Source organism: Dama dama, chromosome 9 (assembly GCF_033118175.1).
Source record: "Dama dama isolate Ldn47 chromosome 9, ASM3311817v1, whole genome shotgun sequence".
Classification (NCBI taxonomy): domain Eukaryota; kingdom Metazoa; phylum Chordata; class Mammalia; order Artiodactyla; family Cervidae; genus Dama; species Dama dama.
In genome coordinates, this window is record NC_083689.1 from 9411607 (window position 1) to 9543321 (window position 131715).

Sequence of the window (131715 nt, forward strand, 5' to 3'; positions counted from 1 at the left end):
TACCACCGTTAAGGCAGAAAGTGAAGAGGAACTAAAATGCCTCTTGATGAAAGTGCAAGAGGAGAGTGAAAAAGTTGGCTTAAAGCTCAACATTCAGAAAACTAAGATCATGGCATCTGATCCCATCACTTCATGGGAAATAGGTGCGGAAACAGTGGAAACAGTGTCAGACTAATTTTTTGGGCTCCAAAATCACTGCAGGTGGTGACTGTGGCCATGAAATTAAAAGACGCTTACTCCTTGGAAGGAAAGTTATGACCAACCTAGACAGCATATTAAAAAGCAGAGACATTACTTTGCCAACAAAGGTCCATCTGGTCAAGGCTATGGTTTTTCCAGTGGTTATGTATGGATGGGAGAGTTGGACTGTGAAGAAAGCTGAGCGCTGAAGAATTGATGCTTTTGAACTGTGGTGTTGGAGAAGACTCTTGAGAGTCCCTTGGACTGCAAGGAGATCCAACCAGTCCATCCTAAAGGAGATCAGTCCTGGGTGTTCATTAGATGGACTGATGCTGAAGCTGAAACTCCAATACTTTGGCCACTTCATGCGAAGAGCTGACTCATTGGAAAAGACCCTGATGCTGGGAGGGATTGGGGGCAGGAGGAGAAGGGGACGACAGGATGAGATGGCTGGATGACATCACCGACTCAATGGGCATGAGTTTGAGTAAACTCTGGGAGTTGGTGATGGACAGGGAGGCCTGGCGTGCTGCGATTCATGGGGTCGCAAAGAGTTGGACACGACTCAGCGACTGAACAGAACTGAACTGAAGGTTGAAAGAGCTGAGCAAACTGTAGTAACCATAGTCTGCCACAAGGGGTCACCCAAGCAGAGTTTTCAAGGATGAAAACGAGTTTATCAATTGCGCAAAAGGAGAAAGACTGCACATAGAAAGATCTAGAAAAGTCAGGAAGAGGTGAATGACCATGCAATTTTCTGCCAGCACCGTGTTGACATTGGAGCACATCATGTGCCCCAGTTTCTGTTGTTTACATCAAAGCGGCCTTTACCCTTGCCAAACACAGCTTGGCTAGTCACGCTGATCCCTCTATCCCAGTTGGCATATCACTGTTGCCTGCTACTAATGTCCTAAACACTTCCCAGACCTCACCAGCACCCCTGGGATCATCCCCAAGCCCATGATAGAGAGGAAAATAAACAATGCCCTGACCTGGATGGGACCTCTTTGAGACACAAGCTCTTATGTTGTCTCCCTAAGGTCCACAGCTGGACTGACCCTCAGGTGCCCACTTTGTCACCTGCTCATTGGCATCCACTGCAGGAACCCTTCCATCCCTGTCTCAGGTCTCCATCCCCAGTGGGGATGTCCTAGGGTCACCCCTTGAGTACTCTATATATCCTTGAGTCCTCATCTCAGGGTCAGCTTCTGAGGGAGGGAAGATCCCAGAGACATGAAAGTCAGCTGTGTGTCCAGGGCTATCTGCTGCTTCGATCTTTATCCGGTTTCACATTTGATCACTCTACACAGTAACCCTGATTGGTAGAGATGATCACAGACAGTCCCCAACTTGTGATGGTTTGACTTCAGATTTTTCAACTTCATGAAGAAATCAAACTTTGAATTTTGACCTTTTCCTGGACTAGTGATGTGTGGTAAGATGCTCTCTGTGATTCTGGGCAGCTGGCAATGAGCCTCAGCTCCCAGTCAGTCATGTGGTTACAGCGGTAAACAACTGATACATTGACTTTTTTTTTTTTTTTAACTTTCAGTACAGTATTCAATACATTATATAAGGTATTCAACACTATTATCCAATAGGCTTGTGTTTGATGATTTTGCTCAACTGTAGGTTTATGTGAGTGTTCTGAGCACATTTAAGATAGGCTAGGCTAAACTAAGCTACGATGTTTAGTAGGCTAAATGTATTAAATGTATTTTCAATTTATGATATTTTCAACTTACAATGGGTTTATTGGGACATAACCCCATCACAGGGCTTCCCTGGTGGCTCAGAGGTAAAGAACCCACCTACAATGAAGGAGACCTGGGTTCAATCCCTGGATTGGGAAGACCCCCTGGAGAAGGAAATGGCAACCCACTCCAATATTCTTGCCTGGGAAATCCCGTGGACAGAGAAGCCTGGTGGGCTACAGCCCATGGGGTAACAGAAGAGTCGGAGAGTCGGACACGACTCAGCAACTAAACAACAACCACCCTATCACAAATGAAGGGAAATCTGTATTCTTGTTTTTAGCAAGAAGAAAGAGGGAGGAACAAGCCTCAACCACTCAGTCCCTTCATAACAAAACTGACCCCCAGACCGTCTCCCCTCACTCGGTCCTGGAGAGGAGATTCTAGTGCCCTGCCCAGTGGGATGTGGCTGGGCAGTTCTCATCCTCTTCTGCCCAGGTCTCTGAGACCTGATGCAGGGGAATCTTTTATTGAGAAGCTGAGCATCAGGGGCCTCCTGAGCCAGCTCTGAGAGGCATCGGGTCTTCTCAGCTGGAAGAGCTTGGCTCTGGGCTCTTGGGAATTCCCTGGTAGTCCAGTGGTTAGGACCTGACGCTTTCACTGCCGGGGTCTGGGTTCAAATCCTGATTCAGAAACTAAGATTCCACAAGTCATGCGACGCTGCCAAACAAAGAAAGGAAAAATCTCTCAGGCCAGTGCTGACAGTAAGGAGGCCTGGAAAAGGGTAGCACTGGAGGAGGACACCTCTGTCTCATTTATAAACCTGAGTCAAGGCATGTGTGGAAGCCAAAACACAGAAAGGAACAGTCGATGGTCACCCAGCTGGATCACTCTTGGAAATTCAGGCTGCAAACATGCTCACTTGTGAAAGTACATGCATGGTCACCTAGGTGATGTGAATTATTCAAATAAATGTCAATGTTCAAAGGAATCATAGCTAATACTTGATGCAGTGGGTTGAGAATTGGCCCTAAAAAGATACGTTCTAACATATCTTAGATAACAGAGGTAAGTTCTAGTCCCCATATCTGTGAATATGACCTTATTTGAAATGCATTCTTTGCAGATTTAATCAAGATCTCAAGATGAAATTATCCTGGATTTAGGGTGGGTAGGCTTCCCAGGTGGCACTAGTGGTAAAGAACCCACCTGCCAATGCAGGAGACATAAGAGACACAGGTTGGATTCCCTGGGTCGGGAAGATCCCCTGGAGGAGGACATGGCAACCCACTCCAGTATTCTTGCCTGGAGAATCCCATGGACAGAGGAGCCTGGTGGGCTACAGTCCATAGGGTGGCAAAGAGTCAGACATGACTGAAGCAACTTAGCGTGCACAACGCGCAGTAAGAGAAAGGAGGGTCCTCATAAGAAAAGAAGAGGAAAGAGAAAAGCTATGTGATGACAGAGGCAGAGATTAGAGTGACATGTTTATAACCAAGAACTACAAGCATTGCTGGATTGCGGGGGGAGAAGCTTGGGATGAATTGTCCCTCAGCTCCTTTAGAAGAAACCAATCCTGCCCACATCTTTTGAGTTCAGACTTCTGGATCAAGTTCTGTGGTTTAAAGCCACCCAGTTTGATTGCTCTGTTACAGCAGCCCAAGGGAATGAATACATTTGCCAATTTGTCTTATTTACCAACTGTCACCCCTCCCAAGCCTTGGGAGGGCCAGGAGTCTTGTCTAGTTTATTCACTTTGTGTTTCCCAGAGCAGGCCCATAGTAGGTGCTCAATAAATATTGCATATCTGTATATATCAAGCAGACACTGTTCTATGTGCTTTCCCATGGCTTTACCTCATTTCCTCCTCACTGCAACCTTCTACAGCACTTATTACGTCCATTTTAAAGGGAGGTGAACTGAGGCTCTGAGGGACAACGCCAGGATTCCAACCTACCAAAAGATGGTGACTGTAGTCATGAATTAAAAGGCACTTACTCCTTGGAAGAAAAGCTCTGACGAACCCAGAGAGCGTATTAAAGAACAGAGCCTTCACTTTGCCGACATAAGCCCATATAGTCTAAGCTATGGTTTTTCCAGTAGTTATGTACAGATGTGAGGATTAAACCATAAAGATGGCTGAGCGCTGGAAGAATTGATGCTTTTGAACTGTGGTGCTGGAGAAGACTACTTAGAGCCCCTTGGACAGCAAAGAGATCAAAGCAGTCAATCCTCAACTCTGAGTATTCATTTGAAGGACTGATACTGAAGCTTCAGCTTCAATACTCTGGCCACCTGATGCGAGAAGCCGACTCACTGGAAAAGACCCTGATGCTGGGAAAGACTGAAGGCAGGAGAAGGGGAAGGACAGAGGACGAGATCGTTGAATGGCATCACCGACTCGATGGACGTGAGTTTGACTAAACTCCAGGAGACAGAGAAGGGCGGGGACGCCTGGTGTGCTGCAGTCCATGTGGGTCGCAAAGCGTCCGACTCACTGAGCGACTGAACAACAACAATAATGAGAATCAGAAAAGAGGCGGGAAGGCAGACATTAAGCACATTCCAATAATAACCGAAGAGCCTCCATTTCTCAAGGAAATTGGAAGTAATAACCGACTTTGCCCACAGCGTGGAGCCGAGGAGATCCTCGATCGTCTGACCTGCGCGAGCGCCTTTACCCACAAGGCCTCCTGCTCTGACACATATTGTTCCGCCCCCTTTTGCAGCACTCACGGCGGCACTTTACGACTCTGGTCCTCATTTCACTGGTGAGCACAAGGCCCGGCCCGCCCCCCGGGCTTAGTAGGCCCCGCCTTCCTCTGGGTGGATTGGTTGTCCTTCCCACGAGCCCCGCTCTGACTGGCTCGCGTCGCTGCCACTCTATTTCAGCTTAGTGGCGCGCAGCGGCGGCTACCGGCGGGAACGTGAGCGGCGGCGGCGGTGGCGGAAGTGGCCGGGGAGGCCGGTCCCTGCCGACACCATGGTGAGGCGACGGGGGAACCGGCCGCCAAAGGCCTTTGGGGCGGGTGCTGGGGCAGGGGCGATGCAGAGCGAGTGTGTCATCCGGGCCTCGACTCCTGCCGCCCGGTCGGAGCGGGGGAAACAGACCGGAGAATACAGGGGTTTCTCTCAAGACACCCGGCACGTCGGTCTCAGGGGAATAGAGGATTGGACGAACGTGTAATCATAGTATAGCAACCTAGCCGCAGTCTTCTCATTTTCCGGATGGGAAAAATGAAGCCGGAGAGGAAGGGGACCCCCCCCCCCCCCGCCCCGGAACCCCAGTGAATGAAACAGAATGACTTCTCAGTGAGGGAAGTGGCTCCGAGTGCATTCGACCCAGTCTGACCTCGTAAAATGTAAAGCTAGAGCGCCGGGAAGTAGAGCCCCGTTGTGCGTTCTGAAATTAAGCCAACTTGGGGAATTTCAGAGCTTGTAAGGTCCTTAGAGGGCTTCCCTCGTGGCTCCGTGGAAAAGAACCCACCTGTCAGTGTAGGAGACGCGCGTTCCATCCCGGGGTCAGGAAGATCCCCTGGAGAAGGAAATGGCAGTATCTTCCCAGAGAAATCCCGTGAACAGGTGGGTCTGGCGGGATACAGTCCATGGGATCGCAAGAGTCGGACCGATTTAGCTACTGAACAACAACAAGCCCCTTAGGATGCTAGCCGCACAATCTCCTGTGCCTCTCCTTTTCAGGCTGAAAAACACCCAGAGATGGGTTTGCTTTTCCCAGAGTCACACAGCATGCAGTTTAGAGAGAGGGGGGGCATTTTGAGCCAAAATGGGCTAACTATCCTCCCAATTCACAGAAGGAAAAACTGAGACCCTGACAGGAAACCTCTCCAAAGGCATGCTATTCACAAGTTGTGGACAAGTTACAGATCTAAACCAGAGAGTGCATGTACCCCCCAGTGTATGAGAGGGAAACTGTGGCCCCACAATGGAATTGAGAGCTGAGGGCTTCGTGAGAGAGTACCTGGCCTGTCAGCACCCAGGTTGCTCTGAGGTGGTCGCTGCACATTTCTCCGAGCCTACCATGAGGGCTCATTAAATTTCTCCTGGTCAGTGTAAGGCTGGAGAGAAGGGAGCAGGTTCCTCTCTGCTCAAGGGTAGAGTTGGTCTCAGGGAATGAGCAAAACTGCAAAAGTCCATGTGTTAAGCTCTTTGGAGACAGGATTTTTGCTTTTTATTCTCATGGGAGTCCCAGAGCCTAGAGTAGTGCCTGCATGAAGGACAGACTCGTCCAGCCTGTTCCTGCCTTCTGGGGAGTGTTGAGGCCGTGGACAAGGCTTCTTCCCTATGGTCCCTGCTGGGCGGGAAGCAGAGGTCTGGGTGAAGGAGTGGGTGGTCTGCAACAACTTCCTGAATTGGGAGCCTCAGGGTACTGTTAGGTCTAGGCCTGAGGACCAGGCCCCAGGCATTCTGAGAAAGGCCTTTCTTTCCTCAACCTTTTTCCCTGACTCCAGAGGACCCTGTCTCCCCCAGAACTGAGTGTTCAGCCCTCTCCTGTCTCCCTGGCACCTTCACGCATCTTCCATCCCCCACCCGTGGTGCCGTCCCTTCCCCTCGGCTTTCAGGTTCACCAGGATCCTCCCCTGCCCCTCACCTCTGTCTTCAGCACAGTTTGGGGATGTAGAAGGTGGCAAGCTGTGACCGTGGCTCCAGGCCGTACGCTGTCCCAGCCCCACCTCTCCCTTACCTAAGCCTCTCCTTTCTTCATCTGCGGGGCGGAGCAGGAATCCCCCCCGCCCCACGTGCCTCCGGGGGCCGGTGTGCGCTGTATTTGTTCAGCAAATATTTACTGAGACCTTCTCGTGTGCCTGACCGGGTGTTCAGTGCTGGACAAAGTCCACACCCTCCGAATTTTCCAGTCTAGCAGGAGGCTTGGCGTTTCCAGTCTAGCCAGGGAGACATAATAAATAAACAAGTTAATTAGAGACTGGCTATGTCCTGTAATAGAAGCAGCAGAGGGTGACCCAGGTGGAAACCTCCTTTCTTCCCTTGACAGGGTTATAATGAGGGCCTGGCTGAGGGAACAATCACCAGCTGGGGGCAGGGCACCCCAGGCAGAGGGAACCTCGGAACAAAGGTTGCCAGCAGCACCAGACGTGGTGTGTGAGGCGCAGGGTGAGCCGGTTTGCTGGAGTTGCATCAGGTCTGGCCCTGTGGGCTGCCTAGGGAGCGGGTGCACAGGGGAGGGCTGTGAGCAGGTGCTGGTCCCATCTGTCGCAGCCATCCTCCGAGGGCATACTGCCAGGAACAGCTGCGGAGGCTCTGGGTCCTGCAGGTCTGCGCTGCTGGTAGCTGGGACAAGGTGGCAGCCTGAGAGGGACCAGCTTAGAGGCGCTGTGTGCCATAAAAGGACATCTGTGGGTTCCCTGCTGACAGGCATCAGCCTACTCTCCCCAGCTTTACCAGGACCTTGCTCTGTGGCCCTGGGCAGGTTCCTCCTGCTCTAGCCGTTGGTGTCGCATGTAGAGGCTCCGTGATTGGACTGCTCTGATCCTCCCACCACCTCTCAGAGTCCATCTTCATTCTCGCCTTCCAGGGCTAACCTGGCGATCTGGGAGGAGGACCTAGGTGTGCCCTGGTCCAGATTCCCATTGTGGACACAAGAGAACAGGCTTGCCCAGGAAGAGTGTGAGGCTTCTCTGCTGTAAATACCACCTGGGTGTGTGGCTGCTGCATGCGTGTCTGAGCTTCCGGCTCACTGCACTCGGGCAGCCTTACACAGATGCATTCCAGAGCAGAGGGCAGGTTGGCCACCCACCGCCCTTCTGGGAACAACCATCTCCTTTCCACGTGGCCCCTTCTTCCTCCTTATCTTGCCCTTCCAGGAAGCCTGTGCAGGAAGTGGGCTTGGGCCTAGCTTCCTGCCGCCTCTGGACCTCCCCCGGGTGGCTTGTAGGGAAGGCCCGTGGGATGTGGAATTCCCCTCCCTCTAAGCCCTTCCACAGGGAGCCTTCCTCTGGAGACTGAGGGGCATTTGTGGCCTCCTGACAGAGAGGCTCACAGCCCCCACCACCTGGAGAAACAGCTACCCCCTATTAGATAGAGCCTGAGGGTAGGCTGGGACTCCCCAGCAAAGAGCTCCTAGAGGTCAGACCAACTTAGAGTTCCCCAGTTACTGGGGCATGATACGGTTTTCCCGGAGGCAATTTCCTGTCTGGTGGGGCCCTAGTTCTAGAACTTTCACCTGCCTGTGCTGTATAGACTGCCATTGGACCCTGAACCCAAGCACTGCCCCTTGAGTCACCCTTCTGGAGGCCCAGAGACAGGTCCCAGAGTAAGGCTCAAGCTTTTGTGTTCCAAAAATGAACACTGATTTTTCACCCCCCAGTTAACACTATATGGTTTTTTTTTTTTTTTTTAATGAAAAAGAAATTCAGTAATGAAACAGAACAATCTTGAAAGTTCACCTTATCGGGGTGAGTTTTTAAATCCCATCGTTTATCTGCTGTCCCTTGCAGTAACCACAGACTTTTTCTGAAATGTTTCTTCCTCTCGCCTGGTAAATTCCGCTCAAATACCCAGCTCAGATGTGCCCTCCTTAGATCAAGAGGCCAGTTGAGCCTGATGGATCACTCTGCCAGCGGACAGTCAGGGCGGCCCCCCAAGGTGTGGGCCCAGCATGAGCTGGCTTCTGACAGATAGCGTTGAGCCAGGCTCCATCTTTCACTGGGTCTCTGGTGCTGGGCAAGTTCCTCAGTCTCTAAGCTCATCATCCCCATCTGTAAAGTGGGTGTGACCGTCTACCATACTGAAAATGAAAGGCTTAGCTAGAGCTGCATGTGTTAACCTGGACGTATCTCTGAAACAGCAGAGCAAAACACGCAAGCAGCAGCAAGACCCGTGTGCCCTGATTCTGTTGATAAACCTGGAGGGCTACACCTGGTCCTGTCAGGTGTGACTACGTACAGCATGAGCTACAGAGAAATGCCCAGAAGGATCAGCCCCAACACCAGAGGGCAGCTGCTGCTGAGATTGTCAGGGGAGAGATCAAACCATTTTATTGAAGGACTTCAGGGGAGGGTCAAAAGGCTGGGAGGACAAAGATCTAACGTCCTTCTCCTGGCTGGGATCTCCCCAGCTGCAGAATTACTGAAATGAGGATTTTTCTAGACTTCTGTGCTAAACTGGGAGGCGGGTATGTGACCTGGGGTTGGGCAGAGTTCAGAGACTGTGTTTCGGTTGAGGGATATGCCAGCCCTGCCTAGAGGCCAGGGCTCCATGTTGCTGATGAGCCAGACAAGTCATGCGCTTTTGTTTGCCTTTCAGCTTCCCTTGTCGCTGCTGAAAACGGCTCAGAATCACCCAATGGTGAGTATGTGCCTCTCTGAAGCGGTGCCTTTCAGCAGGGTCCAGCCTCAGCACAGGAACACGGACACTGGGTAAAGGGTGAGGTGCTTCCAGCCAAGCCCGCCTCCTGCCTGTCCACGGAGCAGCAGCTTGTCCGCTTCTCCCTCCCACACGTCAGGGCCTGTGTCATTTCTGCTCCTGTTCCAAGTCGTACATACTTATTAAAAGTGTCAAATACTAGAGATTCAGAGGAAGTGGAAGCCCCTCTTCATTAATCTTCCCAACAATTTATTCTTCGGCATTTACACATTTTGGCTTTTAACGTGTGTATAAGCATGAATGAATTTTTAAAATGTGGGTGGGTTCATCTGCTTTTGTTCTTTTGTGATAGAGTGTGATATCTGTCAATATAGTCTGTTGTCTTTCCTTTTTTTAATTCAGATATTATTCACACAACCATACAGTTCAGCCTTTTCAGGGTGGACAGTTAAGGGACGTTCAGCACATTCCCAGGGGTGTGCAAGCACCACCTCTGTGTTGTTGCAGAGTAATCCTATCACCCTAAAAAGTGGCCCAGTCCCCAGTAGCAGCCACCCCCCCCAGGCCCCTCCCCCAGCACCTGGCAGCCACTCCTCTGCTTTCTGTCTCTGTGGACTTGCCTGTTCTGGACATTTCCCATAAATGGGATCACACAACATGTGGCCTTTCATGTCTGGCTTCTCTCACTCAGCATGATGTTTTCAGGGTTTGTCCACATTATAACGTGTGTCAGAGCTCCATTCCTTATGGCCAGGTGATATTCCATTGTGTAGATATATCACACTTTATCCATTTGTCCTGGTGGCTTCCCTGATAGTTCAGATGGTAAAGAATCTGCCTGCAGTGTAGGAGACCAGAGTTTGATCCCTGGGTCGGGAAGATCCTCTGGAGAAGGGAATGGCAGTCCACTCCAGTATACTTGCCTGGAGACTTCTGTGGACAGAGGAGCCTTGCAGGCTATAGTTCATGGGGTCACAGAGTCGGACATGACTGAGCAACTAACCCACATCCATTTGTTCCCTGATGACAAACATTTAGGTTGTTTCTGCTTTTTGGCTGCTGAAAATTTGAGCTGCCGGGAACATTCATGTACATGTTTTTCCGTGGATATATGCCTTCATTTCTCTTGGGCAGATAGCTAAGTTGGCTTATTTTATTTTATTTTTTTTTTAATTTTTTCAAACTTGAAAGTGATGACTTTCTAAATCGTGTTTTAAACCTTAAAGTGGTTGCCAAGGGAAACAGGCAGAGTAGCTGTAAAATGTCTGCAGCACCATGGAAGGCAGAGGGGAGCAAGTGATGACTGGTGGTCATCCGGGGACTCAACTGAGTTGTCCTACAGGCTTACCAGGGTCTCACCCTCGCTCATGTCACTTGTCACCCACCAGCAGGAACTTGAGCAGGAAGCCACGGGCATGGACTGGGCTGCTGCTGGTTCTCATCATGCCAGCACCCGGCATCATGCCATGACGCCAGTGCTCAGGCCCGGCCCACAGAACAGTGCAGAGGTGGTGTCTGGGCAGCCCAGTGCCGCTCAGCCCCAAGAGTTGATTATTTAGAAAAATTCTTATTTTATATTGGAATATAGTTGATCCACAACATTTTGTTAGTTTCAGGTGTACAACAAAGTGATTCAGTTATGTATACACAGGTATCTGTTCTTTTTAAAAATCTTTTCCCATTTAGGTTGTTACATAATATTGAGCAAAGAATTCCCTGTGCTGTAGAGTAGATCCTTGCTCAATTTTTGTTTGTTTGTTTTTGGAGTGCACTTGCTTCACAGTGCTCTGTTAGTTTCTGCTGTACAATGAAATGAACCAGCTATATGCACACTTGCATCTCCTCCCTCTTGGCCCTCCGTTCCAGCCCACCCGCTCCCCGTCCGTCTGGGTCGTCACAGAGCGCTGAGCTGAGCCCCCTGTGCTGGACTTCAGGGTCCTGGTTACCCATTTTAAACATAGTTGTGTGCACACGTCACTTCCAAACTCCCTAACTCCCTCCTCGCCCCCATCCACTCTGGTAACCATAAGTTTGTTCTCTGAGTTGACATTTATTTAAAACAGGCTTGTCCTAACAAAAGCATGTCTTCTGAATGAGGTGCTTTTCCCGAAACACATCAAGACAGTCAAGTAATTCCTGCAATGAAAGACTAGACCACCATAGATCACACGTGTGGCATCAGTGGGCACCTGGCCACCCTGTTACCCTAACCTTACTCATTCTTTTAAAGATGTGTGGGTGTTGTTCATTTCTTCCACCACAGGAAAACGGTTCCATCATAGAAAGTGTACAGTGCAAGCAAAGTGTACTGAGAAAGCAGAGCGCATCTCCTGTAAGAAGGGCCGCTGGGGGCCTGGGTACCGTGCGCTGTGCCCACTGGGTCCCAAGAGGAGCCAAGGACAGGTCTGAGCAAGGCCCGATGGTGGCGACCTGCTCCTTGGGGTAGGTCTGCACCTTCCCCGGGGCCTATGACTGATGTGGGACCCGTTTCTCTCCAGTTGGTGGAGCTTAAAAACGGGGAGACATACAACGGGCACCTGGTAAGCTGTGACAACTGGATGAACATCAACTTGCGTGAGGTGATCTGCACGTCCAGGGTGAGTACCCTGTGCCCTCAGCCTGTACCCCCTGTCTGGGGGCCTTCGGGTGGGGCTGGCCAGGTGGGCATCTTGAGTGGAGGCTGTGTGGCCAGGGTCGCACACTGGGACCTGGGATGATTTTCCAGGGCCTTAGCGTTCGCACTTCCAAGTCCGGTCCAAGCCCTCTTCCGGGACATTTGGGAGGAGTGGAACGGTCCACACCTCAGCCTCTACTGCAGGTCATCCTGTCAGGGCGGGGCCCGAGGGACTGGGCTGGATGTGGAGCTGGGCAGAGGGACAAGGCTCCAAGTCTGGTGCCCTGGACTTGGCACCTGTGGATGCTGCCCCGCAGGTACTGAGCCGCTCCTCCTCCCCCCAGCCCCAGCGCCACTCCTGACCAGGAAGGACTTGGGCCTAGGGGTGCCTCTGGCTATAAACCCGTTCTCTACAGGGAGGGGGTGGCCTCCGGGGCAGACTCCCTCCCCCTGCCTGCGCTGCGTTCTGCTAGTCAGTGCTTCCTTTCCCCTTGATTCCCGTCTCCACCACCTGCCCAAGGTAGCCCCCCATGTTATGGGGAAGAAGCTGCTGGGAGGCCTGGGCCGTCTTGAGCCAAGGATAGGGTACCCTCAGGGCTCGCCCCGCCAGCATTCAGCAGAGCACAAGAGAGCCACTCTCGGCCTGTGGGACCTTTCCTGCCCCAGAAGGCAGACGGGGGAGGGGGGACCACCCCCCTTCCCCTCACCTGCTCAGCTCTGTGACTAAGTTCTTGGGACCGAACTCCAGGTGGCAGGTGGCTGAGGATTCCCACTGTGGATTTCCATGGCACCATGGTGCACAGCTGGGCACATGTCCTTCTGCACACGGCCAGCAGGTTTCTGTCCACTTTGAGGATGTCGAGCCAATCACTGGGTCTTGGGGCAAGGTCAGTCCCGCCTCCGTGGCCAAGCCGGGACACATGGCTCCCCCTGCAGGGTTCCCCTCAGGGCCCAGTGGTTGGGAGGAGAAATTGGGTGTGAGGAGCCATCTTATGCAGGCTGTCAGGCCTCCTCCCCTGTAAACAGGTGACGGCAGTCCATCCTCCCCTCGGGCAGCCGGATGCAGAGGCCCCAGGGGCTGAGTGCACACAAGAGAGCAAGCGTCTGGAGGCACGCTGCCCCCATGGAACGCACATAAGCCTGGTTCCTCCAGGGAGTGCGCTGGGCTGGGCCTGCCCTTGGCTGGGGAAAAGCCTCACACTGAATGGCCGCCCCGGTCCCAGCCCTGAGCTTCCACAGAATCATCGTTCTGTCTGGCTGTACTCTGCATCCCCACGGACTTGGCTACTCGCCTCCCCTTGCTGGGAAAGGAATGCTCTGAGGCCTCTTGGGGCTCCTGTATGGGTCGGGGCTCTTATGTGTGTTCCTGGGAAGAGTTGGCCCTCAGACATTCTACTGTCCCTGCCGAGCACCTCCACTGGGCTGGGCTGAGTGGCTTAGGCACCACTGATGTCATGCAGGAGGACCGGGGCCTTCAAGGAGGCTAGAGGCGAGGCCTGTTGAGGGCTGCAGTTAGCCAGACACGAAAAGGTGGGAACAGCGTGTGCAAAATGCTGGAGGCCAGAATCCCACTCTGTGTGTTCCAGAATGTTCCATCTGGAAGGCACGTCGAGTGCCGAGAGGGGGCAGCCAGAGTGGGGCTGGATCTCAGGCCCTCTGGAGCCACACCGAGAGATTTGGACCTCGTCCTGAGCCAGCGGGGCCCTGATTGGGATCTAAGCAGGGAGATGTCTTGGTCTGATTTCTAGGGGTATGGGGGGAGGGGTTGGCTTGGGGCAGCAGGGGTGGGGCGGGAGAAGCAATCTGATGGATGAGGTCCCGGGCTCCTGCCCAAGGGCAGCAGGAGGGTGGGGCGAGGCCTTGTGCTGGTCACAGGGTGTATGGGGGCCGGGGGGAGACAGCATCCTGAAAACTTGAAGGTCGGCGTTGCTCCAGAGTCTACAGCTGTACCAGCCCCCTTGTCTCTCTAGCTTCCATTAGCTCCCCTGTAAACTGGCATCACCGGGTGCTGCCCCGGCCGTTCCCAAACCTGCCTCCCTCTCCCCCTCCTGGCCCTCTTCACCCACCACACACGGTCTGTGTCCTGCTCACCTGCATCCCATGCCCAGCTCAGACCCTGCCACGAGACACTTGTGTGAATGAATGAGTCACGGTGCGTGGAGCGGATTCCAGGAGAGTTCGGAAGACTGGGAGCAGAAGGGGGAGGAGCTGGGCTGTGGCAGTACCTGGCATGTGAGGCAGCCTCACCCCTCTCCAGGCTTTGGACGGCCTCCCCCACCAGAGGACAGGCTGAGGACAGGGTGCTCACGAGGCCCTGCCCCGCCTGCCCTCATGCGTGAAGGGCTGCCAAGGGTCTGGAGAGAGCCTGCTGGAGGCGGCCCCTCCCGTGTCCTGTGCAGAAAGAAGAACCTCATACCCCACGGGGGCGACGCCAGGTGCAGGGAGCCTGAGAGGATGGATGCTGCCCGGCTATCTATACGTCCCTCCCCATGGCCCTGACACGTACCACCTCTCTGGCAGGACGGGGACAAATTCTGGCGGATGCCCGAGTGCTACATCCGCGGCAGCACCATCAAGTACCTGCGCATCCCCGACGAGATCATCGACATGGTCAAGGAGGAGGTGGTGGCCAAGGGCCGTGGCCGCGGTGGCCTGCAGCAGCAGAAGCAGCAGAAGGGCCGCGGGATGGGGGGCGCCGGGCGAGGTAGGCCCTTCTGTCCCCCTTCTTCTCCCCTGGCAGGCGGCCGGGGCCTCCCCGCTGGGGGGTGACCGCCGCACACGGCATCTGGCCTGGCCCGGTGTTGACATTCTCCACTGGTGTTGTCATCTTGCCGAGGGCCTGGCTCTGAGCCCCTCCTCCATGGCACTGGGGGGCCGTGACTCATGGGGCTCTTCTGTGGAAGAGCTGACACTGCTGCTTGCCGCCTGCATGCCCCGTGTCCCCAGCTCCAGGAGCCCAGCTGAGTGCTGGCGGTCAGTGCTAGCCGTGCCCATCGCCACAGCATGGACCCTCCTCCCCGCAGTGGCTCTCCGCCCGGCAGACTAACCCAGTGCCCACACAGACCTGGGGCTTGAGCCCTGCTTGTTTCTACGAAGGTGCTGTGGGCACCTCGCAAGCCTTGGTTTGCCCCCTGCGGAGAAGATCCCTGTGGTGCCCAGGCTGGGACCCTTCCTGCTGTGACTCCTTTAGACAAAACCGAGGTCACGCCTTTTGGGTAGATCACCCTGCACCACCCTGAAATCATAAATCTAGCATAAAATTAAATGTGCCGTCAGCTAGAGCCAGAGGCTAGCTGTGGGCCCCACCCTTCCCCGCCTCCCCCACCCGACTTCTGTCCTTGGAGGGACCTGACTTTGTCTCTGCCACCTGGAGAGCCTTGTATGCCAGATCCCGGGAACCCACCTTGGGGGCTTACAGGCAGAGCCAGGAAGGACATTGGAGCCTGCCCTGAGCTGAGGCTCCAGTGACAGTCAGAAAGGAGCCAGAGAGAGGAGGGCCCCCCAGGTGGAGAAGAACCCAGGATGGGGGTGAGCAGGGCCCCAGGGGCCCCAGGGCTAGGCTCTCCAGCCAGGGTGCCACCACTGTCCAGTAAACTGCCTGAAGGAGCAGGGAGGACAGGGAAAGCGGCTTGCTTGCACAGGGGCCCCTGCATGACCAGGCTCCGCTTGGCCAAGCTGGGTCTTGCTCCGTTAGAGATGAGGCTAGGCAGACCCTGTCAGCACTGGCTCTGTACCCTGCGTGTGTGTGGAGGAAGGGGCCCTGGAAGGCCAGGCTGGCTCTCTGCGGCTTCCTGGGCAGGGGCTGCACCCGCCCTTGTGCTGTTCACCTTCCCCAGCAGCAGTGCTGTGTGCTCCGCGTACAAGGTCTTTCGGAAACAGCCCCACCTCTGGCTGCAGAGGTCAGAGCTCAGGAGGCTCCCCCGCCCCTTCTCTGGGCTGGACACAGAAAGCCCACCCCACCCCATTGTTTCTCTCCTGGGCCAGATGTGGGTGGTGCCACAGCAAGGCAGGCTGGGGTGCCCCGGTGCAGCCCCAGCCACACAGCTGAGCATCGTTGCTCCACCCCTGGGCTGAGTCCAGGCCTCCTCCTCGCTTGTACTCCCTGCTCCTCCCGGAAACCCTTCTGACTTTGTCCTGATGACCACCCACCCCCAACCTTGGCCCTCAGCCCTCTCTTCCAGGAAGCATCCCCCCCGCCCCCCAGCAAGCCCCAGTGTGACTTGGTGTCAGCCTCTGTCCTCCCTGGCATCCTTCACACCCCTGGGGAGCCTGGTCTGATAGCCCTGGTCACACAGAACATTGTGGAGCAGCACCCCCGCCCAGCCCTGGTCAGACGCTCCACCTCAGGTTTTCAGCCTGCTCTTCCCACTGAAGGTACAGTCCCTGCCCCCACTTTACAGAGATGGAAGCTGAGGCTCAGAGGGGTTCAACGACTTGGCTATAGTCTGAAGGTTCCAGTTCCTGGTCCCTGCCCACAGTGCCCCTCCCAGCCCAGCTCTGCTGAAGCTCCCCCCTGTCTCACAGGTGTGTTCGGTGGCCGGGGCCGAGGTGGGATCCCCGGGACTGGCAGAGGTCAACCAGAAAAGAAGCCAGGCAGACAGGCGGGCAAGCAGTGAGCCGCCCCTCCACTCCTGAGACTGAGCTGCCACTCCGAGCATCCGCTCCCACCCCGAGGCTGCATTCCTGCTCTCCAGTTTATGACTGTTCAGAACAAAAAGAAGACGCAGGGGTCGGGGAGGACCCTGCCTGTCATCTTGTGATCCTCCTGTTTTTCTGTTAGCCAGCAGTTCTATGGTTGGAAATGTTATTCTGTGCTTCTGGTTTTGTGAAGCCGCAGCCAACTGGATTCCTGGAAGATTCTGTGTTTAACGCATCTTTAAAGCCCTTACTCTTGTTTTAAGGGCAGGCATTTTCCAAACAGGTTTATTTTGCATTCTGTGTGGTAAACAGACGGGAGGTTTTTATTTTCAGCTGTTTGCACTGAGATAGATAGCCTGGAGGGTCTCCTGAAACACGGACCCTGAAACTGCCTTTTCAAAATGAATCCAGGCAAGTGTATGACTCGGAAGCTGTTCTGGGGGATGATGCTGGGCCCTGTTCCGTCCCTTCTCTCTGTCTTACAAAAATAAAAACAAATACAACCACAAACTGCGAAATCCGTAATTCCTTTGAACCACTGGGCACATCCAGTAGTGGTGTCCTCAGGAAATCACAGCCCCCACGCAAGAAGTTTCCTTTTGCACCCGTGGCCTCTCAACAAGGGGAAGCGTTTCAATGGGACACTGGTTCCCATGACCCTCAGCAGCCTCTTACAAAAGGTGGAAGGCAAGATGGGGGTCTGGGCAGCACCTTCCCCTCTTTGTGGGGAGGTGGGGGAGGGAAGTCCTAGGCGGGAGCCAGTGGGACACCCACACTGCCTGTCCTCACCCTCCGTCCCTGTGTTGCAAGCCCTGTTCACACCAGAGCTCCCTGAGAAGCTGTGACAGGGAGCTGCCTCCAGGAACACACGAGGAAGGTTTTCATGAACCTTTCACCTCCTCTTAGAGTCAGGGCTCTTGCCTGTCCACGGCTCGGCGAGTTGCCTGAGATGCTGAGCCAGCACTTGTGCAAAACGCTTCCGGTGATGTGGTCCTTTGACCGATACTTCTGGACAGCCTGGTGTTTAAGAGGCTGGTTCCTATGGATGTGAAGTCTACTTGGCCTGGGGTTCTACTTGTCACCCATACCGTGTTGAGACCGGTTCTGAAGGGTGATTGGAAGAAAAGATGGTGGTGCCTGTAGAACTCCACTTAGGTCTGCAAAGTACTGGCCCAGCTATCTCAAAGATTCTCTTAGGATTTCTCAGTCTGATCCTATCTGGAGAGTGCTGTTCCCTGCCAGTAACTCACCATTGCTTCTCTCCTTTTGCCACCCCTCCAGGGACCTACTTCTGCCTGAGTCCGTTTTGGCATAGGTTGGGACAGGGGTGCGTCTGAGTGCGACCTGGGCCTGGGGAACCCACCTCCCTCAGACGTGGGCGGTGCCAGGCCAGGCTGGTAGGAAGACACAAAAGGAATGGTGGGGAGGGAGGGCCTGGGTTCACAACTCCCCTCCCCCATAGCCCTGGACACAGAATCCCATCATGGCCTTTGGGGGCCTTGGTCTGGAGTCTGGGTTTCCCACTTGCCAGGGGCGTGATGTCTCTGGTGAGGCTTTGATGAGAGCCGGGCGCTCCGCCTCGGGTATCCTGCAAGGCTGTGAACGAGAAGCCCTTTAGAAGCCCCGCCCCTTCCTGCTGTTCGCGGTTTGGTTTTTCTTCCCTAGCTCTGGACCAAGAACACGTTCAGACGTTCCCAAGGGCCCCTTCGCCGCTCAAGGTCTTGGGTCTCCGACGCGCCCCGTCTGCACACAGGGGCGCATCCCCGGCGGCGTGCGTAATCGCGGCTTCCTGCCCGCGCCGCCAGCCGCCCCTGACCTTTCCAGCCGGGCAGCCTGGGCTCACGGCCCAGTTCTCTCCGAGCCCGCTGGTGACGTGAGCCGCCTCCCCGGCACTGGCCGCTTAGGTGCCAAGGGGCTTCCGGAAGGCTCCGTCTTCCTGAGTTGGATGTCAGGACAGCCCGGTTTTCCAGTTCTTCTTCCTGGTTGGTTTCAAGAAACCAGCCTCAACGCCCTGAACAAGAAGAGAAACCAAAAGTGCCGGCCTGGTTCCCACAAGTCAGCCTCCTTTCTGCCCTCCTGATGGTCTGTCTCCGGGGGCTGGCGCCCCCATCAGCTGACTGCTGCATGACCTGCAGCCTGTGGGCTACCCTAAGAGTAGGTGGTGAAGTGTAGGTGTTTCCCGTGGGCCGACCTTCTCCCTTTGGAGTTTGTTCCAGCTGTCAGGCCAGGAAGGCCCACACACCCAGGTGTGACTCAGCTTGGGGCCAGCCTGGATTGCCCTGTTGCTTCAACCTGGGCCCATGAGTCCATTTCAGGGAGCTGGAGCCAGTGGGCAGCTGTAAGCAGCAGCCCCCCAAGGTAGTGGTGGGCAGGAGGGCGACTCTAGCCTTCCTGTGTCAATCCTGCCTGCACACCCCTCAGCACTGATTCCTCCTCCCCTGGGCCTCACCTGCTGCTCCATCAGCACCTCCCCTGGAAGCCCTGCCCCAGCGGGCTGCCTCCCACTTCCTCCAGGCCGGCCTGATGGCAGGTGTCCTCCCCACCCATCCAGCTGGGCCCTGGGGTCTGCACGTCCTGGCCCATGTGTCCCTACCCGCCCATCACTGTCTCCGTGTCCTCTGGCCGCCCTCCGCGGACAAGGCTGCTTGGTCTGTGGGAGGTACGGGAGGTGGTCTGATGTCCACTTAGACGGTCTCAACGGCGGCAGCTGTTCACCATAACGGGAAGAGAGGCCTGGCTGGGGGTGGAGGAACTGGGGCCACAACCGCATCCCAGGCACTGGAGACTAAGCTGTGAATTAAACAGAGTCCCCCACCACAGGGACCCTTACCTTCCAGGAGGGTGAGTGGCAACAGACAGGCCAAATGCATAAATTCCAAGAAAATGAGGGTGGGGAAGAGAGGTGGTCAGGGCAGCCCAGGGGTGACATTTGAGAAAAGGGCTCCAGGCAGAGGAGTCATACCCCTGGGGGAAGAGTGTTCCCGAGGGAACTCTTTGCATAGGGAGGCAGCCTGTGCAAAGGTCCTGTGCCAGGCGGTGACAGGAGCAGACTGAGAGGGCAGGAAGTGGGGCAGGTGCAGGCTCTGAGTGACAGAGGAAGCCACAGAGGGTTCCAGACAGACTGAGGCAAGCGTGGAAGCCAAGAGACCAGGGGAAGCAGTGCTGGGGTGGGGGTGGGGTCAGCCCACGGGAGAGGCCACAGAGGTGGCGGAGGAAGGGCCCAGACTAGGTTGTTCTGCAAGCTCAGGACGCTGGGGTGGGAGCTTTCTGAAGACTAGAAGGGGGACATGGTCAAATCAGTTTCTGAAGGACATGAAGCCTCTGGTCAGGACTTTTCTGGAAGTCTAGTGCTTAAGACTGCCTTCCAATGCATGGGGTGCAGGTTTGATCCCTGGTCAGGGAGCTAAGATTCCACATGCCTCTGGGCCACAAAACCAAAACATAAAACAGAAACAAGACTGTTCAAATTCAATAAAGACTTTAAAAATGGTCCATGTCAAAAAAGTCTTAAAAAAAAAAAAAAAAAAGAAGCCTCTGGCCTCGGGAAGAGAGCAGGGAGCAGTAAACACAAAGCCCCTGAGACTGGGGCCTGCTCAGGGAGGGAAGCGAGGACGGACAGACCCCGGGGCTTGGTCCCAGGAACGGCCGAGCAGGGCCCAGGCAGCGCCCATGTGCAAACACAGAGAGCGTGAGCCAGCCACCCCAGGACACACGCTGGGAGGTGTAACCCCACTGGGCCTCAGACATACAGCCAGTGCTCCATACTTGCTTTTATTTATTTATTTATTTTTCCATACTTGCTTTTAAAAAAAAATTTTCTTTTTCATACTGGGAATTAACTCGTGCCCCCTGCAGTGGAAGCGCAGAGTCTTAACCGCTGGACCTCTGGGGAAGTCTCTCATTCCTACTTGAAAACACAGGAGAAGCGCCTCACTGAGCACCTGCGGAATGTCTGAAACCTCACCTGGGACCCTCTTTATCTCCATAAGCTGTGGGGGGCAGCGTGACTGACTGGCCAGGGGGGACCCGGGCGCTGGTGCCACGCCACAGGGAGGGGCCAGGCTACTGTCCTCTGTGCCCCGGAGGCCGACACCAGATGCCTGGCCCCAGGTCCGAAAGCTGTCACCTTACAGGCCCTGGGTCCTGCCCTGAGACCCCCCTCCTGGTCTGGGCCCAGCCACCCAGGGATGACTCACCCCCACTCCGCCCCCGCTGGAACCAGGCACCAAAATAGTCACCCAGCTCACTCTTGGGAGTGGCCGTGGAAATATTTCAGGGCTGCATTCAGTGCCTAAAAATACTTGGGGAATACAGGCATGCATCTCTCCTCCCTCAGTCCCTTCTCTGTTCCTTGGAAAACCATCCCTATAAGCACCCCCGGGGCCCATCCCTCCATGCTACACACCTCCAGCAGGTTATGCCTCTCTGGCCAGCAGGACTGTGGGAGGTCCCCAAGTGCCCACATCCCTGTCAAGTGTGGTGAGGTGGGCTTGCTTCCTCCCTGTTGCCATGGAGAGACTCCACAAGGTTCTCCAGAACTCTCTAGAAGGGCAAAGCCTTTTCCACAACCCTTAGACGTCTCGATTCCTGGAGAGGGAGGCCAGGGCGCAGCAACATTGATCAGGGAGATCTTCATTACTCAGCAGTTTTCCTTCAAAATTAGAAAATGGATCTTGCTGTTTGTGTTCATGAGGCTGCTGGAAGCAGGCTCCTAGGACAGGGCCTCCAGCTGGATCCAATCCTGTTGCCTCCCCTGCCCACTTGTTTTGGGACCCCACATAGGTTATTGGTCCTTCTCCCTCCCCCAGGGAGCAGGCTGTCCCCCTCCAATGCACCCAAATATCTTTGATATCATCCTAACCACTCAGTCTCCCGGGCATACCCCATCCTAACCACCAAGCCCCCTGACCTTTCTTGTGGCCCCAGGAAGGTGAGGGGAATGATTCGAGTTGGAATGTGGCTTGGCCCACTGGGATCTAATCCGCTTCTCTATCCCCTGAAGCCTCCAGCTAGAGGGAACAGCAGGTGCAAAGGCCCTGGGGAAGGCGCATGCTGGGTGTCTTCGAGACACAGCAAGTTGAGCATTATTGCCTAAAGTCCACACTTGATGACTCAGAAGGTAAAGAGTCTCCCTGCAATGCAAGAGACCTGGGTTCAATCCCTTGAATTGGGAAGATCCCCTGGAGAAGGAAATGGCAACCCACTCCAGTATGCTTGCCTGGGACATCCCATGGACAGAGGAGCTTGGCGGGCTATAGTCCACGAGGTTGCAAAAAGTCGGACACGACCAAGCAGCTAACACAGAGACAGTTTTTACCTAAAATGCTTTAAAAACAATTGAAGTAACATTCAGTAACATAAAATCAACCTCTTTAAAGTGAGCAATTCAGGGACTTCCCTGGACTCTGGGCTCCCAGTGCAGGGGGCCAGGGTTCCATCCCTGGTCAGGGGGACTAGATCCCACTTGCCTCAACCAAAGATCCTGCATGGCACATCTAAGACTTGGCACAGCCAAATTAAAAACAACAACAAAAAGGGAGCAATTCAGCGGTCTTTAGTACATTCACGATGTTGTGTAACCACCACCTGTACCAAGTTCCAGAACATCACCCCAGAAAGAAGCCTCACACCCACTTCCTCCTCCTCAGCCCCTGACAACCACTAATCTGCTTGCCATGTTTATGAACTGACCTGTTCTGGACATTTCACATAAACGGAACCACATCCTATGTGGCCTTTGGCATCTGGCTTCTTTCACTCAGCATAGGATTTTTAAGGTTCACACATGTTGCCATGTGTATCAGTGCTTCATTCCTCTCTTTGGCTGAATAACATGTCATATGACTGGATACATTGTGTTTATCCTTCATGAGCTCCTGGACTGTTGGTTGAGTGTTTACTCTGTGTTTACACCGAAGGAACAACAGGCCATCTCTTAGGTCTATATACTCTGAAGATGGGGGGAGAGAGAGATAATCAGGAAACCAAGAATTAAACAAGACGGATACCGGGTGAAGACCCTAAGGGTCCAGGCAGAGAGAGCAGCATGTGCAAAGGCCCCGAGGTGGGAATGAGCTGATGTACTGGAGGAAGGGCACAAAGGCTGGTGTGGCTAGAGCAGGATAAGTAAAGAGGGAGGTGGGCACAGCTGTGAAGCCTGAGGGGTGTGGGGAAGGGGCTGGGCTGGACTTTGAGATGGACAGACAGAGAGAGAGACTGACAGAAGGGAGAAAAGAGGGCCTCAGCATCTTGAGGCCTGGGCCCAAGTGGCCAAGGGTCTTCACCAGCATCCTCTCAGCCCAAACCCTTCACTGATACTCTGACTGCATGATCAAGAGCTAACTGCCCAGTGCTGAGAGAACAGTGTGGTCACACAGGAAGTGGTCCATGAACGTTAGGTGGATGAATGAACAGAGGGATGGATGGATAGGTGGGTGGATGGATGGATGGCCAGACAGATGGACAGGATGACAGGTGGATGGAGGGAGGAAGAGCTGGTACCCAGTCACTGCAGTGAGAACATGATCTCCCACCTGCTAGTAGGTGATTGGATGGGGGTTGTGGAGGAGCTTAACCAGCTGCCAGAGGGCCTCACCCACCCTTCTCTAGTCTCAGAAGATGAGTGGAGTGGAGGCTGAAGGGTGGGGGTTGGGCAGGGTGCCTTGCGTGCAGAGGCGGCTGCCGGGTACCAGATGCCGCTACCTGCCTCTGCCTCTGAGTCAGCATCACCATGGCAACGCGGGCCCTGCCGGATGCTCCTCGGGGCACATCCCCCATCACTGCAGCCACCGTCACTGCCACCTCCTCACAGAGGGCTGGAGCAGAGGGGCAGCTATTTTTAACCAGGTTGCGGGCAGAGCTCAAAGACCCCGATGCCCACCTTCTCCCATCTGTCAGCCTGTCTCTTAAGCCACCCCCTCCGTGCAGAGCTTGCAGCCAAACATGGGGTGAGGGGGCTAAGTGAGGGGCCCAGTGGGGTTGGGGAGCCAGCCGAGGGAAAGTCTTCAGGCTCAGCTAGATAGGGGGGCTGCAGAGTGTTTTGTGGGCACTAGTGAGGGAACATCATGGGCAAAGGTTAGGTGGCTGGATGGCAGCAGTGGGCAGAGAGTTAGGGGGTAACAGGGAGATGGGCTGAGCAGGGAGCCACAGGGCATGTGAAGAGGCCAGGGGGGCACTACAGAGAGCAGAAGATGGACCCCTGTGACCCTGGGCTGCCTCTATACCCAGTGTCTCCCCTGCATCCTCTGGAACATGGGCACTGGTGGGGAAACGGAGGCAGCGAGGGTAGTCACAGGCTCTACCTGAGCTGGCAAGGACTCCACCTACCCCCACCTCAGCAGCTGACAACATGGATGCCCCTGTGATTCACCCCTGCCCTTACCTCCCCCCATCTCCCGTTTGCTCACCCCACTCCAGCCTCTTCCTTGATTGTCTTCCAACACATCCTATATCCCTACTTCAGGGCCTTTGCACTTGCTAACCCAGCGTTTAGGAACATCCTTCCCTGGTGCCTCCTTGCAGAGGTCATGGGCCCTCTGTATTCCCTACTCCCCTCCTCCTGGTGAGATTTCTTCACAGCTCTTGCCAGATACTATATTACCTATGTTTTCAGATATTCCCACCCCAAGAATGCGGGCCCCTCTCAGAGTGTCGGTCTATCCAACGATGGCAGTAGCCAGTGTGCTGAGGGAAGGGGAAGCCAGGCAGTGAAATGCCAGTGTCTGGGTCCTCTCCACCTGACCCAAAGTTGCAGGGCCAGGCTGGGGACTTGGGAGCGAGAGCTACAGCTCCCTGGGTGGTTCAGGCCACAAAGCACTGTCAGAGGTCACTGAGCAGGGGGTGAGCCAGGCTGCGGTCAGAAGCCAGTATCAGGGATCTTGCCCTGTGAGCCTCCAGGGTAGCTGAGACCTCCAGCTCGCAAGGTGGCCTCCTGAATCCCTTGTCACCACACATATTGAGCACTGCTAGGGCCACCATGTCCTCACTAGCTCCAACTGGGCTGCCCTCTGACACTCACTTCAGATAGTATCTTCCTTGTACAGATTTATAATGTCAACTTCTCATCATGCCAAGACTGAAGACTGGTTCCAATCCCCAGCCCAAGAACCATGCATCCCAGTGAAAACTGGCTTGATTTTCTAACAATCAAGTGTCTCTTGCTGTGTCTTCTGCCTTCTATAACTGGTCTGTCTTCCCACCTCCTTTCTCTCTGGTCTCTGTCTCCACCAGACTTTGCCTCCTTCCCTCTCCTCCTGTCTTCCTCCATCTCTGCCTTTCTCATTTTGTTTATTTCACAGTCACTGTAATTCCTTTCCCCCTCCCAACTATTTGTCAGCTCCAGCCCTCCTGTTAGGAGGCCATGAAGAGTCTGCCTTGTCCAGAATCTTGGGGCCAGCCCCTAAGCCTTTACTGATCCATTCATCAGTTTTTCCTGGTGGCTCAGTGATAAAGAACCCGCCTGCCAATGCAAGAGACTCGGGTTCCATCCCGGGGTGGGAAAGAGCCCCTAGAGAAGGAAAGGGCAACTCACTCTAGCATTCTTGCCTGGGAAATCCCATGGACAGAGGAGCCTGGGGTCGCAAGAGTCAGACGTGACTTGGCGACTAAACAACAACAACCCATTCATCAGATGGGCTTGTCCTGGGGCCCGAAGTTCTGGACGGAAGGGAGTTTGGCAGCAGACATTCTCCCTCCTTCCCGGGCAGTAACAGCGCTCCAGGGCCCGGCATGGAAGGGGTTAAGGCGTGCGGTCCTCCCTTCCCCAGCCCTGCATTTAATTAGCGGCCCCGCGGGGAGGCAAAGCCTGCCCGGGGGTGGCGGGGCGACGGGAAGGAGGAGGGGAGGAGGGGGGAGAAGTGGAAGGGAGGAAGAGGACGGAGGGAGAGGGACCAGAGAGGGCTGGAGGTAAGGAGGGGGGCCGGGAGCCAGTGGGGGATTCGAATCTCGCCTGGCTAGAGTCCCCAGCTCGTACCTCTGGGCTCTCGGTTCCTCTCCCCGCCCCTTGGGGTGGGAATCCCCTCCCAACCCCCTCCCTAAGGCCGAGCGGGCACTCGCAGTAAATGTCAGCTCTCTCCCATTGTCGGGTGGAGAAAACTGAGGACCACGTTGAAGTGGCGACTACGTACGGCAACGCTCGGGGCCGCCCAGCGAGTGTTTAGGCGCTTTTGTCCGCGTGCTGGAGAACGAAACTAAAATACCAGTCCGTGCCAGCCCGGCCACCCCGGGTGGGGGGCCGGAGGGGGGAGTCCCGGTCTGGATGAGGGTGACCAGGGGGACAGGGGCGGCCTGGGGCCGAGGGGCGGGCGCCTGGAGCCCAGAGACCCGCGGCGCTTCCAGGCAGGCCACGCCCCTTCTCGTGCCTCAGTTGCCCCGTCCTTTTGCACGGCGTGGGGGAAACTGCGGGGGCAGGCCTCCCCCCCCACAACCACACCCACCGCCTCCCGAGCGGCGGGGGCGCGGGCCGGGCGGCCGGAGCGCCCGCGTCTACGCCGCTCCTCCTGGCCTTGACGTCGGTTCTGACGCCACCCACCCCCACGCCACACAGTCCGGTCGCCGCGTGGGGTTAACTCTTGCGCTGCCGCCCGCTGCGCCGACCCCCCCCCCCCACCCCCCAACCCCGCCGTAACCTTTCTCTCCCCGATCCCCGCCAGAGGCGGGGCCAGGCTGCGGGGACCGACGTGAGATAGGTTTTGGGCAGCGCAGCCGCGAGGCGAGCCGAAGAGGCCCCATCGGGATCAGGTCTTTGCCTGCGCCGCGGAATGCGCCTCCCTCCTCCCTCTAAGTCCGTGTTTACTGCGACTTCGCTCCCTCCGGCCCGGCCCAGACCCTTCCAAGGCTGGGCGTGTCCTTGTCCGGCTGGGTTTTCCCGCCCCGGGCCGGGGGTGGGGGTGGGGAATGGATAGGGTGGGGGGCTCGTCAGGCCCGGGACGGGGACCTCTCACCCAGCAATTCACTATTTCAAGGTCGAGCTTCTTACCCCCGTATTTAACATGAGAACCGTCAAAGCCTAGAGAACTTATGTTACCGGGGTTGGGTAGGGGGGTGGCGGGGCGTGCAACCCTAGCCTAGTCCCAGCTCTGGCAGCCCTCCTTGGCCCCCACCCCTGTGTGTGTGCGGGGATGGGGGGCCCTCTATTCCTGTTGCGGGGGAGGGAACCCTGCAGGCCCCGCCCTGCCCCAGGGGAAGTGAGAATGGGGGGCCCTCCCCCCCGCATCCTCACCACTTCCTCCCTGGGAGAGGCGGCGGCGGCGGCGGTGGCGGGGCCTGGGGGGAGGGGTAGGAGGAGACGGGCGAGGGGGTTCGGAAGAACGTCCTCAGGTTCAGAGGAAGAGTCGTCCTGCCCCCTCGCCCATTAAGGGCAGGACTGGCGTTAATACATACCCCATATGTAGGCCCTCGCCCCCAATCTGCTCCTTCCTTGGGGCCTCTTCCTAAGCGATGCGGACTCCGCCTGCTCCTCCCCACTCTGGGGGCCCCCACCGCCTCCTCCCTGCTGCCTCACCCCCGTTCGATCTACTCCCCTACAGGGGCCAGGATCTTGTAGAGCTGCCGACGTGGTGCCTTACCCCAAGGGCCCGCAGCCCCAGGTCCAGCCTCATCTCCCCGAGATGCCCAGCTCCCCGAGATTCACCTGGATTCCAGTCTTCCTCCAAAGTCTGGGCCTATGCTTTGCTCAGAGCCTCGATTTATTTATGTGAAAAACGGACAGGCGTCCCTCTTCGGGCGCTTCTGTGGGGCTTTTAAAGAACAATGTCAGGAGTGGGTTTCCCATCTTGGCCTCCTGGAAGCATCTGCTCATTACTTCACTAAGTTATACACTTATCCATTTAATTATTTGTTACTGTATCCATTGATTCCCAACTTCCCTGGTGGCTCAGATGGTAAAGAAGCCGCCTGGCATGCGGGAGACCTGGGTTCGACCCCTGGGTTGGGAAGATCCCCAGGGGCAGGGAATGGCTACCCACTCCAGTATTCTTGCCTGGAGAATTCCAAGGACGGGAGCCTGGTGGGCTACAGTCCATGGGGTCACAGAGTCAGACACGACTGACATCCCCCCACCCCCACCCAGGTAGTATGGGAAGGATGTCAGGGTCCCACAGTATTGTGGGTGGGGCAGCCCCAAGGTCTTTAGGCAGAAATGAGAGCTTAACCAATTTGAAGCTTCCTCAGAGAGACCCCTGGTGACGCACACCCAAGAGGCTTCTGCCTGCCACTGCCATCTGTCTCCCCTGCCCCCCAAACAGCTCAGTACCTCCAAGGACCTTGGGAGGATTCTGGCTGATGCAGGCAATCCCCACACATATTGTAGTAGGTGCTTATCACCCAGGCTGGACACATTATTGAGCTCCTACTGTGTGCTGACCCCCATCTTGGAGACTGGAGTGCTCTGTGGGTCCCTGCGGCCCTTCCTGCCCTGTGAACACACATGCCTGTCCTCTTGGTTTGGGGCTTCCCAGCCTTTAACATTTTTTGGATACTGGAAATTTGGGGTCCGGAATCGACCCAGAGTGTCCCCGAGGAGGGAATGCCTGAGTTTTGCTCTCATTTCTTCGTTTTTCAGTTTCCTTCTATTTATGGCAAGAGAAACTGGTTTTCCATTCCTGGTGGTGACTCGAAGCTTCCCTTTTGAAATTTATTTACCGAAGTAAAAGCTGAAAAGGGGTCGACTTAAAGGAAAAATAAATGGTGACACTGACCTAAGGTGGGCTTCTCTGTTATGGGGGTGGTTTCCCATCCGCCCTGAGATTCCAGTCAGCTTAGAGGTGGTAAGGGAAGGCCCTAAACCCTCCCCCAGCACACAGGCCTTGGCATACAGCAGGTGTTCAGTAGAGGGTGGTAGATGAGTGATGATGCTTCAACTTGGCCAAAATCAAAAATCAACTTCTGAGGTTGGTCTTGTGACATCTGACCCTTAAATCTGTTTCTCCAGTGTCCACCTGTGAGTACACTGGACCTGGCCTGTGTATACAGCAAGTGTACGCATCTAGGCCTGTACTATATGCTTAGTTTTGTCCAACTCTTAGTGACCCCATGGACTGTAGCCCGCCAGACTCCTCTGTCCATGGAATTTTCCAGGCAAGAATACTGGAGCATGTTGCCATTTCCTACTCCAGGGGGATCTTCCCCACCCAGGGATCTAACCGGAATCTCTTTCTGTCTCCTGCATTGGCAGGTGGATTCTTTACACTTGAGCCACCTGGGAACCTGGGCATGGGTATTCAGCAAATGTACAGACAATGTGCACTGGGTGAATGCAGGAGGCCTTCCTGTCCTGGGAGGGTGGGGGTCAGCGTGGCCTAAGTTATTTTCCTCTTGTCCCGTAGTCCTTCTGTGCTCACTTGGTATGGTCAATCAATCAACATATATTGGACTTATTGGCTCTTCTGGGAGCCTAGGAATGTCACAGTCTCGGGGAACAGTCAACAGGGTCGCCGGTCATAAAGCAGGCTCTGCCCGGTGTCATTCTGGTGCTGAAGGGGGCTGGCGGCGCATCAGTTTCCTCTCCTGTAAAATGGTCTTGTGAGACTGGAAAGAGCCAGAGGGCTGGAGCTGGGCCCTCACCGGGAGACCGGACAAACACCTGCACTGGAGGAGGGAGGTGACTGCTGTTCCCGCTCCAGGCGAGGGCGGAAGCGGGGCAGGAGGGGAGGGGCCGGCGCCTGCGCCAGTAACCCGATCCTCTGGAATGCGCCGGGGCCAGACGCGCCCCCAGCCCGAGCCCGGCGCCCTTCCCCCGGCCGATCCGCGGGTTCTGTCACTGGGGACGATCTCCGCAAGCTCCATCCCACCAGCCCTTGGGTCCTAAGCGCCGGGGACTCTGTAGGCTGGAGCCCCACCCGCCCCGCGGGGTCCCGAGCGCCCGGGCACTGTCCTTGGCGAGACCCTCTGCCCCAGGACCCCTTCGCTTCATTACTTTCGGCTTCCTCCTTAACTCTCTTTGGGGCTTTGTGTTTTATTAAGTAGATTTTAGGTCTCGATCTTCAAATAAAAACTAAACATTAAATCGAATTGTAGGTTCCTTTAAACAAGAGAACAATCTCTTTGCGCTGGGGAGAGGCCAGAGCCGGGAGATTTGAAAACGGGCGAGTGGGCCGTTATGATCAGCCAGCCTCCCTTTGGAAGCCTAGGGTGGGGATGGGGCTTCAACTTTGGCTTTGTGACCCAGGGCAGGTCACACATCCTCTCTGGACCCCGCTGGGGGTGGGTGGGATAATTCCCAAGACTTAAGACGCTTCAGGGAGAATAAACGGGAAAATGAAGAGTCCCAACCTAGCCCTTTTACCGTCTAGTCCCTCAATTCCATATGCCACTTCTGCCCTTGAGAGAGGCGCTCAGCGGTGTCCGAATCTTAGCGACCCCATGGGCTGCAGCATGCCAGGCTTCCCTATCCTTTACCACTTCCCAAACTTCAAATAGCACCTGGGTTTCAGTGGAACCACTTTCCCCGCCACCCTTACCTTCTCTCCCTCTGGCTTCCCCTGGCTCAGTGAATCCGGCCTCACTTCCCTCTCTACCCTGCACAGATGTGGCCAGCAGGTTTCTGCCCCTGGACCTTTGCACTTGCTGCTTTCCCTGGGACACTGCCCTCAAATGAATTATCTCATGATTTGCTCCAGCTCCTCCTGAATTCAGCATCATCTCCTAGGGTGACCCCTCCCATAGTACTCAACTCTAAAACCACTTCCCCTGCATCCTGCAGGAAGGAGGTACCATTTATTCTCCTTGAAGCTGTGCTTGTCAGGTTCCTACCTCAGACTGTGTGCCTGAGTGGTTGCTGGTGTTTGTGTCATTCATGTGTCCCCCCCATCTCTAGGCTCACAGTAAGTGCTCAGTCAATGTATGTGGAATGAATGAATGGGAGATAGCCCATGCTCACTGCCTGGGACTGGTTGATGGATTTCAGGCCCCCTTAGACCTGCCTGAGGAGCCCCCAGTCTGGGAAGACTAAGCTGGAAACAGCTGTGCCCCAGCTCTGGGGGGGTCAACCCCTGGCCCAAATGGAGGATCAGGACTGGGGTGTCCCAGAGGGAAAAAGGAGAGGATGAGGAAGGACATTGGGTCACAAGAAATGGCAAGTCACAGCACAGGAACCTAATGGGGTAGGTATTGGAGAATAGGGATAGCAGAGGCTGCCAAGGGCAGCCAAGACAGGTCTGCCCCATCTAGCCCCAAGGACCCTTCTGGGGTAGAGTAAATTAGACACAGAGAGTGGGCAGGGCTCAGTCAGATGGAAGGGTCTAGGGAAATCCCTGTAGGCATGGTAATGGAAGACTTCTTGGAGGAGGGGACACTGGAGGTGGGTTTTGAAGGATGAGTAGGAGTTTGCCAAGAGGCTAAGGAAGGGCAGTTCAGGCTGAGGGTACTCCAAAGAACTGCAGTTAAGTTTGGCCAAATGATAATAAAATGATTACAGAAAACATTTATTGAGCTCTTACTATTTGTTCAAATACTTCCAATAGAAGTCACAATACTCATGAAGTAGGTGGGATTATTTGCTCCATTTTCATAAGCAGTAAATACAATCAGAGAGGTAATACGCCTTGGGCTTCCTTTGCCTCCATTTTCCAAAGCCTGTCTGCTGGTCACCCTTTCAACTCAGGCTAGCCCTGCCCGCAGCTCACCAGACCATTCTTACCTATCAAAGTCAAGGCCCAAGGTCAGGGGGGAGCCTCCTAAGGCTGCCCACTCACCCTCCTGCCTTGGGGAGAAGCATGACCCCACCTCCTTCAATCTAGCCCCACTGCATAGTCCAGAGAAGGGTCCTAGGGCAGGGCGGGTTACAGGCTAGGGGCTGCATCCCCTTCATTTAGGGGTCCCTTTGGCCAGACTGGGACCCGAGAGGACACGACTGGGGGATACAGAAACCCACATGCCTGGAAACACATATACATACACACGCATACATACACATGGGTACACATGCAAGAAGGATTCACACAAGCACAAACACCCACTCCTGTGTGTGAACACACCTGGGTACACTGACCCATACATGAACACATACAGGCACATGTCAGACATTTGTGGGTACACAGACACACAGCCATACCCCCACCTCTCCACCAGCCAGGCCAGGCCTCTTGCTCATGGTGACAGCCTCCCTCAAGGCCTTCTTGCTCCACAGCCCAGTTAGGGGCACGGCCTGGTGAGGAAGGGAAACAGAAGACCAGGTGTTCATGTCCACAGGCCAGTCAGACAAACTGAGGCCAGAAAGTGCCACAGCAACCCACCGGTCCTCTCCTTTAACACTGGCTAAATGACAACCCACTCCAGTATTCTTGCCTGGAAAATCCCATGGATGGAGAAGCCTGGTAGGCTACAGGCCATGAGGTCCCAAAGAGTCGGACACGACTGAGCGATTTCACTTTCACTATTGGATGCTAGGCCCCAGGCAGGAAGCTGGAGACCCAGCAGGCCCAAGATAGCCTGCCCTGCTGGGACTTATGGTCCGCCCTAGCATTGTGGATGGTTCCAGGTATAATGGAAACAAGGTGAGTGGGAGGGGCCTCTCTGAGGACCAGCCGTAGGCACTGGGGGAAGGGAGCCAGCTCCTGTTAAGGCCCAGAGGACAGCAAGGAGTTGGGAAGACAAAGCTCAGACAGGGTGAGAGGGTGTCACTGGAAAGAAGAAAGGAATGTATGGGCCCTCCACCAACTGGTGGACTGGGCGCCATCCAGTGTGTGATGAGAGCCATGGAGGGGTTCTGTGCAGGGTTCCTAGGTCGGACCCAGATGTCGCAAGATCTCTTGGGAGTGTGGTGAAGGGCCCCTCCCACCTCCCTCATATTCCCATCCCCAGCCAGTCTTTATGGAGGCCCATTAAGCCTGACCTGACAATCTTAGTAGTAATTAACAGGTAATAATTACCAACTGGGATTCCTGACTTAACAGCCCAGTCCCGGAGCCATCAGACGCAGAGGTAAAAATGTAAGCCGCTGCCCAGGGGCACGGACGCCCGAATTCTACTGGATGGATAAGAGCTCAGGCTTGGTCACGCTCTGGCCTCGAGGGCAGGTCACTCCACCTCGCAGAACCTCCATTTCCCCTCTGTAAAGTCAGGAAGTCGGACTCCCGCGATTTAGACCCCACCCTATGAAAAGTAGCAGGAGCAAAGCATTTCCAACAACTTCTGGCTGGAGCCCCCTCTTCCCTCCCCAGTCTTTCTGGGGCAAACACACCGGCGTGGGGGTGAGCTGGAAACAGACCTGGCCCACACCACCGGCGAGCCGCCGGGCACAGCTCCCTTAGGCCCGCACAATGCCCAGTCTGAGGCGCGATAAAGGAGAAACAGCATAGTGAAGCGGGAGGCGCCAGGGAGTTATTTATCCATCCAGAGCCCCATCCCCCTCCGGCCCCCGGAGGCCGGCACCGCCCCCGTCCCGCCCGGGGCCCCACGCGCGGACGCGGGGCGGGGCCTCTGGGAGGGCGGGCGCCGGGTGGCCGGGCCCATCACGCCACCCGGGACGTGCCTTGGCGGGAGGCGGCGTTGGGGGCATTGGTCGTACACAGCACTCCTGGGGCGGAGTGACCAGGCCCGGTGCTCGGCCCGCCCCCATGACGTCAACCCACAAGGCAGCGCGCTGTTGTGTCGTTTACCGCGCGTCACCCGGACAACGGCAGTCGGTGGGGGATGAGGGGGGTGTTATTGACTTGGCCCCACCCCATCATGCAAATGAGAGACGTCACTCGTGCCCAATGGCGAGCGGGGACGGTGAGCTCATCGCGCCCGGCCGAGGCTATAAGGGGGCGCACGGGTTGCGCGGCGCAGGAGCCGCCGCCAGCGGAGGGCCGGGCGCAGCGGCCGCGGCCGGGGCGGGCGCAGGGCCGAGCGGACGGGGGGGGCGCGGGCCCCCGGGCGGCCGCGGCCACTCCCCCCCCGGGCCGGCGCGGCGGGGGAGGCGGAGGATGGAAACACCCTTCTACGGCGATGAGGCGCTGAGCGGCCTGGGCGGCGGCGGCAGTAGCAGTGGCGGCGGTGGCAGCTTCGCGTCCCCGGGTCGTCTGTTCCCCGGGGCGCCCCCGACGGCGGCGGCCGGCAGCATGATGAAGAAGGACGCGCTGACGCTGAGCTTAAGTGAACAGGTGGCGGCAGCGCTTAAGCCCGCGGCCGCACCGCCCCCGGGCCCCTTGCGCACCGACGGCGCCCCGGGCACGGCGCCCCCCGACGGTCTGCTTGCCTCGCCCGACTTGGGGCTGCTCAAGCTCGCCTCGCCCGAGCTCGAGCGCCTCATCATCCAGTCCAACGGGCTGGTTACCACCACGCCGACGAGCACGCAGTTCCTCTATCCCAAGGTGGCGGCCAGCGAGGAGCAGGAGTTCGCCGAGGGCTTCGTCAAGGCCCTAGAGGACTTACACAAGCAAAACCAGCTGGGCGCGGGCGCGGCCTCCGCTGCAGCCGCCGCCGGGGGACCTTCGGGCACGGCTGCGGGCGCCGCGCCTCCCAGCGAGTTGGCCCCAGCGGCGGCCACGCCCGAGGCGCCCGTCTACGCGAACCTGAGCAGCTACGCGGGCGGCACCGGGAGTGCTGGGGGTGCTGCGACGGTCGCCTTCACCGCGGAGCCCGTGCCCTTCCCACCGCCGCCACCCCCAGGCACGTTGGGGCCGCCGCGCCTGGCCGCGCTCAAGGATGAACCGCAGACGGTGCCCGACGTGCCGAGCTTCGGCGAGAGCCCGCCGCTGTCGCCCATCGACATGGACACGCAAGAGCGCATTAAGGCAGAGCGCAAGCGTCTGCGCAACCGCATCGCTGCCTCCAAGTGCCGCAAGCGCAAGCTGGAGCGCATCTCGCGCCTCGAGGAGAAAGTGAAGACGCTCAAGAGCCAGAACACGGAGCTGGCGTCCACGGCGAGCCTGCTGCGCGAGCAGGTGGCGCAGCTCAAGCAGAAGGTCCTCAGCCACGTCAACAGCGGCTGCCAGCTGCTGCCCCAGCACCAGGTGCCCGCGTACTGAGCCCGCGCACGGGGCGCATGCGCGGCCCCTTCCCAGAGAGGCGGGCTCGCGTGGGGGGGGGGGGGGCGTGGGCGCCCCGGACTCGGAGAGGGCGCGGCCCCGGGGACCCCCCCCCCCCCAGGATGCCAGGACTCGAAGAGGGCGCCTCAGACTCGACAAGCTGGACCCCCTGCTCCCGGGGGGGTGAGCGCATGACCTCCCCTGCTCCGCTCTTGCGCTGCCTTTCTCCCGGGCGCGCGGTCACCCGGTGTTGCACAAACCCGCGCGTCCTGGCCGCCCCTTTGTACACACCGCCGCCGAAGGAGGCTCCGAGGGGGCGCAGCCTCAAGCCCTGCGCTTCCTTTTTCTTTTACCTCCCCCCCCTTTTTTTTTTGACTTTGGAAGAGAGAAGAACAGAGTGTTCGATTCTGCCCTATTTATGTTTCTACTCGGGAACAAACGTTGGTTGTGTGTGTGTGTGTTCTCCTGTGTTGGTTTTTTAAGGAAATGGGAAGAAGAAAAAAAAAAAAAAACCCTCTCTCCTCCCCTTTCCTCGCTCTCGCTTCCCCTCCCCTTCCATCCCTCCGACACCCCCTCCTCCCGCCCTTTTTCCTCTATTTGTTTTTTTGTTTTGTTTTGCTACGAGTCCACATTCCTGTTTGTAATCCTTGGTTCGCCCGGTGTTCTGTTTTCAGTAAAGTCTCGTTAACGCCAGCTCGGCTCTTCGCCTCCTTCTTCTCTTGCAGGGGCCTGACGGGGTGGGCGGGGCCTGGCCGGGTCCCATCCCCTCCTGCCTCCTTCACCTCCTCCCTCCGCCCCTGCTCGGAGGAGGCCGGACTCGGCGTCCGGGAAGAGCTTGTGCATCTGGCGCTCAGCGAGCGCCATCTAGGCGCCCCTGGGCGCCGGGCCGACTCTGGTCGGCTTGGGTGGGGGACGTTGGGGTTTGCAACCTGCCTTTGGAAATAGCCAGCCTACGGGTGTCCTCTTTGCGTAGGAGGGGCTGCGAGAGGGAAGCGGGGGGCAACTCCAGCCCGAGACTGAGTGAAAGGCAGAAACTTGAACTTGCCGGGCTGCTGTCTGCTTGTCTCTAAGATGGGCAGAGCAATCGTAAACTTGTCCCAAGAAGTTGTGAGGATTAAGAGAGTTTGTTTACAGAGCAGGTCTTGGCTTACAGGTGGTGCTCAATCTAAGCTTGTGTTATTTGTTGTATGGGAAACCTGAATTTCAGGACCAGAAAAAAGGCTGTCTTTCCAGGCCTGGGGTGTGGGTAGGTTCTGTGGGACCTCCCTGTTAGAGCACTAACTTGAAATCCAGGATTTTTCAAGTACTTTCTGAAACACCCCTCCCTCAACATCCTATCCTCCCGTTTTGAAGAAACTAAGCTTCAGAGAGGTTGAGTAGGACTGGCTTGAGGTCTCAGCCTTTTTAGGAGCCTGTGCCGGGATGTATGGGCCTTGGACCTCTCACCTTCAGAGCCTTGACTTCCAGGTTCCCCTCTTCCCCTGCCTCCTCTGGCCTTTCCTATTGTGGGGGCAAAAGAACCCAGACCTTGGGCTTCTGCCTCACTTGGGGCCCCCAGGGACTTGAGCTTTGGTGGCCAAGGACACAGGGCAAGTGAGTTTTGAACTCCAATTGTGTACCCAACCCTGGTAGGGAAGGTGGGCAGTCATGCCTGTTTTACAGATGAGGAAACAGGTACAGAGAAGGAAGGCCTTGTACCCACAGCCCCCCTTGGCCCTCAAAAGAGAGGGGCCTCCACCTACGAGTTCATTTCTCCTCCAGGTCACCCTGGCTGCCCACTTTTCAAGGCTTCGAGAGCTGCTTTGGGGTTTGTTTTTTAACCATGTGACCTCTCCTTGGTACCACCTTCAGGCAGACGTTTCAGGAGAGGGGCCTGGAGTGAGAAGAGGGCTGATAACTGAGCTTGGGGTGTCCACACAGAGGAGACCAAGAAGAACCATGCTTGGGGGGCAGAGCTTCACTCTTCAGGAGACTTGGGCCCCAGCCTAAATGCCAGGGTGCCACTGCAAGCCTCAGCCGCGTTCCCTCCCTGCTTCACGTCCTGTGCTGTGAAAAAGGATGTGTTTCCTGTGTCCAGGTAACAACATGTCTCAGGTCAGAAGTTGGAAGTGCTCAGGAGACAAACAGTAGAGAAAGAGGAGTCAGGCGAGGTGTGCCCTGTGCAGCCCCAAATCTAGAGAGAAGGGGGGACCCCAGGGAGGTTACAAGATCTGCGCATGCCCCTGAGATGCTTTTACTCACAGCACTTCTGACATCAGATGCATGTTTGTTTTATTCTTCCCCATACCAAGCAGTTCTCCAACTGGGTATCCTACAATTCTCTACTGGAGTTAGAAGAGACCGCACAGGTGAAGGGTTCAAGACTGCCCCACTTCAGATACCAATCAGTCCTAGATTACTGCCTATACGCCTTTATTTTTTAATTAAAACTTATTTATTTATGTTTGGCCTCGCCAAGCATGCTAACCAGGATTTGAACCTGTGCCCCCTGCCGTGGAAGTGCAGCATCCTAACCACCGGAGCGCTAAGAGGTTCTCTGCCCTTTATACTTCTTTTTTTTTTTTTTTCCCTTTATACTTCTTAACGACTGATTATAAACCCGAGAGTTTCCACTACCCATTCCTCAGGTTCAGTAATTTGCTAAAACAGCTCACAGACTCACTATTTCCAGTTGATTATAAAGAAAACAACTCGGGGACAAGCACAAGGAAGAGACTCGCAGGGCAAGGTATGGGAGAAGGGCAGGGAGCTTCCCTGCCCTCTCTAGGTACCTCATCTTCTGAGCATCCCATGTGTTCACCAATGGGATGAAATCACTGGCATTTGGGGATTAACTCAAAATCCAGCCATCTCCCCTCCCAGGAGAGGAAATTTACAATCACCTAGCCACGCCTTCCCTGGAGTAGGAAATGGCAACCCATTCCAGTATTCTTGCCTGAAGAGTCCCACGGACAGAGGAGCCAGTGGGCTAAGGTCCATGAGGTTGCAAAGAGTAGGACACTAAGTGACTTCGCGCAGCACAATCATACCTTGGTCTTTTTGGAGACCAGCCCCCATTCTGAAGCTATTTAAGTGCCTTGGGCCACTGCTTTTCTTATTAGCATACAAAAAACACATCACTCCGGAGTTCACCAAAGTTTTAGAAGCTGTGTGCTAAAAACCAAGGACAAAGATCAGATATATCTTGGAACTTATCTGGTGGTCCAGTGGATAAAGGCTCCACGCTCACAGGGCTGGGAACCTAGGTTGGTTTCCTGGTCAGGGAGCTAGATTCCACATGTGAGAACTAAAAGTTTGCATGCTGCAACTAAGACCCCGCACAGCTTGCTAAATGGCAGCATGGGGGCATTTTACCGCCCTTGAAGGAGCCTTGGGGCTTGGTGGAAGGCCAATCTTTTCACTGGAATGTGCCATGAAGGGCTTTTTGGAAACCACAGATCTGACACCTACTTGATACTTTTCTAAAAAAAAAAAAAGGCTTTGACTGCACTTGGCCCTGGGCAGGTGTCTCTTTCCAGGCTCCACCTCCCACCCAAACTGTTGCCTTTCCTTCTGGCCTCAGGGCCTTTGCACAGCTGCGTAGCCTGATATACCTCTTCCCTTAGCCACACAGCTCATCTCCACCTTACAGCCTCTGCTGCAGGTGCCCTTATGGGTCTCCATCGGTGCTCTGTGCTGCTTCTATTATTGCCCTGATCACCCTGGATTTTTGTTTGGCTCTCTTAGGGCCTAGATAGGAGCTATCCTGGTGACTGCTGAAACAAAAGAGCTAAGTTTTGTCTAATTGCCATGTCCCTGGTTTTGCCCAGAACCACACCCACAGTGTGGAAAACACAGGGTCTTTGCAGAGGAAGGCTGAGCTTCCCTGATGGCCTCTTGCTTGGATGTCCCCCCCCAGCCCTGCAGGCTCCCCAGGGAGGCCAGCCAGAGGCCTGTGGGCCAGGCTGTGTGGCTTTGGCAGGACTTTGCTGAGCTGAGGCCAAAGTGTATGTCAGCCGGGACCCAGCCAGCAATGATTCACACCAGGCCTTGGCCCAGCCCCAGGAGGTGACTGGGGACGGTGGCCTCACTTTCCCTTCCAGGACTGTGGCTCAGGGTCAGTGCCCACTTCTGCCAAGCAGTGGTAAGTTCCCAAGGGGCCCTGGATCTGGCGCTACCCTAAGGAGCCCCCATCCTCAACAGCGGGAGCCCAGCGCCTATGCTCCTCTGCTTTAAACCCTCTCATGGCTTCCCTGCACCATCTCAACAAAATCAAAGCTGCTATCCTCCTCTCTGAAGCCCCCCCTATATAGTCACCCTCCCTACCCTCCTCTCCCTCCCTCAAGGGCTTTAGCCTCCTCCCTGTTCTCCCTGGGTTTCCCAGGTGGCTCAGACAGTAAAGGATTCCTGCAGTGCGGGAGACCTGGGTTTGACCCTTGAGTCAGGAAGATCCCCTGGAGTAGGAAATGGCAACCCACTCCAGTATTCTTGCATGGAGAATTTCATGGATAGAGGAGCCTGGAGGGCTACAGTCCAGGGGTGTGGCAGAGTCTAACAAAACCGAGCACTGACGCTTTCACCATGTTCCCTGAATGTGACCAGCTTGCTGTCACCTCGGGGCCTTTGCATGTGCCCTGCCATCCATCTGGATGCCGTTCTCACAGCAGGCCAGTCAACTCATTCTCTCTCTCCGTGGGGTTCAGCCCATCCTACCCCCTCTTTGGTTTGTGAAATGAAATATTTCCTTTTGAATCCAGTGGGCAAGAAATGTCACAGCCGTCAGCAATTTCTGGCTTCTAAATGTAAATGAGGGCTCCCCAAAGGGAACAAGATCCCTGCGATCCAGCAGCTGCCCCCCATGGTGATTGCTGAGGAGCTGGGTGGTGGGAGGTTGGGGGGGAATGCAAGAAGCAGCCATTCACCACACCTGCCACCCCTTACGGTGAACAAGGAAACAGGACTTGGCCCCAGATGGCTGAGGTGCATAGGAAAGAAATTATTGCAGTGAGCCCAGAGGCTTACATCTCTTACATAGTGCACTAAATTCTTTAACTTGATACCTGATTTTTCTTACCTCACAATCATCTTTGATGTTCTGACTACTTGCTCCCTTTGTTGCAAACTTGTATATAGCCTGACACCCCCTCCTGCCTCCTTGGAGCAGTTTTCTCAGTGCTACTGAGAAGCTGGCTCCCGGGGGCTCGGTGTCCTTAACATTCCTACCAAATAGAACAATTCTCTGTTTACAGGTTGTGACTATATTTTAGTGGACAGGTTCCTTCCTAACAGTTTCACACCCCTAAATTATTTAAGTTGTTTGTGTCCCCAGCACAAAGGTCCCAGCACAGAGTGGGTGTTCAGCAAATGCCCAAGGGATGAGAGAGGCTGAGGCCATCTCCGGACACATGAAGGGGAGAATTTGGGGTCCCTTCTGTGCTCAGAGCCCTAACTTTTCTATTTGGGATGGGCAGGCAAGATGTAGCAACCACCATACCCTTCAGCCCTGACCTGGGTCCCGCCCCTCCCCCATCCCACTGAGTCAGCCTTCTAGAACCCCCTCCCATCAGGAACTGGTGGGGATTGGCCGGAATCTGGCTGAGTCACAAAGCCACCCACCAGCACCCCAAGGCTGGCCATTCGGGCTGGTGGGTCCAGCTTCAAGGGCAGGTGAGTGAGGCTGGTGGTGGGCTGGGTAAGGGTGGGTACGTGGAGACCTGGTCATTCTTCCAGGGCCCCCAGGGCCTTCAGGGTCCTCCTGGGCCTTCCAGGCTGCTCTGAGAGGTGGGACAGCCCCACAGCCCCTCACAGCAAAGGTGCAAGGGGCCCCCAAAGCCCTGATGGTGAGTTTGTCTGCCTCGGGGACCCAGCCTGGAGAGCCTATCACATTTTCTTAGGAACCTGGGAAGGTGGTCTTTGCTCATGTGACATTAAATGGAGACCCAGAGGAGTTTACTCAAAATTGCCCAACTGGCCACTCAGCTCATGTGTCTGCGGCTCTTACTCCTTCTTCTCATTTCCTGACATCCTGTTTCTGTCCCCCTGTCCTTCCTCTGTCTCTCATTCTGATTGAGTTTATGGAACAGGCAGAATCATGTGGTTGAGGAAACCTCAGAACCTGAGATGGGCCAATTCAGATCCTGAAGTTGCTGTCTCCAAGTTCTGAATGCTGGGCCACATTCATCCATCCATCTGTCGATCCATCCATGTATCCATCCTTCCATTCATTCTTCCATTTATCCATAAACCTCTCTGTTTAAAAAAATATTTATTTGGCTGTGCTGGGTCTTAATAACTCGAGACCTTTGATCTTCCTTGTGGCATGCAGGATCTTTAGATGAGGCATGCACACTCATAGTTGGGGCATGTGAGATCTAGTTTCCCAAACAGGGATCAATCCCTGGGCCCTCTGCATTGGGAGCACAGAGTCTCAGTCACTGGACCACCAGGGAAGTGTCCCCATAAATACATCTTGGGCACCTACTATATGTTCTGTCCTAGGCACTGGGACTCAGAAGCAGGCAAAGGGTCCTACCTGGTGGTCGGCTCACAGTCTAATGGGGGAGGCAAATAAGAAACAATATAAAGAAGTGAGACATGGTATGTCGGCTTCTCTGGACCTCAGTTTCCTCCTCTGTGACATGAGACAGTGACTGTGCAGACCCTCGGGAATCAGCCTCAGGCCAGTTTGCTGTTACGAGTCAGTTCCCACTGATGCCCATTGTGCCTGGGCCTGGCCCATGTTGGGGCCAGATATTCAGATCATCGCACACGTGAAGTCAAAATGTCTAATGCGAAAGGAGGTGGTGCTTGGGTCTTTGAAAACAAATTGATTGTGATCATCTTTGTCTTAAGGTATTTAGTCCATTACCATATCAGTAATTAATATGATTGAATTTAAATATACCATTTTACTAGTTTTCTTTCTGTGGTCTCTGAATTTTATCCCTCTATCCCCTGCTTCTGCCTTTTTTTCTAAAAAAAATTATTATTTGAATCATTTTTATAATTCTATTTTAAATTCTACTGCCTTTTTTTTTTTTCCCCTTTTTAGGGGCTGCTCAAGGAATTGTAATCTTTAACAAACATCCTTAAGTCATACTGAATTAGAGTTACTATTGTTCTACTTCATCTAAAATGTAAAAATCTTCCAACTGTATAGGTCCTTTTACCCTCAACATTGTTGTTTATTCTCTATTTTTCATGTGAAATCCAGCTACATAGATTATAGATGCCACAAGACCTTTGCTTGTACTTAATCTTTGCTTATACTGCCATATGTGTTTTTTTAAAAGATGAAAATAATAGTCTTTCCTATTTATGTGGGTATCTATCATCCCTTATGTATTCTTCATTTCTCCCCAGATATGTCTCCCTCAAATATAATTCTCCTTCAACTTGAAGAAGTTTCTTAGCATTTCTTATAATGCAGATGTACAGGCGACAAATTCTTTTAGTTTTACCTGAAAATGTCTTTAACTTTATTCCCAAAGGACATTTTCCCTAGGTATAGAATTATCAGTTGGCAGTATTTTGCTATTGTTGTTCGTTCAGCTCTTTAATTATGTGCATGTCAATTCTCAATCTATTACCTCTCGCCACCAAATGTACCTTTCACTTTGTACCTTATCTGTAATAAACAAAGGAGTTCCTTTATTGTCTCAAGTGAGGTAATATTAATCTTTCTTAGTAGAGGTTGCTGGTAGGACGTTGCAGGGTGGGTCAGTAGTAGAAGTGTGAAGATTCCTGGTGAATCTGCCTCACTCCTGAGATTTTGCTGGCTTGGCCTGGTGAAGACCTTTCTGTAGCCTTCTTGTCATCAGAGCCCCCATGGTACCCCACACACTCTGCAGACCTTCTGCCTCCACCAGCAACTGGATTCCCGATATGTGTTCACATCCCCAGTTACTGATCACCTGTTCCCCCATCTGCACTTCTGGGGGAGGGTGCTTTTGCTTGCTTGGAAACTCCAGACCTTTTTCAGTCTGGCCAAACCAGTTGGTATCTCTGCTGTCTGGTGAGTCATACCACATCTTCTCCAAGGAAGTCTGAATTTCTTCCCAATTTGCCCTTCTTTGGAGATATAGCTCAACCCTAGGAAACCACATTAGAGTTTCTTTTTACCTTATAGTTACTGTTTCATTTGTCATAAACTGTACTTTACATTAAACTTCCTTCATTTAATCTATGGTTGGTTTTGATCTCCTGATTGGGCCCAGACTTGCTTCAAAGTGGCTCCACTGTCTTCCGGCTTCCATAGTTTCAGATGAGAAGTTGGCTGAATCATGGCTCCACTAAATGTTATCTGTTTTTCTGTGACAGAATTCAAGATCTGATCTTGGCTCTTCAGGATGTTGACTGTGTTGAGCCCAGGTGTGTTTCTTTGTGCTTATCTTGTTTAGGGTTTTCTGAGCTTTTTAAACCTATACATTTTTTGTCAACAAATTTTTGGCCACTATTTCTTTACATATTTTTATACCCTCCTCCTTTTTTCTGGGACCCCAGTTACATTTATTTGATATTGTCCCATAGGTCCCTAAGGCTTGCTGTATGGCCCATTCTTTACCCCTTCTGTGTTCTTCAAATTGGATAATTTCTGTCTATTTTCAAACTCACTGACTCTTCTGTCATCTGCACTCTGCGTTTTAGCCCATCCAGATACTTTCTGAATTCCAGATATTTTATATTTTTAATCTTAGGATTCCCACCTGGTTATTTTCTAATATCTTCATTTTTCTGTTTATCTACTGAGATCCTCCACCTCTATTCCTTATGAGCATGTTTTCCTATTAAGTATAATTATAATAACTACTCTAAAACCCTTGTCTGATAATTACAAGAACTGGGCCCCTTGGGGTCATACTCCACTGATAAACTTTCTCATGAGAATGTTTCATTTTTTTTAGTTTATTCAAATTTCTTGTCATTTTGGATTATATCCTAGACATTGCAAATGTTAAGTTGCAGACACTCTGGGTACTGTCATAGTCTTCCAAAAGTATGGGTATTTTTGTTTTAGCAGGATGGTAACTTGGACTCTTTATCACATGCATTGCAAACTTTTTTCCTGGTCTCTTGTACTTTGGCCTTATTTATGGCATCATTAGTCATACACTTTTTTTTTCTTTATGATGTCAAACATGTTTATCTTTTTCAAAGCTTTTGGGTTTCCTGTTTAGTTTCATAAGAGCTCACTGACTTATACACACATAATAATAAATGTTCTTATAATTTTTTAATCCATCTGAATTTTTTAGAATATGGTATGAGGTAGAGGTCCAAGCATATGTTCTTGCAGATAGATTGCCTTGTACCATTTATTTAAACACAGAATTTCCCTCTCTTGAATTGAAATACATTATATCATTGGTATTTTGGTACATTGGTATTAATTTCTGGTTTCATTTTTCTGTCCCACTGGTTTATTTTTCTAGTCATGTATGTGAACCATAGTGTGATTATGATGGCTTTTAAGTCTATACATCTGGCTAGTCAAATTCTCTTATTACTGTTATTTTTTATGATCTTTTTGGCTTCTCTCACTTACTCTTCCATCTGAACACTGAAATTATTCCATTTCCAAAAAACTCCACATTGAGATTCTAATTGGACATGAATTATAGTCTGTGAATTGTGACATTGTGTAAGAATTGTTATAAGAATTCTTTCTTCCTCCTAACGTGGTGGTACATCAGGTGCTAGGGTGCCTGTAGTTTGTAACTTGCATTTTTCATTTAATGTATGCTCTGATTTTTGCTTGTCTCATTACATAGTCCTCAAAATCACTTAAGAGTATTTTGGCCTCTATTTGGTGATGCAGAGAAAAAAGCCTCCAAGAGATCTTTTGTCCATTTTCCTAGCCTTCACATAACTCCTTTGGCTTTTGTGTAATATTTGTTCCTGTGAATTGTATAGTTTTGGACATCACTATGAATTTTTTTTCTCATTTCCATTTGTAGCTCGTTTTTTTGTATGCAGTCATGTGCCTTAGGAATGATGGGATATATATATATATATATATATATATATATATATATATACACATATACGTGTTCTGTATGTGTATACATATATGCTTTTAAAAAATAGAATCTCTTGGGTCTTCCAAGTTGACAATTCCTGCTAAGCTCTCTTTTCAAACATTTACACTGCTTGTTCAAGTCCTTGTTATCTTGCTTTTGCTGTAATTACCAAAAATAGTGATACCCACAGCAAGGGTGGGCAGCATCTCTCTCCTTCCTTTACTAAAAATGACTTCAGAATTTCAGTTTTAAAATGGCATTTGTTATGGTTTTGTGGTTAGACTTACCATTTTTATGTACTATCTTATCTATTTTTAAAAATATTTATTATAAATAGCTGTGGATTTGGGAAAATGCTTTGGGGGCACTATTTGGAAAACCATATGACTATCTTTTAAATTCCTAGATGTGATGAATTACCTTGTGAATTTAAAGATACTAAACTATTGTTACATCTTTAGAATAAATCCTACTTGGGTATAGTATTATTCTTCTGATAACTGGTCTTTTTTTTAGAGTATTTGCATCATATCTGTTGGTGAGAGCTAGATTTTGGTAATGTTTTTCTTTTTTCTTCTTTTTTAAAAAGGAAATTACAAAGTTTTTCTTTTCCTTTTTCTATGGGAACTGGTGGCTCAGACAGTAAAGCAAATAGCTGCAATGCGGAAGACCCTGGTTCAGTCCCTGAGTTGGGAAGATCCCCTGGAGAAGGAAATGGCAACCCACTCCAGTACTCTTGCCTATAAAATTCCATGGATAGAGGAGCCTGGTGGGCCACAGTCCATGGGGTTGCAAAGAGTTGGTCACGACGGAGCGACTTAACTCTCTTTCGTTCTTTTTTTATGAGTTGGTTTGTTTTTGAGTTTTCTTTTTTAAAAAAGTTTCCCCCAAGTTTTATTGAAATATAACTGACATACAGCACTGTGTAAATTTAAGGTGTATGGCATAATGACTTGCATACCTCATGAAATAATGATCACAAGAAGTTTAGTGAACATTGGGACTTCCCTGGTGGTCCAGCAGTTAAGTCTCTGAGCTCCCAAGGCAGGGGATGCTGACTTGATCTCTGGTTATAGTTCAGTTGGTAAAGAATATGCCTGCAATGCAGGAGACCCCGGTTCGATTCATGGGTTGAGAAGATATGCTGGAGAAGGGAAATGCTACCCACTCCAGTATCCTGGCCTGGAGAATTCCATGGACTGTATAGAACACGGTGTTGCAAAGATTTGGACACGACTGAGTGACTTTCACTTTCACTTGGAGAATTAATCCCACGTGCTGCAAGTCATGGCCTTAAATAAATAAATAAGTATATAAAAGAAAAAAATGTTTAGTGAACATCCATCATCTCATATAGATACAAAATAAAAGAAAAAGAAAATTATTTTCCCTTGTGATGATAACTCAGAATCCATCATGTTGTACATTACATCCCTAATATTTATTTATCTTATAGCTGGAAGTATGTACCTTTTGACTGTCTTCATCCACTTCCCCCTCTCCCTACCCCACTCCCTCTGATCTCTCTTCCTATGAGTTTATTTGTTTTGTTTTGTTTTTGGCTGTACCACAAGGCATGTGGGATTTTAGTTTCCCGACAAGGGATTGAACCCGAGATCCCTGCAGTGGAAGTGTGGAGTCTTAACCACTGGACCACCAGAGAAGTGCATGTTTGTTTGTTTTTGAAGTGTAATTGACACACAGTGTTAAGTTAGTTACTGGTTTACAACTTAGTGATCTGATGTTTCTATGCATTAAACAATAAACACCATGTGGTAACACTGTTTTAAAATATTCCATCATTCTTTCTATGTTTGAGTGAAGGAGTGAAGGAGGCCAGGTTCCCACATCATATCCTTCTGCCACCTTGACTAAGAGGCCAAATTCTAATTTTTTAAGTGAAATTTTGCTTATTAAAGTACCCCCTGAGCCTACTCCTTACACACACACACACACACACACACACACACACACACACAATCACTTGTCAATTTAATGTTTATCCTTTCAGATTTTTTTATGCCTATTTCAGTGTGTGTGTGTGTTGTGTGTGTTTTATATGGGCTATTTTTTTAAAGTCAAGTCCTGGGACCTCCCCAGTGGTCCAGTGGTTAAGAATCCACCTTCCAATGCAGGGGATGTGGGTCTGGTCCTGATCGGGAAACTGAGATCCCATATGCCATGGGGGCGGCTAAGGCTGCACACCGCAGCTACTTAGCCCACATGCCGTAAGGAGAGAACAGCCTGCCTGCCACTACTAAGACCTGATGCAGCCAAACACATGAATAAAAGAAAAAAAAAGTCAAGTCCTATGGTGCTTGTTGTTTGTGACTTGCATTTTTCATTTAAGGTATGCTCTCATTATTTGCTTATCTCCTTACGTATTCCTCATCATCAATTAGGAGTATTTTGGCCTCTCTATGAAGGTGATGCAAAGAGAAAAGCCAGGCCATATTTTCACAATCCAAAGAAACCTACGTGACTGGCCTCCCAAGCCCCCTCATGTCCCCTCTCAGTCACCTCATTTCTGTATTTTATTTTTTGGCTGTGATGGGTCTTCCTTGCTACACACTGGCTTTCTCTAGTTGCCGTGAGCAGGGGCTACTCTTTGTTGTGATGCGAGGACTCACTGGGGCAGCTCCTCTTGTGGAGCACAGGCTCTAAGTGTGTGGGCTTCAGTAGTTGCAGCACATGGGCCCCGTAGTTGCGGCACACAGGCTTAGCTGCACCTTGGCATGTGGGATCTTCCTGGACCAGGGATCAAACCAGTGCCCCTTACCTTTCAAGGTGGATTTGTAACCACTGGATCACCAGGGGAGGCCCTGTCCAGACTTTTAATAGCAGAGTTTAATTTCTTCTCTTCTCTTTTGTATGTCCTATAACTGGAGTAACCAATTTGTCTTCTTTTATGTTCAGTTTCTTTCACTCAAAACAATGTATGTGAGATTCCTCTATACTGTTGACCGCATTCTCACTGACATGTCAAATAGGATCCATTGATTTATAAATAGGTCAATATTTTTAATTCTACTCATTTATATTAATATATTGATAGATGTGCAGTTGACTTACTCATTATTCTGTTGATGGACATTTGGATGGTTTCTGGTTTGGGGTGAGTATAGACACTTGAACCTCCTAAGTATATTCATCTGAGTGGAACTGATGAGTTGTCTTCAAGATATGGATCCAAGTGGTTGTAACCTGTTCACCTTTTAAATTTTACCTATTCTTGTGGACATGGACACCATTTCTTTTTTTTAAACCCTTTCTTTTCTTTTTAAAAAATATTATTTGGCTGTGCCATATTTTAGTTGCAGAATGCAGGATCTTCAGTCTTCACTGAGTCATGAGAAATTTTAGTTGTGGCTTGTGGGATCTAGTTCCCTGATCAGAGATTGAACCTGGGCCTCCTGCATTTAAGCCACCTCCTGCTGATAAGCATTGTTGTTTTCGGTTTTGACTCTCATAAACAATACAATGATGAACATCCTTGAGCACCCTTCTTTATGCACTTGTTAACTGACCCCCTAGCAATCACCTTTTTGGTTATTTCCAGTTTTTGTTTTTAGGTACAAAATAACACTAGATACATGTCAAATCTATAACCAAATGGACCTATAAGATAACACAGGGAACTATGCTCAATATCTTGTAATAACCTATAATGAAAGAGAATGTAAAAAAGGAATATATATGTGCCTTCCTTCGTGGTCCAGTGGCTAAGACTCCAAGCTCCCAGTGCAGAGGATCTGGGTTGAATCCCTAGTCAGGGAACTAGATCCCATATGCCCCAGCTAAAGTTCCCACGTGCCGCAGATAAGACCTGGTGCAGCTAAATAAATAAAATAGCACAAATAAATATTTTAAAAAGTAATATAGATGTGTATATATAACTGAATCACTTTGCTATATACCTGGAACTAATACAACATTGTAAATCAACTATATTTCAATAAAAAAATTTTTTTAAAGGAATAAACTTCCTTGCACATTCATTTTTTGGACTTAAAATTCTTTGTTTTTGGTGTTTCATTGTTAATCCAAAGACGTGAACATGGGGGATATTCACTGACAGTTATAGCCAAAAATGCCAATTTTTTAAAAAGGATTTATTTATTTATCTGGATGCACTAAGACTTAGTTGTGGCATGTGGGGTCTAGTCCCCTGGCCAGGGACCGAACCCAGGTCCCCTCCACTGGACATGAGAATTAGTCACTACATTAGCTACTAAACCACCAGGGAAGTCACACAAAATGCCAATTTTCCCCCATGCCCCCCAGGTTCCAAAATGCCAATTTTTGATGGTGGCTTTACCCTACTCTTTGACCTGATGGGTATTTCTCTAGTTTTACCTCTGAATAAGTGAACTTTGCAATAAAAAAAAGGTTTTGTTTTTTAAATAGAATTTAGGTTTTTTTTTTGTTTGTTTGTTTTAACATGTCTTCACTTTGGTCTTAGGGACAGAGTCAGCCCAGGGCAGTGTTGCTGCATGTTGCGTGGGATGAAGGGCTGAAGGCTGCTGCTTCTTGCAAGCTGGCTTCCGAGATTGCACCTTCTTCTCCTGCTCCTCCTCCAACTCTATGATCTTCCAAGGTATGAAGTCTGTGGTTCCAGCCAGAAGGGGGGACTCCTATAAAGTAAGTGTCTCATGCTCCAGGGCTGCCTGAGTGAATACTCTGCACTGGGGTACTTCTGAAATCTAGTCACCTCTTCATTTTTTCCTCTACCCATCCTTCCATCTGTCATTGATCTATCCATCACCTATGTTATCCCCCATCTATTCACTGATCCATCCAGTCATTCATCAATCCACCTCCTTTTCATTGATCTCTTTACCAATTCCTTTACCTTTCTTCATTCACTCACTCATTTATCTACACATATTTCATCTATTCACCTTCCCACTCAACTATCCTCCCTCCCTCCATCTATCCAATTATCCTGCTACGCACACATACATCCATTTATCTGTTTACCCTCTCATCCATCCATTCATGTATCCATTTCCTTATTTACTGATCTGTTTGCCAATTCATTCATCAACTTCATTTACTCACCCATTTTCAACCCAAACTCTTTTATGCGTTCCTCTAATCCATCCAATATTCATTCGTCCACTAATTTATCCATTCAGGAGTTAGTCATCCATCTATCAGTCTTCTATCAGTCTGCTCACCTACTCATTTATAGCCAAGCTAGCCACTCAGAACATCTACCTTTTCACAGCTGGGAACCCAGGCCCTGTGACTGAGATCAGGCCACAGAAATGAGTCGGGCTCGGTTCCACCATCTAAGAATTCAGAATACCATCAGTCAGTGGGAAAAAGCAAATAACACCAAGCATACAGACACAGGCAGGATATTTCCAAAACAGTACGATCAGTGCTGTCCTTATAGTGTATTCCAGATACAGAGGAAAGTTGTGGAGCAGGTGGGTGGTCAGGCATTCAGGTGAGAACGTGCCCTGGGTGCTGACGTCGGAGTAGCCGCAGGATGATGTGGCCTGGGGACGAAAGGCCACCCGGGCATGTGACTGGGAAGGAGTCCCTGCCAAGGAGAGGAGGAAGATGGCAAGATGCCAGGAACCAGAACATGTAGTTTCTGGGGGGTGAGTACCCGCCCCAGCCAGGAGGCCTCCTGCCTGCACCACACTGCTCCCTGACCACCTCCCTGCTGCCCCCCCACAGGCAGAGCTGACCCGCCTAGGAACCAAGACAATGCAGCAAGCAACACAGCTACAGGTGTTCCCCAGCGGGCAGAGCTCCTATCAGTCCATCCCCAACTTCCAAGATAGAGTGGGGACACCGTGTTCACAGCTACAGATGTTGCCCAGTGGGCAGAGCTCCCACCAGCCCGATCCCAGTCTCCAAGACAAACAGGGAACGCTGCGTCCACAGCCCCAGCGTGAACCACCCTCCTCCAAGGAGACCCTTCTGGAACAGCCTGACAAGGACAAGATGATGGCTCGTCGTATCCCTCGCCTCCGGGCTGTGGTGGAGAGCCAGGCCTTCAGGAACGTCCTGGTGGATGAAATGGACATGATGCTGTCCCGTGCAGCCACCCTCATTCAAGCCAATTGGAGGGGGTACCGCCTCCGGCAGAAGCTCATCTCCCAGATGATGGCAGCCAAGGCCATCCAGGAGGCCTGGCGACGCTTCAACACCAGGCGCCTCCTCCGGTCTGGCAAGACGATGGAGAAAAAAGCGAAGGTGGAGGAGGGGGACATCCCTTACCACCCGCCCCAGCAGGTGCGGTTCCAGCATCCCGAAGAGGGCAAGTCCCTGCTGGCCCAGCCCACCATGGTGAGCAAGGAGACCCAGTTCCCTTCCTCCGACAGCCTGGCCACCTATACCCACCAACTGGCCCTGCTGCAGTCCCAGGGCATGTCACCGCCTGGGACGTGCTCTGTCGGAGGCCCCAGCGTCACCTTCCTGCCGCACCAGACAGTTGCCATCAAACTTCCGTGTCCCGTGAGTCTCGAGGCCAAGTGCCGCCCATGCCTGATGACAAGAACCGTTAGAAGCACCTGCCTTGTCCAAGTGGAAGGGGACACAGTGAAGACCAAGCAAATAACTGCCAGAGCCAATAAGGCGGGAGCCATGGGGCCACCATCTGGAAGGTGCGCCCAGGCAGTTCAAGGACAATTCAAGACCCAAACCCAGGCCCCCATGGAAGCAGAGGTCCTCAAGATGCTACCCCAGACAGGCCCAGTGCCTGTGATAACCAAGACCCTCTCCCAGCCAGGGCCCACTTTGACCATGACCAGGACTCCCTTCCAGATGTACCCGGCGGCCACGATAACCAAGACTTCGCCCCAGGCTTGCCCAGTGCCCATGGTAACAATAGCCAAGACCCCACCCCAGATGTACCTGGCAGCTGCAATGACCAAGATCCCCCCGCAGACGTGCCCAGCAGCCCCCATGACCAAGACTGCGGCCCAGATGTCCCCAGCGGCCACCATGAACAAGACTGCCCTCCAGTCGTGCCTGGCAGCCATGATGAACAAGACCCTACCCCAGCCATGCCCAATACCAGCGGTCACAATAACCAAGGCCCCACCCCAGGTGTACCCCCCAGCCCCAGTGGCCAAGATCCCACCTCAGACGTGCCCGCCAGCCACAGCGACCAAGACCCCACTCCAGTCATGCCTGGCGGCCATGATGAGTAAGATCCAACCTCAGCCGTGCCCAGGGCCCATGATAACCATCACCAAAACCCCACCCCAGCCCTGCCCAGTGACCCAAGGGACCAGGACGCCAGCCCCCATGCGACCAACAGCCTCCATGACCAACACTCCACCCCAGACGAGACCGCCAGCCGCTTTGACGAAGGTCCCACCCCAGCTCTGCCTGCTGGCCTCGATGATCAAGTCTCCAACTCAGACACGGCCTGCAGCCACAGCAACCAAAGTCTCGCCCCAGGTGTGTGCAGGGCCCTTGCTGACCAAGATCCCACCCCAGACGCGCCCAGCAGCCATGGGGACCAAGGCCCCAGTGCAGACGTGTCAGTTGGCCACAGTGACCAAGACCCCATCTCATCAGATGCTCCAAGGAGCCTCGGTGGCCAAAACGGCTCCTCCCCAGACGCGCCTGGCGGCCATGATCAACAAGACTCCCGCTCAGTTACGCTCAGTGGCCACCATCCTCAGAACCCTGTGCCTGCCCCCTTCAGCAGCTGGAAACCTCAAGGCTCCGTTTTCAGCAGCGGCGACAGCTGGGATTTCCGACACCTCATCCCACACGTGTCTAAGTGGACCAAAGGCCAGGGCCACGGTGAACGTGAGACAGGCGACAGGGGTTGTCAAGGTCTCGTCCCGCTCCCACTTGACAGAGGGGAAAGTGAAATGCTTTCCCCCATCGCATCCGGGGGCTGGGGCTCCTAAGCCTGCAGCCAGGCCTCCTTTGGAAGGCGAGAAAATCAAGGCCTTCTCCCAGAAGCAAGTGAAAACGGAAACCATGTCTGACACCAGTATGGCCATGGAAATGCCCGGGGATCTGACCTGGGCAAAAGTGGCCAACGACAGGAACAAGCGGGCACAGTTGAGGACGGACGTCTTGAAGGTTCAATCCCAGCTGTATGGGCCTGCTAGAACAGCTGGGCCGCCGCTGAGCACATGTCTGCCTCAAGCGCAGCTGGCCCCTTGTTCAACCACAGTCTTGCCCCAGGCCCAGCTGCTGGCCGAGCTGACTAAGGCCCTGCCCCAGGAGCATGTGTCTGCCAAGCTGACCAAGGCCCGGGGCCCCGGACACCCAGCGGCCCAAGCCCCCGCAGCCGTGGCCCAGCCACACCTGAGTGAGTGTCTGTCCAAGATGCCGTCCCAGGCACACCTGCCCGCCAAGCTGGTGAAGGCGCAGTCCCAGGCACAGCTGACCACAGCAGTGATCAAGGTACAGTCCCAAGGGCATCTCCCCACCGGATTGACGAAGACGCAGTCCCAGGCCCAGCTGGTCACAGACACAGCTAAGAGCCTCTACGCGGCCCACCAGGCTGCTGAACTCAGCAGCAAGACACAGTCGCAGCCACTCCTGGCAGGCTTCAAGGCTTCCACCCAGCCCTGCCAGCACATCGGCGCTCTGCCCCGAGCCAAGCCAGAAGACAGACTGACCCAGCTCCCATCCCACAGCTACGTGCAAGGCAAGGCCACTCTGGGCCTGCGCCAGGGGGCCTCTGAGACCCAGAACATGCTGGTGCCTCTGCTGGCCTCTGCTGGCCACACCACGTGCAACGCTGAATCCTGGGGGGACAGTGGGGCTGCCCGGGCCCAGGCGTCAACCACCGGCGCACCCCCGCCCAGCCAGGAGGAGCTAGCGGCCTCCCAACTCGCCTCCCTGTGTGCTGAGCTGGCCGCCGTGCTGGGCTCCCAGGAGGACCTCCGCGCCCTGCTGGCCAAAGCCCTCTCCCAGGGGGAAGTGAGGGCGGCCCTGAACCAGGCTCTGTCCAAAGAAGTCTTGGGAGCCACGATGGCTAAGGCCTTGCCCCAGGGCATCCTGGGCACGGTGCTGGTGAAGGCGCTCTCCTGGGGCGAGCTGGGCACCAGCCTATCCCGCGCACTGTCCCGGGGTGAGCTCACTAAGGCCATTCAGAGCAGACTGGCGGATGTGCTTAGCAAGGCCCTGACAGAGGAGGAGCGCGCCACCTTGAGCCAGGCCCTGTGTCAGGGTGAGCTGGGTGCAGTCCTCGGCCAATCTCTCTCTCAGGCGGCCCTGAGGTCTGGAGTCGGCCTCCCCAAGGCTGCCTCAAAAACGGTGGGAAGCGGGATGACTGTGATGCCGGCCCCGGTGGAGGTGGACTGCAGGGGGAGCCTGTCGGCCGCGTGGGGGCCCACCTTGGGCCCCATGAGACTACAGCCCAGCAAGGTTAGGGTTCCTTGGGGTGGGGCCTGGGAGGGTTTTGTCACAGGCTGGCCCTTGGGGCTCTTGGAAGAGAGGGGGGATGGGGCCATGCTCGGGGGGTCACCCTGCTCATCGGTGGTCTCTGTAGGTGACTCCTTGATTGCTAGGGTGATCACCATTCACCAGTATCCCCCTATTTCTGCCCCGGGTCCCACTCTGTCATGGGAGACGGGACCCAGCAGAAGCCTCTTACATCTGTACCTGACCCCTAAGGTCTGTGAGCAAAGAGTGTGCCTACACCCCAGGGCGAGGGAATTGGCATCAGCTCTCGGCCCCATGGTGAGTGATGTGGACCCCAACTTGCCCAACATGCCCCACCAGCAGCCATCCTCCAGTCTGTGGCAACCACTCCTTGCCAATGGCGTGGGCCCGAGCACCAGCCGGCCGTCACTGGCCACTGGCAGCTCAACCACAAGCGCCCACAGTCCACACGAGGTCAGCAGGGTGGCCCCACATGCAAGGGCATCTCTAGGGGAGGGTAGGTTATCCCCGGGCCAGCTTCCCAGCACCGCCGGTCGTGGGAGGGGCACCCACTCCCATAGCTGTGCCGCCAGCTATGGGGGGCCTGTTTGCTGGTGTCAGCCCTCGGGGATCAGCAGGGTACCCCCCTGTGTGGGCCAACCCCAAGGGGCCAAAGTTCCGAAACAGCTACCTGTGGTCCCCAAGGAGACCATGCAGAGAACCCAGTCCCCGAATCATAAACGAGCCTTCAAGGGCCCTAGGCAGATGACCAAAGAGGCGACCCCAATTCAACCACAGGCCGCCGCGGTGAGCAAAGCACAACCGCATGCCTCCAAGGCCTGCGTCCTAACCCCAGGTCCCTGGCCCAGCCCCATGGCTCCTGGTCGTTGCTGGGCACCCAAGCAACGGGATCAGGTGGATCGCAGTCTGTTCAAAGCCTCCCCAGGCAATAAGCTGACACCCACCCTTTCCCGAACAGCCATCCCCGGGAAGGAGAAGAATCAAACACCGGGTAGCCTTTCCAGGGCACATGGCCCACAGGAGCGGATAACTGGCCGTATACTTAGTGAACTGCTGGCCAATATGCCACAAGGCCCAGACAATGACCTGTCCAGAAGCTTCTCCCAGGGCTCCACAGACTACGGCCTAGATATGAGCAATTCCCAGAGCTCACTGCGCAGCTGCAGCTCACTCAGCCTTTCCACCACCTCTATGGCCAGCGTGGCCGCTGTTGGCGTGGTGGGGGAGGAGCCCTGGGAAGCCAGCCTGGACAGGGACTTTCATCTAGATGCTCTCCTCTCCGCAGAGGCCTTGGAGAGGTCCCAGGGGCCCAGGAATGTGGAAGAGACTGAGGGAGCAGGTCACAGGCACCTGGCCCCAAGCCTCCATGACCAGTCTTCTGCAGACTCAGAACGGATCCCCATTCTCCATCATAGCTCAGTGGCCAGTCGCATGACGTTGAGTGTCCACTGGGACTCAGAGGATGAGGAAGACATATCCTCAGATCAGAGTTCCATGAATCTGAAGGAGAGTTTGTCCCAGGCACCCTTTGGGACTGGGTTGACCAGAAGTTTGTCATTGAGTAATGTGTTCCCTACTGTCTATCAGGAGCCATCTGTGGCTGGTAGGCTGACCTCATGCCTATCTCAGCCTACAGTAGCCAGTAAGGTGGCCCCAAATCCAGGCCAGCTTTCTATGGCTAGTAGAATGACCAGCAGCCTATCTGAGCCATCGGTGGCCAATAAGCTGACTCCCAGCTTAGGCCAGATGTCCAGGACCAAGAGGGTGTCCCTCAGCCTAGGCCAGCCACTGATGGTTGGTGGGGTGGGTCCCAGCTTTTCACAGCCATTGATGGCCTGCAGACTGGCCCTGAGCCTAGCCCAGCCACCTGTGACCAGTGGGGTGACCCCCACACTTGCCCAGCCACCTGTGGCCAGTGGGGTGGCCTCCAGCCTCACCCAGCCACCTGTGACCAGTGGGGTGGCCCCCAGCCTCGCCCAGCCACCTGTGACCACTAGGATGATCCCCAGCCTTGCCCAGCCAGCTATGACTACTAGGGTGGCCCCTAGCCTAGCCCAGCCACCTGTGACAATTAGGGTGATCCCCAGCTTTGCACAGCCAACTCTGACTACTAGGGTGGCCCCTAGCCTATCTCAGCCACCTGTGACCAGTAGTGTGGCCCCCAGCTTAGCCCAGACATCTATGACTGGTGGGGTTGTCCCCAGCCTAGGCCAGGCATCTAAGGTTTCTGGGGTAGAGCCCAGTCTAGCCCAGTCACCTATGACCACTGGGGTGGCCCCTAGCCTAAGTCAGCCATCTTTGACCTTTGGAGTATCCCCCTGCCAAACCCAGCCATCTTTTACCAGTGGGATTGCTCCTAGCCTAGGCCAGCCTTCTATGACTTGTGTGGTGGCCCCCCGCCTAGCCCAGCCATCTGTGGCCACCAGGGGGACCCCCAGCCTGGCCCAGCTACCTGTGATCAGTGGTGCAGGTTGTGCTAGGAGTCAGCCGAGTTGGGCCTCTAGGGTGAGTCCAAATTCACCATCACCGAGGGTGAATGCAGGGGCTCCCAGTCAGCATCATTCATCGCTTGCCATTGAAGTCACCTCGTGTGCACCATACTCATCAGTGGCTAGTGGCATGGGCCAGGGTCTGAGCCAGCCAGCCGTGTCTGCTAGGGTGGACCCACGTCAAGATCCTCTGACTGTTAGAGGGGTGGCCTTGCATCCCCAGGCCCCTGAGTTCAGCGAGGTGGCCCTGGGCTTTCATCAGCTGCCTGGGATCGGTGGGAGGCACACAAGAGAAACTGAACAACCTGCTGTCATCGATTCAGCTCCAAACCTCTACCAGGTACCTGTGGCCAGTGAGGAGGACTCTTGTCTAGGCCAGGAAGCCAGTGTGTCTCTGTTCAGGGGCATGTCTGTGAGCAGATCCCAGGGCGCCATAGCCTCCGACACGCTCCCAGATATGTCTCGGGGGCCTCTGGCTACTGGTATGTTCCTAAGTATGTCTCAGGTGTCCCCTGGCAGATCAGGGAGTGTGGGCCAGAGGAGTGTGGCTAGCGCTCTGGGCCCAAGCCAGTCTCAGATGAGCAGGGGCATGGCTCCCATGACATCCCATGCCTCTGTGGCTGCTGCCCCTTTGACTCGTGAATCGGCCTCAAGGGTGGCTCCTCGCTTCTCTCAGGCTTCAGTGTCCGGTAGACTGGATATGAGTTCGTCTAAGTTTTCCGTGACCAGTGTGGGCCCCAGCATATCTCAGGTCAGCGTGGATCTTCCAATATCTCTGGACCACCGGTGTCCTTCTATGTCCACAACCTCCAGCGGTTACCAACAAGCTGATGTTATCAGCCAGGAGCCTGCAATGGGCATACCCAGTGCTGTGGTGCCAGGTTCTATGGCAGGTAGGATGACCACAACTGTGGCCCCAGGTTCTATAGCTGGTGGCATGGCCCCTAGTCTTCCCCCAGGGTCCATGATCAGAGGAGTGGGCCAGAGCCTTCCTCCAGGGCCAATATTGAGTTGTGTGGCCCCCAGCCTTCCACCAGGTTATGTGGTCAATGGTGTGGTCCATACTCTTCCCCCAGGGTCTGTGATCAGTGGTGTGGGCCTGAGCCTTCCCCCAGGGTCCGTGATCAGTGGTTTGGGCCTGGGCCTCCCCCCAGGGTCCGTGATCAGTGGTGTGGGCCTGGGCCTTCCCCCAGGGTCTGTGATCAGTGGCGTGGGCCTGGGCCTTCCCCCAGGGTCTGTGATCGGTGGCGTGGGCCAGGGCCTTCCCCCAGGGTCTGTGATCAGTGGCGTGGGCCAGGGCCTTCCCCTGGGGTCTGTGATCGGTGGTGTGGGCCAAGGCCTTCCTCCGGGGTCTGTGATCGGTGGCGTGGGCCAGGGCCTTCCCCCAGGGTCTGTGACTGGTGGCATGGGCCAGGGCCTTCCCCAGGGGTCTGTGATTGGTGGCATGGGCCAGGGCCTTGCTCTAGATCCCATGACCAGCACTATAGCCCAGGGCCTTCCTCCAGGGTCTGGGGCAATTGGCATGGCCAGAACTGTGCCTATGAGTTCTGTGGCGACTTCAGTGTCCCCCAGTCTGACTGCAGCCTCTGGCACTGGTGGGGAGAAGCCAGGTCTCACGGTGAAACCGTCAGTTAGTCTGACTGCCCCGGACCTGCTCTCAGATTCAGTGGCAGGTGCTGTGGACTCCAGAATCCCTCCTTGTCCTGTGAATTCCAGTGTGGACACAGCATCTATGCCTGGGGGACTGAGTCAGAACCTAGTTCTGGAGTCCATGGCTAGTACAGCCAGTCCACCCTCCACGGTCGGAGGCGCGGCCCCGAGCCTTCCCCAGGGGTCCCTGCTGATTGGGATATCTCCTCGTCCATACCATGGAGGCCTGGCAGGGGAAGGGTCCACAACCACCTTGCAGGCATCCCGTCCCCCTGGCCTGGCTCCAGCTCCCCTCCAGGAAGCTCCTGGCACGACCGGCGGAGTATACCAAATGCCTTCGGTTCTGCAAAGAGCCTCACAGTTGAACCAGGCTCTTGGGGTGACGACGGCATTTGAGACCATAGATCCCAAGACTGTGATGAGGCCAGAGGACCCAGACAGGGCCCCTCCCCAGAGGCCCATATCCAGGCAGGGGTCTGAAGTCCTTGAGGCAACCCCATGGATATACCATAGTCCCCTGGCAATGGACATTGACTACAGCCAAGGAGTCCCTGTAGAGAATGAGGCTCTTCCCAAAGACCAGAGGCCGCTATTGGAGGAGGTAGCTCCCGGCCAAGCTAAGTCAATGCCCAGCGGTGTGGCCTCTGTCCTTCCCCAGTCCCCGAGTCTTGCCAAGCCCTCCACGGTCAGTAGTGGCGCCCCAACCCTGCAGCAGAGGTCAGTGACCAATTTGGTGGCCCCTGGTTCCCACATTGTGGCTGCTAGCCCCAGTGTGCAGACGGTGCCCATCAAGGGCACTGGGGCCCCACTGGCTCACCCGCAGATGCCAAGCTCTCACACTGCACTCCGGAGCCCCTCGGCTTATCAAAAGGCTCTGGTGGCTCATATAATGCCGCGGAGCCCCTCGATGACTCACGTGTCCCATGGGGTCATGGCTTCTACTGGAGGCTCAGGGTCACCCAAGCTGACCCATGACAATACTGCGGCCACCGGCTTGCACCCAAGGTCTGTGGCTCAGACGGGGACCCTACACACTTCCCGGAGGTTACAGCCACGTGTTTCACCTCATCCATCCCTGATTAGAAAGATGATGTATAGTGGTTTCCAGAAGGAAGCCATTCCCAGCCCACTCCAGAAGACAGCGGCTGGCGGTCAGATTCAGAGTGGCCGTGGGCTCCTTCACCCTAGAACATCCTTCAGGTCCATGCATGCTATTTCTGTACCAGAAAAGCCAGACAATTCTGCAGCTGGGACTGTGCCCTCCGGTCAGAAGCAGCATGATGCCCCCAAGTCCTCGCAGAAATTTCGTAAACACTCCCTGGGTGCACCGCCAGCCTTAACACCAATAATCCACACTAATGAGCTGGCTCACCGCATGGCCAACTCTAAGCAGAGCCTGGGGATTCGGAGGGTGTCTCTGGGTTATGAGTCTTCACCGAGGGGTTCTCGGCGGCCCCTTTTTAGGCAGGAGTCGCGGCAAGAGTCTCCAATTTCCCTTAGCTTCATGGCTCCTGCGGAGAGTCTCGGGGCATCCGCGACTCCCACTGACATTCTTGGAACTTCTGTGACTCCTGCTGAGAGTCTCGGGGCATCCCTGACTCCGGCAGACAGTCTTGGGGTGTCCCTAACTCCAGCAGACAGTCTCGGGGCATCCCTGACTCCAGCTGAGAGTCTCGGGGCATCCCTGACTCTAGCAGACAGTCCTGGGGCATCCCTGACTCCAGCTGACCATCTCGGGGTGTCCCTGACTCCAGCTGACAGTCTTGGGGCATCCCTGACTCCTGCTGACAGTCTTGGGGTGTCCCTGACTCCAGCTGACAGTCTCGGGGTGTCCCTGACTCCAGTTGACAGTCTCGGGGCATCCCTGACTCCAGCAGACAATCTTGGGGCGTCTCTGACTCCGGCTGACAGTCTCGGAGCATCCCTGACTCCAGATGACCATCTTGGGGCATCCCTGACTCCAGCAGACAGTTTTGGGGTGTCTCTGACTCCTGTAGATAGTCTCGGGGCATCCCTGACTCCAGATGACCATCTTGGGGCATCCCTGACTCCAGCTGACCATCTCGGGTCATCCCTGACTCCAGCTGACCATCTCGGGGCATCCCTGACTCCAGCTGACAGTCTCGGGGCGTCCCTGACTCCAGCTGACCATCTCGGGGCATCCTTGACTCCAGCTGACAGTCTCGGGGCGTCCCTGACTCCAGCTAACCATCTCGGGGCATCCTTGACTCCAGCTGACAGTCTTGGGGCGTCCCTGACTCCAGCTGACAGTCTCGGGGCATCCCTGACTCCCACTGTACTTCAGGGCCCGGAGGACACTGCCATGTCTGGTGGCCAAGCGTGGAACTCTACCATCCCCAGCGTAGCGGTTGGGCCCAGGGGCAGCACCGTGGCCGCTGGCGGTGCTTGGGAGCCAGCCAGGGGCACTGTGCCGTGGGACGTCGTGGGCAGCAAGGCAACGGTGGACCCCAGACAGCCGAGGGAGTTGGTGGCATCGGTGCAGGCTGTAGAGAAGATAATCATCCATGCGGTGGTCATTATCCAGGCATGTGCACGTGGCTTCCTGGTGCGCCGTACCATCAAGGTGTGGCACCAGTGGGCCATCATCATCCAGGCGGCCTGGCGTGGCTACCGTGTGCGGCGGGACCTGGCCCGCCTCTGCCGAGCTGCCACCATCATCCAGGCTGCGTGGCGAGGCTTCGTCATTCGCCAGAGCCGCACCCAGCACATGCTGCTCCAGAATGTGTGGGCTGAGACCGGCAGTGGGGCCAGGACGACGTCTGACCACCGCTGCTTCCAGTCCTGCCAGCCACACGTCTGTGCTCTCTGCCAGTCACTGACCTCCGGACTAGGAAGCCCACCCAGCGTGGTGATGCTCGTGGGTTCCAGCCCCCGCACATGCCACACGTGCGGCCACACACTGCCCACCCGGGTGGTGCATGGCACGGGCCGGGGTGCTGCCAGCCAGGCCGGCGTGCCACGGGGCTGCCTGACCCAGTCAACCGCCCGGAGCCTTCGGCGACCCCATCAGACCAAGGCGGCCATGGTCATCCAGTCTGCCTGGAGGGGCTTCGTTGTGCGTCGTCGGCTGAAGCAGCAACAGGAAGCAGCCAAGATGCTTCAGGCCACCTGGCGCGGCCACAGCGCCCGGGCCTCCCTGACCACGGACGCGCTCTTGGGGCCAGCGGCGTGGGACAACTCGCGGCACACGCAGTGGCCAGGCGTCTAGGACCTCGGCTTACCGGTGGGGGGACGTCAGGGGAGGGGCCACATGGCTCTCTGGGTTTCATGAATAAAGCCCTCCACAGCCTGGGTCTTGGCCTCCTGTGCTGTGTGGGCGTCTTGGGCATGGTGTGGGGTGGAAATCTGGGGGACCTAGAACATCCTGGACCGGAGGGGTCCAAAACTTTCAACCATGCCGTTGGCACCTGGGGTCTGTGCCTGGAATCGGGACCCTAAGCCTTCCGCAGAGGTCAGCGCTGCCAGCCTGGACTCACATGTGCCATGGTATTCATCCAGGGTGAGCAGGGCAGCATCCAGTCAGTTGTGGATGGAAGCATTCCAGCCAGAAGCCATTGTCGGGGGGCCTGACTTGGAATGGCCACCATGAGGCCCTTGTTCCTAGAAAATTCTAGAGGCTTCCAGCCACATCCTGACTTGGGGGGGATGCTGGGCCAGCCCTCAAGGGGCCCTGGTCTCGGTGAGAGAGAGCTGGAGGTGGGTGGGATCAGGGACACGGCAGAGGGAGGGCCTGGGGGCAGCCAGAGGGGGCAGCCTGGCCAAGTGGGGAGGAATGGGGGTGAAAGCATGTGCTTGGGAAAGACGCAGAGGGGCAACAGGGTGGTGGTGGCTTCCGTGGAAACCAGAAGGGGCAAGGGCGTCCTGCAGAGACGTGTGTGCAAGCTGAGTCACTCGAGTCGTGTCCGACACTGTGACCCCACGGGCCACCAGGCTCCTCTGTCCATGGGATTCTCCAGGCAAGAATACTGGAGTGGGTTGCCATGCCCTCCTCCAGAGGATCTTCCCCACCCAGGGATCGAACCTGCAGTCTCTTGCGTCTCCTGCACTGGCAGGCGGGTTCTGTACCACTAGTGCCACTTGGGAAGTCCCCTGAGGGGACAGGCAGAGCGGAAGGCTTTCGGGTCATGAACCAAGAGGATTTGTTAGGAGAGGTGGAGGGGTCCAGAGCGGGGTAAGTCAGGAATATCTCCCCTGGTGAACAGCGGCCTTCAGATGCCCTGCGTCCGGAGGCCCCGCCTCCGCCTCGGCCCTGAACAGTGCCGCGCGCCGACAGCAGGGGGCGCGCAGCTGTAAACAGCGGGCACCTGGCCACACACCTGTGCGGGGCCGTCTTTCCCCCTCTCCTCACGCAAGAATGGGGAGCTCCCAGCCGCCGCCGCTTCTATTGCTGGCTCTGCTGCTGCTGCTGCTGCTGCAAGCTTCTGATAGGAATTCCTCTGTTCTCGCGAGCAGCTCTACAGGTAAGAACAGGTAAGATCCGGCTTCCAGGAAGCTGGAGGGGGAAATGGCCTCGCCGCACACCTGGTGTGTGGACACCTCCCTCGGGTCACACTGGTCTGCCATCGCCCACCCCCCCCCCCCCGCACCCCGCCTCAGAGCTGTGGCTCCTCCTAGAAGCAAGAACAGCCGAGCACCAGCCCCTCCACCCCCACCCCTCACCCCAGTCCTGAGGGTGCCAGGTCTACCACCCCAGCGTTACATGAACCAGCGACAGGCTGGTGAATGCCTCCTACCCAATTTGAGGTTCCGTTCCTAATCTCAATTTCTCTTAGCCAGCCCCCAAAGGGAGAAGGGACCATGGGGATGCGGGCGGGAGAAGGGCTTACTTCCTGGTCACTGAACATCTATGGCTCCAAGGGGGAGGTTCTTGGCCCCTGACTTAATTTCTTTCTGTTTCCCTATAAGACAACTCCCGGGGTGGAGAAGAGTTGAATTTCTTGCATCCATGGCCCCCATCCTATCCATCCCATCAAGCCTCTGACCAGCGTCCCAGCCCCAAACCTGGAATATCAGAGTGGAGGCCACCACAAATGAGACTCTCGTAGCAGACAAAAGCTTTACTCAGAAGGACCACATAGCTCAGGAAACTGAGGCTCAGACAAGCCAAATTTCCCAACCTGTGCCAGACCCAGATTAAACCAACTGACTTGACTCATGCCAGCCTCCTGGTCTAGGAGTCCCTGGGCAGAGCAAAGTCCTGGCATGATGCATAGACTCAGCCCCATTTTACCTTCTGGTCGGCTCTCCAGCAGCTCATGAGTACCCTCTCTGTACCAGGCACTCAGCAGAGCTGATGTCCTCCACAACCTCCTCTTTCCAGTTTTCCTTAGTTTGCTTTAGAAGCACAACTCCTCAGAGGTCTTGCGGTCCACTGTGGCCTCCGAGTCATCTTCATTTCAGCTGAAACCTCCTGTCATCTGGATTCCTTCTCAAAGAATGGTAGGAGACAGTTTGAGGCTGGACTCTTAGTCCTTGACTCCTTGGAGGTTTTGTTTTGTTTTTTAATTTATTTTTAATCGAAGGATAATTGCTTTACAATATTGGTTTCATTTCTGCCATACATCAATATGAATCAGCCATAGGTGTACATATGTCCCCTCCCTCTTGAACCTTCCTCCCACCTCCCACGCTTTCCCACCCCTCTAGGTTGTTAGAGCCCTGGTCTGAGTTCCCTGAGTTATATAGCAAATTTCCGTGGGCTGTCTGCCTTACATGTGGTAGCGTATATGCTTCGATGCTACGCTCCCCTGGAGATCATTGAAGAGCCTTCTTACTTCCCAGTCACTGTGGGCCAGACACTCTACCATTCTGAGCCTCAGGATAAAGTCAGGCCAGTATACCATGTCTCCTCCTAGACTCATCTGTCATCCCCTCAGGAACTGGGAAACTGGGTAGAGAAACGGGGTCTGCATGTGGACCCAGCCTTCTCCTGGAGCCAGGGCCGGGTGCTGTTTCCTCCTTTGTGCTGCTTAGGGTGAGGCAAGCCCAAAGACCCACCCAGGGCAGAGTGGACTGGGTGCGGCAAGATATGGTTGATGAATGAACGTGCAATCAGTTGAGTTTACCAGCAGCCTGCAACTGGGAAGAGAGTAATTGTGGGAGCTGGCCCATGAACTCTTTACCCGCCCTCAGCCTGGGCCCTGGGCTTGAAGGCAGGGAGCAGCTAGAACAGGTAGCAGAGGTTCCAGAATCTTGTTACTCAGTCGTGTCCGACTCTTTGTGACCCCATGAATGGCAGCACGCCAGGCTTTCCCGTCCTTCACTTTCTCCTGGAGTTTGCTCAAACTCATGTCCATTGAGCCAGTGATGTCATCCAACCATCTCATCTTCTGTCGTCCCCTTCTCCTCCCGCCTTCAATCTTTCCCAATATCAGGGTCTTTTCCAACGAATCAGCTCTTGGCATCAGGTGGCCAAAGTATTGGAGCTTCAGCTACGGCATCAATCCTTCCAGTGAATATCTGCTGACTGTTCTTAGCGCTCAGGCCTCAGTGTCCCCGTTAAAACCTTGAGTTTAGCCATGGGGACCTTCCAGGTACCTGGGAAAGGAGATTAGGGTCGATACTCTCTGGGAGCTCAGAGGTGGATCTCTGCTGCCCAGCATCACTGAGTATCAGACCTGCGTGAGCTCTCAGAGACTCTGACTTTCTGTGATGTCCATTTTACAGATAAGGAAACTGAGTCCCAGATGGGTTGAAAGAGTTGCCCAGCATGCTGCTGGGTTGGCAGCCGTTCCCTATATCCAGAAGAGTTCTAGAGCCCTGAAGCAAGAATCGGGTGCAGGGAAGGTCCACCCCAGACTGAAATGCTGGCTGTGGGAGCTCAGATGAGGAACTTCAGACATCAACACCTCAGTTTCCCACTGAGCACTCCCACTGTGCACTAATCCCTCCAAGTCTCCCTAAGCGGTGGGTGTTGTCTGCTGGCATAATAGGGAAAGAGGCACCCGGCGGGTTGGGGGCGTAGGGCCAGGGTTGTATACCTTTGTTCCTAATCATCTCCTTCCTATACCCCAATGCTGTTTTCTTTCCAGTTACTACAACCACAGGGACAGAGAGCCTGCCTTCCATATCTCTGACTTCTCCCTTCAGCTACAGCTCCTCCACTGTTGGGGAAACCCAGACCAGCTTAGAGAACCCAGGGCCAGGCTCCACAGCCCATCCCAACAGCCCTAGTTCAGAGCCCACAACCTCCCCCAGCCCCTCAGATTCAGGGGCAGCCTCCACCACCCAGCCCACCTCCTCCCAGCCAGAGCCAGACACCCACCCTAGCCCTGGCTCCCCCAGTTCAGAGCACACCGTCGCCTCCCCGTCCAGCGCCCTGAGCTCTATCTCCTCGGCCACCCTGCCTTTGAGTTCCACTCACCCCAACCCCAGCACGCTGCCTTCCTCTGTGTCCACGGCCACCACTGACCGGACATCCGAGACATCTGGTTATGGTGAGTACTGGGCCATCTGGGTCTGTAGGGGGATGGAAAGATTGAAGGCAGGAGAGAAGGGGACAATAGAAGACGAGCTGGTTGGATGGCATCACCACTCCAATGGACATGAGTTTGAGCAAGCGCTGGGAGCTGGCGAGGGACAGGGAAGCCTGGAGTGCTGCAGTCCGTGGGGTTGCAAAGAGTGGGACACGGCTGAGCGACTGAACAGCAAGGGGGATGGTTGGGGGTACCAAGCTGCAGTTCTGGAATTGGCCACCAGGGGGAAACACAGTCCTGAGAATGTGCCAGGAGGGGCCTCTTCCCCACCCGACCCCCCCACCTCCTCCCATCACCTAAGCCTCTTCAGACCTTCATTCCAAGCACATTTTATTAAGCATCTATTGTGGGTCAAGTCCTGTGGGAAACGGTTATGTTGGAAGATAGGTTATAAGTAAATTTGTTTATAAAAGAACAAAGTAGAGCAGGATAAAGGGTCAAAATGTGAATGCAAAGGATTTGAAATTTTAAAAGACTACTCGGCAGAGGTCTTAGTTTGAAGGAGGTGAAGGAGGGAACCAGGCTGGTACCTAGAGGGAAACAGGACAGGCAGTGAGCACAGCCCGGGCAAAGGCCCTGGGGTAGGACTGTTCCTGGGGCATCTCAGGTGCAACCAAGGAAAAGGGAGGTGGCCGAAACGGAGTGAGTGGGGTACTAGTTGGGATGGTGAGAGTGGGGAATTTGCAGAGTGTGGTTACACAGGGTCCCTGGGGTCCAACAGAGGCCAGGCATTTTTCAGAGGGTCTAGAAAAATCTATCATTCAAAATAATATGTTGTTTCCAAAAGTGCCAAGAAGAGTGCAAACATGAAGTATAATAACGTTTTGCTATAAATTTAATAACATTTTGCTATAAATTTAGTAACATTTTGCTATAAATAAAAACATTTTTCTTAAAGTCACAGGATATAAAACCATCTTTACAAAGTGTCAAATTTTGCACATATCCTCAGAAAGTCACTGCATTTGGGAACTGAATTTTAGGTTGATTATTTTTCTTTTTTTTCACTTTGCAAGAACTCCCAGAAGTGGCCAGCAATGGAGTGGGAACACAGCAAACAAAACAAATGCCTTGTAGACAAATATATTCAAAAGAAAAGAAAGAGAAAAACAAAAGTAAAAGGGTAAAAAAATGTGCTTGAAAAGATAGTTACAGCAGCCACTGGAGAGGGAAGGAAGCATTGCTTCCTGAGGAGGGACTTAAAGGCCCTGAGGGGCTTCCCTGGTTAAGACTCTATACTTCCACTGCAGGAGATGTGGGTTCGATTCTGGGAACTAAGATCCCACTTGCCTCGTGGCACAGTAAAAAAAAAAAAAGGCACTGGGGCCCTGGTGTGTCTTAGAAGCGTTCGGCACCCTGGCTGACTTGGGGCTCCTCCTTCAGCCCCAGGTGATTCTGGGACCCCCAAGTTGCACCGGAACCCTGGCGTGGTGGTGGCCGTGTGTCTGCTGGTGTCTGTTTTGCTCATCGGCTGTGTGATCGCCGCAGTGAGGCGCTGTCACAGCGGGGTGTCCGAGTTCCAGAAGCTGGATGAGGTATCCATGGTGGGGGAAGGCTGGACTGGGGTGGGGGTGCCCTCTCAAGCAGGGCAGGCCCCTGCTACAGAGACTGCTGGTGCCTGAACACCCGCTCGTGTGCGTTCCTCCTTCAGGGGCTTGTGAGCCGAAGGTCGTCTTCTGCCCATCGCACACTGCCGTGATCTTCGATCTTTGAAGCTGAAGGGGAAGGACTGGGATGAGGCAGGGGCATCTGGCGAGGGGCAAAGCTTGTGGGAATAAAGCCCCTATCATTCCTCTGAGGCATCTTGAGTCATGGATTATTTTAGAGTGTCTACTATGTGCTGGGGTCACAGCGGGGACTGTTTCTCCGCCCTTATGGAGCCCACAGTCTCAAGAGGGAAGGCTGACAGCAACCAGGTAATCAAGTGATATAATTTCAGATGGCTGAGGCCATGCAGTGGGGCTGCAGCTGGGTCCCAGGGTCCTGTGTGTCCAGGTTTGCCGAGAGGGCAGGGAGGTCTCTGTGGAAGGTGGTACTGTTTTCCCCGGCCATACCGTGCAACTTGTGGGATCTTAGTTCCCCAACCAGGGATTGAACCCAGGCCATCAGGAGTGAGAGCATGGAGTTCCTAACCAGTGGACAACCAAGGAGTTCCCTGGAAGGTGATATTTGTGCTAGGACGTGAAAGAGATAAAGGGGCCACCGTGGGGAACGCCAGGGAAGGCATGCCTGGGAGCAGGCACGGCAAGTGCAAAGGCCCTGTGGTAGGTGGGAAAAACTTGGGGTGTTTGGGGAACACGGAGATGAGCAAGGTCAGAGTTGGGTGAGGGAGGGATACGTGGAGCACCAGGTGGGCTGCGGGAAGGAGCATGAGTTTTAGCCAGAACACCGTGGGGGCATTTCCAGGCAGCAAGTGCCAGAACCCAACTTCAGGTCTTTAGGAGGGCAGATCAGCGCGGGGAGAGGCTCTGCAGGAGGCAGGGGCAGCCTGTGCAAAGGCTTGGAGACTGGACAGGGCCAGAAGCGGGCAGAGAACAGGGAGTCAAAACAGTCCCCACCCCCCTGCCCCAGTCTTGTGGTCCAGTGGTTAAGAAACTGCCTCCCAGTACAGGGGATGTGGGTTCGGTTCCTGGCTGGGAAACTAAGATCCCACATTCCAGGGGGGCAGCTAGGCCCTCCTGTGGCAACTACTGAGCCTGCACATCACAACTAAGGCCTGACACAGCAAACATAAATAAGCAGTTAAGAAAACAGCCACCCCACCCCCCCAATCCCTCCATCATCTCAGTCCCCGTTCCCCAGGTCTGAGCCGGGGCATCCATTCTCTTCCCTCTCATTCTCAGGAGGCAAAGCTGAGTTCAGGGCGGGGCAGGCCTGGGGCTCGGGCCCCCCGTGGTTATGGGCTTTTCCTTCTAAGGGGACCTTCCAGGATTTTCTAGCAGCTTGGGACATGGAGGCTTCAGGCTGGGTCTTGGCCATGTCCCTTGGCCGCGGTTCAGGTCTGGAGCTGCCCACTCAGGGCTGGGTTTACCGTGCAGTCAAAATGGGTGGTCAGAGAGGCTGGGGGTCAAGGTTACCCAGTACATGGAGGTGAAGCCTGCCCAGGGGAGGGTCACACTCTGACAATTCTTGGAGGCAGAGGGGACAGCAGGGCCTCCTGGGCAGGCGGCAGGCCTGGTGAAACATTAACTTGTGGCAGCTTGGGGGGTGGTCTTTCCCCTGGCCACAGCACCCTGTCACCCCACAGCCCCTCCTGGAAGCCCCCAGATCCTGCTGCAGCCCCAGCCCCCACTGTCTGTGAAGTGGGTGGTAACCAGAGGGCCAGAGGTCATCAATCTGCTGGGGCAGCAGAGCGTGACAAGTAACTTTCCCAGAGCCTCCAGGGACTCCCTGAAAGCCCTCATGTTCCTGAAGCCATTCCTCATGGGCTCTGCTGTGAAGCCCGCGTCCCAGACCCCAGGGACTGAGATAAATAAAATACTCCCATCCTTTTCTTTTTGGAGAACAGTTGCTTTACATGTCGTGCTAGTTTCCGCTGTACAATGAAGCGAATCAGTTTTATGTACACATATATCCGCTTAGGGCTTCCCTGGTGGCTCAGATGGTAAAGAGTCTGCCTGCAGTGCGGGAGACCTGGGTTCAATCCCTGGGTCGGGAAGAACCGCTGAAGAAGGAAATGGTATCCTCTTAAGAGGGTGGCAAAGCATGAATTGGTTGGATAACATCTCTGACTCTATGGACATGAATTTGAGCAAATTCCAGGAGATGGTAAAGGACAGGGAAGCCTGGCGTGCTGCAGTCACTGGGCTCGCAAAGAATCAGACACGCCTCAGTGACTGAACAACAAATACATATCTCCCGTCCCTCGGGGAACTCCCTTCCACTCTGCCTCGCCACCCCTCACAGAGCACCGAATTGACCCCCTGTGCGTGTTTGTTACAGCATCTTCCCCGCTGATTACCTGTTTAACACATGGTAATGTGTATATGTCAACCCTAATCTCCTAATCCGCCCCACCTTCCCCAAATCCTCCATTCTGACCTCAAAACTGCGCTTCCCTCTGCCTCTCTGTCTCCCTTCTCTCTTTCTCTGTCTCCATCTTTCTCTTTCCCACTCTCTCTGGGCCTGTCCTCTTTCTGTCTCCCTCCCTCTCTCATAAGCAAACACAAGAACAATAACTTAACGCCTGCCCACTCCGGGCTCACCCCACCCCCCTGTCTCCCGCCACAAACACAGATGTTCAACACTCCTGTCCACTCTGTCTCACACCATCTCCGTGGCACTTTCACACCTTCCCGGTCTCCCCGCCCGCCACTTCCGGCCAGGTCCTGAGGGTAGCACGTGGGTGTGGGTGTGTCCTGCTCAGGGCTGGCGCTCAGACAGTCAAGGGGCTCCACCAGGGGCGGGGACCCCGGGCAGCCTCTTGGGCAGGCTTAGTCCTCCCTGCCCCCACTTCCTGCTGGGTCACAGTGAGCTCAGACCTACCCAGGCCTCTCAGAGCTTGTGTGAGTTTGAGGGGTTCCCAAGTGGTGGGCTGGGGTCCCTGAACTGTCCAGAGCTGGGCTGGGAGATAAATGGACAGCCCGTGGGGACGGGGGAGTTCTTCCTGAGGCTCCTGATGCTCCAAGGCTGCTGACTCCGGGAGGGAGTTGGGAGGGGCTTGGGGAGTACGTGTGGGTGCCAGACCCGCTGCCCCTGGACAGAGGCCCCTGAGGAAGGCCGGGCGGCTGTCCCACACTGGTGCCAGAGGCCTGGCCCAGGCTTCCGTGATTGAGTGTCTGCCACGAGAGGGTGCAGGGTGTGGGAGTGGGCTCCCTGTCTAGGGGAGTCTCGCAGGGGAATAGCTGGGCTCCCGGAGCCCAGAGATCTCACGTTCATCTCCCCAGGTTCAAAGACACCTCAGGCTTCCATGAGGCAGAGCAGAACGGTGCCCTCCTTCTTGCTAAGCAAGGTGAGCAGTAGCGGTGGGGCTGTGACTGAAGTGGGGTGGTCTTGTTTGTGCAGTGGGGGCGGGGGTCCCAGTACTTAGGAACACCCAGAGCAGCCTGAAGACCCGCTTGCAGGTGAGGAGACCGAAACCATGAGAGGCCGCGAGGAGGCTGCTTGCTCCAAGGACCCAGCCCCCGGCTGCAGCCATTGCTTTAGGGGCAGGGGACCAGTGGAGGGCCTGAGGGGACGGAAGGCAGTAGGGTCCCCTTGGGTCTGGATACAAGGTTTTGCCCAAAGAAAGGGGGTCTGGGTGTCCTCTGTCCAGGGTGAGGAGAGTGTGAAGCCTCTAGCACTTCCTTTCTTTACAGGGCAGGGAAACTGAGGCAGGAGTAAAAGACAGCAGTGAGTGAGGAACTGGGGAGGGGCTGGGCTTGAATCCCAGGTGATGCCCGAGCAGCTGGTAAGCTCTCTGGGACACCCACACCCTGTGAGCATGTGTGCTAAATCGCCTCAGTCGTGTCCACCTCTGTGCGACCCCATGGTCAGTAGCCTGCCAGGCTCCTCAGTCCATGGGATTCTCCAGGCCAGAGTCCTAGAGTGGGTTGCCATGCCCTCCTCCAGGGGATCTGTACACTCCAGGGGAATCTTCCTGACCCAGGAATTGAACCTGTGTCTTTACATCTCCTGCAATGGCAGGTGGGTTCTTTACCACCACCTGGGAAGCCCCTGGGACTCTATATATGCTTGTGTTTAAAATTTTTAAAAAGGCTAAAATTGTGTGGCTGGAGAGAAGTCAGTATGAGGTGGTCCCAGCAGCAGGCAAGGTCCCACATACCTTACCTCACTTAGCCATGCCCCAGCTGCTAGCAGTGGGAAGAGAAAGATAAAGGTGGCGCCAGCTTACAGACGAGGAAACTGAGGCACAGAGAGGTTCTCTCCCCCTTAAGCTGAGTGACCGAGCGAGTTTGAACCTGAGTCTTCAGGACCCTTTTCTGCACTCTGAACCCCTGTCAACTGAGATGAATCCCCAACTGCTCCAACGGCCCAGGACACTCCCTGGCTGCCCTCTCTACTGTGGTGTGTGATCAGACAGCCCTGGTGAACTCCAGCAGCTGGCTCCCTCTCCAAATTGCACCTTCCTTCTCTTTAAAGTGGGGATCTTTGACATTCCCTGAAACCGTCTTTTATAGAATCAGGCATTCCACTTGCACGTGGAGTGCCTCCTGCCCTGGGCCTGGGGACATAGAGACTCACAGGCTGGGCAGACAGACCTTAAACCAAGAAAAAGGATAACCTCCGAAGGTGGGTGAATGTGAGTGAGGCTCCCCAGATTGGGCAGGGAGGGCTTCTCTGAGGAGGTGACCTTTGAGTTGAAGAATGGATGTAAAGAAGGAGCCAGCCACGGGGAGAGCTGAGGGCAGGGCATTTCCTACAGAGGGCACAGCCTGTGCAAAGGCCCTGAGGCAGGTTTAAGGGAGCAGCCGCGACAAGGCTGATGGTGCTGGGGCAGGTAGAGTGAGGGGAGAAGGAGGAAGGTGAGGGGCAGTGGTGGGCAGGGCATGTGGGGCCTCTGGGGCCGTGGTGAGGGATGTGGGTTGTGATCTAGGGGTGCTGGGAGCCACAGGAGGGTCAGGAGTAGGCAAGGAACAGATTGGAGGCTAGTCTTAGAGGCAAGACTGGCAGCCAGAGCTAGGGCATATCAGGATTCAGAGACAAGAGACATGCACAAACCAGGCCAGCTTCTCAGCCTCTCTGCAATCTCTTCCCCACCCCCACCCACCCCCACTTCCTCCGCTAGGCCTTCTGTCCCCACTCCAGCCTCTCAATGAGGAAAGCAATTAGTCTGGAGTGGCCGGTTGATTAATCTGGAGCCGAGAGGCCCAGAGGACCCTCCCCTCCCCGACCTGCAGCTCTGAGCGTTCCACCCTCCCGCCACCCTCACCCTACCCTCAGCTGGATGAGGGGGAAGCGGTCGGGCTGGATCCTGGGAGTTGGAGCTTTGCTGAAGGACCAGCCACCCCACCCACTGCAGGGCTACTGGCTGCTCCCTACAGGGCCTGGCTTGTCTATTTCACCCCCAAACCAGCCATCTCCCCACCCCAACGAGCCCAGATCCAAACTTTAAGCTGCCTCCTCTGGTTTCTCCTGGGAGTCAAGTGACGCCCAAATGGAACCTGAGTTCATCAGCTCTTTGGTGCTTCCTCCCAGACCTTCCCCATCTAGGTCATGGATGCCCTACCCACCCAGAGAACTGTGTAACTAGTCACCCATTAAAATCATGAATTACCTTTGAATCCCCTTGAACAGCCTATAGCTATGGCCTGCCTCTCAACCACCAAAACATGTCCCAAATCCACTCATGGGCCCCAGGCTGGCGCAGGTACCCCCCACCCCCAGATGCTGCCCCAGCCTCTATGCTCCCCCAATGGTCCCTGGTCCCTGCTCCCTGGCAGGCACAGAGGCTTCTTAAAATCATAAAGGGAGGGACTTCCCTGGTAGTTCAGTGGATAAGACTCTGAGTTCTTAATTCAGGGGGCCCAGGTTCAATCCATGGTCAGGGAACTAGATCCCAAATGTCACAACTGAGACCTGGCTCAGCCTAAATAAATAAATAAAATATGTGTTTTTTAAAAACTCGTAAAGCAAGTGGTGTGTCTTGAGAGCTCCCAATCCATACCCAGAAGCAACACCCAAGTCATCACCCCACCCCTGAGGCCCTACATCAATTTCCCACCAACTTACCTCCTCTCACTCCATTCCCGCCTCCCCTCACTGTTCATCTAACCTGCCAGCTTGATCCCACCTCAGGGCCTTTGCATATTCTGTTCCCTCTGCCTGGTATGCTACTTCCCTAGCTCTCCCCTGGCCAGCTCCTTTTCGTCTTTCCAGCCTCAGCTCGAAGTCCTCTCCTCAAAAGACCCTCAATTATGTCTGAACAACACTAATGGCCCCTCCCCAATCACACTCCCAGTCCCTGCCATGGTTTCCTTTTCTTCCTAGCACCATACAACTGTCTTTTTGTATTCAGTGAAGAAACAAATGAACATAAATGTGGGCAAGTGATTTTCCCATCTGGAAATCAGTTTCCTGAAGAAGAGGCAGCTGACGTCTCCATGGGCCCCCCATCCTGGGAGGAGCCCACTGTTTCCATGCTCCCCACCTTCAGCTTTCCCTGCACATCCTCCAGCTGCCAGGCATCCTCCCTGGGGAACCCAGGATGGAACACTTTGGTTTCTGCACTAGAATTCAGATGCCCCTGGGAGAGAGGGATGACGTGTGTGTGTGGGAACAGTCAGGTGTTCCACATCCTAGGAGGATCAGATTCATGCAAAGAGCTGAAGGGAGAGTGGGGAGTTGAGCCGCCCCCAGCTGCATGACCCTCAGCAGTGCATTTCCTCTCTGAGCTTTAACATTCTCCTCTGGGACATGAGAATAAGAAGGACCACCTCACAAGGAAGGAAGTGAACCTAGGAGAGGTTCAACTGATGTCCCCTTCTCCTACCTTCTTCCCCATCCCCCTTTGCCCTGGCTCTGGCCCAGTTTAGCTCTCTGGTCTTGGCCTTCAGGGCTTCCCCAGTGGCTCAGTGGTAAGTAAAGAATCTTTTTGCAATGCATGGGCCACAGGAGATGCTGGTTCGATCCCTGGGTTGGGAAGATCCCCTGGAGAAGGAAATGACAACCTGTTCCAGTATTCTTGCCTGGAGAATCCCATGGACAGAGAAGCCTGGTGGGATACAGTCCATAGGGTTGCAAAGAGTTGGACACAAGACTCAAGTGACTTAGTATGCACGCACACTTGGATCTCAGTTTCCCTATCTGAATATTGAGTCTGATGGTGGGGACACACTCACTTGTGTGGTGCAGGGACAGAGCAGGAGGAGGCTGGTTCTGAGCTCTGCCTGCCTCTCCCAAGTTCTCATCTGTGCCTTTGGCTCCTACCCCTATCCCCACGGCCGTGGGTTCCAGTTTTGATGTTACTTCCTGGGGTCAGCACTGCAGACAGTTCCCAGCCTATGGCTGGCATATGCCTGCTGGACAATTTACCCAGAGCACGTTTGCAAACACTATCTCATTTAATTTTTCCTGTTCAGTCCTTCCAACAAGAAACCTCAGAATCCAGAATCTCATCTCCACCATTTTCCTTACCACCTGCAACCTTGGGCAAGTTACTTAACCTCTGAGCCTCAGTTTTCTTGTTTGTACAATGAGGATAATTGTACAAAATGGTCTCATTGTGTTCTTGTGAGCTGATCCATGAGGGATCCTTAGAACACCACGTATGTGGAATGAGTGTGTAAGAAAGAGTAGCTATTGGTACTGTCATTATTCACTTGTTTATTTACTGCATGTCTTACCTTTATATTTTAATAATAATAAGACATGCTAGAATACCATTACAGAGCATATTGTTATAATAAATAGTGATATATATATAATGGTATAAACAATAAATATACTGTATATGAACTGATTGATAAAAAATATTTTTTCAGTGCCTACTGTGGGCCAAGCACTATTCATATCCTGCAAGGTTTGAGATTCACATCCCCATTTCATTGGTGGGGTAACTGAGGCTGAGAGAAGGAAATTCACTGAGGGAAAAAGAAGGACTGAGATACAACTCTCTGCATCAGTCCAGGAATCTGGACTGACAGAATGTCAGTTCCTGGAAGAATGTTTTCTGGAAGAAACAGAATGTGCAAAGTCTTGGAGTCAAGGGGATCAGGTGCATGAGCTGAACATAGATCAGTGTGGCTGGAAGGTGGAAGGGGAGCCTGGAGAGATGGGCAGGGGCTTGACCACACAAGACCTGGTGAAGATATCTCAGAGGTTTCTTGTCCCCAGGGTTCCAGAGAGCTCCCATGCCTGGGAACTTGCTCATGTTTTGCTGCTGTCTCCCCAGCCAGTCCGGGAGCTGGCTGATTCTGGCTTGGCCCCCACGAGTCCTTTTGGCAATGGTATCATCCGGATATGCTTCTCAGGGACCCCATTGCTGCCACCAGTGTCAAGCCGCCTCAGGACCACTGCAGACGTGGAGCCCAGAGCCTGTGTGGTGTTCAGCATCGAAGCTGGAGCGAACTAACAAAGCCACGGCCTGGCCCCAGGCAGGTCAGGAGGCTTGTGGGGATCAAGGGGGGCTGTCCCAGGAGAAAGAGAGTGCCTTATCTAGCTGGACCTTTCTTTAACTTGTTCAACAAGCATTATTAAGCACCTACTGTGTGCCAGACCTCATACTGGGAATATAGCCATGGGCATATAGGTGTTCACAGGATGATGGTGGAGATAGACTCATGCTAACTGGAGAGATCAGGGTGATAAGGGAGCCCAGAGGAGGCTTCCAACCCAGCACTGTGGAGGGATGGGGAGGGGATGAGGAAGGAATGCTAGGAAGAAGTGGTATCTAAGCTTAGCCTAAAAGATGAAGAGAGGTCAGCCAGGAGGAGTATAGAGAGTGGTGGTCTAGTTGCTAAGTCATATCCCACTCTTGCAGCTCCATGGACTGTACCCCGCCAGGCTCCTCTGTACATGGGATGTTCCAGGTAAAAATACTGGAGTGGGTTGCCATTTCCTTCTCCAGGGGATCTTCCCAACCCGGGGATTAAACCCAGGTCTCCTTCATTGCAAGCAGATTCTTTACCGACTGAGCCAGAAGTGTGTGCCAATCAGAAGAAACAGAATGTATGGAGTCTTGGACTCAAGAGGATCAGCTGCATGAGTTGAACATAGACCAGTGTGGCTGGAAGATAGGAGGGGAGCCTGGAGAGCCGGGCAGGGGCTTGACCACACAAGATCTCATGGGGTATAAGGGGGAGCAATGGGTGGGTTTTCAAGGGAGTGAGTTGATCAGATTGGCATTTTTAAAAAAATTCCCTGTGGCTACTGTAGGGAGCACTGTCAAGAGCAGAAGTGAAAATAACAGGAGTCCAATTAAAACACCTTGGCAGTTCTAGGCAGTAGATAGTGGTGCCTGGACCAGGGTGGGAGCCCTTGGCTGGAGAGAAATGGGCAGATCCAGAAATTATTTATAAAATAGACACACCAGGCTTTGGTGGGTAGAGAGAGGGGGTCTGATGTGGACAGCCCTAGTCTTTGACCCTTCACATGTGACACTCCTTTTCATCCTTGTAACAAAGCCAAGAGATGGGAACACTGTCATTATCCCCATTTTCTGGAACAGAAACAGCTTTGGGGAGGGAAAGCAAGAGCCAGCCAGTGCCAGAACCCACATCCCCCACCACTGGACCAAGTTGTCTCCCACTATCAGCTTTGGAGGCCAGGGGACTGAGCCAGATGTAATGGACAGAGAGGAGCAATTTGTTTGGCACCACCCAGCAAGACATGGTAGTATTGTAGCTGGGGCTCATCCTGTCTGATTCCCCGGTACAAGCATTTTCCATTTTTCCTACTCGAGGACACAACTAGGGTAGATGATAGACAGTCTTCATGGGAAATAGCCTTGAGATGTCCTTGTGAGCTCTCTGAAAAGACCAGAGCTCTTCCTACCCCCAAATCTGTTGCACCAAACGGTCCCAAATACCTCCCTGCCTCAGCCCACACCCACCCTCTTACACCTGCTCTTGTCCATGTCTACTTCTGTTAACTGTGATAGAAAATATGCTCGCCCTCCCTTTGCCACTTCCCAGAAAATTACCCCTGAGATTAGAGTGCCTGGTGGGCAGGGTCTTGAGTTTCTAGAACTAGGGAAGGGAGGGGCAAGCCTGAGATTTGAGAGCAGGAATTGTGGCTGTAAGGAGGGGCCCAGGGCGTCAAGGGGCAAATGAGATCCTGCCATTTCCGCTGAGGGTCTGGGCGTCAGTGTGGTTATAAAAGAGTGCCCCTCTCTACCCACCCCAGCCAGAGGCAGCTTCTTGTGTGTGCACCCCAGGCATTGGAGCACCATTCTATAGCCCTTCCCCATTTCTCTTTACTTCTCCGATTCCTGCCCAGCATGTATGGGGCTTTTAAGATCCCAAAGAGATCAGAGACCTCTGAAGACCAGAGCCCTTGATTCTGCTTCCAGACACCTCTTTGCTACAGTCACAGGGGAAGGCTGAAGACCCACTGCTTTCAGCATTTCCTGGGCCATCAACATCCTGGTCTGGAGGTCTTCCTGAAACCCTGTCTGTCTTCCTGCACCGCCTTCAGAACCGACAGGTCGCGGACAGCTCCTCTCTGTCTCTGCCATTCGGAGCTGCTGAGTCTACTACACTTTCAGCATCAGGAGTAGGATCAATGCTTCGGTGCTGGGGGTTTCCGGAGACTCTGTTTCCCTGCTCTCTGTTTGGCTGAAAACGGAAGGACAATTTCTGTCTTCACTCCAAGTCCACGTCTTGAACCTATTTCGTTCAGCTCTAGAGGGGACGGCAGACCATTCTTGGCGCAGGGGTCCTCCCCAGCCTCTTTCTCCAACCCCCACCCTCAAGTTCTTGTTGCCCTGCGATCTATCCTTCAGCACCACCTCAGTGAGGACAGCTCCTCGGGATCAGCCCCACCTGGAGCCCCTGTTGCTACCTTTTCCTGCCTCAGCACCTTCGGCGCGGACAGCTCCTCGCTGTCGTCTCCACTCTCGGCTCTGGCCGGGACTTCGGCTCAGACGCTCTTGCCTCCCGGGGACGGCTCTCGCGCCCTGCTCCCCGCTCGCTCCCCAGTTCTGGCGCATGGAGACCCCGAGGGTCCAAGAAGGGCTAGAGGCATCCCGCGAGGTGAACCGCGCTCGCAGCCGCCAAGGCATAGCCAGGGCCCCGAAGCACCTGTGGCGGCAGCCCCGGCGCCCCATCCGCATCCAGCAGCGCTTCCACTCAGACCCGGACAAGTCTGTGGGCCGCAGGGAGCGGGACTTGAGCCTGCGGCCGGCCCTCGAGAAGTCGCGGCGCTCCTGGCCCACCTCCTTCCGCAGGCGGTAGGTGGGCGGGGGCAGGGCCCTCCCGCGGAGCGGGGGAGGGCGCGCAGGGCCTGGCGGGAGCAGGGGAGGGTCTTTGCTTTTCCAGCCTGGTGGCTGCGGCCGGCGCTTTAGAGGAAAAGGCTGTTTTACGCGGGGGTGGAGCTGGGGGGCGGTGGTGTCCTGACTGCTTATGGTGTGTGTGACCCCGTGATGCTGCAGCCGAGGATGTGTGGGTCTGAGCAGTTACGAATCAATGTGTGCTCCGAGCTGTTGTCCACAGCTGGCTGGGTCTCTGGGGGGCGGGGTGTGTTCGGGTGTGTGTATATACCAGCTAATTATGCGCTTGTATACCAGTTATGTGCCTGCTTGAGTGTTTCCCCTTGTGTCCGTGTGTGTTAGCGGCTGGGTGTGTCCTCGCTGTGATCCAGTTGGGTGTCCAAGGGTCCTCCAGACCCTGGATTGTCCTCGGGTGTTTGTGGGGTTCGTGGTCACAGAAAACATTTGAGGGGAGCTTGGGCTAGATATACTAGAGGGCCAGGGTCAGCTGTCTGCTGTGCTGGGGGGGAGGAGCCTCCTCTGTTGCATATCCTGCCACACACACACACACACACACACACACACACACATCCCCTGCTGTCAGAGGGAAGCCTCTTGGGGAGCCTGAGCACAAGATGTTTCTTCCAATGTGAGAATGAGGAGGAGAAGAGGGGAGTAGAGGTGTGTAGGGGGCTGCTCCTGATTCATATAAACTGAGAGAGGGGGCAGAATTAGACAAAGGCAGAAGAGAAGCAGAGAAACAGGGGCCTTGGGGGGCCAGAGGGGTCTCAGCACCACCAAGGAGCAGGGTCCGGGAGTCCCAGGCCCTCCTTGGATGGTTGTGTGTGTATGTGTGTGTGTGTGTGCTTACACCTGTCAGACTCTTTGCAACCCTCTGGACTACATGTGGCCACCAGGCTCCTCTGTCCGTGGGATTTCATAGGCAAGAATACGGGAGCGAATTGCCGTTTCCTCCTCCAGGGGATCTTCCTGACCCAGGGATTGAACCTGCATCTCCTGTATCTCCTACATTGGCAGGCTGATTCTTTACTACTGTGCCATTTGGGAAGCCCTTGGATGGGAGGGGGAGCTAAATCATGCCAGACCTAGAGCTCTGGGTTTGAGGCCAGGCTAGGTGACCTTCAATGAGTCATTTTCTTCTCTAGCATGCGTGCTTACTTGTTCAGTCATATCTGATTCTTTGTGTCCCTATGGACTGTAGCCTGCCAGGCTCCTCTGTCCATGGAATTTTTCAGGCAAGAGTACTGGAGTGGGTTACCGTTTCCTCCTCCAGGGGATCTTCCCAAACCAGTGATCAAACCCATGTCTCCTGTGTCTCCTGCTTTGCAGGCGGATTCCTTACCTGCTGAGCTACTGGGGAAGCCCTTCCTCTCTGGGCTTTTCTCCTATTAATACTTTGGTCCACGGACCTCCCAGGGCTACTGACTTCTTGGTCAACAAGCCTGGCCTAACACTGCAGGCTGGCCCTCCAGCAGCCTTGGTTGGTGTTTGGGGCAGCTGGGCCCACAGCCTGCAGGGCTGGCACTTTCCCAGGTGACCCAGCAGGGCCCTTGCCCCCACCCTCCAACCCCTCAGTTCCTCCTCCCCTCCCTCCCGGTGACTCACGATTTTCCATCTTCCAGAGAGAACAAACAGAAACTAGGTTTGGGCCCCTCTTGGGGGAGAACCCCGCGGCCCTGGAAGGCAGGAGTGGTGGGCTGTGTTCCTGTGAGTGTGTGTGTGTCCTGCCTGTGTGTATATGTCCACGTATGGTGGGAGAGGCTCAGCCCTGGGGAAGCTAGGTTCACGGCCGGTGCTCTGCGCGCTTCCAAGCGAGCGGTGGTGCTTCCCTGAGTCTCGCTGTCATCACTGAAACGTAAACACAAAAACTCACAGGTTTTGAATTTTGTCAAGCACATTCTGTGCCAGAGCATAGTCCTCAGCTGTGGCTCGCCTCCCCACCACCCCAGGTGGGTCACATAAGTCTGGGAGGGTCTGAGTATCTTGTTCAGCAAACGTTTATTTAGCAGCTATTGTGTGCCACACCCTGGACTGGGGACACAGCCCAAGGGCAAGTAGGTGCTCACAGGCTAATGGTAGAGGCAGACATACCAGCTGGAGACCATACAGGGTGATCTATACTGTGATGGAATGAGATCAGGATGCCATAGGGCCCAGAGGAGGCTTCTGACCCAGCAGCTGGGGCCAGGAGGTGAGGAAGGACTGCTTGGAAGAAGTGACATCTAAGCTTAGCCTGAAGGATAAAGTGAAGTCCGCTGAGGAGTGTAGGGAAGGGTATGCCAAGGAGAAGGAACAGAAAGTGCAAAGCCTCAGACTCAAGAAGATCAGATGTGTGAGGAGCCGAACACAGATCAATGTGGCTGGAGGGTGGGAGGGGAGGTTCTCTAATTATTTCTCAAGCATTTACTGAGTACCTACTAAGTGCTGGCCATGGAGGGCACAATGGGGAATGAGGCAGACCTGGTCCTTCCCTCAAGGGGCTGCTGGGTGAAAGTGAAAGTCGCTCAGTCGTGTCTGGCTCTTTGCGACTCCATGGACTGTAGCCCGCAGGCTCCTCTGTCCGTGGGATTCTCCAGGCAAGAAAACTGGAGTGGGTAGCCTATCCCTTCTTAGGGGGAATCTTCCTGACCCAGGGATTGAACCAGAGTCTCCAGCATTGCAGGTGGATTCTTTACCAGCTGAGCTACCTGGGAAGCTTTGGTGAGTGAGGCAGACACAGATCAAATGATCAGGACATTACATAGGAAAGTGTGCCAATAAGAGGAGGGTGCTCTGAAGATATTCATTTATTTAGCTGGTCAGGGAGGGCTTCTTGCAGAGGGCAGTGCTGTGACCTAAAAAACAAAAAAGTTAGCAGGGGAAGAGGCTTCTGGAGAGGGCATGGGATAGGAATGAGCCTGATACTTCCAAAAAAACAGCAAGGAGTGGGAGATGATGAGCCTGGAGCAGAGTGAGACAAGAGGAGGAGGCTGGGGAGAAGACAGGCAGGGGTGAGGCTACACAAAGCCTCCAGGGAGGTGTGGATTCAGAAGTGAGGACAATGGGGAGCCACGGGAGGATCTGGAGCAGAGGAGAGTGAGATCCCACCCCTGTGAGCACCTGCACGTGGGACTCAGCCTCCACTCTCCTCTCACTCTAGATTCTTCAGGGAGACTTGGGCCAGTCATCTCTCCTCCCCAGAACCAGGTGTATTTGTTCGGAAAACGGGGTAACAGCACCCACCTCCTGTCTCACTAGGGCCACCTAGTGGCAGAGGAGATAAGTGCTTGCCCAAGGAAGAGGCTCGCTCAAATAGGGGAAATGGAGACATTGATGTGTTAAGGGCGCTAGAGACTGCAGGTCACTTCCCTAGGTCACATAGAGTACAGAGACAAAGTTAGGGTGAGACAAAGTCATGTCAGCACTTCCTTTGGCCTCTGCCCTCCTGGGTGAAGCTTGGAGTCCCCCAGGGTCAGGCAGGCCAGCCTTTGAATGCTGAGTCTTGGCTCTGCAGCTGTTTCTCCACCCAAAAAGCAACTGATAACAGTAAAAGCATTGCTGTTAAAACTGGTCATAAAATATTTAAAGTTGAATCTATTAAGAAACATTAACACTAAAATTATTGATAAAGCATTTAATGTCAGAGTAGCATCTGGGACTACACAGGGGATGGTGCTCAGTTCAGTTCAGTTGCTCAGTCGTGTCCAACTCTTTTCGACCCCATGGACTGCAGCACATGAGGGTTCCCTGTCCATCACCAAGTCCCGGAGCTTACTCAAACTTAGGGGATGGAGCTAGTTAAGCATTAAGTTGGGAGAGGCTGAGGAGCCTGCCAACCCAGGCTTGAGTGACTTCAGGCAGTAAGCACCCTTCTCTGTGCCTCAATTTCCCCATCCACAAAATGAGAATACTAGCCCCCACTTTATAGAGCTGCTCTGAAAATCAAATGACTTTTACAAGCACAGCCCTTGGCTCAGCACCAGAAGAGCAAGAAATGCTCAGTTATACCCATGTGTTTAGTCTTCACCTTCTATTCTGTGACTTCAAGAAAGGGACTGAATCTCTCTGTGCCTCAGTGTTTCCTTGGGGCCACGAGAGCATCCTGAGCCCCTCCCACAGGGCTGGGGGTGGTGTCAAGCCGCCTTGGCCCCAACCCCAGTCTCTCCACTAGGCTGAGCCCGGCGGCCTTTATCCCCTGGGGACCAGCTATAATTAGGTCCAGTCACAGCAGCTACAGATGGTATTTTTGTCTTGGGGACAGAGAGTCTGATTCCCACCAGGTGTCCGGTTGCAGGGCCCTGGGGACAGAAGGGGGTTCCTGGCCAGACCCTTAAGACTCCCTGTCCTCCTGGGCCCCAGCAGGACGCCTCTGTGAGCCTCCAGTTTCTCATCTAAACAAGAGGGACCACAGTATGATTGAGATGTCAGGGGAGGGTCAGGGTCTCCCCACTGAAGCCTGATCTCCTGAAATAATATCTCACATCCCCCCAGGACTGCCAGAAACCTGGGTGGCATTTGTCTGGGGACCCCCAAACTGGTGAAGTGCCCTGGAGCAAGGCTCAGGCGGAGGGTTGCTATCACACAAGCCCAGAGCTCCTGTGGGGCCTCGGCTAGCAGGCCCCACCTCCTTGCACTTGGGGACTGCTGTCACTAGCAGGTGGGTGTTCTGGGTCTCACCTCCAAGCATTCTCACCTCCAAGCACCTCCAAGACACTCTGAGACTTGGTTTCGTTTTCTGAAGAATGAGGCAGGACCACCTGACCCCAGCAATCTGAGGGTAGGCCAGTTAGTACAGACTCTTGAATGCCCCCATCCCCAACACTAGGGGCGAAGCTTCCCTTTTCGGGGGTCCTTCCTGGGGTGGGCTATGGCAGCTGAAGCTTCACAGGGCGGAAGGCTTGGCAGGAGTAGAGTGCGGATGTTTGTCCAGTGGAGACAGCAGGAGAGGGGAAAGGATCCAGAGACAGGGCCTGGAGAACGTCAGAGCAGGTGGATGTCACGTGGGGCTTGTGGAGGTGGACAGAAAGACGGGGAGGAGACTTGCAGTGAAGACTTGAGTCTGTTTCCACCTTTCTCCAAGCCTCAGTTTCCCCAACCCGACAAAAGACTCAAGGATTGTAGTTTCTGAGCAGGCTCTTGGTGGCTCTGGCCTCAGTTTCTCCATCTGGAAAATGGGTAGAGGGGATTGAAAGTATTGTGTGGGATCTGGGCAGCCCCTTGACATACTCAGAGACTCCCTAATAATGGCGGGCACTTCCTTTTCCGACTTCCGTATCTCTCTTTTCAGCCCAGCAAGCTGCACCTCTGGGGTACATGCTGACAGAGGGAAGTGGTCTAAGATGCGGTTTCTGGGCTCCCCCAAAGAAGGGAAGCAGAGAGCCCCGTCTAGTTCAGTGCCTCAGTTTCCCCATGTGTCCCCGTGGGGGCGTCTCTGAGCGGGTCCCGCCGCGAAGGCGGGGCGGGTGCGCCTTGGGTTCGCTCCCCGCTGGGCCCCGCCCCCGCGGCTGTCCAGAAAAGGTCCCGCGCAGCCAGTGCTGCGTCCAGCCTCCACGCGATCTTGGCGATGCAGGGTACCCCTGCTCCCGCCCCGGCCCCTGGGCCCAGCTCCCCTCGGGGCTCCCCGCGCGGCTCCCCCGGGCTCTTCAGGAAGCTGCTGGTGAACCAGAGCATCCGCCTGCAGCGGCGCTTCACCTTGGCCCATCCGCTGTGGTGAGGCGAGACAGGGCCTCGCAGGGGTCATCGGAACCGCCGGGCTGGAGGTGGGAAGGGCAGAGTCAAGGACAGTGGGAGCCAGGTTGGAGGGTCAGGGCATAAAAGCTCTGCTCCTTTGCCCTTTTCTCGGGGTTATGTCTCTGCCCCTGCTCTATCTCTGTCTCTTTTAGTTGATGACTGCCTGTCTCTCTCCATCTGTTTCCCTCCACCCACTGCCTGGATACATGCCCAGGGGACCAGCCGTCTGTCCCTTTCCAGCTGCGTGGCCTGGAGCAGAACGGGCCGAGGCTCACGTCTCCTTCTGACCCTTGCCAACCCAGGGCGGGCGGGCTAAACGTCCAGGCAGTGAAGGGATGAGGGTCACTCCCCGCCTTGGTCTGCGCCGGCCATCCGCCCCAGTGCCAACACCAGGGTGGCCTGGCGGCCTCACACTAAGCCCTTGGTGTCCTCGGGGGAAGACGTGATTTGATGGAGGCCTTTGAGGCAGGGAGCTCGCGATCTAAGCGGGCTTGTTGCATGTCCCAGGCTGAAAGCTGACAGGCGCGGAGCGCCACTTCTGCGCAGCCCCACTTGGTTGCCCCCTTCAAAGACTCGTCCGACCGCTTTGGGTTTAAATTCCGGCCCTTGAAGAAGCCACTGTAACATCGTGGGTTGCGGGGCAGAAGCTGGGGTTGGAGGTGGGGCTGCTGGGCGCAGACTGGGTCTGGTACCAGGCGCTTGGTTCGCGCGGCTTTAGCACTCAACTTGGTAACTTGGCACCTGGAGGCTCAGAGACCAAAGGTCCCTTCTCCAAGGTCACACGGCCAGTGACAGCTGGTGGTGGTGGGGAGCAGTCATGACGGTGGTCCTTGATGGCACCATTTCAGGCCAGAGTGGGGTTCCGGGTTCGGGAGAACCCCCCCACCCCCCCGCCAGGTGCGCCAGCTGCCCGCGAAGAGGGGTCCCAGTCGAGGGCTTGGGAGTGAGTACAAAAGCGTCGAGAACGTCAACGGTGAGGCTGGAGGAGGGCGAGTCTCTCCGAAGCCCCTGTGCCTCAGTTTACCTGGGTAACCGATGGATGGACGCGCCGTTCCCACAGTCCGTGCGACTTTCTCCCCGCCGCCCGCGTCATGGAACCACGGCTTGACCCCGCCGCTCTTGGCTAAGTTTAGAGCACAAAGATAAACAGCGTCGTCCGCAGCGAGAAAACCCCGGCTCAGCCCTAACTCTCCGCACTCGCTTTTGGATTCGAACCCAGCACCCTGTGACCTCTCCTGGCCTCAGTTTCCCTATTTATCCACAGTTGCGCCTTTTCCAGAACCTTTGGGGAGAGGAGAGGGAGGGGTAGGTGGTAGCCATTCCCGGGCCTCCCCCTCGGATCGCAGGTTTAGGGTAACCACCGCCAGCAGCCCGCCCCCAAGTCTCCGCCAGTCACTCAGTCCGCTCCAAGGCCGGGGAAACGCAAGGAAGCCCCGCCCCTCCGGGTGACGTCACGAGGCGGGAATGCAGAAGCTCTGGAAGTAGGGACTTCAGCGAGAGCCCAACTCTAACCGACTGAGAGCGATCGGACACAGCCGAACACCCGAATGAGGCCGGACTAAGCCGAATGTGCCCGACGTGGCTTGAGCGCCACCCCGACTTCCTCGAAAACCTCGTGCAGCCGGATACAGCCGAACATGCCCGAAAGCTTCCGAACATACCCGAGTGCACTCGATAGCCAAATTCGGCCGAACACACCCGACCGAATTCAGCCCGAAGAGGCCCAATCCTGTAAAACCAGATCCTTGGGCTTCGCGGTGGCTCAGACGGTAAAGAATCCGCCCGCAATGCGGGAGACCCGGGTTCGGTCCCTGCGTTGGGAAGACGCACTAGAGGAGGGCATGGCATCCCATTCTAGTATTCTTACCTGGAGAATCCCATGAGCAGAGGAGGCTGGCAGGCTACAGCCCATGGACTCGCAAAGAGTCGGACACGACTGAGCGACTAAACGCAGCAAAGCACACTGAAGTCAGAGGGAAGAGGCCCAGTTCTGTATGACCAGACCCAACTCAGTCAAACTCAGCCGTTCATGACCGTTCAGGCCGAATTCCTGACCCCCAACTCGGTCTGAACCGAATTCCCTGCTCAGTCTTCCTTCCGGCAGGCGTCGATCCCAGCCCGCGGACTTGGACGGGATGGCCTGGCAGGGGACCAGGTGGACACTGGCCCTTGGCTAGGAGTCCTGTGTCTAGGGGCGTCCCCCAGGGTCTTCTGTCTCCGCCTCTCCTGCCTGCTCCCTTCTCTGTGACCCACTTGCAGCCCCTCTCTCCTTGTCTCACACTTCTGTTCTAGCCCCACGCCCCCTGCCATTCTTTCTCTGTGGCTGGAGGGAGAGATGGGGCTGAGAGATAGGGGTTGGGGTTGGGGATTGCCTTGAACAGGGGTGCAAAGGCCTGGAGGAAGAAGAGAACAGACAAAGCATTCAGGCCAAAAATAAAGCTGAGGAACTGGGGAGCTAAGGCTGGGGCTGAGTGAGCTGGAGGCGGGGTTGATGAGATGGGGGCGGTGCTATATTATGGTTTAGGGTGAAGGCCTGGAGCTGGGTAAGGGACGGTGGTCCAGGGCACAGCCAAGAGGGCTGAGGGCGGAGCTCTCCTGGCTGTGGGGCACCTTCCAGTGTGCCCCATCTAGGCAAAACCCAGGTGCGTTCCTGAGAGGAAAGCCCAGGAAGTCATTTCCGGTCCCTACGAATTTACCCTTAGTAATCTGGGTAGGTTACGGGCGCCCTGTCGCCCTCCTCAGCTGTTCGGTTGTGACTCCCTAAAAGTGCCCTGGGGATGAAGTCTGCATGCGTGCTAAGTTGCTTGAGTTGTGTTCTACTCTTGGCGACCCTGTGGACTGTAGCCCACCAGGCTCCTCTGTCCTCTGTCCATGGGATTCTCCATACCGGAGTGGGTTGCCGTGTCCTACCCAAAGGGATCTTCCCAACCCAGGGACCAAACCCGTCTCCTGCACTGGCAGGTGGGTTCTTTACCACTAGCGCCACTTGGGAAGCCTGGATGTAGTCTCCGATACCCATATTATAAACGGAGTGGTTGATGTCCACAGGAAAGCTGTGACCCACGCTCACACAGCCACCTGGAGACAGATCCAAAACTCACGTGCTGGAGTCCAGATTAGTCCCCGTGGAAAAGACTCAGGTTCAGAGGCAGAGATGGAGGCGTGAGGGGCACCGTGTCCCTTAGTGCGGGTATGACTGTAGGACAGACGGACAAGCTGCAGGCTACTCCTGCCCTGCCCCGGGGTGGACATGAGAAAATGGATTTAGACTAGGATGTGGCATCCATGTGCCAGGACCCTCGGCTCTGACTATGTCTCCCTTGCCTTCAGCTTGGACCTGGAAAATGGACTCCCGTGTGGTAGAAGCATCCTGGACCCTCAGGCAGGATCTGGCTTTGGCCGGATCGCCCAGGCGCCTGCGCAGCACAGTCAGAGGCGAGAGTCGTTCCTCTACCGCTCGGACAGTGATCACGAACTCTCATCCAAAACCGTGTCTCGGAACTCCTCCGTGGCCAGCGACCTGTGAGTTTGAGGCTGGTGGGATAACACCCCCTCCTACTTTCTTCTTTCCTTTATTCCTCCGTTTCACACACCTCCTTCAGGTGACCATTTGCGCTGGGCTTTGAAGTATAGATAGCAGTTTGCCAGACAACTAACTCACTTACTCAACTGAGCAGGACAATGCTATCCCGCGATCCTTTGTGCTTGACTCCAGGTTGGGGTTGGGTGGTAATCCAGAAACATTAAAGTCAATTAACAGCAACCCAAAAAACTCCTTGATTTGAGCTTCCTCAGTTCAGTTCAGTTCAGTTCAGTCGCTCAGTCGTGTCCAACTCTTTGCCACCCCATGCATGAATCGCAGCACGCCAGGCCTCCCTGTCCATCACAAACTCCCAGAACTTACTCAAACTCATGCCCATAGAGTCGGTGATGCCATCCAGCCATCTCATCCTCTGTCGTCCTCTTCTCCTCCTGCCCCCAATCCCTCCCCGCATCAGGGTCTTTTCCAACGACTTTACTCTTCGCATCAGGTGGCCAAAGTATTGGACTTTCAGCTTCAGCATCAGTCCTTCCAATGAACACCCAGGACTGATCTCCTTTAGGATGGACCGGTTGGATCTCCTTGCAATCCAAGGGACTCTCAAGAGTCTTCTCCACCTCCATAGTTCAAAAGCATCAATTTTTTGGCTCAGTTTTCTTCACAGTCCAACTCTCACATCCATACATGACCACTAGTAGCCATCATTTCCTGTGTCTACTAAGACCCCTGTTGTCCCTGGTACTCAGATTCTCCATTTGTGAGATGGGGTAAAGTGAGTGACTGGTCAGAGGGGCTATGGTGGCCTTCAGAGAAGCGTCGGCTGAGGGGAGACCAGGGACTTCCAGGAAGACATTCCAAGGACGTGCTCAGCTGAGGGCACAGTGTGGGTAAAAGCTGGAAGATGGGGAAGTTTGGGAGGGCTCCTCCTGACTGCCCTTCCATGTCCCGTCTCCCCACAGACACGGAGAAGACCTGATTGTGACGCCCTTTGCCCAGGTGAGTGCCCACCTCTTCCTTCCGTCGTGTGCCAAGCAGGCAGAGCCGACCCCTCCTTTCCAACGCTGACCATCCCTCTCCCGGCAGGTCCTAGCCAGTCTGCGGACAGTTCGGAGCAACGTCGCGGCCCTTGCCCACTTGCAAGATCACTGGGCAGTCAAGTACGCAGGGGGCGGGGCGAGGCGGGGCGGGGGCGGGGCCTGGCAAAGAGGGGCGGGTTCAAAAGACAAGGTGGGCCAAGCAGAGTTGGGCGTGGGCGGAAGGGGCGCAGCTGGCAACTCGCCGGGGCGGGCTGGGGGAGTACCGTATGAGGGGGCGGGGCCTGGAGGTCTTGGGGGCGGGCCCTCTGGGTGGGGCGGACCACTCCTGAGTCTACTGTACTGCAGGCAGGCGTGCGTCTGTAACACCCCACCTGGCAGCCAACCCCCTCCACCAACAGGTAATGTGCCTACTCCTATCCCCTCCTTCCACTGTGGGACAGCTGCGAACTTCCTCTCTATGGTGACCTCTCCAGTCCATGAATCTTTAAGCTGTGCTAATTCTAAGCCCTCTTCCCCCAAACACCCTTGGGGATGGAGAGAGCCCGGGGTCCTGAGTGGCCTCATTAGGAAGAGCTGCAGGGTCCAGATGCAGAGACGGGGGCAGGAGGGGTGCGGGGTTCCCGAGTGGGGGGTGGGGCAGACCCCTGATCAACTTGGCCCCCAGAAGACACTGGGCAGAAGCTGGCTTTGGAGACACTGGACGAGCTGGACTGGTGTCTGGATCAGCTGGAGACATTGCAGACACGGCACTCAGTGGGGGAGATGGCCTCCAACAAGGTGAGGGAGGCCAGATAACTGCGACCCCTTGCCTCTGTCCGCAGGGCCCCATCATCACTGTCCTCATCTTCCCCTGCAGTTCAAGCGGATGCTGAACCGGGAGCTGAGTCACCTGTCTGAAACCAGCCGCTCAGGGAACCAAGTGTCCGAGTACATATCCCAAACCTTCCTGGGTGAGCTATGGTGGGTTATTGCCTAGGCCAGATTGCAGAGATAGGAAGAGGGAAGAGAAAGAAAGGCTTCTACTACAGAGCTCAACTGAGGAAGATAGAACCAGACACGGACACCTCCAGCCCTGTGGGGTAAGGCTGGACCAAAGGGAGGAACAGGAGGATCTTCCAGGAGGAGGGGGACATTAAAGCTAGGGTTTTGAAGCGTGAGTAGAAGTTTGTCAAGGAGGCGCTAGCAGGAACCATGCAGCTGGGTCTCCAGTTTGGGAGATGGAAAGGACATTTGGCTTTCCAGAAAAAATGCTAAGCTCCAGATGCCCAGAGGCCATGTCCAGCAGAAGGGGTTACTGAGATCAACCTTAAACAGAGGGGAAGGGTAGCTACAGGTCAGACAGGACTTTACTCTGAGATTACTTTGATTCAGGTAAAAAGGCAATAAGCTGATCTCAAGTCTTGGCAAGGTCCAGTACCTGAGGCCAAGCAGACTAATGCTAGCAGGTGAACTGACTTTTCTGAGTCCTACCCTTCCCCACCTACAGAGCAGCAGACTGAGGTGGAGTTACCCAGGGTGACCCCTGCAGAGCCCCCGAAGCCCGTGTCCCAGATCAGCAGCCTGCGTGGACTTCCCCACAGTTCCAGTCTTTCCACAGCCACTGTCCCACGCTTTGGGGTCCAGACGGATCAGGAGGGGCAGCTGGCCAAGGTGGGTTTCCAGTGGGGATGCTGAAACGCAGGTTTGAGTGCTTGCTCTGTGTGGATACCCTATTTTGGGCCTCAGTTTGCCCACCTGTATACTGACCAGGTGGGGCTCCTGGGAGGACCTGAGGCCTGGGAGGGGGGTCGAGGCTCCAGAGTCTGTGGAAGTTGGGCTGGAGTTAAGCTCCAGTCTTCCACATTTTAGGAACTGGAAGACACCAACAAGTGGGGGCTTGATGTGTTCAAGGTGGCAGAGCTCAGCGGGAACCGGCCTCTCACAGCGATCATGTTCAGCATCTTTCAGGTACCTCCCCTGCCCGCGGCTTCTGATACCCTGCGTCTCCTTCACTTCTTCCTACCTCAGGACCTCAGGGGACACATAATCCTCAAATCCTCCCTAACATGTCTGAATGGGGTCATTTGAGTAGGGGCATTGAAGGATGGATAGGAGTTCATTAGGTTTAACATTTCATTGCTGACTATCAACAAAACTCAGCCTTAGGCCAGGCCTGAAGAGACGCAGCCTGGAGGGAATAACTGTATGGTCAGAGATGAGAAAGAGGGGAAGGACAGAGACCAAGGGAAATCAGAGGGAAAGCAGGCAAGGCATCCTGGAAGAGGGGGCGCTTGAGAGACGGCTAGGGATTCAGAAGGAGAGAAGGCATAGGAATAGCGTGTGCTGCCACCCAGAGGCCGAGGCCCTGACTAGGGGCCTGTGATGGACCAGGAACGGGACCTGCTCAAGACATTTCAGATCCCAGCAGACACGCTTGCCACCTACCTGCTGATGCTGGAGGGTCACTACCACAACGATGTGGCCTACCACAACAGCCTACATGCTGCTGATGTGGCCCAGTCCACACACGTGCTGCTGGCCACACCTGCGCTTGAGGTAGGCCCCGGGGCTGCAGGCGCCTCTGGTGGGTGCAGGGCACAGAGACCCTGTCCCTCACCTCTCATGTTCCATGCCCACTCAGGCCGTGTTCACAGACCTGGAAGTCCTGGCTGCCATCTTTGCAAGTGCCATCCATGACGTGGACCATCCGGGGGTCTCCAATCAGTTTCTCATTAACACCAGTGAGTTAGGGAGCTGGGCCCTGCCACCACCTGTCAATCAAGTGATGTTAGGTGGTCCCATCCCTGCTCTGAGTCTCCCTGTTTGTGAAACAGCTGCCACAATCTTCCCTCCCTTAGGTGCTCAGAGCAGGTCTAGATATACAGCAGATACCTGATAAATGAGAGAATAATAAATATGGCAGAGCTGATGTGAGCCCACTGAGATTTAAAGTTTAGGATCCTTTAGGAGGTGTAAGCAATGGTTAGGTACCTCATATATATTGATACATCCCTGGAGAGGTGGAAATAAAGAGTGGAGCCCTGACTCAGTAGTTCATTCAACCAGCACTCAGCACTCTCTCCTGCCATGCCAAGTCTCCAAGGAGTCACCAGTCTCAAGGAGGCAGAGCTGAACACAGATGCCCCCAGCCCTTAAGAACCAGGTCAGGGCCATGGGGAGAGACAGGGTCCTAGAAGGCTTCCTAGAGGAAGGGGGCATTAAAGTTGGGGCTTCAATGCATGAGTAGGAGTTTGCCAAGACTTTACAGAACCAGCCTTTGGGTGGAGTGGGTTGGGTATGTGGGTCTTGAGACTCTCCACCTCCCCCACAGACTCAGAGCTTGCACTTATGTACAATGATGCCTCCGTGCTGGAGAACCACCACCTGGCTGTGGGCTTCAAGCTGCTGCAAGCAGAGAACTGTGACATCTTTCAGAACCTCAGCACCAAGCAGCGGCTGAGTCTGCGCAGGATGGTCATTGACATAGTGAGATCACAGTGATGGATGGGAGGGTGATTTTGGCATGGCTTGGGGTTCGGTTGGATGAGGGCATCTCCCTATTCTGAGCCTGAGCTTCCTGGTTTTGTAAAATGAGACAATGACTGTCCAAGCCTTGGGTGGGACTGATGGCCCTTGGTTAGGCTAATCAAGTCTTGGATGCAATTCACGTGCAAACTATGTGGAAACTCTTTCTTTCCCAGAAACTTTTCTTTCTGGGATTTCAGGTGCAACTTTATCTGCATTTGGTATTTTTCAAGTTGGGAGACACCAATACGTTCTGTGACCTTATGTCTCAAGTCATTTAACTAGCATTTATTGAGCCTCTACTGTGTGCTGGCCCTTTGCCAGTGACCATTAGAATTCTTATCTTCATGAGACTTACACTCTGTGGGGGAGATGGACACACAGGCATAGCCATGATGGGGGACCTGTAGACAGACCCTGTGACAGAGAGGTGTTCAGGGTGGGAGGACTTCCCCAAGAGGGAACAATGAAGCCGGGGCCTGCAGAGTGCAGGGGATCATGAGATGGGGAGGAGTGTTTCCAGCAGAGGGAATAGCATGTGGGGAGGGCTCAGAGGAAACCAAGGCTCCAAGTGAAGAAGAACTAAAAGTTTGGTAAGGGAGAGTGGGAGCTTTGGGCAGTAGGCACCCCCAGCAGAAGCATCATTTGGGCCAGATGGGAGGTTTGGGGAGAAGATTTGAGACTTCTTTCTGATCCTCAGAGAAACCCATGGGTCATTCCTGGGCTGGGCCTGTGGGGTACAGCTAAGTAATTTTTAAACAATCATGTTCAAGGCAGAACTTTCTTTCTAATGGCTGAAAACAGCCCTCCCAGCCACGCAGCAGCCACAGAGAAGTTTGGGGAGTACCAAGGACACCTGTGACTCCCACAGCCCTCTGGATAAATCCCCCGCACCCCCCTGAGGCCCTCCCCACTCTTATCACCCTCACTTGCTCCTCTGTTGCTCCGGCACTCATTTGTTCCAGGCACAGCTGTCTCCTCTGTGTAGCCTCAGGGCCTTTGCACTGGCCGTGTCATCAGTGGGGTCTCTCTACTGCCCTCAAGCACACTCATCTCAGCCCCCAGGTTTAATCTCCTTCCTCCATGCCCTGTCCCACGTGTGGGATGCACCCCACAAGTCCAGCAACCTTGGAGAAGGGAGTATTGACTCAGCCTCTTTGTGAGCTGGTTTTGCAATGAATCTCGTTACATGCCCCCATTTCTCAGGTGAGGACACTGAGGCTCAGAGGGTTGAAGAACCAAGTGGGTCCAGCATCTGCGAGGTGGGGAATGGGGATGGGGCAGGCGTTATCTTCATACCTGTCATCTTCCCTCGCCTGCCCCCAGGTGCTGGCCACGGACATGTCCAAACACATGAACCTCCTGGCTGACCTCAAGACCATGGTGGAGACCAAGAAGGTGACAAGTCTTGGAGTCTTGCTGCTAGACAACTACTCTGACCGCATCCAGGTGTGTGGCTGGGCAGCCCTGGGCTGATTTCCACAGCTCTCCTTTAGCTCCATGTATGAAGTGCCGACTGAATGCCCAACTTGAAGAAACAGAGGCACCTATGGTCATGTGCCTTTGTCTTAGCCACCTCTTCCCCTCCCTGGCCTCAGCTTCCCCACCTGTAAGATGGCTGTGTCCATGGCACCAGCCTCTTTAGGGCAGGTACCAGGCCTGGGGATGGCCTGGCCTGAGCCCTCCCGAGCCTCGATCTCACTAGGTCTTGCAAAGCCTGGTGCACTGTGCTGACCTCAGCAACCCCACCAAGCCGCTACCACTCTACCGCCAGTGGACAGACCGTATCATGGCCGAGTTCTTCCAGCAGGGCGACTCTGAACGGGAATCAGGCCTGGACATCAGCCCCATGTGTGACAAGCACACAGCTTCAGTGGAGAAGTCCCAGGTCTGAGAGTGACTGATTCGAGATGGTGGGCACTGGGGAGAGGGGAGAGAAAGGAGTGGCTGAGCTGACCCTATGATTCTTGGCTCGACCCCAGGCTGGCAAATGAGGCAGTGTAGCCTAAGGGTCTGCACTGGCCTGGGTCTGATGTGTCCCGGGATATATTCCCTCTGGGATGCTTTAAGAGAGATCTGCACTTGCTCGTGGAGTTTGGAAATGCTTGTTCTGGGTGACGTGGAGTATTTTAGAAGGGGTCCCAGTCTGAGGGCACATTCTTCAGCTCTGAGGAGTCGGGAGTCAGGGCTAAGGTGGGTGGAAAGACTTAGGTGTTGGGGAAGCCTAGAAGGGGCGGGGGAGGCGTCCTAGAGGAGGGGTTTTTTGAAGAGGGTTTTGAAGGATGAATAGGAGTTGGAAAATGGCATTCCAGGCAGAGGGGAACAACCTGGGCAAAGGCCTGCCTGGACTGAGCTTAGGTTCCACAGTGATGCACCATTCAGCAACCTCTACCCCCTCAACTTTGCATTACCCACAGGTGGGTTTCATTGACTATATTGCCCATCCACTGTGGGAGACATGGGCTGACCTGGTACACCCAGATGCACAGGACCTGCTGGACACTCTGGAGGACAACCGCGAGTGGTACCAGAGCAAGATCCCACGCAGCCCTGAGGACCCCACCAGCCCCAAGCAGGGTAGCCCTGACAGATTTCAGTTTCAGCTCACTCTGGAGGAGGCAGAAGAAGAGGAGGAAGAAGAGGAGAAAGCATTGGATGGGGAGGCCTCAAAGTCACCTGACACTGAGCTCCTACCCTCTGAGGCCAGCCCAGACCCTGGAGCTAGCCCAGACCCTGGGGCCCCACACCTGGATTACCAGAGGACTGTGGGCAAGCCCTGCATGGACCATGAGGGCAATGTAATGGCTGAGCCTTTGGGCACCTAATGGCCCCTGGTGGGTGGGTGGATTTTCCAGGAAGAGGTCCCAGGTGGCCCCACTTTGCCTCCCAGGGAGACAACTGGGCTTTTTGCTACAGGCAGGTCTCAGGGTTGAATTGGAGGCATCTGGCTGGGGTCCACTCTGACCCTGGGATCGGCTGAGAGAGCTCTCCAAGGAGCTGGGCTGGAGGAGGGGCAGCTTCTTCCAGGGCTCTTGAATTCTCCCTCCTGGACTTCCACCCCTGGTGTAGAAAGTGTCTGCCAGGCACCTTTGTCCATCTTGCCCAGTGGTCACTCTTGAGCCACTCCATCACTTTATTCTTTCATGCTTTATCAGATATTTACTGGGCACGTACTGTGTGCCAGGCCTGTGCCTGTTCTGTGCCTCTGGGGTACCTCTGCACAAGGAGATGGGGAATCAGTCTCGAGGAGATGACCCCTCCCTTAGACACCTCCCCTAAGTCTACCAGTCAGCTCACTGAAAGAGAACGAGAATTTGGATGGGGGAGTTCTCAGCACCAAACTTCATCTGGACCCAATCCTGGCTCTGGAGTTCCGGTGGTGATGGGGGGTGATGGTAGGGGCCAAGAAAGAGAGGGATCTGTGTCAGGAACTGTCTCTGAACGTTGATTTAGCCTTCACTGCTTGTGCACGGGCCGTTGCTTTAAGTTGCTGTGGTTTCTGTCTTCAGGTCTAAGGATGCTGGTTCTCCCTGGCCCCAGGGCCTCTGGCTGGCTCCCTCATACTCTCTCCCTTTTCTAGCACAGTAACAAAAGCACAGAATTCTCCCCCAAGGAAGGTCCTCTCCATCTTCTGATTCTGAGGCTGTCTAGACCCCCCATAGGGAAAAGGAGGCCTCTGACACTTTCTCGTGAGTCATCACCCCTGCTGGGCCTCAGTTCCCCCTCTACTTGGGTAAATTGTGGTTGGAGGGTGATGTGTGTGACCTCCCTGAAATATCTTAGAAATATGGGGCATTTGCTTGGATTAAAATAAACTTTATCGCACAGAATTAGTACCGTGCCGGTTTCACGAATGGGGAAACAGGAGCGGAGAGTCTGTCCCGTGGTCTCAGGGCTCAAGGCCATGCTGCTTGCTGGACTCCAGACGTTAGCCAGCGGCGCCCCCTGGTGGCAGGAGGCGCAGAGGGGAGGCGGGGAGAATTCGGGGGTCCTCGTCTTGCGGGAAGTCCCTCCGCGCCCGGCTAGGTGGAGTTCATCCTGATGGTTGCGGGCCTGGCGCGGAGCAGGTGAGGTGGCTCTGTGCTCAAGTCTCAGATTCAATTTTCACTTCCGGAGTCCTCAGTATCCCCCATCCCCCCACCCCGCTACCCTCCCTCCCTGCGTGTCTGAAGATTTATACATGACAGAAGTCATTACAGAGCAGCCTCTGGCTTCAAAAACAGCTGGCTTCATTCCTAAATAATTTCATTAATAATTCCATTCCATTGATAATTCATTGTCATCACAATCAATCATCTAACTTCACCGAGGGAGAATTAAAGGGCATCTGGATCATGAACTTGGTACATTTCCTTCCAGGCTTTTAAAAGGCAGAGATTTATGGGATTTTTATTTATAATTTTTTTATCCTTCCCCCTTTATTTGCAAGTAATACATGGTCACTGTAGAGAATTTGCAAATAATGGAAACATGTAAGGATGAAAATAAAATTCTGCTGTAACCTCACCCCTAGATCATCTGCCTTCAGCATTTCACCTTATTTCTGTTTTTTTCTCTCCCTCATTCATGAGAACATTCATATGTTCTCCTTCAATTTGGGCCACAGCTATTCCTCCGTCTCCTCACCGTGAACACTATGCATGCTGGCTTTTCATACCCCAAGCACAATGCCACCTCAGGCCCATTGCACATGCTGTGCCCACCACCTGGAATACTTCTGTGCCTCATCCTCACCCTTTGGGTCTCAGCTCAGCATCCCCTCCTCCAGGAAGTCCTTCCTGACTCTCCCCCTCCCACTCCAGGCTGGCAATAGTAGAAGCTCTCTGGGACTCTTTGCTTTGTTTCTACAACTCTCTCCAGACTGAGATCTTCAGACTCCCCCAGAGACTGACTTTGACAACTTCAACAAATCTCTTAACCTTCCCGAGCCTTTGTCATTTCACAGGTAGAATGGGCTTGCTTTGTGCATGTGTGTGTGCTAAGTCGCTTCAGTCATATCCGACTCTTTGTGACCCTGTGGACTGTAGCCCTCCAGGCTCCTCTGTCCATGGGATTCTCCAGGCAAGAATACAGGAGAGGGTTGCCATGCCGTCCTCCAGGGGGTCTTCTCGACCCAGGGATTGAACTGCATCTGTTATGTCTCTTGCAGTAGCAGGAGGGTTCTTTACCACTAGTGCCCTTTTTATTCTTTCCATTTCACAGAAGTAGGACCTGAAGCTCAAGAGAGAGGGAGGAAGTCACTTGCATGCTCCAGGTCCCCCATTTTCTCCTGTTTAGGGTCTTTCCTGAGGGATACACTCTTTGCCTTTGTGGCCCACCCTAGACCCAAAGGGAAAGGAGAAGTTCTTTAGGGCCCCTGGGAACTTTCAGGCCTTGACTCTAGGACCTGTTTGCCCTCTGTTTAGGAAGAAAATATTGCCTGGCCCCCCTTACAGAGCTGAAGAGGGGCTGTCCCTTGAGCTTATTTAGTGAGTTCCAGCCTCAAGGCCTTTGCACTTGCTGTTCCCTCTGTCCAGAGCACTGTTCCCCCACTTCTCCCAGTGGCCAGCTCCTTTTCCTCCTTCAGATTCCTGCTCAAATGTCACTTCCTTGAAGAGGCCTTCCCTAACCTCAGTGGCCAAAGTCACCCTCCCTTCAATCATTCATTGAGTCATTGATTCATTCATATCATACCATCACAGGGTGCCTACTGTGTCTACAGGTGTAGGTGCTAAGACACCGATCCCTGACTCTCCCCCCCCCCACCCCCCGCCCCCGGCTATGTCTCCCTGGCTCATAGGACATCTCGCCTTAAGTCTGTAGCTCCCACCTCCAATTCAACCATCCCTAACTCCAGATCCTTTTGCTGATTCTTAACAATAAAGTCCTTCCATTAGTTTTACTTTTTTTTTCTCATTAGTTTTACTTTTAAATACCAAATACCTTGGGGCAGAAGCTGGTACACATTGTTGTGAGCTTTTACCCTTTGGGGGAAAAATAAGTGGGTATTGCCGACTGCCGCCCGAACATGCATCTGGGAGGTCAGGGAGCCTAGCAAACTCGCATGCCTTCACCTCCACCAGGGCAACGCCTGGAGCCCCCCACTCCCCACCCCAAAGCGGGAACTCAACTGCTGGTCTTCCAGTGGGGAGAGTTGGAGGTGGATTTATATTTATATTTTAAAAATTTTCCCAATTCGCCGCAGTTAGTTTGTGATACTTTTATAGTCCGAGTGAGGAGGAGGGACAAAGATGTTATCCTTTGGAAAAAATAGATTTCCCAACTGCAGGGAGAGCAGGAGGGACTTCTCCGCACTTCCGGGGCGCTGGGGGCGGGGGGCGGCCTCCAGGCGCTAAGTTATTCTGGTCTAAAGGCGCCTCTGCAGCTGGTGAGCTTTTTATAAACAGGACCAGCCCCGCCCCTCGTCTCCAGAGGAGGAATAAGGGAGATCAGAATTTTCCTGGGGCCACACGCCCCCTGCCGGGTGTGGAGACCGGAGATGGGGCGGACGGTAGCGCCCTGGAATGGAGGCCGAGGTCTCATTCTTCCGCGCCACCCCCTACTCTGACTTTTTCACATCAGGATCGTTGGGGGATGACGGGTCATCTTGGACCCCAGAGTCTCCATCTCTGAGTCTCGTTTTGCCAGGATGCTGGAGGGAGGACTCTCCATCCCCGTCGTTTAGCTCAGGAGTCCGGCAGGAGGACAGCATCTCCCACCCCACCCCACTTCTCTATTGCAGGGTATTTGAACCTCGCTGTTTCCTACGTTTTTTTTTTTTTTTTAACCGCAGACTTTGCGAGATTAGGGGACAGGCTGTTTTCCTGCCCTACCTCCGCAATTTGAGTTTTTCTTCGAATTTTTCTCTGGAAAATGGGGCGCAGGAAGGAGAGGGGTTCCCGGAGAGTCCCTCAGCACCCCCCCCCCCCTTTTCCGGAAATCGGTGGCGGAGGGTGTCTCTCTTGATCCCGATTTCTCTTTTCTTCATCTCAGAAACAGGGTGGAGCATCTACTAGCCCGACCCCCTTCAGGGGTCTTGAGTGTGTTAGTCGCTCAGTCGTGTCCAGTTCTTTGCGACTCCGTGGACTATAGCCCTCCAGGCTCCTCTGTCCATGGAATTATCCAGGCAAGAATACTGGAATGGGTAGCCATTCTCTTCTCCAGAGGATCTTCCCAACCCAGGGATCGAACCCAGGTCTCCCGCATTGCAGTCAGATTTTTTACCGTCTGAGCCACCAGGGTACATATCAGAAATGAGACGGGGTCTATCTTGATCCCTATTTCCCCTATTTCTTCTTTTATACTTACTTTGAACCCCGTAAATAGGAGATATGGAGTATTTTCTCGAACCTCACTTCCTCTTTCCTGAAATTGGGAATAGGGGGAGTTTAATGAGCGGTCACAGCACCTTGGACTGAACGGGGACCCCCTGAGTCTAAGACTTGGGGTGCGTGGGGGCAGGGAAGGGGAACGCCCCCAGAAGACTGAGGCTCTATTGAGCCCTCAACCTCTGGGCCCTTCGACCGCCCGGAAACCACCATTGGACAGGAGGAGGGGGGTGGCAATCTTTGTTTGGTTACTTACCCCGTCGCTCGAGCACTTAAGCCAGTGAGAAGGCGCTGCGAAGCCCCGCCTCCCTTATAACGAAGAGAGGCGGAGCCAGCAAGCGATTCCGCCCCTCCTGCACCGCTTCTGCTAGCTACTGGATGCGCTCTCTGGGCCCCGCCCCGTTCTCGCGTCAATCTGCGCAAGAGCCCCGCCCCTCCCGGCTCTGCCTGCGACAGTAGACCATATCTCCACCCCTGGCTCCGCCCAGAATGGCATCACGGCCGTATCTGCATGTGAGGCCCCGCCCCGCCCTTTGCAGGACGTCACCGAGGACTGCAGGGGCCTCAGCCGCTGCCGCCGCCTCCGCTGCAGCGCAGCCCCACATCAGCACACCGTGGGCCCCGTCACCGCCACTGCCAAGAAAGTCGCCGCCGCTAGGGTTGCCACAGCATCAGTGCAGAACAAGGTGAGCTCCCAGGCCTCCAGGTGAGCTTCCGCGCCGAGCACCTACATAACCTTCATTTGACTGATGGTCTGGTTGGGATAGGGGACGAAGTTGGCCGGCCTTAAATGAGACAGAAGGATGAGGCGGTCGCGAGCCTGGGGAGGGGGAGGGCCTCGGCTCCCTCCACCTGCCCTGTCCTCACCCCCACCCCCATCCCTCCTCCCCCGGCTCTGCGGTGGAGGGGGAGGGGAGGCGAGTGCCTTGCGGGAAGCTGTGCGCGCGGGAGGCTCAGTGCGTGCGCGTGCGCGTGGAGTGCACACGCGTGTGCGCGCCCGCCTGTGCAAGAGGGTCTGTGTGTACCCTTGCTTGTTTACCAGGGTATGCTCGTGCATACCCTGGGGATCCCGACCCAAGATTGTGAGTGTTACAGGCATGTGGAGGCAGACGCGTGGACTGCGCGTGTGCGTGCACAACAGTGTGCCTATGTGCACAGAGATGTGTGCCCGTGTGGGTGACGTGTACTGGGCTGCATGGGTGGAGGACGCATTGCGCACGGGTGGGTTTGCACATTTGTATATACATGTTGGCGTGCAGATAGGTGTCTGGCTCTTTCCCTTGCACCGAGCGTGTCCCAGTGTGTGCCCTGCTGTGTGCACGTGAGCGTGTGCACGTCCCGTGCCTATCACGTGATATAGCTGTCACAGCTCGAGCTCTCCCAGCCTGGGAGTCTGGCAAAAGAACGGCAGAGACGCGTCCCCGCGGTACCGTACACGCGTGTGCACGTGCGCCCGCTCAGTTCTGAGGAATATGAATGATTGATGGGGGGCGGGGCCGGCCGCAGTTAGTCACCTCTCCTGGCGCAGCTGTAGGGCTTAGGTTACAACCGGGCCCGGGGCGCAGGCCTGCTGGAGGGGGCTGCAAGGTGTCTCCATCCCCTTAGCGCTGAGGTCCTTCCCCGGAACCTCGGGCCTTTCAAGGTCACGGCCCGCCCTCTGCGGTGGGGCGCACCGTTAGTACTGGGGCTCCTGATGGGATAAGAGTAATCTCCGTCTCTCGCTGAAAGCTCTCTAGCCTGAGCCTGGGCGTTTGGGGACAGAGGGGGATCCCTCACCTTCGCCTACGCCCCGCACCCCCAGATGGCATCCGCCACAGACGCTCGCTATGGGCAGAAGGAATCTTCGGACCAGAACTTCGACTACATGTTCAAAATCCTCATCATCGGAAACAGCAGCGTGGGCAAGACATCTTTCCTCTTCCGCTACGCAGACGACTCCTTCACGCCTGCCTTTGTCAGCACTGTAGGCATCGACTTCAAGGTCAAGACCATCTACCGAAACGATAAGAGGATCAAGCTGCAGATCTGGGTGGGTCCAGCTGGGGGGCCTTCTGGCTCCATCATTCTCCCTCCTGGGGACAGCAGCCCCAGTTCTGCCTATTTCTTTCCTGTCTAGATTCAGTCATTACACACTGGGCATTTATGAGGCGCTTACTGTGTACCAAGGGCTAGAGGCACAGAAGAGAGTGTCCCCTTTCTCTTCTCCCACCAGTGCTCTCCAGGGGTGAGGAAGGGGTAAATGCTGGGTCCTATCCTACCCCTGACATCATCAGATGCATCACCTGCTGAGTGCCTCAGTTTCCCCATATTCAAGTTCCTCCATGAGTGTCTGGATGAGGTTTCAGAGGTCCAACCTCATTGCCTGGGCCAAGAGCAGGCTCCTCCACCAGGGTCTTCTGGCCACCTCCCTCAGCACCTCTGAGTCCTAAAGGAGTCTGATAAATCCCAAGCCAGAGCTGGTTGTTCCCTGCCCACAGTCCTTCCATGGCTCCCACCTCACTCTTGGTAACGCCTGCAAGCTTCCCCTGGCTGAGGAGACCCTGCCACCTGGTCAGCCCCTGCTGATATCTCATCTGTCTCCCTCCATCTCCACCTCAGCCTCTTCATTGTTCCTCAAATGTACCAGACCCAGTCCCACTTAAGGGCATTTGCCTAGACTTTCCTTCCCCTGACCCTCATATGACTCCCTCCCTCATCCTTCAAGTTTTTAAATTGTCCCCCAACCCACACTGCCCATCCTTGCCTGGTTTTTTTCCCTTCTCCTGTCTCATTACTTTCTGACAATACATTTCCGTGATCTGAGGATACATTTTCTTTCTTGTCATGGGTTGATTCTCTGTTTCCTGCACAGAGCTGTCAGTTTCAAAAGGGCAGTGATTTTGGCCCATTTTGTGTGTCCTCAGTGCCCAGCATGCACAGGTCCATGTGTGTCAAATGGATGAAGGAATGATGCTGTAGGTACCTTGGGATCACTGATACTGCATTCCCTGGGACAGGCAGCTGAATCACCCTTCCTGACCCACTGTGCCTCTGGGCAAGCCCCTGCTCCTCTGAGCCTCAAGGGGGCTGGACTCCACCATCTCAGAGTTCATTCCCACGCTGAGGAACTTACATGTATCTCCTCTCTGACACCCCACCTCTTCTTCCCAGGACACAGCAGGGCAAGAGCGGTACCGGACCATCACGACAGCCTACTACCGGGGCGCCATGGGCTTCATCCTCATGTACGACATCACCAATGAGGAGTCCTTCAATGCGGTGCAGGACTGGTACGTGTGCCCCCACCTGCCCTCTTCTGAGCCAGGCTTCGTGCAAAGCCTGGGGTACAGGCTGAGATGGGAGAGTCCCAGCCCCTTGGCAGAAATGTAAATAACAATATTTGGGTCCCAGCTATGCTATCAATCTATAATCATTAAAACAATGTGGCATCAGCTCAAAATAATGTGAAAGAAAGATTTTAGGTAGGAAAATGAAACTATAAACATAAAAGGAAAAAAAAAGTCTGGGAGGGACAGAAAATATAAAGATAGCTTGCAAGTTTTGAAGGTATAAACATTTACATTTTCTGCTGAGAGTAATGATAACTTTTGAGAAACTGTTTGAATTTGTTCAAGAGGGAGAATTCTCCTCTGGGGGTCGGGGGATCTTTCAAGACTTCTTGAAAGAGGGACTCTCAAGTTTACGAACTGTGGGAGCAGGCCCCTGCAGAGAGAAGTGTTTCTGGTAGGACAAAGGCAGGAGGAGAGACTGAGCCTGCCTTCCTCAAGAATTAATGGGACAGGATTTCCCTGGTGGTTCAGTGGGCTTCCCTGGTGGTTCAGACGATAAAGAATCTGCCTGCAGTGCAGGAGACCCAGGTTCCATCCCTGGGTTGGGAAGATCCCCTGGAGAAGGGAATGGCTACCTACTCCAGTATTTTTGCCTGGAGAATTCCATGGACAGAGTAGCCTGGTAGGCTGCAGTCCATGGGGTCACTAAGAGTCAGACATGACTAAGCGACTAACACTTTCATTTTCCAGTGGCTAAGACTTTGCACTCCCAGGGCAGGGGGCCCAGGTTCCATCCCTGGTCAGGGAACTAGATCCCACATCCCGCAAGGAAGATCAAAGATCCTGGGTGCCGCAGCTAAGACCTAGCACAGCCAAAGAAATAAATCTTAAAAGTAGAGAATTAATGGGGGGTGGGGGGCTTGAGTAGGATGAGTGACAAGGAGATGGGGGAGGGTGGTGGTGCTCAGATTCTCCAAGCCCTAACCATCCTCTGTCACCACCTCCTCTAGGTCAACCCAGATCAAGACCTACTCATGGGACAATGCCCAGGTGCTGCTGGTAGGGAACAAGTGTGACATGGAGGACGAGCGGGTCGTGTCGTCGGAACGTGGTCGACAACTGGCAGACCACCTGGGTGAGTACCCAGTGACGCTGGACATCACAGGCCAGGAAAGGGACACTGAGGCCCTGAAAGGGGAAGACACACACCCAAGGTCTCACAGCTAAGCCACGATGTGGCCTGGACTTGAATCCCAATAATTCATACTCTGTGCGAGCTGGCCTTTGATCCAGGGGCCATTTCAGGTGGGTTTTGAGGGATGTTTAGGAGTTCACTCTGCAAGAAGTTAATGATTCATTCTGATACTGTCACTGTGCAGACTAGTTCTGGGTGTTGCTGGGCCCCTGAGAGGCCTCCAGATTTGTGAGAGAGGGAGGGATCTGGACTGGTGGAACAAGCAAGGAGCCAGGCTCTGCCTGGCATAGGTAAGCCTTCCTGGAAGTGGGGCATTGGAACTGGTATTTGAAGAAAAAGGGTGATCTTTCAGACAGAAGAAACAGCATGACCAGATGTGGGAAAGATCTTTTTGGCAAATAATTTTACATGACTGGAAAACGGAGATCACTTGGAGGAAATATGGTTGGTCATGCAGGACCTGAACTACACACTGGGGAGTCAGACTCTTCAGAGGGCCGCAGGAAGCCACGGAGTATGTGTGAGCAGGAAAGGCCTGGATCTGTGTCAGATGCTGCCAGGACCAGGGCTGGGCCGGAGGGTGGGAGCAGGGAATTAGCCCATCACCCTATTTATTATCGTAGCTATTTATTTACTGGAGATGTCCCCCAGGGGCTTGGGCACCCCCTTGTTCCATGCAGGGGCTCTGGGGACAATGAGAAGAGGAGGGTTTTAGGGTGAAGAAAGGAGTCTAGGAAATAAAGGCTGACTCAGCCCACTGTTGCTTCGCCATGGGACTTCTCCATGCCTTTAACATGCATCTGGCACTGGGAAACTCCAGGTGTTACCTGTCCTCAGGAAAGTGTGTCTGGGCGTGGGGGGTCCAGCGTCCTCACCCCTCCCTTCCCCCACCACAGGGTTCGAGTTCTTTGAGGCAAGCGCCAAGGACAACATTAATGTCAAACAGACCTTTGAGCGCCTTGTGGATGTCATCTGCGAGAAGATGTCTGAGTCATTGGACACGGCCGATCCTGCAGTCACGGGCGCCAAGCAGGGCCCACAGCTCACGGATCAGCAGGCGCCTCCGCATCAGGACTGCGCCTGCTGAGCGCTGCCCTGCCCCACCCCATCCTGGCCCCGCCCCTGCCCGCCCCCTGGGCCTGAGCCAGGGCCCCTACTGGCTGTGGGCATGAGTCCCCTGCCCCGATTTAGCCCATCACCCTATTTATTATCGTAGCTATTTATTTATTTATTGGAGATGTCCCCCAGGGGCTCGGGCACCCCCCTCCTCCGCGTCCCACCCTGTACATACAGCCCTGTTCTCGCTCTGCAGTGGCGTGTCGTGGCCCCGTGAACTCACCGCTCACTCTTCCCTCCAGACCCCACCTTTTTATAAATTCACCCCCATCAACAGTTATCAGTTTTGAAGAGGGGGCCAGATGACACCCCAGGGCAGGCTGGTCAGGTGATGGGAGGTAGCCAGCCTCCTGGCTGTGGCATGGTGGGTCCAGGCGGCTGCAGGCATCTCAACGTGGACCACTGGGTGGGTCAGAGCCAGGAAATGGCCCACCTGGCTCTTGGCCCCCAAGGGTGTACCTTTTATGGGAGCAGGGTGGGGGGGCTGCTGCAGATATGCACCACCCTGGGATACCACTCCCCACCAGACCTGTTCTGACGTCATGAGTGTCAAACATGCCCCCCAGCCCCCCAGGAGATGTCATGACAACACTACACACACCCAATAAAGTGAATGGATGACACAATGTCCCTATGAGCGCCAGCCTGATAATGCTGGCTCTGTTCATCCACAATATTTTCAATTACCAAGAGAATTTAATGGTACTTCCACAGTCTGTGACTAGAGGATGAGACTGGAGGCTCCAAATTCTGGGGCCCGGCTCCAAAGGGATGGGTGATATCCCCCACCTTGGTCCCAGCGCCCAGCCTACAGTAGTGTTGAGGGCTTGGTGCTAGCTGGCTGGCTGAGACCCAGAGCTGAGGATGGCCCATCATGAGTCACTTGAAGCTGTCCTAGAAAGGCTGAGGTATAACTGTCCATCTTCATGGTTGTGTTCCAGAGGGAGGAACTGAGGCCTGGCAGTGGGCTTGGCAGGGGCAGCCCAAGCAGATGCCCAGGAGTCAGGGTGTGGCTAGGACTTGGCCTAGGAGTCAGTTCCCCTTCCTGCCCAGGTGGCTGGTTGGCGGAGGCTCAGTCAGTCTTGCCTTGCTGTCTGGCATCTGGGAGCTCAGTCTGCATGGTGCCCAGGGCCACACAGCCTGGGGGTGTCAGGGGGCCTGGGATCTGACCGCACAAGAGAATCTGGTTATATGTGCTGTTCATCCCCCTAGGCACCCTACTGAACCCTCCTCACTGGACAGATGCGGGTTTGGTCCTCACCTCATTGGTGATCAGCAACCTGCCCACCCACCACGGGGTGCAGGCAGACTGTCACCGGCACAGGCAGCCCTCACCCTGAAGGGTAGCTGTACTGACATTTGGGGCTCTCACATGCGCACCCCACTCCAGAAGCCCCCTGGGTGCCCACTGCACTCACCCGGTATTTCAGGTAGGAGAGGTAGGTGTCCCACCCCAGCGTCAGGCCGTTGATGTAGGTGACTCGGAACTGGGGGGGCACAAATAGGAAATTCACCAGCTGCGCAGCAGGCCATACGCACCAGTCAGCCTATGGGGAGGGGCGGAATGTAGTGAGGGGCGGAGCGAGGAGGGACTTGGGTGGGGTCTGAAAGGAGGGTCCGAAGCAAGAAGAAAGTGGAGGTGAAGGGATAGGCGGGTGGAGGTGAAGGGATAGGCGGGGCCTGGGTAGGCATGCCCACCTTGTAGAATTCCCAGAACTTGTCCCGCAGCTCCTGACAGCTGTCGTCCAGGGTCTGGCCCTCCAGGCAGCCAAGGCCTAGGAAGGAAACCAAGAAATGAGAGTGTCAGGCGCTGGGGAGTATGGAGTACAGTGGTAAAGCGGGTAGGGTAGGACCCCTGAGGAACACAGCTTCCCCGATGGCTCAGCAGGGGAAGAATCCACCTGCAGTGTAGGAGACACAGGAGACTCGGGTTTGATCCCTGGGTCAGGAAGATCCCCTGGAGGAGGAAATGGAAACCCACTCCAGTATTGCTTGAAAAATACCATGGGGAGGAGCCTGGCAGGCTACAGTCCACAGGGTCGCAAAGAGTCGGACACAGCTGAGCGGCTAACCACCACCCCAGGCAGCGGAACAGTGTCCCAAGCAGAGGAACCGGGACATTTAAAGGCCTTGCAGTGGGAAGTGGGGCACAACAGGGAGGCTGAAACGGGTAAACAAGAAGTGAGAGGTCTGTCCTGTATACACTCGTACCCTGCAGGGTGGTGACACACCCTTGCTGAGGCGGTTTTATTACCAGTCCTGTACCTTCCTTTACCTTTACAGATAATGAAATGAAACTGACCCTGGGTGGCAAGGAATGAACAGCTCTCCAGAGCCAAGGGTTAGGATGATTGTGCCCAGTCAACCTCAGTCTCGCCTCCCCTTCCTCCAGCCTCAGGGCCTTTGCACCAGCTGTCCTCCCCCTCCGCCCCACCCCCCCTCCCAGCCCGCTGGCTCCTTCTTCATGTCTCATCTCAGCATCTTCTCCTTGGAGAAGTTCTCCCAACCATCATCCAGGGCAGCCCCATCAGACACTGTCTTCATCCTTCCTACACATAGCACCACTGTCTGTGATTCTGCCATTCACACCTGACTCCATTGGGTCTGTCCTGTCACCACTGTACCCCAGCCTCCAGTCCCGGGCCACCCACACAGGAGGTACATCGATAACACATCTCCACATTCTGGACACAAAACTGGCTCTACCCCCCTGACCCCCCGATCCAGGAGGGAACAAGCCCAAGGTCACAGAACTCCTTACCCAAGAAGTACCAGACGCCAAGCATAGGAGAGGCCACCAGTTGGTCAATGAGGACCTTCTTGAGGACGTTTGGGAGGCCAGGGAAGCCAGATGCAGGGAGCAGGCGGTCCAGCCAGAGATACCAATAGTGCAGGAAGGGGCCCATGCTGCAGCCGACAGCAAACATGCTCACTGTGGACGGTCCAAGAGTTAAGGGGGGCACGTTAGGCCAGCAACCTTCACCCCCCCAATCCACTCCCTCCCTGGCTAAGACCTGGATAAGCCGGACACCCCCCCAGGGTCGAACCAAATATTCTTTCATTACCAGCTCCACTGCCAGGTACCATTCCAAGAGGTGCTTTTGCATCTTCTTCCCTCATTCCCTCACTACCCTATCAAAGGGTACTACCATCGCCCCGCTTTCCGAAGGAGGAAACAGAGGCACAGCTGATAGGGAAGTGTGGGACCAGGGTGCGACCCAAGGCTGGCTGGCAGCCAGACGCTGTGCCTTTGACTACCCCGGGTGTAGCATATCGTGCTCAATGCTAAGTCTGTCAGTGCAAGAGAGAGGGTAGCAGATCAGGGGGTGGGCGAGGACCTGACCGTCAGGACGGCAGCGGACAGAAACCCTACGTATTGGTGATGAGATGAAGACTCGAGGGGGAAGGGACGCGGAGAACGGGGAGGGGGTGTCTAGGGTGCACGCTGAGGTCAAGGGTCTTGCCAGGAACTGAGGTTACGGGACATGGTCACGGAGCTCAGGTCCGGTTCACAGGTCTCCGGATCTGAAGCTGGGGGGCAAAGAGCTCCTGGGGTGAAAAGCCAGCAGCACCGGTCCCCTTACCTGAGCGCCGTGGGTCGAACTTCTGGCCGGGCCGGGCGCGAATCTCCCAGGACTGGCGCGCCCCATCCCCGGCCGCCATGAGAACGCCGCATCCCAGGGTGTTAGTGACGAGCAGCGCACGACCTTGGAACAGGGGCTGACCGGCAGCCCAAAGGCCGCGCAGCCAGCGCCAGCCGCCGGACGGCATCGTCCGCCGGACACAGGAACCGGCACAGAGGGCCGCCCCGCCCATGCCGGCCAATCCCAAGTCGCCGCCGAGTCCCGGTTACCCGCCCCGCGCGGTGGTACCCAATCGAACACTGCCTTCGTGACTTGTATGCCCGCCCCAAATCGCTCCAGTCAATCGCCGACTGCTTCGAAGCCTCACACCCCCTTCTGCGCCTTATGAACCAATCACACAAGGCTTCGCGTCACACCGCGCACGCCAATTACTGTCGTTCCACCTTGTTTCCCCGCCCCTTTCTGCTCTGGCCTGTGTGTGTAGCCGTCGTCATACTCTTATTTGACCGCCAACTTCACTGACCAATCACTGACTTCAGACTGGAAAAATCACAAACTGTTGTCCTGCCTCCCGCGTTGAGATGGCCAATCTACGGCAGTTACCGAGTTCTCCCGTGTAAATTGCCCTCCAGATTTCCAGATTCTCCGGCAACTCCTGAAAAGTGATGGCTACCGGGGCGGAAATCCAATCTCGCAGAGATTCGGAGACGTGGAGGCGGGGCTCCAGTTCTGCTGCGCGCTCAGGCTGCCGGGATCAGTTCTGCTGCGCGCGCAGGCTGCGGGGATTGCTGTCTGGACGTTGACCTTGGTCCTGACTACTGCTGGGCGTCTGACCTAAGTTCCACAATACTGCTACTTAAAACGCTACGCACTGTTCTGGGCACATGACATGCTTTAAGAAATTTGACAGCAACTTTGCGTTGCTGCAGTGATAATTATATCACCATATTACCTCCTATGTTCCTGTAGGGGAAAATCTGAGTTTCAGTGGAAATCTGCATTACTTACAGGAGCAGGGTGTCTGGAGCCTGTGGGCCGAATTCTGACACCACCTGTTTTGGTGAGGTTCAAGAGCTAAGAATTTCCTTAATTTTTTTTGATTGGTCCATGAAAAAAATCCAGGTACTGTTCTGGGACGAGTGAGAATTGTATGAAATTCCGATTTTCGAATCCCTAAATAAAGATATGTTGGAACACAGTCATGCCCATTTGTTTTTTTAATTGTCTACTCTCAACTACCATTGTAGTAGTTGCAACAAAGATTATATGGTCTACAAAAACTAAACTGTTTTACTCTTTACAAAAGAAATGTTTTTGTTTTGTTTTGTTTGCTCTTTGTTAGAGGACACTCTTCAGTTTTTGATTTTGATTCTATGAGAGATAATTTATAAACCCTGTGGTTATAACTGAGAACACCAAAAAGTAATTCTTACTTATAGAAATGCAAATGAATTCTGCCAAGTAAAGAGACTCTCACCCCATTTTTTTTTTTTTTTTTTTGCTTTTATTTGCGCGTTCATTTTACACTTCCTGTTCTGTCTCTTTTTTGGAACTTCTCAGAAATGGTTTTAATGCCTGACAAGTTCCCTTTATTAATAACGAGTTAACAGTAGTTTCTAACACATGCTCATTTTTATATCTGTATGAGAGGTGTGATTTTAACTTTTTGGGAAAGATGATCCTTCAAACACTTCCTATTGCTGTCAAGTACCTCATTCTGGTATTCCAGGCTCCAGATTTTACTGCATTTTGGTGGAAAACCTTCAGAATGGTTTAAAGAGGGGAAAAAGTCAAGCTATGATTCACAAAACAGAGTCAGAAAACTTTATCCATGGGAAAGTACATTTCATGGTAGCTGAAGCCCTGGCAACTCCAAATAAGTAAGAGAATTTTGCTGTTTCTCTATTTTTCTCATTTCTGTTTTCCTTCCTCTAAATATGATTTTGATGCCTTTGAAACAGGAGGGAAGGAGGCATAGCACAACCTTTGAAAGGATGACATAGCCCAAGGATACAACATAAACTGATTAGAACCAAATGGGTTCAAGATGGTGGAGAAGACAACTTCTACTGGACCTTGAGCCTCAGTATGTGCTCACTATAGTGAGCAAGCTAAGAGACACAGCCACAGGCACCATGACAGTTCTAAGGCAAACCAAAGATCAGAACGTGGGCAGTGGCCCAATTCCTAGAAATTTCTGCCCACTTCCCCAAAATAGTTGAAATAACCCTCCTGTTTATTAGTTTATGAAATCACCCAACCCATAAAAGCTAACCACAGTACACTTGAGGCCACACTCACCTTCTGCATCCCACACTCTTGCCTTCTGAGACGGCCTACAGTCTGTCTGTGGAGTGTTTCTCTCTGGGTAGAGCCACTTCTTACCTATCACTTTGTCTCTCACTGACTTCTTTCTGCAATAAGACATCAAGAACCTGACCTTCATTAGGTCCCGAAACCAGGCACTGTGGGTTTTGGCTGGGTCTGTGTCCCAGCCCCTTGGGTTTAAGTCCCAAGCAGGATTTTGGCTGAGTTCAAGTCCTGGCACATGGGTTCAAGTCTCAGTCTGAAGTGAATGGTTTTAGCTGGCAACCACAAAGGGACAGCGAAAAGGTAAGAAGAGGTTTAGAGTTAGGCCTTGGTCCTATAGAGGCCCTTGGGAAACCATGAGCCAAGTATATGGGAGAGGACCTTTTACAGTTGTCTGCTCATTTCCCCACCCTGCCCCCAACTCTAATTCTAGGTTTATTCAACACAATTACTTTACTCTACACAACAAAATACTAACACGACATTATCTCAAATGCTAATGACTAGTGAAAGTCGCTCAGTCGTGGATCTTCCCAACCCAGGGATCAAACCCAGGTCTCCCGCATTGCAGGCAGATTCTTTATCAGCTGAGCCACAAAGGAATCTCAAATACTACAAAGTTACAAAACTCAAAACCGAGAATTTATAGTACAATAAAGCCACCGGGGCTTTCCTGGTGGCTCAAAGAGTAAAGAATCTACCTGCAATGTAGGTGACGTGGATTCAATCCCTGGGTCAGGAATTTCCCCTGGAGAAGGGAATGGCTTCCCAACTCCAGCATTCTTGCCTGGAGAATGCCATGGACAGAAGAGCCTGGTGGGCTACAGTCCATGGACAGAAGAGCCTGGTGGGCTACAGTCCATGAGATTGCAAAGAGTCAGATGCAACTGAGCGACTAAACATGCACACACGTATAATAAACATCAAAAAAAGCAATGGACACATTGCCAAGGTAACCTTCACCACTGCTGTGAATACCAACACAATGAGGGTTTCAGTGATGATCTAGATTTAAACTCATAGTTTCAGAGAGGGTGGAAAAGTGTGTGTGCGCGCACACGCACGGGCACATCCACACATGCACATGAGTACATGGGAAAAGAACTCTTGGGGCAGATAACATCTGCTCACTTTTAACCTGGTGGGTAAAATCCATATGTTTTTGCACATCTGTGAAATATTTTCTCCCGTTGGGCAAGAAATGCCACAGCTATCCGATATTCTGAATTTCTGAGCCATGTGGACAAGGGCAAGTTCCCTATACAAAGAACTTGAGGATGTCACAGTCATCATGACTACAACCCTTCAGTGTGACCTAAGGGAATTGAAGAAGAGAAGAATACTGCTTTAAAAATGCAGGATGCTGGCCCCAGATAGCTGAGATACATATGAAAGGATTGACGTCAATAATCCCAGACTCCTGCATCTTTCCTTGCATAGAACTCTAAATTCCTTAACTTGATATCTAGTTTTCCTTATTTAACAATAATCTTTGATGATCAGGCGGCTTGCCCCCATTGTTGCAAACTTATAAATAGCCTGACTCCCTCTCCTACCTGCTTGGAGCAGTTTTACAGGGCTACTGAGATACTATCTCTTGGGCTTGGAGTTCTTAACATTCCCACAAAATAAAATAACTCTCTACTTTCAGGCTGTGACTGTTTTTCTTATTCTACACATCCAACAGCCGGTGTAGGACAGAATTGTTAATATATGCACTCTTCTCCTTGACTCTTAGGTTGTTCTCCTACGGTCTTGCTTTCTTGTTCACTCCTGCCCCCTTCTTTTTTCCTTCTGTTAACCCCAGAACACCTGTGTGACTGCCAAGGTGGACTGCTTTTGCTTTTGCTCCTCTCCCTCTGACCCTTACAAGTGCTGACTCTTTGTTGTTGTCGTTCAGCTGTTCAGTCATGTCCGACTCTTTGCCAACCCATGGATTGCAGTACGCTAGGCTTCCCTGTCCTTCACCATCTCCCGGAGTCTGCTTGTTGTAGCCACGCGTTCCGGGAAACAAACTCACTCAGAAGGACAATGCAGAAAGTGGAGTGCAGTTTATTACACCAGCGGGCCCAAGGCAGAGTCTCCTCTTAGCCAAGGACCCCGCCCAGTTTTTGTGAAAACTTTATATACCCTATGTGTACCTGCCCAAACCCACCTCCCCAGATTCCCTGAAACTAGACTGAACAAAGGAAAAAAAGATACAATCAAAGTTAACCTGTGATTCATATGCCTTAAGCCTAGGTAGTTAACAGTGGACAGTTATCAATAGGCCTGTGGTCATACCCCAATAAGCATAATAGAATGTATGATTCTATTCGGTTACACAGATGATTAGGGTATTCTTCTAGGCGATGGAGAGCCCTGGGGCTCTTCCTTCCAGGGGCACGGTTTTCAGTTGGTATGTCATTTCCATAGATACTGGGCATAGAGCTCAAAGTCCACAGTCCGGCCCAAGATGGAGCCCTGCTTTCAAGACAGAACCTGTTCCGTTTCCTCCTTCATGCTCAGACTCAAGTCCATTTTGTTGATGATGTCATCCAACCACCTCATCTGCTGTTGCCCCCTTTTCCTCCTGTCCTCAATCTTTCCCAGCATCAGTCTTTTCCAATGAGTCAGCTCTTTGCGTGAGGTGGCCAAAGTATTGGAGCTTCAGCTTCAGCATAGTCCTTCCAATGAGTATTCAGGGTTGATTTCCTTTAGGATTTACTGGTTTGATCTCCTTGCTGTCCAAGGAATTCTCAAGAGTCTTCTCCAGCATCACCGTTCGAAAGCATCAATTCTTCGGGGCTCAGCTTTATTTATGGTTCAACTCTCACATCCATACACTGCTGGAGAAATCGTAACTTTGACTAGCTGTAACTTTGTGTAGTCTCTGCTTTTTAATATGCTGTCTAGGTTTGTCATAATTTTTCTTCCAAGGAACAAGGTTCTTTTAGTTTAGTGACTGTAATCACTGTCCGCAGTGATTTTGAAGCCCAAGAAAATAAAGTCTGTCACTGTTTTCATATTTTCCCTGTCTATTTGCCATGAAGTGTTGGGACTGGATGCCATGATCTTTGTTTTCTGAAAGTTGAGTTTTGTGGCAGCTTTTTCACTCTTTTCTTTCACCTTCATCAAGAGGCTTTTTAGTTCCTCTTCACTTTCTGCCCTGAGGGTGGTGTCATCTGCATATCTGAGCTTATTGATATTTCTCAAAGCAATTTTGATTCCAGCTTGAGCTTCATCCTGCCGGCATTTCACATTATGTACTCTGCATATAAGTTAAATAAGCAAGGTGACAGTATACAGCCTTGACGTACTCCTTTCCCAGTTTGGAACCAGTCCATTGTTTCATGTCCAGTTCTAACCGTTGCTTCTTGACCTGCCTACAGGTTTCTCAAGAGGCAGGTCAGGTGGTCTGGAATTCCCATCTCTCTAATTTCCACAGTTTGTTGTGATCCACATAGTCAAAGGCTTTCACATAGTCAATGAAGCAGAAGTAGATGTTTTTCTGGAATTCCCTTGTTTTTCTACAATCCAGTGGATGTTGGCAATTTGATCTCTGGTTCCTCTGCCTTTTCTAAATCCAACTTGAACATATGGAAGTTCTTGGTTCACATACTGTTGAAGCCTAACTTGAAGGATTTTGAGCACTACTTTGCCAGCCTGTGAAATGAGTCCAATTGTGCAGTAGTTTGAACATTCTTTGGCATTGCTCTTCTTTAGGATTGGAATGAAAACTGACCTTTTCCAGTCCTGTGGTCACTGCTGAGTTTCCCAAACGTGCTGGCATATTGAATGCAGCACTTTCACAGCATCATCTTTTAGGATTTGAAATAGCTCAACTGGAATTTATCACCTCCACTGGCTTTGTTCGTAGTGATGCTTCCTAAGGCCCACTTGACTTGCATTCCAGGATGTTTGGCTCTAGGTGAGTGATCACACCATCATGGTTATCCAGGTCATTAAGACCTTTTTGCTGTGTACAGTTTTGCTGTGTATTCTTGCCACCTCTTCTACTTCTGTTAGGTCTGAGGTTGGAAATAGATGAGCTCCCGTTTGGACATTACCATCAGCCAGCCTCCTCCTTGCATTTCCTGAAGCAACAGACAGGTGGACTCAAGTTGAGGAATTTACAGCCAGCCTCCTGTTTGCTCTCTGAAATGGAACTAACCACAGAAATACGGTCAATAGCCAGTCTTTGTCTCTTGTAAACATCTCTTGGGAATAATCATGGCAAGGACAAAGAGAGGGATGAGAAAAGCCCTCACAGTAAAGGATAAGGGAGGCGCTACACCTGTGCAGAAAGGCTCTTTGGAGTCAAAAGTCAGAGGATAATTCCAAACCATATTGCGTCTTGCTCCTCCCAGAAACTCTCACTTGGAGATCCATCTTGGCTAGGGTGTGCCTGCGCACCCCAGGGGACGGTCTTGAGACAAATTAACCAGGGAGGGGACAGAGCAAGACAACTGGCCTGAGTGAAGACAAAGATCTGGAGGACTGCCCCCTCATATACCATTTTAACTTCCCAAAGCCGCAACTCTCTGAGCTCGTCTGTGTGACTTACCGCATATAATTTTCTTTTCAATAAGCTTTTTACTTTGCGCTTTACCTTCTTCCTCCTTGCCTGAATTCGTTCTTGACCAGGGAGGAAAGGACTAGGGACGCTAGTCCTAGCTACTCGCCCCTGTGGTCCAGTGGTTAAGACTCCAGATCTGGGAAACTGAAACCTTGCTTCCAGGTACACCTTGCTTCTGCTTGCCTCAAACTGCTGTTTACTGCTGCGCAAGTCCAAAATCAGATCCATACCATTTCTGTCCTTCATTCTGCTCATCTTTGCATGAAATGTTCCTTTGGTATCTCTAACTTTCTTGAAGAGATCTCTAGCCTTTCCCAGTCTATTGTTTTCCTCTATGTCTTTACATTGATCACTGAGGAAGGCTTTCTAATCTCTCCTTGCTTTTCTTTGGAACTCTGCATTCAGATGGGTATATCTTTCCTTTTCTCCTTTGCCTCTCACTTCTCTGCTTTTCTCAGCTATTTGTAAGGCCTCCTCAGACAACTATTTGTCTTGTTGCATTTCTTTTTCTTGGATGATTTTGGTCACCGCCTCCTGGGCAATGTCACAAATATCCGTCCACAGTTCTTCAGGCGTTCTCTCTATCAGATCTAATCCCTTGAATCTATTTGCCACTTCCCCTGTATAATCATAAGGGATTTGATTTAGGTCATACCTGAATGATCTAGTGGTTTTCCCTACTTTCTTCAATTTAAATCTGAATTTTTTGATAAGGAGTTCATGATCTGACAAACAGTCAGCTCCCGGTCTTGTTTTTGCTGACGGTATAGAGCTTCTCCATCTTTGGCTGCAAAGAATATAATCAATCTGATTTCAGTATTGACCATCTGGTGATGCCCATGTGTAGAGTCTTCTCTTGTGTGGTTGGAAGAGGGTGTTTGCTATGACCAGTGCGTTCTCTTGGCAAAACTCTGTTAGCCTTAGCCCTGCTTCATTTTGTACTCCGAGGCCAAATTTGCCTGTTACTCCAGGTATCTCTTGAGTTCCTACTTTTGCATTCCAGCCCCCTGTGATGAAAAGGACATCTTTTTTTTCATATTAGTTCTAGAAGGTCTTGTAGGTCCTCATAGAACCGTTCAGCTTCTTCACCATTACTGGTTGGGGCATAGACTTGGATTACTGTGATATTGAATGGTTTGCCTTAGAAACGAACCGAGTTCATTCTGGCATTTTTGAGATTGCATCCAAGTACTGCATTTTGGACTCTTGTTGACTGTGAGGGCTACTCTATTTCTTCTAAGGGATTCTTGCCCACAGTAGTAGATATAATGGTATCTGAATTAAATTAAATGGATCCCTGAGTTACAATACTATATTGCTGTTAGATTTATGTTGTAAAAAGAAACCTAAATGGAGTGAGCTTCTGTACATTCAAATTTTCATAGCCTTGTGTTTAGATGATGAGACCCAAAAGGAATTTAAGACGTGTGTAGCTCACGTGGAGAATTCTAGTAAGGACATGGAAGACATTTTAATTTACCAGATGGGGCCATGGAAGCAAAGAGGAGCTACTCCCTGCCTTCTGGGAGTGGCTGTTGCCCCAGAAGAAGCCACCATACCAGCAGCCGCTGTGGCTCCGACAGAGGCCGCCCCTCAGACAGGAGACCCTCCTCCAGCCAAGGCTTTTGGCCGAAGGGAAGACACAGCTGGGGATGAAAAGAGGCCCCACCCACATTCAGGAACCTCTTCTTTGTACCCTGGGTTACCCACGGGGCCATCCTCAGTCCAGCGAGCACTCGCAGCCGTTTGCGTTACCCACCAACTGCCCCTACGGTTTTGCCTTTCAGAGTTCCTGATGGAAATCAAGGAAGAATAAGAGCCCATGTACCTTTCTCAATGTCTGATCTAAAGATGGAGGAGGACAAACTGGCAAGTTTTTCTGAGGACCCTGGACTTTTTAACACAGGGGTTTACCCGACTACTGAGATCTTTTGATCTCACCTGGGAAGACTTACAGATCTTACTGTCCCACCACCACAACGGTGAAGCCAGGAGTACCGGTGGCTGGAGCCCATGAGGACCAGCTGGCAGCCCAACCCAACAGGGAAGTGCAGAGCACCAGTGGGAATGAAGCTGTCCTTCGGGCAGTGAAAGGGAAGGGCACTCAGCCGCGTCCGACTCTTTGCAACCCCATGGACTGCACAGTCCATGGAATTCTCCAGGCCAGAATGCTGAAGTGGGTAGCCTTTTCCACCTCCAGGGGATCTTCCTGGCTCAGGGATCAAACCCAAGTCTCCTGCATTGCAGGTGGATTCCTTACCAGCTGAGCCACAAAGGAAGCCCTAAGAGCCACAGTGAAATTACCAGATGAATTCTTTTGATAGATGGGATCATATGATTAACCGTTTAATAGAGGGTATGAAGAAACAGTAAAGCCTGTCAATTAAATTATGAAAAGGTGAAAGAGGTCCCACAGGGAGAGCATGAAAATCCTGCAGTCTTCCAAAGGAGATTAGTGGAGGCTTTGAGGAAGTATGCAAACATGGATCCTTCCTCCTCTGAGGGACAATACCTTTCAGTTCAGTTCAGTCGCTCAGTCGTGTCTGACTCTTTGCGACCCCATAAATCACAGCATGCCAGGCCTCCCTGTCCATCACCAACTCTCGGAGATTACTCAAACTCATTTCCATCGAGTCAGTGATGCCATCCAGCCATCTCATCCTCTGTCGTCCCCTTCTCCTCCTGCCCCCAATCCCTCCCAGCATCAGGGTCTTTTCCAATGAGTCAACTCTTTGCATGAGGTGGCCAAAGTATTGGAGTTTCAGCTTCAGCATCACTCCTTCCAATGAACACCCAGGACTGATCTCCTTTAGGATGGACTGGTTGGATTTCCTTGCAGTCCAAGGGACTCTCAAGAGTCTTCTCCAACACCACAGATCAAAAGCATTAATTCTTTGATGCTCAGCTTTCTTCACCGTTCAACTCTCACATCCATACATGACCACTAGAAAAATAATAGCCTTGATCAGACGGAACTTTGTTGCCAAAGTAATGACTCTGCTTTTTAATATGCTGTCTAGATTGGTCATAACTTTCCTTCCAAGGAGCAAGCGTCTTTTAATGTCATGGCTGCAATCACCATCTGCAGTGATTTTGGACCCCAAAAAAATAAAGTCTGACTACACTGTTTCCCCGTCTATTTCCCATGAAGTGATTTCATAGCCCAGTCTCCCCCAAATATCAGATGCATGTGAAATAAAATATTTCCTGCCATGTCAGTGGGGAAGAAATGTTACAGCTATCTGAGAGACTGTGTCCCCTCCCCCCTAAAAATGCAAATTTCTGAGCCACTCCGGCAAATAGCAACCGTAAATTTCTGAGTCATGTGGACAAGAGGCACCATTCCCTACATGAGAAACTTAAGGATGTCACAGTCATCAGTGATTACAGCCCTCTGGTGTGTGACCTAAGGGATTTCAAACAGAGAAGAATACTGCTGTAAAAATGCTGGATGCTGGCCCCAGATAACTGAGATACATTTAAAGACGTCAGTGACTCCAGACTCTTTTATCTTCTCATACACAGAACACTAAATTCCTTAACTTGATATCTGGTTTTCCTTACTTAACAAAAATCTTTGATGTTCAGACTGTCTGCCTCCTTTGTTGCAAACTTGTAATAGCCTGATTCTCTCTTCTGCTTGCTTGGAGCAGTTTTCCAGGGCTATTGAGATACTGTCTCCTGGGCTTGAAATCCTTAACATTCCCACCAAATAAAATTTGTTGTTGTTCAGTTGCTAAGTCATGTCTGACTCTTTGTGACCCCATGGACTGCAGCACACCAGGCTTCCCTGTCCTTTGCTATCTCCCTGAGTTTTCTCAGACTCATGTCCATTGAGTCGGTGATGCCATCCAACCATCTCATCCTCTGTTGCCCCCTTTTCCTCCTGCACTCAATCTTACCCAGCATCAGGGTCTTTTCCAGTGAGTCGGCTCTTAGCATCATGTGGCCAAAGTATTGGAGCTTCAGCTTCAACATCAGTCCTTCCAATGAATATTCAGGGTTGATTTCCTTTAGGATTGACTGGTTTGATCTTGCTGTCCAAGGGACTCTCAAGAGTACTGTCCAGCACCACAGTTTGAAATCATCAATTCTTTGGCGTTCAGGCTTATTTATGGTCCAACTCTCATATCCATACATGACTACTGGAAAAACCATAGCTTTGACTAGACAGGCTTTTGTAGGCAAAGTGACATCTGCGTTTTTAATATGCTGTCTAGGTTTGTGTAGCTTTTCTTCCAAGTAGCAAGGATCTTTTAATTTCGTGGCTACAGTCATCATCTGCAGTGATTTTGGAGTCCAAGAAAATAAAGTCTGTCACTGTTTCCATTATTTCCCCATCTATTTGCCAAGAAGTGATGGGACCAGATGCCATGATCTTTGTTTTTTGAAAGTTGAGTTTTAAGCCAGCTTTTGCACTCTCTTCTTTCACCTTCATCAAGAGGCTCTTTAGTTCCTCTTTGCTTTCTGTCATTAAGGTGGTTCAGTTCAGTTCAGTTCAGTCGCTTAGTCATGTCCGACTCTTTGTGACCCCATGGACTGCAGCATGCCAGGCTTCCCTGTTCATCACCAACTCCCGGAGTTTGCTCAAACTCATGTCCATCAAGTCAGTGATGCCATCCAACCATCTCATCCTCTGTCGTCCCCTTCTCCACCTGCCTTCAATCTTTCCCAGCATCAGGGTCTTTTCCAATGAGTCAGTTCTTCACATCAGGTGACCAAAGTATTGGAGTTTCAGCTTCAACATCAGTCCTTCCAATGAATGTTAGGAACTGATTTCCTTTAGGATGGACTGGTTTGATCTCCTTGCAGTCCAAGGGACTCTCAAGAGTCTTCTCCAACACTACAGTTCAAAAGCACCAATTCTTCAGTGCTCAGCTTTCTTTATAGTCCACCTCTCACATCTACACATGACTAGTAGAAAAACCATAGCTCTGACTAGATGGACCTTTGTTGGCAAAGTAACGTCTCTGCTTTTTAATATGCTGTTTAGGTTGGTTATAGCTTTTCTTCCAAGGAGCAAGTGTTTTTTAATTTCATGGCTGCAGTCACCATATGCAGTAATTTTGGAGCCCAGAAAATTAAAATCTCTCACTATTTCCATTGTTTCCTTATTTATTTGCCATGAAATGAAGGGACCAGTTGTCATGGTCTTTGTTTTTTGAATGTTGAATTTTAAGCCAGCTTTTTCACTCTTCTCTTTCACTTTCATCAAGAAGCTCTTCAGTTCCTCTTCACTTTCTGCCATAAGGGTGGTGTCATCTGCTTATTTGAGGTTATTGATATTTCTCCTGGCAATCTTTATTCCAGCTTGTGCTTCTTCCAGTCTGGCGTTTCTCATGATGTACTCTGCATATAAGTTAAATAAGCAGGGTGACAATATACAGCCTTTCCCAATTTGGAACCAGTCTCTTTCCCCATGTCCAGTTCTAACTGTTGCTTCTTGACCTGCATACAGGTTTCTCAGGAGGCAGTTCAGGTGGTCTGGAATTCCCATCTCTTTCAGAATTTTCCACAGCTTGTTGTGATCAACACAGTCAAGGGATTTGGCAAAGTCAATAAAGCAAAAATAGATGTTCTTCTGGAACTCTCTTGCTTTTTCGATGATCCAGTGGATGTTGGCAATTTGATCTCTGGTTCCTCTGCCTTTTCTAAATCCAGCTTGAACATCTGGAAGTTCATGGTTCACATACTGTTGAAGCCTGGCTTGGAGGATTTTGAGCACTACTTTGATAGAATGTGAGATGAGTGCAGTTGTGAGGTAGTCTGAACATTCTCTGGCATTGCCTTTGGGATTAGAATGAAAACTGACCTTTTCCAGTCCTGTGGCCACTGCTGAGTTTTCCAAATTTGCTGGCATATTGCGTGCAGCACTTTAACAGCATCATCTTTCAGGATTTGAAATAGCTCAACTGGAATTCCATCACCTCCACTGGCTTTGTTCGTAGTGATGCTTCCTAAGGGCCACTTGACTTCACATTCCAGGATGTCTGGCTCTAGGTGAGTGATCACAACATCGTGATTATCTGGGTCATGAAGATCTTTGTTCTATCGTTCTTCTGTGTATTCTTACCACCTCTTCTTAATATCTTCTGCTTCTGTTAGGTCCATACCATTTCTGTCCTTTATAGAACCCATCTTTGCATGATATGTTCCCTTGGTATCTCTAATTTTCTTGTAGAGATCTCTAGTCTTTCCCATTCTATTGTTTTCCTGTTTCTTTTCATTGATCACTGAGGAAGGCTTTCTAATCTCTCCTTGCTTTTCTTTGGAACTCTGCATTCAGATGGGTATATCTTTCCTTTTCTCCTTTGCCTTTTGCTTCTCTTCTTTTCTCAGCTATTTGTAAGGCCTCCTCAGACAACTATTCGTCTTGTTGCATTTCTTTTTCTTGGATGATTTTGGTCAAACCTCCTCCTGGGCAATGTCACAAATCTCCGTCCACAGTTCTTCAGGCGTTCTCTCTATCAGATCTAATCCCTTGAATCTATTTGTCACTTCCCCTGTATAATCCTAAGGGATTTGATTTAGGTCATACCTGAATGATCTAGTGGTTTTCCCTACTTTCTTCAATTTAAGTCTGAATTTTTCGATAAGGAGTTCATGATCTGAGCCATAGTCAGCTCCCGGTCTTGTTTTTGCTGACGGTATAGAGCTTCTCCATCTTTGGCTGCAAAGAATATAATCAATCTGATTTCAGTATTGACCATCTGGTGATGCCCATGTGTAGAGTCTTCTCCTGTGTTGTTGGAAGAGGGCGTTTGGTATGACCAGTGCGTTCTCTTGGCAAAACTCTATTAGCCTTTGCCCTGCTTCATTCTGTACTGCAAGGCCAAATTTGCCTGTTACTCCAGGTGTTTCTTGAGTTCCTACTTTTGCATTTCAGTCCCCTATAATGAAAAGGACATCTTTTTTTTCATATTAGTTCTAGAAGGTCTTGTAGGTCTTCATAGAACTGTTCAACTTCACCTTCTTCAGTGCAACTGGTTGGGGCATAGACTTGGATTACTGTGATATTGAATGGTTTGCCTTGGAAACGAACAGAGATCATTCTGTTGTTTTTGAGATTGCATCCAAGTACTGCATTTCGGACTCTTTTGTTGACTATGATGGCTACTCTATTTCTCCTAAGGGGTTGTTGCCCACAGTAGTAGATATAATGGTCATCTGAGTTAAATTCACCCACTCCAGTCCATTTTAGTTCACTGATTCCTGAAATGTCGATGTTCACTCTTGCCATCTCCTGCTTGACCACTTCTAATTTACCTTGATTCATGGACCTAACATTCCAGGTTCCTATGCAATATTGCTCTTTACAGCATCAGACTTTACTTCCATCACCAGTCACATCCACAGCTGGGTGTTATTTCCACTTTGGCTCTGCCTCTTCATTCTTTCTGTAGTTATTTCTCCACTCTTCTCCAGTAGCATATTTGCACCTACCGAACTGGGGAGTTCATCTTTCCGTGTCATATCTTTTTGCCTTTTCATACTGTTCATACTCTTCATTAAGGTGGTGTCATTGCATATCTGAGGTTGTTGATATTTTTCCCGGCAATCTGATTCCAGCTTGTGTGATTCATCCAATGCAACATTTCTCATGATGTACTCTGCATATAAGTTAAATAAGAAGGGTGACAATATATAGCCTTGATATAGTGCTTTCCTAATTTGGAACAAGTCCATTGTCCCATGTCTAGTTCTGTTGCCTCTTGACCTGCATACAGGTTTCTCAGGAGGCAGGTGAAGTGGTCTGGTATTCCCATAACTCTCTACTTTCAGTTTGACACGTCCCAGGCTTGATAGAGGAAATGCCACAACCCTGTTACATGAAAGAAGAAGACTGGGCTAAAAATAGGGGATTAATAAGTCAACAGATATGGTATATGTTAGATGAAAAGATTATGATCCCACAAACTCAGTGATGGAAAGTAATCAAGGCTTTACCTGAAACCATCCATGATGGACGTGAAGCTCTTTGGAATTTACTGCAAAGACAGAATATTGTGCTTTTAGTCCAGATAACTCTGCTAATGTATCTCAATTACTGAGTCGCATTGCACAAAAAATAGAGGCTGTAAATGACTCTCTCCAGATTTAAGAACTATTTTGGGAAAATGGCTCAAGTCCCCAAGATCATGGCTAAAATTTTGGAACAGGAACTGTGATGCCTCTGTGTTTGCTTCTGTGTTCATGTGTGTCTGTGTGTGTTATAGACATATAATACAGTACTGCCAAAAGCTAATTCATAAAACGGCTCTACCTGATTGACTGAGAGGAAGTTAAACACATATAAATATTCAGAAATACAAAATAATCTGGCCAGAATAGATTTCAGGTTCATGTTATCTGGAAAATATTCAGGGTAAAACTGATATCTGATTTTGAAGGTGGCTTAAACTTGTTGGATGATTAATACAGACATGTCTTTAGAGTCATCAGTGTTAAGTATAATGCTTCTGTTGTATCTAGGTTTACTAGATCTAATTATATCTATTGAACATTTGTCAGCAAGAAAAGTAACTCAACATGGAAACAAAAACTTTTAAGGAAAATCAGATATGTGTTTTTAGTTAAAAAAAAAAAAAGGTGTGAAGAATGAAAAGATACTGACAAGAATTATGCATGATCAGGATTTTCTAAGACTGGATTAAATTTAGTTGGGTAAATGGATTTTGTTGGGAATGGGCTAGGACAAGACTGGACTTGGATTCTCCCTCCAAAATAGTCTTGAAATGCTGCTTTTCAAAACAGGTTGTGTGAGTTTCTCGGCCTTTAATTGATTTGTATTTGCTTGTGAGATCTTTTGTAACTTTGGTTAAGGAATAAGTGTTGTCTCACAGTGACCTATAGTCTGGTTTGACAAGTTTCAAAACTTTTTGACAAAAAAAAAAAAACAAAACTTTTTGACAAACGTCTGGAATACCAAATTTTAGTTAATTTTAATTAAAGTTCTGATTTCCTGCTTTAGAGGGTCCCTGAGATATCTCAAAGAGATATATTTAACACACACATACTTTGTATGTTATGTTAAATATTATTGTAAATAATGCAATGTAAATGGTTATTGTAACCAAGATTTTTTTTATCAGTTACACTGTATGCTGTGTGCTTAAGTCGCTCAGTCATGTCCAACTCTCTGCGACCACACGGACTGTAGCCCGCCAGGTTCCTCTGTCCATGGGATTCTCCAGTCAAGAATACTGGAGAGGGTTGCCATGCCCTTCTCCAGGGGATCTTCCCAACCCAGGGATCAAACCCAGGTCTCTCACATTGCAGGCGGATTCTTTACAATTACACTGTAATCAGATATTTAACCATGGCTTTGAAGTCTTTTGTCATTTATAGATATTTTTGTACTCTGGTGCTGTTACAAAAAGTGCTTCATCACCCAGAAGATTCTTAAGAAGGCTAAAGAAGTATTTGCTGCAGCAAATACTAATTGAGGGACCCTGTTACGTTAGCGCTTATCCAGTCCTTGTTCTCTCCACCCATTTAACCTACAGATGTCTGTTCTCCCTCTCTTTCTTGCTTAACTGCACTCTGAAAATGATAGCTACACTTGATGTTTATCCTCCCAAGACAACACTCTGTAACCCTCCTTTCCTCTGGGAGCATTCTTCATTCCAGAAAGAATGTTACAGGGGGATGACCTCTAGGGCCACCAGAACCTGTCTTGGAATCACATGATGCCAGTCCTCGTGATCTCAGTGGCCCCAGGAGGAGGAGAATATAAGACCACCACAGCAACTCTGATACTTCTCTTCAGCCTTATTTCCCATCCTAAAACTCTAAGGCCTCTTCTAACATCCCAGGAGGGGGGGCATGGTCTTGAAAGCATTAGCTTGCTGTGATCCCCCTTTGCCTTGCAAAGTAATAAACCTACTCCTTTCTACTTCTTGAAAACTCTTGTCTCCATATTCGTATTCAGCATCGGTGAACAGAGCCCGGGTTTTATTGCGACACAGTGGCATCAGTCTCACATGAAGACGCTGGCTATGTGGGGGTTCTAGTCCATATGGATTAAAACAAGGAGCTGTCCTGAACCGGGGCCCCTAGGTCAGGTATCTGGAGATTTTTACTTGCTGACAGGAGGGTCCGCACCCCTGTTCAGCCTTGAAGCAGTTACAGAAGATACGACCATTGTCCTTCTGCTTCTCAAAGGAATATGGGAGTAAAATCTCTGAGGGAAAAACGAAACAGGATGGGAGGAGACAGGGCACAGTCTTTGAAAGAATGACAAAGCCCAAGGACACAACATAAACCTATAAGAACCAAATGGGTTCAAGATGGTGGACAAGCCAACTTCCACGAGACCTCAAGCCTCAGTATACGCTCACTGTAACACATCAACAAGCTAAGAGACGCACTCGCACACGCCATGAAAGTTCCAAGGCTGACCATCAAATATCAAAACGTAGCAGCCCAAGTCCTGGAAATCTCTGCCCCTTCCCAAATAGTTGGAATAATCCTGCTCATTAACTTATGTAATTACCCAGCCCATAAAAGCTTACCACACCACGTTTTGAGGAGGCCACACTCTGCCTCTGCGACAGCCCACACGCTTGTCTGTAGAATGTGTTTCTTTCTAAATAAATCCACTTCTTACCTATCATTTTGTCTCTCACTGAATTCTTTCTGCGATGAGACATCAAGAACCTGAGCTTCATCAGGTCCTGAAACCGGGTGTTGTGATCTCAGTTGGAAGACTGGGTTTTGGCTGTGTTCCAGTCCCAGCCCCATGGGTTCAAGTCCCAGTCTGAGCTGAAAGTGAAGTGAAAGTGAAAGTCGCTCTTTGTGACCCCATGGACGATAGCCTGCCAGGGTCCTCTGTCCATGGAATTCTCCAGGCCAGAATACTGGAATGGGTAAGCCGTTCCCTTTTCCAGGGAACCCAGAGATCAAACCCTGGTCTCCCACATTATAGGCAGATTCTTTACCATCTGAACCACAAGAGAAGACCGCAGTCTGAGCTGATGGATGACATTGTTGGCAGGGCTTCCCAGGTGACGCCAGTAGTAAAGAGCCCATCTGCCAGTGCAGGAGACACCAGAGACATGGGTTCAATCCCTGGGTGGGGAAGATCCCCTAGAGGAGGGCGTGGCAACCCACTCCAGCATTCTTGCCTGGAGAACCCCATAAACAGAGGAGCTTAGCGGGCTACAGTCCATAGGGTCTCAAAGAGTTGGACACGACTGAAACGACTTAGCATGCACACACACGATGTCATCAGGGATTGGGAATTTGGCTTTATCTGACCAGTTGGCATGCCCTGTCAATGGATTACTGATTTCTGGTTGAAAAGAAATGGAACATCCATTAAGGATTTAGTGGCCAGGGACTAGTCAGGGACTTCTTTGACCATCCAGTGGTTAAGATTCTGTACTTCCACTCCAGAGGGGTCGGGTATGATCCCTGGTCAGGGAACTAAGAACCCACATGGTGTGGACAAAGTTTTTTTTTAAAGACTAAAATGTCAAAAGAATTTAGCACCCATCAGAAGGAACAGCTTTTGATGTCTGGACCAGTGATTTTGGGTGTTTCTGTTGAGAGAATTCAGAACATGCCACCCCCCTCCCCACCAGTATTCTACTCTAGCAGATTGATTATTTTGAGTTCAAGGCATTAGTATAACAGCAAGATGCAAAAAGGGCTCTGGGAATTTCCTTTCCCTTCCTGAAATCAAGAAATAAACTTCCCACGGGAAAGTTTTCTTCCCTGAACTGGAAGAAACCTTTCATCCTCAGAGACAGAGTCAGATTTTTCTCAGAAGATTTTTTTCCGTGAGGAAAATCCATACCAACAGGTCTTTTGAAATAACTTACCTTCCTTGTCTCCCCAGGTATTTCAATAGCTTTTCTGTAGTTGTTCCTCTGTTCCGCCTAGTATATAACAAGCCTTTTGGTCTTCATTTTCTTTTTTGGCAAAGATTCCCACATACACATAAATACATTTTGTGGCTTTTCCCCCTGTTAAGCTGTCTTGTATGTCAGTTTCAGCTGGAGACATAGAAGATGGAGGAAAATTCTACATCCACGATGGTTCTGGAGACAAGAACGGGCTAGCATTGGCAGGGATGCAACTGACTTCTGGGTCTGCAACTTAGAGATCCAAGGACCAGACTGGAGCAGAAGCTAGAATCCTTACCATGTCTGTCTCCCTAATTGCTGTCTGTGGTACCTCGCAGAGAGAGGATGCTAAACGATTTCTCCTTATCCTTTTCTTTCTGGGTGGATTGGCCAGAGAAAAGCATTTGTAAGGATTAGTTCTTTGGGTAGTTAACTCTTGTGAACTGTTTTTCTTTTTTTGGCCGTGCTGTAAGGAAAGCAGGATCTTAGTTCTTTGACCATGGATGGAACCTGTGCCCCTGGCAGTGGAAGCTCTGAGTCCTAACCACTGGATCACGAGGAAATTCCCAGAACTCTTGTAAATTTTGTGTGGGGTACTCACTTGTTGACCCCTTCCCTCCCAGGGACAGCTATTTCCTCTTTGTCTCCTTTTGGGTGCTGAGAGCTTGGCTTGGCTTTCTGTCTGCCAGGACATGCCGGCATGTTTGGTCCTGAGTGTCAGACCCTCAGGTGAGAACCTTGAGAATATGCTGATGGCCACACACAAAGGTATATTGCACCCCATTTGTGGATAGGGTCCTACCGACCACTGGGCCCTGTTGCCAGCCTCTGAGGGAAATTGTCTAAGTCTTTCTCTCTTTTGGTCATCTTTGAGATAGGGCCTGGATCTTGAAAGGGCTTCCCAGGTGACACTAGGAGTAAAGAACCCACCTGCCAATGCAGGAAGCATCAGAGATGTGGGTTAGATCCCTGGGTCGGGAAGATCCCCTGGAGGAGGGCATGGCAATGCACTCCAGTATTCTTGCCTAGAGAATCCCCTGGACAGAGGAGTCTGGTGGGCTACAGTCCATGGGTCCCAAAGAACTGGACATGACTGAAGTGATTTAGTGTACTTGCTGAATTTGAGAGGGCGCCATTTTTTGCACTCTTTGGGAAAATCTCATGCATTCATGAGAGGGCTTCTCTGGTGGCTCACATGGGGAAGAATCTGCTTGAAATGTGGGAGACCTGAGTTTGAGCCCAGGTCGAGAAGATTCCCTGGAGAAAGGAATAGCTACCCATTACAGTATTCTGGCCTGGAGAATTCCATGGGTTGAGAAGCCTGGTGGTGTTACAGCCCATGGGGTCACAAAGAGTCAGACATGACTGAGTGATTAACTCTTTCACTTTACTTCATGCACCCATGGTTTAGTCACAGTAGACTGACTGATTTTGAATCACTTGAAATAAGTACGCTTTTGGTTTAAAAAAAGTAGAAAAAAAAATGAGTTCAGTACTCAGGAAAATTTACTGTTTATCTGAGCTGAAATCAGATATTGAAAGGATTTTTTTTTTTTTTTTAAGCAAGTCTATGGCTTATTTGGAGAAATTGGCTTAATTGGAGATATATTCAGAGTCTGATTGGAAGGATAATCAAGACCTTCTCTCCTAAGCTGAAATGGAATTATATATCAGAGGGCTATTTGGAAACATACCGGCAAGCAAAAAAGTATTAAAAGCCTTTTTTCAAGGGCTTCCCTCGTGGCTCAATGGTAAAGAATCCCTCTGACAGCGCAGGAGACGTGAGTTGAATCCTTGGTTGAGGAAGATCCCACCTGCCTTGGAGCAACTAAGCCCATGTCCACCACTTCTCCACAGTGAGAAGCCTGCGAGTCTACTAGAGGATCAGCTCAAGAGCAGCCACCCCTCTCCGCAACTAGAGAGAAGCCCTCGCAGCAACGTAGATTCAGCATGGCCATAAAGAAATCAATAAAATTACTTCAATAAAGCCTTCTTCACAAATATTAGTAAACTTGTTCCATATGCCAGAAACACAATTTGCATCCAACTGTTTTTTCTTAAATAATGAGTTTAAAATTCTTGTACCTGCTTCATGGCTAAACTTTAAAAATAAAAGCTACAAACTCTGTTTGCTTCTGTCTCTACGATTGTTTGTCTGTATATCTATGTTACATGTATGTAATATTTTTCTACCTCTAGGAAGTATTGCTACAAATTAACTTGTAAAAGAGCTCTATTTAGTTGGCTTAGAAAAAGGTACTTACATAAATTGATTAGTCAAACAAATTTAGTTGTCTCGGCTAAATGTTTAAGATTTTAAAACCATAAACTCAACTTAAGGACAAAACAGGTGATAAAAGTGAGTGGCTTGACATATATCAGCAGTAAATTTTAAAATAACAGAAGTCTGGACTTCCCTGGTGGCGCAGTGAAGAAGAATCCGCCTGCCAGTGCAGGGGACACGGGTTCGATCCCTGGTCCGGGAAGATCCTCTTGCTGGGGAGCAACTCAGCCTGTGTGCCACAGCTACGGAGCCAGTGCTCTAAGACCCTGTGATCTGCAGCAAGAGAAGCCGCCACAGTCAGAAACCTGGCCCTGCAGCAAAGAGTAGCCCCCACTCACCACACCTAGAGAAAGCCCGTGCCCAGCAATGAGGATCCTGCAGATCCAAAAGTAATCCGTCAATTAAAAAATAATATAAAGGAAGTCATTTATTTAACTTTTTACATTCTTTGCTTCTGTGATTTTTGACACTTGCCTGATTTATCAACAAGAAAAACAGCGTAAGGTCATGGCTAGCTATTTAACGACTCATGAAAATTTCACAAGTATAATTGTTAGAAAACAAGTAATACATATAAATGAGATACAGGTTTATAAGTGAGCTTTTCAGCAATAATTATGTGTTACAAAATGTGTACTTTAAAATATCTTCCAGACAGAGAAGGCAATGGCACCCCACTCCAGTACTCTTGCCTGGAAAATCCCACGGACAGAGGAGCCTGGTGGACTGCAGTCCATGAGGTCGCTAAGAGTCGGACACGACTGAGCGACTTCATTTTCACTTTTCACTTTCACGCACTGGAGAAGGAAATGGCAACCCACTCCAGTGTTCTTGCCTGGAGAATCCCAGGGACAGAGGAGCCTGGTGGGCTGCTGTCTATGGGGCCGCACAGAGTCGGACACGACTGAAGCGACTTAGCAGCAGCAGCTTGTGGAAAAACCCAAATGAACTTTGCAGTCTACCCAACATATTAGTTTCAGGTGTACAAAATAATGATTCAATATTGTTATAGGTTATATACTCCATTTAAAGTTATTACAAAATAATGGCTATTATTTCCCTGCACGGTAAAATCCTGAAATGCTTTTAAAGTAAAAAATACGTAATCATTTGCATATAAAAAAATAGCTTCCAGAATCATTATGGAAACTTGAAACCTTGGAGTTACACTAAGTTAAGAAATGATGGATATTCTTTGAATATCTAGATCATTTTCAAATAAGGGAAAATACTACAATATTAATTACTAAACAGAAGCCTATCTCCTTGGCCTCTTAATTTTTACAGAGGCACTAATGATGTTTAGATTACTAACGTGTCCTTTGCCACTTCAAAAAATTGTATTATAAGGAAGCGTATGCCTCTACAAATTATTAAGTGATATATTCATAATTTTGTGAGTCTACTGCAGAATACTGGGATAGACATTAGTATAAATGTTGGTATGGCCACAGACAGTTTACAATTGCTTGCTTCCTAGTTTTCATTGGAAATTAGAGTTACTAATTATTATACAGTCCATGGAAAGCTCCAGGCCAGAACACTGGAGTGGGTAGCCTTTCCCTTCTCCAGCGGATCTTCCCGACCCAGGAATCGAACCGGGGCCTCCTGCATTGCAGGTGGATTCTCTACCAGCTGAGCCACCACAGAAGCCCATAATCAAGGTAAGTAAAAAAAAAAAAAGAAGAAGAAGACATGAGTTTGAGCAAATTCTGGTTGATAGCAAAGGGCAAGGAAGTTTGGTATGCCGAAGTCCAGGGGTCCCAAAGAGTCAGACACGACTTAGTGACTAAATAACACAAAAGTAAATGAAACCACTAGGAATAATAAAGGCACAGAAATAACCTTGTATGTGAAATATGTAAGGAAAATGAGATGTGTTTTTGTTATGAGGTATGAAGGATCATTCTTTTTTAAAAATATTTTAAAAATCTATTTGATTTTTGTCTGCTCTGGGTCTTCATTGCTGTGCACACAGGCTCTAGGGCACGGGGCTTCAGCAGCTGCGGCTCCCAGGCTCTGGAGTGCAGGTTCAGTAATTGTGGTTCAGGGGTTTAGTTGCTCTGTGGCATGTGGAATCTTCCCTGACCGGGGATTGAACCCTCGTCCTCTGCACTGGCAGGCTGATTCTGAAGTCTGAAGGATCGGGGAAGTGTGA

The 131715-nt window shown here is 52.7% G+C and overlaps 7 protein-coding genes and 1 long non-coding RNA gene across 15 annotated transcripts; 6 read left to right on the forward strand and 2 right to left on the reverse strand.

Annotated features, from left to right (window-relative positions):
* The first annotated feature begins 4706 nt into the window (after positions 1-4706).
* Positions 4707-16977, forward strand: LSM4 (LSM4 homolog, U6 small nuclear RNA and mRNA degradation associated). 2 transcript variants are annotated; one of them, XM_061149821.1, is made up of 5 exons: positions 4707-4860; positions 9156-9197; positions 11714-11812; positions 14350-14533; positions 16354-16977. In XM_061149821.1, exons 1-5 carry the CDS (start codon positions 4858-4860, stop codon positions 16443-16445), a joined length of 420 nt encoding a protein of 139 aa, XP_061005804.1. In that variant the 5' UTR covers positions 4707-4857; the 3' UTR covers positions 16446-16977. The 2 variants fall into 2 exon arrangements, with proteins under 2 accessions (XP_061005804.1, XP_061005805.1); XM_061149822.1 differs by lacking the exon at positions 4707-4860 and adding an exon at positions 8923-9024.
* A 3273-nt stretch (positions 16978-20250) lies between these two features.
* LOC133061726 (uncharacterized) lies at positions 20251-32743 on the reverse strand. 3 transcript variants are annotated; one of them, XR_009694028.1, is made up of 3 exons: positions 32672-32743; positions 31523-32556; positions 20251-21118 (listed from the first exon to the last, which is right to left on the reverse strand). It is a non-coding gene; the product is annotated as an uncharacterized LOC133061726 (long non-coding RNA). The 3 variants fall into 3 exon arrangements; XR_009694026.1 differs by having other exon boundaries at positions 31523-31609; positions 32334-32743; XR_009694027.1 differs by having other exon boundaries at positions 20251-20371; positions 20873-21118; positions 31523-32743.
* Positions 32744-33287: 544 nt separating this feature from the next.
* JUND (JunD proto-oncogene, AP-1 transcription factor subunit) lies at positions 33288-35108 on the forward strand. The gene has a single exon (XM_061149823.1). It carries the CDS (start codon positions 33372-33374, stop codon positions 34413-34415), a length of 1044 nt encoding a protein of 347 aa, XP_061005806.1. The 5' UTR covers positions 33288-33371; the 3' UTR covers positions 34416-35108.
* A 14864-nt stretch (positions 35109-49972) lies between these two features.
* Positions 49973-61238, forward strand: IQCN (IQ motif containing N). Its single transcript, XM_061149825.1, has 3 exons — positions 49973-50025; positions 50105-53773; positions 60236-61238. Exons 1-3 carry the CDS (start codon positions 49993-49995, stop codon positions 61157-61159), a joined length of 4626 nt encoding a protein of 1541 aa, XP_061005808.1. The 5' UTR covers positions 49973-49992; the 3' UTR covers positions 61160-61238.
* Positions 61239-62232: 994 nt separating this feature from the next.
* Positions 62233-67228, forward strand: CIST1 (colon, intestine and stomach enriched 1). Its single transcript, XM_061149826.1, has 4 exons — positions 62233-62411; positions 64983-65387; positions 66810-66961; positions 67078-67228. The coding sequence occupies exons 1-4, from the start codon at positions 62306-62308 to the stop codon at positions 67123-67125; spliced, it is 711 nt and encodes a 236-aa protein (XP_061005809.1). The 5' UTR covers positions 62233-62305; the 3' UTR covers positions 67126-67228.
* Positions 67229-83434: 16206 nt separating this feature from the next.
* On the forward strand, positions 83435-96751 carry PDE4C (phosphodiesterase 4C). 3 transcript variants are annotated; one of them, XM_061149827.1, is made up of 15 exons: positions 83435-84032; positions 87334-87525; positions 88504-88540; positions 88628-88701; positions 88927-88979; positions 89246-89358; positions 89438-89531; positions 90068-90231; positions 90430-90528; positions 90952-91116; positions 91202-91301; positions 91892-92046; positions 93412-93534; positions 93791-93973; positions 94503-96751. In XM_061149827.1, exons 1-15 carry the CDS (start codon positions 83587-83589, stop codon positions 94908-94910), a joined length of 2406 nt encoding a protein of 801 aa, XP_061005810.1. In that variant the 5' UTR covers positions 83435-83586; the 3' UTR covers positions 94911-96751. The 3 variants fall into 3 exon arrangements, with proteins under 3 accessions (XP_061005810.1, XP_061005811.1, XP_061005812.1); XM_061149828.1 differs by having other exon boundaries at positions 89249-89358; XM_061149829.1 differs by having other exon boundaries at positions 83435-83982.
* Positions 96752-99943: 3192 nt separating this feature from the next.
* RAB3A (RAB3A, member RAS oncogene family) lies at positions 99944-105636 on the forward strand. 2 transcript variants are annotated; one of them, XM_061149834.1, is made up of 5 exons: positions 99944-100098; positions 101194-101421; positions 102543-102661; positions 103672-103796; positions 104753-105636. In XM_061149834.1, exons 2-5 carry the CDS (start codon positions 101194-101196, stop codon positions 104941-104943), a joined length of 663 nt encoding a protein of 220 aa, XP_061005817.1. In that variant the 5' UTR covers positions 99944-100098; the 3' UTR covers positions 104944-105636. The 2 variants fall into 2 exon arrangements, with proteins under 2 accessions (XP_061005817.1, XP_061005815.1); XM_061149832.1 differs by having other exon boundaries at positions 99944-100078.
* A 12-nt stretch (positions 105637-105648) lies between these two features.
* Positions 105649-109238, reverse strand: MPV17L2 (MPV17 mitochondrial inner membrane protein like 2). 2 transcript variants are annotated; one of them, XM_061149831.1, is made up of 5 exons: positions 108557-109238; positions 107734-107904; positions 106671-106747; positions 106391-106459; positions 105649-106137 (listed from the first exon to the last, which is right to left on the reverse strand). In XM_061149831.1, exons 1-5 carry the CDS (start codon positions 108786-108788, stop codon positions 106045-106047), a joined length of 642 nt encoding a protein of 213 aa, XP_061005814.1. In that variant the 5' UTR covers positions 108789-109238; the 3' UTR covers positions 105649-106044. The 2 variants fall into 2 exon arrangements, with proteins under 2 accessions (XP_061005814.1, XP_061005813.1); XM_061149830.1 differs by having other exon boundaries at positions 106391-106519; positions 108557-109234.
* Between the last annotated feature and the right edge of the window lie 22477 nt (positions 109239-131715).

Excerpts from the sequence above, each read along its gene's own strand:
- MPV17L2 (XM_061149830.1), bottom strand. The coding sequence starts at position 108,788 with ATGGGCGGGGCGGCCCTCTGTGCCGGTTCCTGTGTCCGGCGGACGATG. Across the intron at positions 107,905-108,556 it reads GTTCGACCCACGGCGCTCAG|TGAGCATGTTTGCTGTCGGC; the intron begins GTAAGGGGACCG and ends GACCGTCCACAG. Across the intron at positions 106,520-106,670 it reads AGTTCTGGGAATTCTACAAG|GCTGACTGGTGCGTATGGCC; the intron begins GTGGGCATGCCT and ends CCCTCCCCATAG.
- LSM4 (XM_061149821.1), top strand. Across the intron at positions 11,813-14,349 it reads AGGTGATCTGCACGTCCAGG|GACGGGGACAAATTCTGGCG; the intron begins GTGAGTACCCTG and ends CCTCTCTGGCAG. Across the intron at positions 14,534-16,353 it reads GATGGGGGGCGCCGGGCGAG|GTGTGTTCGGTGGCCGGGGC; the intron begins GTAGGCCCTTCT and ends CCTGTCTCACAG.
- JUND (XM_061149823.1), top strand. The coding sequence starts at position 33,372 with ATGGAAACACCCTTCTACGGCGATGAGGCGCTGAGCGGCCTGGGCGGC.
- PDE4C (XM_061149827.1), top strand. The coding sequence starts at position 83,587 with ATGCTGACAGAGGGAAGTGGTCTAAGATGCGGTTTCTGGGCTCCCCCA. Across the intron at positions 88,541-88,627 it reads TTGTGACGCCCTTTGCCCAG|GTCCTAGCCAGTCTGCGGAC; the intron begins GTGAGTGCCCAC and ends CTCTCCCGGCAG. Across the intron at positions 89,359-89,437 it reads GGGAGATGGCCTCCAACAAG|TTCAAGCGGATGCTGAACCG; the intron begins GTGAGGGAGGCC and ends CTTCCCCTGCAG.
- CIST1 (XM_061149826.1), top strand. The coding sequence starts at position 62,306 with ATGGGGAGCTCCCAGCCGCCGCCGCTTCTATTGCTGGCTCTGCTGCTG. Across the intron at positions 65,388-66,809 it reads ATCCGAGACATCTGGTTATG|CCCCAGGTGATTCTGGGACC; the intron begins GTGAGTACTGGG and ends CTCCTCCTTCAG. Across the intron at positions 66,962-67,077 it reads AGTTCCAGAAGCTGGATGAG|GGGCTTGTGAGCCGAAGGTC; the intron begins GTATCCATGGTG and ends TTCCTCCTTCAG.
- RAB3A (XM_061149834.1), top strand. The coding sequence starts at position 101,194 with ATGGCATCCGCCACAGACGCTCGCTATGGGCAGAAGGAATCTTCGGAC. Across the intron at positions 101,422-102,542 it reads GGATCAAGCTGCAGATCTGG|GACACAGCAGGGCAAGAGCG; the intron begins GTGGGTCCAGCT and ends TCTTCTTCCCAG. Across the intron at positions 103,797-104,752 it reads ACAACTGGCAGACCACCTGG|GGTTCGAGTTCTTTGAGGCA; the intron begins GTGAGTACCCAG and ends CCCCCACCACAG.
- IQCN (XM_061149825.1), top strand. The coding sequence starts at position 49,993 with ATGCCAGGAACCAGAACATGTAGTTTCTGGGGG. Across the intron at positions 50,026-50,104 it reads GAACATGTAGTTTCTGGGGG|GCAGAGCTGACCCGCCTAGG; the intron begins GTGAGTACCCGC and ends GCCCCCCCACAG. Across the intron at positions 53,774-60,235 it reads TGAGACTACAGCCCAGCAAG|GGCCCGGAGGACACTGCCAT; the intron begins GTTAGGGTTCCT and ends ACTGTACTTCAG.